Here is a 122,001-nt window from a genome sequence, read left to right as displayed (position 1 = left end):
TTAACTTAATTTTCTCTGAATCATATTTGCCACATTAAACTGGTTCCTGTTGGGACATTTGATTGAAAAAAAAAGTGAAAAGTGAGTACAAAACTATATAAATGTAATGATCAAAGCAAAAAAATCTACAATCTGCATTAAAAATAAAAAGAGTTGGCAGGAATTACGATGGGAAATGGATGACTTTTTTTAACCTTTCCACTTTTTGATATTTTTACAATTTTCTATAATGAATAAATGATTTTGAGATTTCAAACTAGAAGATATGTTGCAAAAATGGCTAGGTAAATGTAGATTGAACACGGTATCAATGTCTTCTGCATCTTTAAACTTTAGCATAAGTACTTCCATTCCATGGTAATCCTACAGTGAGAAAATGTAAATCTGTTTGGTCTGCAGGGAAAACAACTGAATGACATTTCAGGCGTACATTAGTCACCATCTCTGTTAAACTTAGGATAATCTTCTGAGTTAGTGGCACAATTAGAACTGTACATAATATTCTCCTTTGGTAAAATGGTCAATCTTAAAGAAGCATTAAATCTTAATTCTAAGTTATTACTCATAAGGGACCTTGTTTGTAGGTCACCATCAATGTATAATTAAGCTGGGTATTACTGGATTCGCTGCCTCTCCCTTTATCTCTGAATTTTGGAGAAGTTGTTGTTACATCAATCAACCAATATCTTTTTAACATCTACTAAGTGAAGGCTCGGAGAAGGCAATGGCACCCCACTCCAGTGCTCTTGCCTGGAAAATCCCATGGACGGAGGAGCCTGGTAGGCTGCAGTCCATGGGGTCGCTAAGAGTCGGACACGACTGAGCGACTTCACTTTCAATTTTCACTTTCACACATTGGAGAAGGAAATGGCAGCCCACTCCAGTGTTCTTGCCTGGAGGATCCCAGGGACGGGGGAGCCTGGTGCGCTGCCATCTATGGGGTCGCACAGAGTCGGACACGACTGAAGTGACTTGGCAGCAGCAGCAGCAGCAAGTGAAGGCTTGGGACTCCCCTGGTGGCTCAGACGGTAAAGAATCTGCCTGTGATGCAGGAAACCCAGTTTCAATCCCTGGGTTGGGAAGATCCCCTGGAGAAGGGAATGGCTACCCATTCCAGTATTCTTGCCTGGAGAATTCTATGGACAGAGGAGCCTGGTGGGCTACAGTCCATACGGTCATAAGGAATCGGACACGACTAGTGAAGGCAAAGATCCAGGTACTGTGGAGGAGAAAACGATGAGTTTGGGAGAGAAAAGATGCACAGAACAGTAATTCAAGGTGGCATTTAGTGAGTGCCCAAGGGGGCCCTCTGGGAGTGGAAAGTGTCTTTACTTTCCATGGGGGGAGAAACTTCTCAGGTGACGTATTTCCTTGTTTTCTCTTCTTTTTCTGTCTGTCTGCTATCTCCCTCATCCTTTCCTCTTCTTTCCTCTTTCTCTCCCTCCCTCCTCTCCCCAAAATATATGATATGTATCATATATATGTTTGATCATATATATATGATCATGTGATCAAAATATAAAGATGAGCGATGTCCCTGGTGGTCCAATGGTTGAGACACCACTCTTTCAACGCAAGAGGTGCGAGTTTGATCACTGGTTGGCTGCTGTGTGGTACAGCCAAAAAATGAAATAAATAAAAAATACACATAAAGGTGAAAATATTCCCCCAAAGATTCCTCAACTAGAGGAAAATGTGAGCAAATGGAGTCAGAAAGACCAGAGTGCCTAGATGCTGGGGACCTTGAGAAGTCCTATTAAACTGGTTTCCTCCCACCAGGGCCGTTTGCCACCTCCCTCTGTCCAGAAACCTCCCCCGTATGAGTTTGAGTTCTTTCTTTGGTTGTAAGCAACCAAGACCAGCTCAATTAAAAGACAGCAAGGATACCGTGTGCCTCACAAAATGAGTGGAGAAACTGGGCAGCCGTGCCTGGGGCTTCAACTCTGTAGGCCACAGTGAGACTCTGCAGGATTTTGAGGAATGAACAACATGTTTGTGCTCAAATGGGATTGACAACTTATTTCTGACTGAATAATAAAAATATTTCCAATTAAATTATTTCCCAGATTTTGGAATGAAGCGGCTGCAGTGATATTGGAAATATGTTGAAAAATCGAGATAGTGAACAAATTATTATTAAGGCTCACAGAGTGATCTTTTGCAAAGGCAATATTATTTTTTAAGTTTTTTTAATTCTAAAAGTAACAATCACAAATTCCAAACATTTAGAAGACAAAATATATCCACAATCCCCAGTCTTCACAAAACTGCTTGCTTATTTTTTATTCACATTTCCTACTTATCTTCTTAGATATATTCCAGGAAACAGAATTATTTGCTTAAAGGTTCACATTTGATTGAGACATATTGCCAAGTTTGATAGCAGCAATGTCTAAAGTCCTATTAATACTTTCTCATATCCTAACTAGTGTTTTGATTTAAAAACTTCACTAATAAATGAAATTTTTTACTATTACGAATTTATGTTTTTGATTATTTGTGAGGACAGACATCTTTTAAAATTTGCTTACTTGTTGAATTTATTTTGTGCATCCTAGTCAAGGCAGCGGGTAGGTTTTTGTCAGTGTTCTGATTAGATCAACACATCAAGGTCTCAAACCTGCCATCAGTTGAAAGAGCAACATACTAAGGAAAGTAACAGCAAAGATGGAGGAAAAGAAATACCCTGTCATTTCCTTTCAAATCTATGAATACTTGTGAGGTCCTTACTCCAGGAATGTAGCTTATTAAAACATGAATACCAATTTTATAGGTTAGAACATATATTAAGAACCCTCTCCTGGAATTCTCATCTACTCATCTAGTACCCTAAGTGCCTAACTTTATTGATTGGTTTGTGATGTGTTTATCTCCCTAGTCCAAATTTTCCCGTGGCCAGGATCCACAATAACAGGTTGTAACAGAATGTCTTGCATGCCCCAAGTATCTAATAAGCGTTTGGGAATTGGTTCTTACCGTAATTATCAGAATGAAAGGCACTCATAGGAAATGCATTGAATAAAGTAGTGTGCCATAAACAATAGAAGTTTACTGAACAAATTCTATGTGCATGCAGAATGCACTCCAGAAGGAGTGCTTTATCTTCACATCAGAGACAAGGGCCTTTGTAGAGGTTTCATGAGCCAGCGCAACTGAGAAGATCCCCTCGAGTAGTATTATTAAACACATCCATACAGATGAGTTTTCTGTTATTTTGCTATGTGTTAATTTTTTCAAAAGCCAGGAGTATTTATTCTGTTACTCATCCTAGACTTTATTTCAAAGGAAAAAATGCCCTCTGTCTCTAAGTAATTTACTAATATTTTGATTATTCATGCTTTTTGTAAAGGTAAAAACTGATCCATCCTATACGCAGCAAACAGAATTACCTCTTCAGCTGAGACCTGAAAATCTCAAAATACATAAGATAATGAAGTAAATGTAGTTGCAGGAAAATGTGTCACTTATGCAGATTCTTTACCATCTGAGCCACCAGGGAAGCCCATACATATTGTACAGTACTGTTAATTTTCTTATGCTGAATGGCAGTTTTATAGCTATTCAAATTGAGTTAAAAGTGAACATTCCTTTTTTAGAAAATCAGATGTAAATATCACTGTATTTATGATATATTCAGTTTGTATATTAAATATTAAATCACCAGGGCGTCTGTGTTCTATCTCTTCTACTCCAAATATGTCACTTTCTAATTAACAGAGAATTTTTCTTTCAATTTGCTTTTGAGTTTACAATATATAATATTTGATTTATTGAAAAAAATCTGTAATTCATTCCTTTGTTTAGTAAAGATCTATAGTTTCTCTATAGTTTTTTATGGTAAAATATGCATAACAAAATTTACTATTTGAATCATTTTTAAGTGCATAGTTCAGTGGCATTAAGGAAATTCATATTGTTGTGCAGCCATCACCATCATCCATTTCCTGGACTTTTTTCATCTTCCCAAACTGAAACTCTGTCCCCATTAAACACTAACTGCCATTCCCCAGACCCTGACAACCACCATTCTGTCTCTATGAATCTTACTACTCTAGGTATGATTCCATGAAGTAGAATCATACAGTATTTGTCCTTTTGCAACTAGCTGATTTCACTTAGTGTTAATGTCTCCAAGGTTGAACCCATCTGGTAGCATGTGCTGGAATTTCTTTCCTCTTTAAGGCTGAATACTACTCTGTTATACACCGTGTATCACATTTTGTTTATCCATTCATCTGGAGATGGACTTTTGGGTGGCTTCCCTGTCTTGGCCCAATGTGAAGAGTGCTGCCATGCATGTGGGTATACTGTTTAGATTCTTATACAAATTAACAGATCAGTGCTGTCTTTTAACAAGGCCATACATACTGTATGTAAAACACAGTTTTTGGCTGACACTTACTTAACCTCAGAATCTGGACCTTGGTGCAATATGAGAAGAGGTTCATTTGTCAGTTTGTGTCACCAGGGATTATCCCAGGGATATATAAAGTCAGTCACTCTATACATAGACTATATATAGTCAGTCCTTCAAATTATAGAGAGCAATATATTTAAAGAGAGGACTCAAAACCTTTAGAACATTTTTTTTTCACCCAGTCTTGAGGTATTTGGTAGGAAGTCTCATCAGGTAGACTTAAAGTTCAAAGGCAGCCCATTGAACATAGTCAATTTCAAATGAAGGTAAAGCTCTTCTTATATCTGAAGGCTATAGAAGAAAGTATACTATTGATAGAACTCTGGATAGCTTAATGTAAATCTCAAGTAAATAGAGTCTATTCAGTCATATATTTGATATATTTGTCAAAAAAAGGTGCCAAAAAAACAAGTTACAAAGGGAATCTGACTATTTATAGCCAATGTTTATAAAAAATTTGTAGAGTGAAGAAAGGAAAGGGGAATACTGGACTCACTGCAGCTGTCAGAGAAAGCCTTTGCGGGCAGGCTGACCTGGATTTTAATCCTGGCTGCCAGATTTTCTAGGTGTTTGACTAGGCAAGACCCTTAGTCTCTCTAAACCTCAGTGGTTTTATCTATGAAATGATAACCATAAAGTTTTTTCTTTATTGAGTAGACCAGAGAACTACAATGAGTCATAATAATAAGCATCAGTTGGTGGCGGTGGTGGTGACTAAGTCACTAAGTTTTATTTGACTCTTTGCAGCCCCACAGACTGTAGCCCGCCAGGCTCCTCTGTCCATGGAATTCTCCAGGCAAGAATACTGGAGTGAGTTGCCGTGCCCTTCTCCAGGAGGTCTTCCTGACCTAGGGATTGAACCTGGGTCTTCCACATTGCAGGCAGATTCTTTACCATCTGAGCCACCAGGAATACTATTATTACTTAATACCTGATCCATAGTTGGCTCTTAAAAATTTAAGTTTTCTACTTTCCTTTGTCTAGTTGTGCCAACATTTTTGAGAGTTTACCCTACAAAGAAGAACCAGTATCCAGGTCAATAATATTCAAATGTTCTTGCTCTCATATACCCTAAAATGAACCTGAAAAATATATATATGCTGTGTCACATAATTTTTCAGTAAAAGTTGAAAGAATAGGAAATTTTACTTTTCCCATGTATTATAAATATTAGCATCTTAAAAATAAAACTCATCCTTCTTTTAAATGTGCCCAATGGAATCTATAAATCATGGCAATTTGATACCCAGAATCATGCATTTAAACAAATATACAATTTTTTCTTTAACAGTAAGAAATTTTATCTCATTTCATTTTCTCCTTAAACTCTCATTTTCTATTTTATTCAGAGAATTTTATTCTAATGTAATATATGTTTATGCTTAAACAACTTTATTGATCAATACAAGGTAAATATTTTTAAAATTTGAAAATATTTTAAAATGTCCTGGGACACAAAAATCTAGGTATCAAATATTCATTCTGGATTGAGTTATATATACATATAATTTATAATGTACATAATTGATCAAAATAAACATTACACATTTCTATGTCTATTAAACACAGTGAAATTTTTAAGAGAAATAGATCCCTTGATGAGAAGAGCTTTTTTTCTCCCAGTAAGTTAATGGATCTATTAATAATGATTATTTCTTCCAAGAATGAGATAGGATTCAGCATCGCTATCATCCTTGTTTTGTGTTTTTATAGATGCAAGCGCTGAGTAAAGCTGAGGGTATAATGCATTTAAAGTTGAGCTGTTCTCTCCCCAGATCTTCCCCTGCTGGTTTCGTTTCAGTTTTCAGGTCTCAGCTCAAACGTGACCCTCCTCAAGGAGACCTCTCCTGATGGTGCCATCAAAAGTAGTCCTTCTGAACCCGGTTATACAATCGCACCCGTCACTCTCTGCAGGTGTCTTGTTCAGGGGCTTCCCACTGCTCCTCTGGGCTAGGGTGTCAGTTCTTGTGCCAGGAAATCTGTCTGTCTTGGAGATGCCTGGGAGGCACTGTGCTATAAATGCTGTTGGATGAAAGAATGATCTGCTTGTATGAGAGGATCACTCATTTGGGGAGCATCCACCAGTAAAGAAATCAGGCTCTCAGTTATCATCAAACGAAGATCCTCCGAGCAACTCAATGGAAGAGGAACCTCCTTGCGGGCCGGGGAGTCTAAGCTTGTATACTGAGATTCACCCTGCGGTGTAAGTGACATTCCATTCGAGCAACTAAAGTTTAGTCCCTCAGTCGTGTTTAGCCCACCAGGCTCCTCTGTCCATGGGCTTCTCCAGGCAAGAATACTGGAGTGGGTTGCCATTCCCTTCTCCAGGGAGCAACTAAACAGCTCAAAATAACAGAAAGGAAGTAAACACATAAGAGTAACTGCAACCAGACAATCTGGGAGATTTCCTGTCTGAACATGGTTGGAATTGTATGGAGACATTTTGGGTCAGTGTGGGGTGGGGAGAATGCCTGCCTTTGGTTGGCCCCCCACCAGTATCAACAGTCCTGCATTAATTGACAAGGACCATCTCTTGCTGGAAGACTGTGCCTTTGCACCTCATGTTAGCTTCTAACACCAAGGGGCGCTTTCAAGCTAAGGCAGACAACATGAGTCCCTGTCCCTGTCTGAAGCCTGTTTTCTGAGATCAAGTTTTCAACAGAGCCTTCTCTTCCCAAATGACCATCAGAAAGCAAGCCCATGGTATCTGGAGATAGCACAACCACATCCATCCCATCCGAACAGCACAACCCAGAACCATCAGCCCCAAAGCAGTTACAGGTGACTTTAATACTATGGTTACACTGAGTGGGCGTGGCAGGGTGGGATGGGGAAGGTGCTGGGGCGAGGGAGGAAGAATGAATTTAGTTGACAGAGGAAACCAGCCTATCAGGTGATGGATTAAATAGATTTAATAGATTAAATTATTTAAAACAGCTGCTCCCTGTGCATTACAGTTTACCCTTTGTGAGCAATCATACAACCAAATAAGCAAGAATATTCCAAATCTGAGGCTCCCGAAATGTTCCCTGAAACTCCCTTAGTCTAGTCTTAGTGCTTGCTTTTCCCTCTGATTAACCCAAATGGCCAGCTATTTTGAAAATTGTCTTCAGGATTGTATTTATTTTATATAGGTTTTGTGCCCTGTAAAGACACAAATGCTGAGAGTCCCCTAGAGGCTTAGTGGTTAGGATTCCAGGCTTTTATTGCTGTGGCAGCTTCCTACCCTGGTTGAGGAACTGAGATCTCAAGCCAGAGGCACAGACCAAAGGAAAAAAACAAAAAAAAAGTGCAACACTGTTTTTGCTGAGCAGATTAGGCAGACCTGCAGGTGAAAAATATTAGTCTTCCCAGAATGTTTTCCTCTTACAAAACATTTAACCTTGAGTTTGAGAAGTGCCCTATAGCAGAAAGATTCAATAATCTTGCTTGTCTATTTCTACTGTCCATCAATAAAACTGAGATAGGAGGAGGAAGAAAAAAGAAAAACCACCGACTTTACTGAATGGAAAGAAACAGTGTTTAGCATGTTTCATACAGAGCCCACATCTCATTCTTCCTAACCCCAGATGCAGCAACAAGAAATTTATTGAGCATCTACTATACCCTCAGGACACAGCTGACTCAAGACTGCTGTTGCATGTATATGTATTAGTACCTTTTAAACGCATTATCAAATATTTTATACCCATCAGTGTTTATATTATAAACATTTCACTAATACTGAAAAATTTGGTATGCAAAACTGAAAAGGGCTGGCTGTCATTAAGTTAAAAAGCTGCCTTAATCCATTTGCTCCAGCTGCTGGCCTTGAGTGAGGATGCGGGAAAACAGAAATGCAAATCACTTGCAGGAGTCCCCCTCAGTTGTAGGAAACATCTCAAATAGGGTTTTGGTCTTCGATTTTACGAACACGTGGAAATTGTTCCAGGTTTCCTTTGACCACGTAAAGGCGCGGTCGACCCCGAGTCTTTCCAACGAGAGTGGCTTTTCTCAGGCATCACACCAAGATAACAGCTTTAGAATTTCTTTCTCGGCCAAACGGTTTCACTTTTAACATGGAATACAAGCTATTGAGGAAAGCGAGAGCGTTCTTATCCCGAGGCCCCTTGAGCTCTCGGGACACGACGGGCCGTTTCTCGCGGGATCGGGTGGGGCCTACGCCACTGAAGCGTCACCGGAAGGGGCGGAGTCTTCCGCTGTGGCGGGAAAATACACTCCAGGATAGCGCCGGGAGGCCGTGCCTGCTGCCGTCCGGCCCTCGCCGCAGCGCCAGCGGCCAGAACTATGCCAGCCGCCGGCTCCGAGCCGCCACGCCCGCCGTCGCCGCCCGCCGCGCAGGAGCAGGGCGCCGAGCCGCGGCCGCCGCCGCCGCACGGGGAGCTGCAGTACCTAGGGCAGATCGAGCACATCCTCCGCTGCGGTTTCCGGAAAGATGACCGCACCGGCACCGGCACCCTGTCGGTGTTCGGGATGCAGGCGCGGTACAACCTGAGAGGTGAGGCGGCCGCGTCACGGGGGCGGGCGGGCCCGGTGCGTGCGGAGCTGCGGTGGGCAGAGCGCTGCGGACAGGCCGGGCGCGGCGGCGGGCGTTTAGCCCTAACCTCTGCAGCGTGAGTAAGGGGAGTGGCTTTGGGCCCACTTTACAGACGCCGAAACTGGCTCGGACTCGAGACGTGAACTTGCTTAAGGTCACACGGACTGGACGGCAGAGCTGGGAGGTAAAAGCAGGCCCTCTGGCTCTTAATCACCCCGTTATGCTGTCTCCCCTAAGCGGGCTTGGCTCTGCAGCACTAGCCCTAGACTAGAGGGTGGGAGAGGATCATGCCCGGGCTTGACCGAGGCAATGACTGCAGGGCTCCTTTCCCGCCACTCCTCTTCCCTCCGCGCTGACTGTTCCGCTTTGTTTTTAAAAATTGGAGCCCAGATGACGTGGGCGGGGCCTCGGCGGGAAGAGACCGCTGGGAAGCAGGGGCAGGAACTTGGGGCTCGTGACAGTTCTCCCATCTGGGCCAGCGAGCCAGCTTTCCTCCCTAATCTTGAAGCAGAAACGCGAGAATCCAAGGAGTTCGTATTAATTTGGGGAGGGGGGCCGGGGGGGGGGTACCGTGCCACAAGGCTTGCGAGTTCTTAGAACCTGGGCCACAGCAGCGAGAGTCCTAACCACTGGGCCTCCAGGGAATTCCTCATTTGCTTCGCTGGTGGCTCAGCCGGTGAAGAATTCGCCTGCAGTGCAGGAGCCCTGGGTTCGATCCCTGGGTTGGAAAGATCCCCTGGAGAAAGGAACGGTTACCCAGTCCTGTATTCTGGCCTGGAGAATTCCATGGACCATAGTATATATAGTCTATGGGGTCTCAAAGAGTCGGACACTACTGAGCGACTTTCACTTTCCTGGGGAGAAATGTGTCTTGGAAGTTGTTAGTGCCAGGCTCTCAGGGGACAAAGAGGTGGGATCGGGGTTGGCCTCAGGCAAAGGTCCGTGAAACAGGTGTGGAGGGTGGTTGTGAGTGGGGAGCCAGCTGTTGAAGAGGTGCACCCAAGTCAGGGTAGAAACCCTCTGCCACACACCTGTTGCAGAGACTGAAAAATCCAGAGCTGCAGTGACCAGATGGGCTTGGACAGCTTGGGGAGTTTGATCTTGAGTAGAGGGATCCTCCTTCCTGCAGCTCCTGCGTGGTGGCCTCCCGTGAGCCACAGACATCATTTTCACTCCAGCCTCTCTGCTTAGACTTGGGCACTGTTGGTTATCTTCGCCCATCTTCAGCTTCCCCAGGTGCTCCAAATGGAGGAAATGATCCCCCAAATGGAGGCAATGTAGGTGCTTGAAGACTCTGCCCTTCTTACATGACTATCACCTGGACAGTCGGCGAATAGGTACTGAATTTAGAGATAAGCTTTTACATTTTTCTCAGCTGTTTGATGCAGACTTACCACCTCGTGGTGCCTGTAAAATGGAGATCATAATGGAGCCTCAAGCAGGATTGTATTGAGGATCAGATAGGATTGTGTATATCAGGTGTTTAAGCAGTTAACTATTTTTAGTTCAGTTAAAAAATAACCCTGGGGCTCAGTGTTTAAGACACCATACACTGCAGGGGGCATGGGTTCAGCCGTTATAGGGGGAACTAGGATGCCCCGCGTGCCTCTCGGTGTGGTCAAAAATAAATCTATAAAATGGATAACCAACAAGGATCTGTTATATGTTACGGAGCAGCCTGGATGTGAGGGAAGCTTGGGGAGAATGGACATGTGTATGTCTGAATCCCTTTGCTGTTCATCTGAAACAACTATCACAACATTGTTCGTTGGCTATACCCTGATACAAAATGAAAAGTTCAAAAAGGAAACAGGAAAGTTTTTAAAATATATAAATAAAGGTTAATTTTCTTTGCACATATTTAAGAACTATTCACTTTTAGGCAGGGCAGTATCTGTTACCTGGTGGTGAGCCCGTTCTCCCTGGCAGGATAATTGCGGAATAGCAGCCTTCGGGCTGTGTCCTAGGGCACATTCTGTGTGTTGTCTTCACACCTCTGGGAAGGGCTCGCACTGACTGGGTAGTGGCTGCTGGCTCTTTCCCTGTCCACATGGGCCTCCCGGCCTGGCCCCCGCCCCATCTCTCTGTGTGACAGTCCTGTGTCTGGTGGTCAAGGGGCGCAGGAGGGTGATCTCACCTGAAGTGTGTCACTGACTTGGGGCTGCAGCCTTGGGAACCCCGCTCTGATCCGGAGGTGCCCACGTGGCAGAAGTCACAGGTTTCCAGCTCCCCTGCAGTCACTTCCCAGGCCTTCTGTCCTGGGGCATGTCCTCTCTTTTTACAGAAAAAGTTGGATGGCATGTTCTGTCTTCTCATCTTGAAATTACATGACAAACTATTTTCCAGATGAATTTCCTCTGCTGACAACCAAACGTGTTTTCTGGAAAGGTGTTTTGGAGGAGTTGCTGTGGTTTATCAAGGTAAAGAAGTTGCTGCTATTGGAAGTCAATAATCTGTTGTCAGTAGGCACCAGCAAAATCCTTTTAAAAGCGCATCATGTCACGCCTTGGCCTAAAGTCCTTAGTGGCTCCTATTTTATTCAAGGTCCTTACAGTTCTATCTCCGCTCTGGCCTCAGCCAGAGTCAACGCTTGCTCTGCTCCTCTCACCCTGGCCTCCTTGCTGATTTTTAGGCACACCAGGACATCCCCATTTGGGCCTGGGTACTCACCGCTCCTGCTCCCTGGAATCCCCACCCCCATGTAGCACCCTCACCTTCAACTCTCTACTCAGTGAGTTTTCCCTGCCTCCGATCTAAAACTGTGATTACCCCCACCCCTCCTTTGTGTTTTCTCTAGAGAAGCCTTATTTTATGTATAAGGTCTTCCCCCTTTACCCCCTTCAAGGGAGAAGGCAGACAAATGAATAAAATACTATCATTTAGAAAATTTTTATTTAAAATAAAAATTTTTTGACATTAGAAAAGTACTATAAGCTCCATGAGGGCAGAGAATTTCTCTTGTCTGCTGTTGTGTCCCCTGGAACACGGCCTGCCACATAGTAGGCACTCACAGAGATTGCCCACTGAATATAGATCCCAGCCATGCTCTCCTGGGGGATAAGCCAGAAGAGATTCTTGAGTAATAAGCTGAGTGTGGTGATGGTGGGCAGCAGCCACACCTGGGTTTCCCCTTCATCTCATCTTTATCTCCCCTTTATCTCACTGGTCTGAGACTCTGGCCAACACTGTTCACAGGGTGCCTAAAGAGATGGGCTCTCTTCTGGGCTGGGCTCGAGGTTGGGCTTCCTTCTGTGGCTTGTATTGTCTTGGGCCAAAGCAGGCCCAAGACCTCAACGCATTTTTGGAAAGGTTTAGGTTTGGATACAGATCTCAGAAGAGGATGTTTGCAGACAAGCTAGAGCCCAGGCTGAATGGATGGGGAGGGAGACTTTTGAAGCAACATGAGTGATCAAGAAATGAGTCATTGGAAGTGAAAATAATTAATATAAAACGACAGAAAGGGAGGAACTGAGATGCTCAGAAATAGAGGTCATGCGCTTGTTTGATCATAAAGCTGGAGTGCGGGATTCCAGTGAGTCCTCACCAGGAAGACAGCAGACCCGCCTCTGATAGTCACTCCACAGATGACTCAAGGGAGAGGAGTCGGTGTACCTACACTTCAGCTGGGCTCTTTGGGCAAGATGGGGAGATGCAGTCTGTGCCTTGGTTCGTATCCGTTGAGTGCCAAGCGTTTGCTTGTATTATCTTCTCCTCCCAGTAATGTGGGTGGTGATTGCTACTATGCTCTTTCTTGGGTGCAGATACTGAGGCTGGAGGGGTCAGGGAGCTGGTCAGAGGAGAAGCGAGGAGACAGCAGGCCTAGTGCCCAGGTGTGTGGCCTCACTGCCTGCTTGTGACCATTACAGCACCTCCTGCCCAGAGGCCAAATGGGGTCTTGACCTGGATGCACCATCAGGATACGTGGGCCAACTCTAATGAGATGAAATACATAAGAGGAACATAAAGCTTATACTTGGCACCAAGAAAAAAACAAAAACCCGCCAAGAACCCACACCTTAACTTTGCAAGTACAGGTTGTTGATAAACATAACTTGATAGTGGTACTTTATATGACTGACATATTTGACAGGAAAGCTATAATACTAATCAGGCCTATCAGTGGAAACATCTATGTAACAGGTCTAAGATACACCAAACACATTGCAGTTGTGGAGTAGATTCATTCTGGGGTGTCACACTTAGTCACAGGACACAGTTAAGAAACAGAACGGTTAGATGGGAGCAATGAAAGGACTTGGAGGTGTTTAGAAGTCTTGGTTGAGGAGAATAGGAAAAAAGATTTGAGGGAGTGATTGCAAAGAAGGATCAGACTCTCCGGGGGTCTTTGGAAAGCCTGGGCTGGGACCAGCCTGCCCAGTGATGGGGCCCGTCAGGTGCTGCCCCCGTCTGTCAGCACAGGCCCGCTTGTGGTGGGCTTGGCATTCACCCGATGCCGCGTCTCTTACAGGGATCCACCAACGCTAAGGAACTGTCTTCCAAGGGAGTGAAAATTTGGGATGCCAACGGGTCCCGAGACTTCCTTGACAGCCTGGGCTTCTCCAACAGAGCTGAAGGGGATTTAGGCCCAGTTTATGGCTTCCAGTGGAGGCATTTTGGGGCTGAATACAAAGATATGGATTCAGGTGAGGAGCTGAGGGGGCAGTGGGGGCTTGGGTTTCCTGAGTGCCTCTCACAGCCTGGGTTTTTTCTGTGGCTGCAAGTGAATCCCGGGGGATAGGAAGCTGATGATGGGGAAGTGGATATATAACTTGGACCTTGTGAGGGGCTGTTTTGGATCCAGGGGGAGGGGAGGGTCACACACCATGTGGTCAGCACTTGTGGGTCTGGGCACCTTCCGTACCTTGTTCATCAGCAGTGACCTGGTGGGTGCTCGGTCGCTGTGTTGGAGGCAGGTTGGAAGTTCATCTGGGATGAGTCCCAGGGACTGACTGCCCTGTGGTCACCTTGATCTCCCTTTTCAAGACCGAACCACCCAGCACGCTGCCGGTGGTGCTAATGTGACAGCACCCGTCTTCGTCGCCCTCTCCTCCCCACCCTGCTGGGGTGGAGACAAAACATCTCACTCCTGGACACCCACCCTCCTCTGTCACTTGGTGGCACCGCCTCTCACATAAATTAATGTTGGTAAAACCCACAGCACTTAACAGATCTCTCCACCTTTGCAAATTTGTATGCAGTTTTAGCCCATGGAGATTTATGTAGCCATCAGCACAATCAAGATACAGAACTGTTCCATTAGAGGTCATCTTTTTAAAAATCTTTTCTGGAACTGTGATAGTGACAGGGCTTTCTTCCCCCAAATTCAGAACTCCTGGACTCAAACGTAGTCTGACTCCAGCAAGTAGATGTTTAATCATAGAGGTGGGAGGCTTTGCACATCTCAGCTTCCAGTTCACTCCAGAAGGAGGCAAGTTCAGAGACCAGACATGGGAGAAAAGTACAGGGTGGTATATAATAGGTTTCCTGATGTTTACAGGTCAGTAGCTGTTTAGCTGTTAAATTGTAGTTTTCATTGGGAATGTTGGAAAGCTAGTATCTAGATGACAAAAAGGAATCCTCATCGTCTGTTGTTGGACCATGTAGGGTAGGAAATATTCTACCGCAGACCCAGCCCTGCCTGGCAGTGAAGTGGGACAAGAATAGTTGATGGTACAGACACGATACCCCAGGGGGACCGCTGGAAGAAACTGATTGTTGAGGATGAAGGAGGTTTAGCAATAGGGGAAGGGGGAGGAGGGACACCATGGCCAAGTATTTAAAAGTCTCTTAAGTAGTGGGAAAATAGACTTCTTACGGCTCCAGAGGACAGACCTAGGAGCCCAGACTCAACATAACCCAGCAAAATATGAGACATCAGTACTCTTCACTGGCTATCGTGTGACTGGGCTGGGGGCCCTGGGGGGAGGACTATGCTCGGTGACCTGGGGCCCTCTCCCAGGATGCCATGGTTCACATGTGTGGTGGTCTCTTGTTTTTGCCAATTCTGCAGATTATTCAGGTCAAGGAGTAGATCAACTGCAAAAAGTGATCGACACAATCAAAACCAACCCTAACGACAGAAGAATCATCCTGTGTGCTTGGAATCCAAAAGGTAGACGGCGCCCCAGCCATCCTCCCGTGTCCTAACTGAGCCTTGAGCAGAGGCACCGGGTTGGAGGTGGTCCTGGGAACGGCCCCCGGCTGCACAGCTGCTCGCGTGACCCTGGCCATGTCCCAAGTGGCCCCATTTTTATCTACCTTCAGAGAGCAAGCTTGGGCCCAGATGAAATTAATTTGTGTTTACGGGCTTTAATTATAAAAATACACATGAAAATTTAACATTTTAAATTGGGACAGTTGGAATTTTAGATCACCTCCACCTATTATGAACCTTTTAAACAATTGTAAAACTAAGCTCTCCCGAGGTGTAGTAAATAGCCTGAGTGGAATTTTTGCATTAATGATAGCAATTTGAGTACAGGAGGGTGTGCCTGAGTCGCCAGTCTCTCATGGTCCCTGCAAATGAATTCATTCCCCCTGTACTTCTGGCTTGGTGCCATGGAGGTGGCCCAAGTGATTCATTTCAGCTCGGATGAGAACGGGTGGCCTTAACAGTCAGCGCGCACCCACAGAGGCCTCACGGTGATGGACAGGTCTCTGTCGGTCTTATGCCATCCCTGGGGTGGGAATGGTTCGTGGGGGTCGCTGGTCCAGTGGCTCTTCTCACCATCTCTGCTGTAACAGCTGGCTTCTTCTGCTTTTTGCTTTGCTTAGAGCTATGTTCCTTAAAAACCGCCTCCTCTCCTGACTTTCCCGTGTTGGCCCCTCAGATCTCCCTCTCATGGCCCTCCCCCCGTGCCACGCCCTCTGTCAGTTCTACGTGGTGAATGGGGAGCTGTCCTGCCAGTTGTACCAACGGTCGGGAGACATGGGCCTGGGTGTGCCCTTCAACATCGCCAGCTATGCCCTGCTCACCTACATGATCGCACACATCACGGACCTGAAGGTGGGCTGCTCTGGGTGGGGTGGAGGGGGGACCAGCCTAGAACGCTGGGCTGTGAGGTCCTGTCACGTGGGAGAACTGATGGCTGAGAATTCTGGCTCTTTGTAGTTTTTAGATGTGATCGGTGTAAGTGAATGAACTGCTCACTCTGACTTCCTTGGAGCAGTTCTGTCATTGCTCTGTATAAACGTGTGGGGTTGGATAGGTTGTTATGACTTTGGATCAACTTTCCTCAAAAGCGACACTGGTTAAATTTCCTTGTGAAGAGCTCTGGGCTGTCTGCCTGCTCATGTGTTTTTACATGATGGGTTGCAAAGGAACTCAAACTAAAATAAAGCCTTAACAGTTTCACTTTCTTCTGTGGGGTTTAGCCAGGTGACTTTGTACACACTCTGGGAGATGCACATGTTTACCTGAATCACATCGAGCCGCTGAAAACTCAGGTAAGAAATGTACCTGTCATACTTTGGGGTTTGATACCTTCTCTTGAGACCTTGTCCATGTGGGAGGCATCCCTCCTGTAAAAGATGTTCTCCTCCAGGCTCTGATGGAGCTAAGAGGACAGGCTTCCAGGTTTGTGGATGGTGGTGGACAGGCAGGGACCAGGCAGATGGGCCTCAGTGGCCACAGACACTGAACGTGACAGGTGCTGTGAGGTACTGCACGTGTATATATTCTTGCCCATTATGGTGTGTCCTAGGATACTGAATCTAGTTCCTATGTGAATCAGTAGGTCCTTGTTTACCCATTTAATCTAAACCAGTTTGTACCTGCTAATCCCAGCCCCCCACTCCCCTTCCCCTTGGCAGCCACCATTCTGTTCTCTGTCCATGATCCTGTTTCTGTTTCAGGGATAGGTTCATTTGTATCATATGTTAGATCCCTCACTTAAGTGGTATCATATGGTATTTGTCCTTCTGACTTTGCTTAGTATGATCTCTGGGTCAATCCATGTAGCTGCTAATGGCATTTCATTCTTTTTTATGGCTGAGTAGTATTCAGTTCTGTATGTACATGTGTGTGTGTATATATAAATCTGTATACATACGTGTGTGCAGATATGTACATATACACAAACCTGATCTTTATCCATTCGTTGGTGGATGTTTAGGTTGTTGCCTTGTCTTGGCTATTGTGAATAGTGCTGCTGTGAATACAGGGGTGCATGTATCCTTGAATTATAGTTTTATCTAGCCCAGGAGTAGAATTGCTGGGTCATATGGTAATTCTATTTTTTGTTTCCTGAGGAACTTTTCATACTGTTTTCATCAGTGGCTGCATCTGTTTACATTCCCACCAATAGTCTAGAAAGATTCCCTTTTCTCCACACCCTCTCCAGCATTTGTTATACTTTTAAATGATGGCCATTTTGACAGGTGTGAGGTGGTACCTAATTGTGGCTTTTATTTGCATTTCTCTAATTATTGATGTTGAATAGTTTCATGTGCCTGTGGGCCATCTCTGTATCTTCTTTAGAGAGCTGTCTCTCTAGGTCATCTGCCCATTTTGAAATTGGGTTTTTCTTGTTGTTGAGTGTATTACAGAGCTGTTTGTATATTTTGGAAATTAAGCCCTTGTCAGTTGCATTGTTTACAAATATTTTCTGTAGATTGTCTTTTAGTTTTGTTTATGGTTTCCTTTTGCACATTTTACAATCTGTGCAAAAGCTTGTAAGTTAGATTAGGTCCCCTTTATTTATTTTTATTTCTATTGCTTTGGGAGACTGACATAAGAAAACGTTGGTATGATTTATATCAGAATATTTTACCTGTGTTCTCTTCTAGGAGTTTTATGGTGTTGTGTCTTATTAAGTCTTTAAGCCAGTTTATTTTCAGGAAAGGGTGATTTAAGTGGCAATTTAAAAAAAGGAGTGTCTGTGCTTAATGAACTCCAAAGGAGAAAAACTTGAACAGGAAACCTTTTAGCCCCTTCTGGTTAGATCTGGGAGAACGTGACCCCAGGGTTCATCCGGACACTGCGGTTATGCTGACGGAGGAGGGGGCATGCCCTGTGTCCACGTCCATTGCTGCTGTGTGTCCAGCCCAGGGGTCCTGGCTTCATCCCTGTTAGCTGTCAACACATGTCCTCTTTCCTTGTCCTTTCTGCCAGGGACAGTTGGGCTAGGCATCATGGGACTCAAGGAAACATCCTGTAACTACTTCTTAAATTTGTTAAAAACAGGGCAGGGTTTTTTACTTTAAGAACTTAAAGCCAGTGAACCACCAAGGCTCCTGACCCCATGTGATCCACTGATCACCCTTCACTCTCCACAGGGGTGAGAGAATGGGTCAGCAGCGCTGAGTAACGAGGGACGAGGTATCTTCAGTATGTCACCCCTGCAAAATAATACTTTCCTGGCAAAATACTGTGATTTGTTTCATGAAGGGACATAGGGAGCAAAAATTAAATCAGGGCGTATGGATCTGGAAAAATAATGGTCTTATGTTGTTTTTAGCTTCAGCGAGAACCAAGGCCTTTCCCCAAGCTCAAAATCCTTCGAAAAGTTGAGAAAATCGATGACTTCAAGGCTGAAGACTTTCAGATTGAAGGCTACAATCCTCACCCAACTATTAAAATGGAAATGGCTGTCTAGAGTGCTTTTAAAGGCGTTGTTTGAAGGATATTTACACCTAGGTAAAAGTTCACTTGGCTCCAAATGCGAAGGATCTAGGTCAAAGCCTGTCAGTGATCTACTGGTTTTTATCCATTAACTTTTAAGAATGTTGCCACTGGCAACTAAGAGCTGTGCTGTTCTCATAGTAATAATATAGAACTACTTCCCCAAATCTGAACAAGCTGGGTAACACCCATCAGTCGTGTTAATGCTTAGTGTGGTTATGAATGTTTAAAGTTTTATTTTGCTACAATAAATGTTCTGCATTCATGTTTTTTAAAACTCTGTATTATCATTTATCTGTGTAGTTCCTGCCTAAAGTAGATTAACTGAACCCTCCTAAATAAACACACATGTGCTGTGTGTTATGGTTTGGATGTGGCTTAGATAGGGTATATTTTAGAAATGCTGACTAAGCTCTAGTTCACCCTATTTTTCTGTGTTTCATCTAATTCTGGCTTTATCATTAAAAAACAATGATTATCTAGAATAAAGGCTTTAAGGGTTATAAAAACAGCCTGATACCATTTTACGCTCATTAGCTTCAGCACAGTGTGAATTCTCTAATAGGCTCTAATGAGCAAGAGAAAGCTGCTAAACCACCTCAGGGCTATCAGTGATGTTTTAAACTTTTGTTGCAGAGCAGATATTGCACAGTGCTGCGGCACTGTTTGTATTACACTAATTTATGACAAGTGTGTTTTTAAAAAGATTAAGGAAGTATTCCAGCATGCTGCTTGTTTTCAAAGTACAACTCAATGTCTAGGTAACACGTGTGATGGAAAATTTAAGAACATCTTCCTGTACTTTGAATTAATTGGAGCTATTTTTGTTTAAATACTACACAGGAGAATTTTTTCTGCTAAAAGAATAAAGTAATAATGATGACTAAGCTGATCCCTGAGGTTAGTATGACTTTTAGCTGAACTTGTCTTGATTGGTAGGATGATTTTTTTTTTCTTCTATTTTTGTAAAACCAGACCCAAGAAATCTTAAGCCTTTTCACTTAAAGCAAAACATGTCAGAGCTGAGCGCTTAATTCCCTTGAGCAGTTAGGAGCTTCTTCCAGACTTCACCATCTGGATAGCGGTGTCTCTTTACTGAGTCCTCCTTCATTTCTGTTGAATAACCAGCATCCTATCAAAGACAAAAATGGAGTTGTTAGTAACCTCCCAGAACAAAAGTCATTTATTTTACTTATTTCTGCTGCTCTAAGAAATGCTTTTAAGTCTCAGTCAGAGGCAACTGGCTGAATTAAGATTTTTAAAAGTAAGTTTGCAGGTTGTTTGAAATGGGGGAGAGGTTCCCTGCTACTTCTCAGGGTTTGTTAACTAATCACACTTCCTTTGTTAGTTCCACCTCTGCTGGTGAAAATGAGCCCCGATCTCTTGAACAGGAGGGTCCATGGGGTAAATTTTAAAAAATAGGTGCAGTCAAAATCTTTTGCTAACTTGCTAGATGGTGCCTGGTTTTTAGTTTTGTTGCAGGGGGTGGGGGGCAAGGAGTGCCTGTTTTCAGGTCCAGCTAGTGGGGAAAGGCTGTCAGGAGAGAAGCCTTGTCAGGGGCCATTTCACCCCAAACCCTGACGTTGGGCCTGGAGACAAGACTAACTAAAAAACCGTTTGTTTCTAGATAATGAAAACAGACTCAGAGGAGACCAAGCTTTGTGCCTGGGGGTCTAGCTCTCTAGAACAGTAGGCAGGACTAGCAGACCTCCTGAGGAAGCTTGGGGGGGGGGGGGGGGGGCGCGCTGGTTGTTGGAGCACCGCAGGCTCACCTTTGGAGGCATGTAGGAAGCCTCCCTGATCAGCACAGGATGCTTGAAATGCTCATGCAGGTGGTCGACGTACTCACACATCCTGGGAGGACGGAGTCAAGTTGGAGTAAAACAATGCCTTCAGTTAGATGGGCTGCTGGGCAGAGGGCTGAGCTCCACTGAGAGAGATGGACTCAGCTGAGGGGTGGCTGATAACCTATGCTTCTAGGCAAACCCTTCAGCCTTCTTCTCATCCCTCAAAACCTGCAGGACCTTTCAACGTTGGTCGAAACCCACCCCTCTCCTCGGTCCTGCTTTGCAGAACTGAAATGGGGGAGGCAGAAAACCCTAAGAATGGTGGTTTTTAGAGTTTAAAATCTCTCAGGTGTATTAAAACCCAGCTGAAGAACCAACTATTATTTTATAGAAGAAGTCCCCGTAGACCCTCCCAGGTCCCATTTCTCAGCCCTGAACTTGATGTTCACCTTTCCCAGGCATGTCGTCATGCTCTCACTACCTCCTAGTGATCTCTGTGAAGTACAATATTTAATTCTGGGAAGAAAGAAAAGCATAGTAAAACCGTATGCAGGTGACTGGAAGGAGACTGTCCTAATTTAAAGCTCATCTGGGGCATGTTGAGAAATGAGATGGAACTAAAAGATGCAGCCAGATGATGCAGACTCCAGAGTTGGAAAGAGACTGGACAGAGGCAGAGAGTATGTGATAAAAGCGAGGCTTTAGAAAGTCAGAAACAAGAGCTGGGTTTCGTGTTTGCATTTGGTTGCAACGCCCCCGCTTCTCCCCCCAACTTATGTACCTAGAAAACAGCCAGCAGGAAACCACCCTTTAAAAGAAAGAAGACCATATTTAGTGGTGGGTCTCTGAACTGCCTTTGAGTCCTAGGATGTGCCAGTGGCCAGGGTCCTGTCGGACCGAGAGGCAGTACTGACGGTAGTGCCGCATCACTGACCTGTCTTGGCTTGCAGAGACAGAGATGAAGTCAAACATGATCAGATGCTGCACCAGTTCACAGAGGCCGACTCCCCCCAGGTGCGGGCACACAGGAACTAGAGGTGCAGACAGACTGCTGCTGAGTGCCGGGGAGTGCAGAGGGGGAGGTGTGAAGGGGGAATCTGTGGCTTTTCTTAGTGTCTGCAGGTGACTATATCATTAATATTTAGGACTGAAAATCATCAAAGATTCCCTGATGAAGCTTGAGTTAGGAAAAAGTCAGCATGGCAACTCCAGAGGGAAGCAGGGTATGTGATGTGTGGGGAGATGGTGCCTGGTCCACAGCCCCATGGCACCCTTATTTCAAACTTCTTGGCCATCAGCAACACCGAGAGGTTCTCGTTGACACTTCCCAGCCTGCAGCTGTCGATCTGCAGAAACTTCAGGGCTTTCGCCTCCAGGAGTTGCTTAAATATCACTCTGTTGTGGCACTGGAAAGAGAATCAAAACACACCAACAGGAGGGTCGGCCCTCGCCTTCAGGGTCTATGAACCTGGCACCGCGCCCACTCCAAGTCACTCAGCAGTGGCCTCCTGGGAGCCTGGACTGTTTCATTCTTCGTCCTCACTGGCCGTGAGGCGAGCCCTGACAGGCAGGAGGGGACCTCCTGCTCACTTCATTACAAGTCTGCTGGCAGAAGTATGTGTGTGTGTCTTGCGTAAAAGACCGTAAGACTGTGTGTCTGCCTCCTGTGTGTCGCATAAAAGACCATCTATCAGGGCGTGACCACCGCAGGCACTGGTAAGTCGGAGAAGCAGCATCGCGGTGAGCAGGTGACCCGGGCGACAGAACAGCCAGGGCAGAAGAGCGCTGCTCCTCGGCCAGGAGAGCCGAGAGCCTGCTCCCCGCACAGCGCCGCTGGCTCTGGCAGGTGCTTGTGCTCGTTTACCAGCACAGAATGGGAACACAGTGTGTTTAAGTGGTTTCGAGGTGGACTTTCTTAAAATCAATCGGTGCCTGCTACACCCCTGCAGCTTTAAGTTGCTGCCTTGTAAATTCCAATGAGATGCTTTGAAAAAGATCAGTGATCAGAGTCGCAGGAATTGTCAAAGAATCTACAAACTCTTGCCCATGTCTTGCTGTAAAGTAACCCCATTTCTAAGATGAAGAAAACCTCCCACTGCAGAACACAGGTGGCGTAGCCTCGTGTGCAGTGTCTACAGGCGGTGCCAGTGTGTGCCACCCCAAGGAGATGTCTCCTACCTGTTCTCCTATGGCCACGCCGATGCCCAAGGGGGCCAGTGCCTGTGAATGCAAGGCAACCCGTTGTCATTTTCCTGTTTTTGAACTGACACTCCTAATGTTTGAAAATATTTTTGGACTCTTCAGCTATTTAGAGCTGAAGAAGGAAAGAGCCTTGCTTTGGAGCCGTGTGAAGTTTTAGGTGCCGTAAAAGGGGGGCCCTGGACCACCTGGGTCTGATGGCATCACAGGTTCACAGCCCACAGCTGGTTCCTCTCCCCCAACTCCTTCCTTGTAAGTGACCCCCTGGCACTTGGCTTCATAGTCAGTACTGTGAACCCGGCTAACAGGAGACTCCCTGAGACATAGGTTGTTTCTCACATATTCTCGTGCACTGCGTTCTGACACCTGAAGGGGAGAGAAGCCAAGAGGGCCCCCAGTCCAGGTGGATCTGCCCTGGTTCAACCAGGAAGTGCCCTGGTCCAAGGGCTCCAGGGGAAACAGGGGCAGCCGTCTATGGGTCCGCCTGGCCTCGACCTTAGCAAACCTCCGCTTGTGAATCAGCCGGAGGAGTCTCCGCTTGTTTCAGTCTGCGTGAGTAAAAGATCTGAACTTCAGTCAGACTTCTGTGTTTACGAAGTACCGGAATCAGGTCTGGTGACCTCTGGGTTGCTGGCAGCCTTTCAACTTTTAGTGATTACTCTCTCTAGGATAAACAGCAGTGCGAGAGGAAGCAAGCCCAGGAATCCTAGGGTCTGAGACCACCGCTCTGGCGGCAGCAGTTGCTCTACCTTGGAAACGGCGGCGTGTCCCAGAATGTCGTCAGGGGAGGTGGGCTCCTCAGTCCACAGCGGCTTGAACTCGGCCAGCTTTGTCACCCACTCCACGGCCTCGGGCACGTCCCAGCGCTGGTTGGCGTCCATCATCTGAAAGGGGAAAGAGACCCTTCGAAGGGAGGCCTGCCCACTGCTGACCCAGCACTTCCAGGGAGGAAGAGCTGTCTGTTACTCGCGGTCACTCGGCATCACGACTGTGGGGCCCAGCATGCAACCGGACAAAGGGGGCCGCTAAGATGAGCCTGACATGCTGTCTCGGAGATGGCATCACTCAGGGAGCTGCTGTGAGGTCCAGAAGTGCCCTGGGCTGGGCCCAGAGTGCTGGCTGGCTCTGAAGCTCCAGCCTGATCTGCATTTGTGCATGTATGCTCAGTTGTGTCTGACCCTGTGACCCCACGTAGCCCACCAGGGATCCTCTGTCCATGGGATTTCCCAGGCAAGAATACAGGAGTGGTTGCCATTTCCTCCAGGGGATCTTCCTGAGCCAAGGATTGAACCCATGTCTCCTGCATTGGCAGGTAGATTCTTTACCACTTTGCCACCTGGGAAGCCCAACCTGCATTTAGAAACCACCAAAATAGATTTGTCTTGCAAGGTTCATAGTTTATAGGAACTGTTTCATCACATTCTGAATCACAGTTAACGCTGAGTTTGTTCTCAATGGTCTCTTACTGGCTATTGTCTACTCTGGTTAGCATGATAAATAACCCAAACTGTATCATTAATTAAGCACCTACTGCACCAGGCATTTTACGGATCCTGTCCCATTTAATGTCATAATAACTCTTATGAGGCAGTTCGTATTAACCCATCCTACAGGCAGGAAAGCTGACATGCAAAGGAGTAACTTGCAATAAGTCAAGTAAATGATGATTTCAAGTCTGGGCCTCTGGAAGCCAGATGCTGAGTGTGCAGAGGTAAGAAAGGGCCTCTCTGTCTCTGACATCATCACGCTTGGCCAAGTCAGACCCAGAGACGATTTCTCTGGTAGAACGTGCTGAGTGGTACACCAGAATCGATCTGTGTCATAAATTATTTAGATGAGGATGACCTCAGAAGGCAAAAGTGGTGTTAATTCATATACAAATAATGGGGCTTTTGATCCTAGGTCAAGGACTCAAACTTATATTTTAATATATGAAACATGCTTCCAAAACAATTTAAAACTATCTTATTGTGACTTTCTTTTAGGAAAATATTTTACACGTAATAAGAAACATAATAAAAATACACAGGAGTGGCTGGTCCTTACATTTATCTCAGCAAAAGTTTCAGATTCTTGAGCAGTGGCTCCCTGAAGCCCACCTACCCAAGGGCAGCGGGCGGATTTGTTAAGGGGGATTAAATGATTGACACGCTGCGGCACCAACGGGAGACCTGTTTGCTCAGGCACAGCCACACTAGCACAAAGCAACGATCTCTAAATTGATCTTATTGAACAGTTCTGCAGAATCAAACTGTTAAAAACTACCCACCCCCCTCATTTGTGTTTGTTGGTTTTCAGCTTTTTTTAAGATTTGCCTACTCCAAGACCTCAAAGCTGTACCTCTGACATACAGTGTTAAAATCCCCAATGTTCCTTAATCCCTGCCTGAAGCAGCTTGTGTTTTGGCCCCAGCCAGAGGCTTCCAGGTGGCACTAATGGTACAGAAGCTGCCTGCCAATGCAGGAGATGAAGGGAATGGCAACCCACTCCAGTATTCTTGCCTAGAGAATCCCATGGACAGAGGAGCCTGGTGGGCTATAGTCCACGGGGTTGCAAAGAGCTGGACATGACAGAAGCGACTTAGCAGAGGCCTCATAAGAGGCTGCTTGCTTCTCAGCGGCCGGGGAGGGTATTTACCAGTGTCTTCTCAGGTCCAATCATGTTTTTGATGAGTTGGCATCTACGGATGTCATCCTGGAGATTAGCGCCAACTTTTACCTTAAACCTGTAACATAAATTTCGTTTCATAATTTAGAACTGTTCACTGACTCAGTGAAGACATTTGGATTTTCTGCAGAAGTGACTGTTTCAGTAATTTACAGGTCCTGTCTTCCAGTAAACTCTTGCCCTTTCCCATCAGTGTTCAGACAAGCCACTCAAAAATAACCCTGTAAGCATCTGTCTTTACTCAGTATCAGGGCAATAATAAATGGCCTGCTGACCTCAAGTCCAGGAGTGGACAGAGCACTAGAACTTTAATAACATGACGGGTTTTTGTTGTGCCATGGAAGGGAATTAAGAACAAAAGAGGTGTGGTCAGATGTGGTGGGTGAGCCGGCCTCCTCTCCGCTCGCTCACCGGGCTCTGTCCTGCACACGGGCATCACCTGCTGCTCTGGAGCCTAGATGGCCCGAGGTCCCCTACATTCCACGACACCCACCCTGTGTGCCAACAAAAAGCCCCTCTTACATCCTCTGCCCTCAGCACCAAACACTGAAGACGACCTTTCCATCCTGGGCGGAAGCCCCAAGCAGACTTTCTGAGCTCAAGGGCCAAAGAGATCTCTCCTGGGCTTTCTCTGACCCCCAGCGGTCACTGAGTCAGCCTCTCCCAGCTACTGAGCGGGAGGAAAGGTGCTGGCACTTATAAGCACCTGCTGCCAACCCCAGCTGTGCTAGTCCTTTTCAGAAACAGCAACTTTGAGGAGAACCATGAAATCTATTATTCCCAGTTTAGAGAGAAAGCAAGGTTCAGAGAGATTGAGCAATTTCCCCATGATCACACAGCAGAGGGAATGGGGAAAAGGCTCAATGTTGATTCCAAATCCACTGTATCCCAAGCATCTTTCCAGTGCCCCATGCTGCCTCCATCAAGTTCTCACTTCCCCAGCCCTTTATTTAGCTGAGGAATCAACAGGAATTCAGTGCCTCTTAATGTTCTGTGGGCATGCAAATCACCCAGGGATCTTGTTAAAGTGCAGATTTTTGGTACATGTATGCTGTGAAGTTGCTCAGCCGTGTCTGACTCTGCGACCCCATGGACTATAGCCCACCAGGCTCCTCCATCCATGGGATTTTCCAGGCAAGAATAGTGGAGTGGGTTGCCATTTCCTTTTCCAGGAGATCTTCCCAACCCAGGGATTGAAGCCGGGTCTCCCGCATTGTAGTCAGACGCTTTACCGTCTGAGCCGCCAGGTAAGTCCTCATGTATACAGTACATGTATACAGTGGAGTATTACCCAGCCACTGAAAAGAATGAAAAATTACCATTTGAAGCCACATGGATGCACCTAGAGATTGTTATACTGAGTGAAGTCAGATAAAAAATATATCACTTATAAGTGGAATCTAAAAGAAGTTACAAATGAACTTATTTATACAACAGAAGTAGAGTCATGGATGTAGAAAACAAACATGGTTGCCAGGGGTGGGGGAGGGATAAACTGGGAGACAGGCATTGACAGATACACACTACTATTTATAAAACATAACTAATAAGGGCCTCCTGTATGGCACAGGGAACTCGACTCAATATTCTGTAATGGTCTATATAGGAAAAGAACCAAAACAAAGTGGATATATGTGTATGTGTAACTGATTCACTTTGTTGTACACCTGAAACTAACAACTTTGTAAACCAACTATACTCCACTGAAATTTTTTTAAGTCACACAAAAAATACAGTTTCTGATGCAGCAGGTCTGGGTTAAGGCTCAAGATTCTGCATTTTAGGTTAATTGGAGACGTTTTTTAGTCCTTAATCTACCAGTGGGTAGATTAAGCTGCAGTGGGCTGGGGAGCGCTCCTGCTCCACAGACCACTCTTGGAGCAGCAGGAGGCAGGTGGCCAGACTCATGCAGAAATCCAAGTGACGTGTCACAGGCACACCGTCCACCATGAGCCGCAGTGGCCACGGACAACCACAGCTAACCCAGAGGAAACCCCAGGATGCCCAGGGGTCCGTAACCACACAGCAGGACAGACGAGAAGTGCAGAGGGATAGCCTGGAGAGGTGGCAGCCCGGGGAAGAGGAGGAGCTTGGCTCTTGGGAGAATTCCGAGGAAAATCATTCGGACCAGTGGCTGGAAGGTATGAGGGAGTCCAGGGTTCATTACATCAAAGCTCTTCTAACACTCAGAGCCCTTCAACTACACACAAATGCCCTACCAAGCTCAGTGCATCTGGAGGTTTTCACACAGAAGCTGAATCAATGCTTGGTACTGCAGTAAAGAGTGGCTTTCTATTCTGGATCAATGCTTGAAATCAATAATCTCATTTCACTCTGATGTGCCAGGATTCTAACTAGACTCATTTTTGGATAAAGCTGGAAATCAGTGATCTCTTTTGACTCTGATGTTCCAGGATTTTAACTAGGCTCATATCTTATCTTTGGACCAAGGGCCTCAGATGAAATTTCTGAGTCCCAACATGCCAGGCTACTCCTGGCGAATCCTGACCTCCTTGGTGCCCTTGGCTCCTGGCTCCTCTCCACAACTGGCCTCACTTGCCAACTGCAGAGTCAAGTTCACGATCACCCAAATGAGTTACCTGGTCCAGCTGTCCTTCAGTGCCTCGCTGCAGAGCTGTGGGGAAAGGAGCAGAGCCATCAATATATACCCTCCCTGGATCCAGCGGCGTCTCAGTCATCTCTGACTCGGCTTCACAAATGCTACGGCCGCACCATGAACCAGAAGAACAACCATGTGTTGTTGAAATTCAGAGCACAGACAGCTTAGCCAACAGAGCAAGGCTGTTTGGTGACTTTCCTTCCTCATCTCTATGGGAACCACTTCATTCATTGTCACAGCATCCCTGGTGGGGGAATGGAGCATCTCTGTCCCTCTTTTTAAAGCTGGGATAGTCTGCAGCGTCCACAGACCGAGCCGGTCAAAGAGTAACAGTCAGAAGCTAGTCCCCCTTCTCTGTCAGCTGCAGGTGAGGGCAGGGCGATGAGAAAGGGGAGCGATGTAGCCATGGGCCACCTCTGGTCCTTGAGCATCACACAGGGCAGTGTTCACTGGAATCGTCAAAACCACCCCTGAGACAGCTATCATTTCCCACCCTGCAGTGAGCAAACCAAGGCAGAGCGCGCTCAGGGGTCACGTTACACAAGGTTACACCGCTGCCTCTGCCCGGGGCCAGCTTCCCCGTCCAGAGTCGAGGTGGGCTCGCCAGGCTACAGAGTCCCGCGTCCACCGGGGAAACACCTCTCCTTGTATGTGGAATGTGTCCACGTATCCAGGATGAGGCCTGGAACCCACAACGATTCAGGAATGCCAAGAGGAAAATGTCACATCTCCTGCTGTCTACAGAAGCCGGTTCCGAGGCCTACCTGCTTCAGCGTGGCATCAGGGTGGCCCAGCCAGGCGCATGACATGGTGTAGGCAGGGTAGCCATGTGCCAGCATTTGCTCCTCTGCGGAAACAAAACCATCTTCAACAGTTTGCACCCGCTGGACCTCCAGCTTTAGAATCATCTGGGGCTGAAGTGCTGCCTGCGGAGAATCCAGCTATTCTGCCTGCCCTGTTCATCCTCATCCCCCAGCCCGGAGGATGTCACACCGGGGCTGGTTACCCTCCAGGAGGCCCTGCTGGCCAAGCCTTCCTGTCATGCGGTGTGACCCTAAAGCCAGCCCTGCTCCTGGCAGTGGCTGAGGTGAACTCTGACCTAAGAGGTCACCCCTGGAGGCTGCTGCGTCTGTACTCAACCATCTGTCTGCGGGGGATGGAGCGGGGCACGTGAAGGACAGGGACCTGCAGAGATGCACAATGAGAGCAAAAATAACGAGGGAATTTCCTCACAACCCACTCGCTCTTTTTTCCCGACTTGACTTTGCCGCAGAATTTCTGGAAAAAATAAAAAGCATCATACTCTTTTAGACGATGAGGCTCTAGGCCTGGTGGCTGCCAGTCAGAATGGACCAGGAAGCTCCCAGCGCGTGGGGATGACTCACCGCAGGCCTCCTCCTCCGTCAGGACGTCAGTGATGTACCTGAAATCGATGCAGGACACCAGCGTCTGGGGGTCCTGGCGGCGAGATGGCAGGATGCAAAGGCCCACGTCAGTCCACAAGTGGATCTCGGTTCTAAGAATCTGCTTACGCTGGGCCTGGGCTCATTCTGTCCAGGAAAGGATCTTTGAGCTCCCTCCTCCTCCTCCCCTGCCCTCAGCGCTCTGGCCTCCCTGGAGAGGCCCACACTCTCAGCCAGGCCTCTGGCTGAGACCTCCCCCCACCAATCTGAGTCAGTCTGTTGGGAAGCAGGTTGTACCATGACCAACAGTACCTATGCCACTGTGACCCTTCACTGTCATCAAAGCCCTTTGAACGTGGAGATTCTGCTTCATTTAAGACCACTGGCTTTGAAACAGGGAACAGGATCCATAAGAATGAAAACTCCACAGCGGGGCAAACTTAGTTACCTCCTAGTGGTCGTCAGATCATTTAATTCTGGGGGCCACCTCTGGCACCTCCCTGGAGAGGCCAGCCTAGAGCCTGCAGGTGGCCCAAGAGGTCCATGCCCTTTCCTTCAGATGATGCCCCCATGCCAGCTGCAACCGTGTTAGAAATGATGCGACAGCCTTTCCACTTTTCTCCAACAATCTTCAAGGCCATGGTTCTTTGTTTCTCCTTAATTATGAGGCCTAATAATAAGGGCCCTTGTTAACCATCAGATTTTCAGTGACCATACAAGACATTGCCCCGAGGTGGCTGAAGCTCAGAGATGTTAAGCGGCATGCCGAAGGTCACACAGCCAGCAAGTGGTGGAGGCCAGACTCAAAGCCAGGTCTGCCTGGGTCTGATGTTCACTCCCTTTAACCTGCCCAGTTTCTTCCTCCTCAGCAGTGAGATGCTTGTCCCTGGTATTGACATGTCAGGGAGAAAGGAAACGGCAGAGGCCTATCCTTAGGATTCACCCTGGGCTCCTTCCTCAAGGGTCTGGTCTGCCATTTGCGTTTGATGTCAAAGTGACCAGATAATATCTTAGTAATAACACTAAGATGGTCTTCAGACCATGGTCTTCAGAGCTTGAAGCACTTTTCTCAACTAGTCTTTGAACCAATTCTGTGGAGTTTCTAGAGAAGTTAGGATTATTCCCTTTTCACAGTCAGGAAATGGAAGCTTGAGACTTTGATCACACATGTAATGAAGCACCAGAGTGGGGGAGGTGGAACCCATCAGACCCCCCTGCCTGCGTAGGCACAGCTCTCTGCCACCTCAGACACCAGAGGAGGAATACCGGACCTGACTGCGTGCTGCCTGATCAGCAGGACAGTGACTGATCCAGAGATGATGCTGAATGGATCCGCTGATAATCAAAAGGCAAGGAATCCATGAAATCCATTTCATTTATGGAAAACAGATAGAGTATCAAAGAATTTACTTACCATGTCAACAAGTAACTTCCACAGAGGCTTGGAGAAAAGAAAAGATTTGTAAAACATGTGTGAGGCACCCATGTGTTTTCCGACAATAAATGTGCTAGTGGCAAATTCCTGCTATCAGACTAATGCCTGCCTGCGCCCCAGCCCGCTGGCTCCAGCTGGCCCTCACCTCTGTTGCCTGCTTTTCTCAGCCCTCTCTAACTTACTCCAATGATGTCCCAACTGCTGCCAATATCCCTCTGGGCAGACAAACAATGGAACAACTCTCGCGTCCCCTGGGAGCCTGCTGTACGTGCCTTTGCCCGCAGAGGGAGTCGTGTTCCCCCGTGCGCTGTGTGCTCCACGGCGTCAGGGGTGCTGCTGGACGATGACCTTCCCCTCCTGCTTGGCCCACGGGGCCCACGCGGCGCTGAGCACGGCCGCCGCGGCCAGATGCACCACACCCTTCTCAGCACCGATCTGGTTAGGAAGCAAAACACATCAGCACTTCTTAGAAAAGAAAAGAAAAGGATATTTAGGTCTCCTAGCCAGGGACACGCTTCAAGAATTAAAAGGCAGCAATGGAAGCTCTGCCCTGATGATGGGAAAGATTGAAGGCGGGAGGAGAAGGGGGCGACAGAGGATGAGATGGATGGCATCACCGACTCAATGGACCTGAGTTTGGGTAAACTCTGGCAGTTGGTGATGGGCAGGGAGGCCTGGCATGCTGCAGTCCATGGGGTCACAAAGAGTCAGACACGACTGAGCAACGGAACTGAACTGAACAGAAACTCACTTGGAGGTTAAGCTCTTCTCCAGTAGTTTCTAACCTATAGAAGATCTGCAAGAATAGTACAGAGAACTCCTCTGTATTTCCTCTCTCTTTGTTTTTACATAGATATACATGCACAAACACCCACATATATATACACAGATAAATAAAATATAATACCTAAGAAAAATTTATTTTACTGAGTCACTTGAGAGTAAGTTGTAGATCCCATGCCCCCTTAATTCTAAATACTTCAGAGTATAGTTCCTAAAAACAAGGACATTCTCTCACACAGCCATAGTGCAATGATCAAATTCAGGAAATATAATATTGATAGAACACTATTATCTAGGAAGACAGTTCATAATCAAATTACACCAATTGTCTCAATAATGTACTTTCTGTTATTCACAAATGGCATTTAGCTGACATGTCACTTTAGTCTCTTTTTATCTGGAGCAAATTTTCTTTTCTAAAAAAATAATTATCAGTATTTTCAAGGACAGTGTTCCTCCAGCTGGGTTGTCTGCAGCCCCATTGTGATTAGACTGCAATGCTGCCACTGCATTCTTGTTGCTGTTATCAGGGCTGTTATTGTTTAGGGCTTCTCTGATGATTCAGATGATAAAGAATCCGCCCATCAATGCAGGAGATGGGGGTTCCATCCCTGGGTCAGGAAGATCCCCTGGAGGAGGAAATGGCAACCCACTCCAGTAACCTTGACTGGAAGAATCCCATGGACAGGGGAGCCTGGCGGGCTACAGTCCACGGGGTTTCAGAGTCAGATAGGACTGAGCACGCACATACTATCTTTTAGTGCTAGGGTAAGTTAGTATCCTTTAGTCTTCTCCACTGTGTGGTTACCATTTCCTTTTCGAAGGAGATTAGCATTGCCCCCAAGTTTTAGCATCCACTGATCGTTCCCGCCTCGATCAGTTACAGCCATGATGCTTGTAATATGGTGGTTTTCTAACGTTACCATTCCTGTTATATTAGTTTGTACTCTGTGGTAATGACAAGCTTTCCTTTGTTGGTTGTTTGCTATCTGAATGGAATCAGAGACTCTTAGGTTATTCAATGATTTATCAGCCATGACTACCACATTATTTTTTTCTTAAAGCAAAGGATATAGCAAGAGTCTTTATTCCAAGTACCAAAATTCAGAAATAAGGAAAACAGTAAAATGCCAACAGTTAAATATTTATGATATAGTTAAATACCACTTTTACTGAATCGCTCCAGATTCGACCAATGGGAACTCCTTCCAGGGGATGCTTTTAAAGGAAGTTTCACTCGGTTTGCAGAAGTTAAGAATGAAATCCGAGGCAATATGGACAACATGCCTTTCTCTGAGCTCAGGAGACTGAACAGTTAGAAAAAGACAGACCTGATGTCAGGAGACACGGGCAAGGTGTGAGCTGCTGGACTGACCTTGAAAAAGTGAAAGTATTAGTCACTCAGTCGTGTCTCATTCTTTGCAACAGCATGGACTGTAGCCCGTGAGGCTCTTCTGTCCATGGGATTCTCCAGGCAAGAATACAGGAGTGGGTTGTCATTCCTTTCTCCAAGGGATCTTCCTGACCTGGGATTGAACCCAGGTCTCTTGCATTGCAGTCAGATTCTTTATCACTGAGCCAGCAGGAAAGCCCTGATCTAACGATGATAAAATCCTATCTCTAGAATCTCACTTTTTTCATGCTTTGAACTTAAGGTTCAAATACAGTCCTACACACATAAAGGTGCTCTAGTCTCTCTCTTAACTTTTGCTCTTCTCTTACGTTTCTGTCCTTAATAACCTCCTCCCACAATTCTTCTCATATTATTTCTCCCTTTAAAAGTTTCCCATTTGGCACTTTATATTCCAGGGAGTCTAGACCAACTTCGTTCTATTCAGGGAGCAGAGATGAGGTCTGGAAGGGCAGCAATAGCTTTTGGGATCCAAGTATGTCCAGAGGCAAATCTCACAGAAAGAACTAGATTACCTTAAAATACTGATTGTCCACCTGGTTCAAGCCCTAATTCATCTGAATAAGATGTTTACCTTAATATCTTAAACCTGTCTCTATTTTCACAGTTGTTGCAATCAAAGGACATGAGACTTCAGGAATGTTATTTACAAACTAGTTTTACAAAACAAGACACCTTACCCATCTCAGCTGCCCATCACTCGTGAGCTGCCTGTAGAAGCCTCTGAAATCCCCAACAATGTCACCGAGGTCCTTGTTCAGCACGTGGGGGGCCAAGGCATTCACGGCACAGACAACTGTGAAAGGGGATACAATTCTTGTTTAGTGCTAGTGTGAACAAATTTAAGACACCCAAGTACCGCAAACTAAAGTGGGCATTTTATGAAGATAATTTTAAATATAAAAGGTACATGCCTTTAAAAATTGCCTCAAATACGTCATCTGTGGTTGTTATAACTAATAAACAGAATAGTTGTTCACCTATATTCAGAGCTTAATTTCTGAATACAGCAAATCCATTTTGATTGGTTGCCACATGAAAAGAACCATAGGCCTGAAAGTTTAAAGCATGTTCCCAAATCACTCTCCTATTCACTTTGTAAAGAGCCCATACATCAGCTGCAAAACAAAATCTTGCTATTTCATTGTTCCCAAGGAATAAGAAGACTGACTTATAGAATTTTTAGAAATCTTTTCATCATTGTCAAGTATAGAAGATATCTTGAATTCACAATATAACTATATTAAAGATGAAAAGAATTTTCAATTAGCTTAATATTTACATGTAAAATGTTAAAGTACATGAAAAAACTTCATAAACATTAAATTAATTTGAAGGTTAACCTTCATTTGGGTCAGTATTACCATCAATTACTTATTTTTGGTATTCTACTTAAATAAGAACTTGTAGTGTTATTTCAGATGAAGAATCAGTTAAAAAACAAAAAACAAAAAACTGCAAAGACCCTTCTACAGTTTGCTAAGTTTATAACACACTCTCAGTCTATGTTTAAATGGCCAGAATAATCAACTTAGCCTCAAAGCAATGAATTTATTATAAAAAAATGTTGATTGACTTCTTGTTGGGCATAGCCGTTGCTTCAATATTAAAATTCTCACACCACTTCATAGGGTAGTCACAGAGACACAGTTTTACTTTAGACAGACCTTAGGAGAAAGACGTTTGAAAGTATTTGACATGTTCACGGGATACGCTTGGCTTCTGGGTGACACAGCCTCAGATGATGCTCATACTGAGTACTTAGGGCTGATCCCCACACCTTCGTGCTCTCTAGGGCTCTTGTTACTAGGATGCGGAATGATTCCAGTTCAGACGTTTACCCCCTTGAGCTCTGAGAAGACAGAGAACCCCCTCACCCCTTGGTGGTTGCTGCTCTTGGATTAGAGACGTGACGAGTAAGCCGGCAGCTCACAGAGACCTGTATCAATACCTACGTCAAACCTCCGTCTCACTAAGGAGAGGGTTACACAACAGACTGGTTTGTGTCACAGAGCAAATGCATTTAAGGAACCTTGAGGATGAGCCCATCTTTTTTGGCTCCAACAGAAGCACAAATAACACTGATACACTCATCGAGAGGATGTGGATTCTCCTCCCTCAGACCGAGTCCACTGAAAGAAGTTTATTAAAATTCGGTGACTTCCATAGAAATCTGGGTTGTGGTGATCGGACTCCAGGCTTCCCTGGTGGCTCAGATGGGAAAGAAACTACCTGCAATGCAGAAGACGCAGGTTCAATCCCTGGGTCCAGAAGATCCTCTGGAGGAGGAAATGGCAACCCAATCCAGTATTCTTGCCTGGAAAACCCCACGGACAGAGGGGCCTGGCTAGCTACAGTCCATGGGGTCGCAGTCAGTCTGATTCCGGTGTCTGAAAAGATGAGTGGGAAATCTGCCTGGAGAAACTTGGGCCTTGAAGGCAGCTTACTGTTGACTGAAGCCAGGGCTCTCTTCTGTGACTACATCTGCCTAAAACTTCCTGGGATCCTCCTGCCCACGAGGGACAAGTCAGAAAGGCTACAGAGAACACGGGTCTGAGCAGCCAGGCACCCTTATGGCTATTTAGTAATTTCTCTTTTTCCATCTCTTTTTCTTTTCCTATACAAAAACTATATTGGTCTCATCTATACTTAAAAAAATCAAGCATAACCTCCCCCTCTCTCACACATACAGGCCTTCTCTTCACTGGAATGAAAGCACTGTTTTCTTAGATTATAAAAGAATGATTAATTAAGTAAGCCGATAAAGGCTGCAGAAGAACCATGATGAGCTAATGGAATTTTTTTCAACTTTAATTCGAACACCATGTAATGGTTCAGCGAGATGGCAGTGAGTCACCTGAAAAATGCAGCGAGGTTACAGTTAAAAGTGGTTCTGTCATGCTGTGGTCTGAAACAGGCGGAAGCCAACTCCATCACCACAAAAGAGCCATTTGTTCCAGGCACAGAGAGATGAGAATTGATTTCTCCTGCCAGAGGTGGCCGTAGGGACAGTGGGGGTGGGGAGGACGGGAGGCCCCCACCCCTGAGCTCAGCAGCACACCTGTAACCAGGAAACACAGGCCCTTCACGGCGGGCCCGAGTGAGCACAGCTCCAAGTCCTGGCTGTTAAAGGTGGTTCCAAAGGCTTGTTCCAGAACGCACCTTGTAAGCTTGCTGAGTTTGGCACAAACCTTGGGGACCGCCCTCTATGGTTAGAGCTTCATAAAGTGCTCAACCTACACCAGAGAATTAAAACTGCAGGAGAAGCTGAAACACAGCTCTCCAGCCTGCGGGGGTCAGTGGTCACTGCCTGGTGAAACAACAGTAAATGGTTGACTTAGGGGGTGGGAGTCTGGGAGTCAGTGCCCAGGTGCTTCCCTCTGCCTGGCCAATTCCTGGTTACCCTTCAAGGCTCATCACAAAGCTTCACCGTTGCTCTGAAGCTGTCCTGACCCTCCTGGACAGTTTCCGTGTAGCTCATACTCACTTTAAAACAAATGGTCCTTCTCATACTGCACTATCATTTCTTGTACGCCTGTCTCCCTGAGAAGTTCATGCATTCATGTTCCTTGTACATGGGACTCTGTCCCCTTTCTCTCCTTGGAAAGTCATTTCTGCGATGCCTGGCAGAGCATGTAACACACCGGGGCACACAGGAGGCATCCATGGAAGGCCTGGTTGATGGATGGCTGGACGGCAACCCTGGGAGGGGTGGGGACAGCCTAATGGCATCCACAGAACGTTCAAGAAAGGTTCCCTTGTCCTATACACACACACACACACACACACACACACCTCTTTGATCTGCTTGATGATACTAAAATCATTCAATGGGTCAAGACTGTTCTACAACTAGGAGAGGGCTGACAGTGCAAATATCCATGAGAGGGGGGTCAAGTCACCACCAAAGTCAGAGAATCTATTTCCTTGTTTCAGCCCCTAATGACCCAGTGAAATTGATCTGGCAGAGGGGCTTTCTTTTGGTAGGTATTGAATTTTGTTCTTTGTGCATGCATAAACCAAATTATGTTTTTTTTTTTTTTTTAAAGCAGATAATCTGTACTTAAATGTTCTGCAGGACTAGCTGAGCAGCTGTCTGGGCCTGTTTTCTTGTCTCCAAAAATGCGGAGGTTCAAGACCTTGGCTGAACCCTCTTCCAGCTCTGAGAAAAGAAAGACCAACGCGTGGCTCAACGAGCAGCCTTCACTGTCTGCTCTTCCCGAATAAGAGCTCTGAAACTGGGTGGGACCTACGGCCTTTGCTGCCAAGAAGGGCAGTGAACTTGAAACGGACTCCGCGTGGAGGATTCACAAAAGCAAGTAGACTCTCTCTGTGCACAACAATAAGGCTTCTTCCATATACACGTCTCCCCTCTCATGCCCCTTGGCTGCTCACCCAGTTCAGGTTCTCCTAGCTCGGCAGAGAGAGAAATGGGCTGAACTTCCAAGGATGTGCCTGCCGTTCTATGGATAACCACAAGGAAAGAAGCCAAATTCTACTATTTAAAAAATTTCTCCCAGTGAAATAAGCAAACCATCAGACATTGTTTTTATTCACAACAAGCAAAACATGGAGGAAAATGAGAACTGGAATGTTCAGTTCCAGTTCAGAGCTGGAATGGTAGTGGAATGTAAGCATCCTAGGGCCTCAAGAGATGCGCAACTCACCAACTTCAGTGCCTCTTCCCAGAGTGAAGGTGATTCCATAGCCCTTGAGTCCATCTTCCGCATCCGTCTCCAAGACAACATAGGCTGCTGAGTAGTCAGGGTCTGTGTGCTGCAGGGGAAATGCCCCTCAAAACCCGCAAACATGAGAAATCCCCAAATAAACCCTGGAATGATGTCACATAAGAGCAGAAGATGCAGTAAGAGCTCCCATTGGTGGAAACTGTTCATGTTCCCCAAAGCAAATGCAGGAGCTCTGAATGGACAAAAGGAATGTCTTCCTGGAGGATGGCAGAGGGACTTGGGGTAAGAGGGAAGACCCAGGAATGAAATCTCTGTATAGCAGAGGGAATTATATTTAGTATTGTGTAATAAACTACAATGGAAAAGAAAAAAAGGTATCGCTGGGAGGTGGTAGGCTCGGCTGGAGCTGGGTTCTCTGAAACCTTGGTGAGCACCTGGAACATCGAAGGCCTGAGTGGTCCACATTTCTTAAAAGACTGGTAAGAAACAATTCCAAGGACAGAGGAGCCTAGTGGGCTAAGTCCATGGGGTCGCAAAGAGTTGGACACAAGTGAGTGACTAACACATAAACACACACACAAAATCATTGGAACCCTTTGTTAGAACAAGTATGGGGAACAGTTTCAGGGCTCCTTCGTGAAAATATCCTACTTGTGACCAGGAAGGCTTGCTGTGCTGGCAAGTGCTGAGGGAGCTGAACTGCTGAATCCAGCTTGTGGTGAGGGCTGGGTGGCGGCAATCCTGAAAGTCATGGCAATCCTGCTGAGAACTGCCACGCAGACTTTCTAGTAAGAAGGCTCTTGGAGGGGACTTCCCTGGTGGTCCAGTGGTTAGGACTCTGCGCTTCTGCTGCAGGGCACACGAGTTTGATCCCTGGTCAGGGAACCAAGATCCCTATGCCATGGGGCGGCCCCAAAAATAAATAAAATAAGAATGGAGGCACTTGGGAATGAGCACACAACACACACCACATCTCTAGGAGCTAACATACAGAAGTATTTATGAGTGTGCAATGCAGGTGTCAGATATAATCTCTCCTGACCCAGAAGTCCTAAACCACTCAGGCCAGAGACAAATTCCATTTCTTATTCTACAGTAAGCCAGCAACCTTAACACTTTACAAATTCAAAGAGAAAAGTCAAGGTTTCAGTTCATCAGCAAGCAGTAATTACAGCCACACCTACTGACAGCCTTCTCTGTGTCAGATTGTCTACACACATCTCATTTACATGGATAAAGCAGATCCTGCTATACTCATTTTACAGGTGAGAAAAACTACGCCTGGAGAGATTGTGTAGTTTCCCCACAGCTGCTATCCCACGGAGGGGGCAGAGGCGGTTGCCCTAAATCAGGTATTTTAATTTTACAAGTCAGCATAACTTCAAACGGATGTTTGGAGATTCACAAAGGACGGCCCAGTGGGTGGTTTTTGTCATTTACCATAACGTCTTATGGGCTTCCCTGGTAGCTCAACTGGTAGAGAATCGCCTGCAATGCAGGAGACCCTGGTTCAATTCCTGGGTTGGGAAGATCTGCTGGAGAAGGGATAGGCTACCCACTCCAGTATTCTTGGGCTTCTCTGGTGGCTCGGCTGGTAAAGAATCTGCCCGCAACGAGGGAGACCTGGGTTTGATCCCTGGGTTGGGAAGATGCCCTGGAGAAGGGATAGGCTGCCCACTCCAGTATTCTGGCCTGGAGAACTCCATGGATAGTAGCATAGCCCATGGGGTTGCAGAATCAGACACGACTGAGCGACTTTCACTTCATAACATCATATGAGAAAGGACACAAGGGTTTTGAAAATCAGGAATAACCTAATCTCAGAATAAAGGACATTCTTTTAAATCACTTGATCACTTTTTAACAGGAGGCCCTTTCAGGTGAACACAGAGAACATGGAATGTAATGCACACACACAGTGTGCCCTCCACATTCAAGAGGCAAACACTGCAGTGTGAACTGAAGTCCCCGGGTACCAATCCGCCTCAACTCCCCACCAGTAACAGGTAACCACTACCCTAACATGGATGCTTCCCACATTCATTACACACAGGGAAACTTTGTTTTTCCAGTGTGGCCAATGGTGCGTGGGCACGGGGAGGGGGGCAGGACTGGAGGACTGGGCAGGACTCATATTTGGGAGCCACTGCAGGAGATGTGGGTGTGGAGCACCCCGCTAACACTCTCAGGGAACAAAAACACCTTTCAGGGCTCACTTGACTGCATCTCCAAAGGCTGACATCTACCTAACTCTTCATGGTGACATTCTCTATACTAATGTTTTCCGGGAACTTCATGGCATCACAGACTCAATGGACATGACTTTGAGCAAACTAGGAGACCTTGAAGGACAGGGAAGTCTGGTATGCTGCAGTCCATAGGGTCACAAAGAGTCGGACACGACTGAGCAACTGAACAACAAAGAACATGAGAGCCGTTTCACAAGACCCAACTGCTTTGAGTTTGTTCATCTGGTTTTCCAGCCAGACTGGGACTCCTTCCTTTCACAGATGGGCCCAAGAGGTCCAGAGAGTAAGGGCCTTCTCCTGGCCACAAAGCAAGTTGTGGGGGGAGGCAGGGATCACCACCTGAAACACCATGCGCGGGGCTTCCTGGGTTCCATCACGGTGGAGGAGCTCGCGCTGTGTTTTAGGGCGTCACTGGGGACGCCCCAACATCGTTTTGCAAATACGATTCGCATTTCCAACAGAATGTGAATCATAAATACAAAAACAGGAAATACTAAATGCCAGCAAAGAAAGGAACAATAAGAAAAAGAAAAAAACCTAGGAGGATGGGGAGTTCCTAGATACCTTCACTCCACTTTTTGGCCTCTCCACTTACAAAAGCAATGGTTCCAAAGGTAGGAACCTTCCAAGGGGCTCCCTCCGGGAGTCCCGTGCCTAAGGGGCCCTAGCGTCGGCGGGGCGGGAGGGCACCGGGACGGACAGCGCTTACCATGGCGTCCGAGCCGTGGCCCCCGAGTGACGTGGGGAAGCGCACGTCGTGGACCGAGAGCCGGGAAACCCTGCCGTGCACCATGCCCACGCGCCGGGGCGCCACCACCTTTGCTGGACTGGACGCGGGCCGCGCGGAGAGGGAAGGGCGCGGAGCCGGCGCGGATTGACCGCGCGGCCAGGGGGTGTGGCCGTGCTCGAGAACTCAGGGAAATTGTCAAACTTGGTGGGGCTGGAGGGGCCGGCCCGGCTAAGGGTCCCCTGACACAGGTTTTCCGCGCCAAGTTTCGCCCGCAACGGGGGCGCTGTTCCCCAAGCAGGACTGGCTCGGGGTCTCCACCTACCCCGAGCCCCCTCCCCTCTCCTGTCCCTCCTCCCCCCAGGACCCTGCTCCGCCCAGACTAGAAACTGTCATGTGACCTTACCCGGAGCAGCGCCCAAAGAAGAAACTCGGTCGGTTCAGAGTACGATCTGCTCGAAGCAGATCCGGACCAGCTCTGAATTTGATGGACTTCCGTCAAGGCTGGGGCAGCCAGGATAGCCTTGGGCCAGAAAACCTTGAAATGACCTCAGCCTGTTTGCTATCTGATAAACTAAGAGGCGGGTCACCATTTATTACATCCATGCTGATTCAGAAAGCTTTAAATACAGGACCGCTTATCTACCCAGTCCTGCAGATAGATAGGCAGGTATTGTCCATTTTACTGAAGAAATAGGATTCAGAGAGATTAAGTAATTTAAGAGACTTGCCCGAGGCCACACAGCTAGATGAGTGGCTGCAAACCAAAAGGGCAGCTGCAAACCCAAGGCTCTGTCCTCTGGGTGGCAGGAATTGTGGAGTTCAGTGCTATAGGATCCCCTGACAACGTGGTGACGGCTACGGACGGCCCCCACCCGCCACCCAACATACACACCGCAGTGTGCACACAACTCAAGTTTCTATACCATTTTACAGATGGTCCACGTAAACCCTCGTCTTGCCTACAGCACACCGCCTTTCGGTTCCTACTTCTAGGGACTGTTTTGATGACTATTTGAGAAGCAGTGCTATACAGATATATTTTTCCATTAATAAATGTTCCTGTGGGTATGGCAGGGATGTTTTCAGGGATCTCCAGGTCATGTCTGCTGCTCAAGGATGCATACACAGAGAACCCTGCCAGATGAATTTCTCAGGCTAAAGACTGAGATAGTTAACTCAAATGCTACAGAGGCTGGGTGGGCACCAGGAAGCAAAGAGGGATGAGTAAGAACCAGTGACTGCAGCAGCTAACGGGACAGCCAGGCAGCGCCAGTTGATTGTGGCCCTGTAGGAATTAAGAGCACAGACTGCTGCACCTTCCTAGTTTCCAAGAGAAGTCTGAAATTTGAATGTTAATGGGAAATAGCCCTTCTTTCTCCCTGGCCTGTCCTACCCACTCTGCAGTTTAGACAGTTAACTTTACATATGGATCAATGTTTATTAACATTTAATTGTACTACCTATTTGTTCATCCCTGTTTTTTGCTGTCTTGATTTTTAGGGTGGGACTGTCTGGCTGGAATATACGCTTATTTTTTTTCAGAATGGTTCTTTGGGCTGAGTGATATATTCCGAGTACTTTGTGTTCTGAACATGTCTTTTTCTTTCAAGATTTGAAGGATTTTACTGTATAGAATTATTAGTTCAAATTAATACTTTTTAACGTAATGTTAAGTCTCATTCTTTAAGAATTTTTTCTTCCCCATTCTCTGGAGAATGGATTTTCTCTTTATGGTTTTAAAATAATTACTAACATATATTTAAGACTCACTTAGCTTACTAATTTTACTCCACAGCTGATGGATTCTTTCAAACCAGAAGCAGCATACTGCTCTGGAAATTTTCTCTACTTGGTTCTTCTTCTTCATTATTATTTTTTCATCTGGAACTTATGTTGGTTTGATATTAAACTTACTCTGAATCTATCACCCATGCTTTAATTAAAAAAAAAATTCCTTTTTGATTCTTTGAGTTCTGGGCATATCCTTTGGTTAACTATTCCAGCTCACTGACTGGGCCAGTTTATTATACAGGTTCAGTTCTGCCTACACAGCTATTCCAAATGCTGACACCCCCTCCCCACACACCTGTAATTAATAGTCCCATTATGTTTTAGGAAAAATAAAGTAAAATGGACAGGATTTATATTCTTATTGCAGCAATGAAGACCCAGCACAGCCATAAAGAAATAAAATTATATATAAAAATATACTGTGTGGGATAAAAAGCAGAAAACACTGCAAAATAAGAGATTAGTGAATATGAAGACAGAGCAAAAGCATCCAAAATGAAGCAAAAAGAAGGATTAAACAGAAAAAGAACAGAACATTACTGACCTGTGAGGCAATATTAAATGGCCCAATATATATACAATTAAGAGTCCCAGAGTGAACAGGGAAAAACAAACTGAAAAATAATCTCCCAGATTTTCCGACTTTGATGAGAACTATAATCCACTGAATCAAGCCTCTCAAACTCGAAATAGAATAACCCTTAAGAAAGTCACGTGAAGGCACATGGCAAATAAATTGCTGAAAACCAGGAATAAAAGACTTCTTTTCAGAGTGTTTTAACAATACTTTTATGGACTTCCCTGGTGGCCCAGTAGTTGAGAGTCCGCCTGTCAATGAAGGGGACATGGGCTCGAGGCCAGGTGCAGGAAGCCCCCGCAGACCGAGGCGGAACCAAGCTGAGCCTGAGCTCTGGAGCGCGCTCTGCACCGAGCCACCACCGCGAGCTCTGGAGCGGCGCTCTGCAGCGAGCTGCCACCGCGGCGGGAAGCCCGAGGCCTGCAACCAAGAGGAGCCCCGTCACCTGTGCTAGAGAAAGCCCTAGGGCAGCAGCGAAGACCCGGCACACCCATACGTAAATTCACACATTTTTCTGTGTTAATATCAGTTTCTAACTTTCTAGCAGTGATATGGATTACAAAAACACAAGTTAGAAACCCAGATTTCTGATCCTTTCGGAGGGTTTGGGATCAGGAGATGTAAACCAGGCAGTTTGCAGATTCCATGGTGTATTCTCTGCGTTTTAGGAGGCCAAGGCATTCCCAGAAAAATAGCAATTATGTGAGTAAAAGGACCCTGATAGCCTTTAAGGAACACACCACTTTACAGAATTCAGTTTTTCTATTAGGATCACTGTCACTCCTTTCCGCCAGTTGGTAAAGTTTTTATTTTTCTCATCTCTATTACCACTTAGACTGCAGGCAGTTTTTCACTTCAGATTCTGTCTTCCAGCTTACTCATGCTAATTTGACCTTTAAGATATGAGTGAAGCTGGCCTGAACCGCTTCCCTGTATGTGGGAACCTAACGTCTGTGCCTCCCAGTGTCTCTGAAGCACTTAGAGGACTTTTTCCTCACTACACTTAAACTCCTTTGTGTGAAACCCACCCCTCCCCTTGCTGTCAACCTTTTTGGACCTTCTCCTATTCCCTTCACTACCTTCAATGCCACCCACCCAGGTCATAAAGCAGAGCTGAAGGAAAGTTTGTGGTAACAGGAGAACTTATCAAGCACCTTAGATATCCTGTTTCTTAAAGGTCTGTGGGCCTTTCCTGGGGTTCTCACACTATTTAACTTGGCTTTCATTGTTTTACTAATTTTCTGGGTGCTTCCTCTTTCTTCCATTTCTTCTTTTTCTTAGCTCAGCCCTCCTACTCCCTCATTCCTATTCATCATTCATTCTACTCATGAATGATTCATTCATTCTTGGAGTGTTATACCTAGCTGGTTGGTTCAGTGGCGTTTTACCACATTTGGTTTGCCAGTTTTTTGAAAAATAGTTAATTGAAAAATCCTTAAGATTCAGTTTAGAAATCAGAGTTCTGAATATGCTCAACATTTCGTATGTTCTTTCCATTTGTGGTAACTAGGGCTTCCCCAGTGATTCAGATGGTAAAGAATCAGCCTGCAATGCAGGAGACCGGGTTTGATCCCTGGGTCGGGAAGAAGGGAAAGAAGGGAAATAGGGAAATGGCAACCCACTCCAGTCTTCTTGCCTGGAGAATTCCATGGACAGAGGAGCCTGGTGGGCTATAGTCCATGTGGTCACAGTAAGACACAACTAAGCAACTAACACTTTCACTTATGCTTACATTTAACAGAATGACATATATTGCTACTGTATCAAAAATGTTACTTTTGTATGAACTGTCACTTTGATGTAATAAAGTAAGATACAGCTAGTGGTAGCATGCTGAGTATCAGTCAGGGTCCCACATGGAAACGGATGCCATACTCCAGATAATTCTAGGATATTTACAAAGAGCGGGGCAGGAAAAGGGGACCACAAGAATCAATGCAGCAATCAGTCAGTAGAAACACCCCTAAGGCAGAAAAGACAGGGGACAGCAGCTGCTAACAGTCCCTCAAAGGAGAGAGGATGTCATACTGAAAGGAACCTGCAAGTGGAGAGGACATAGCTAGCCCAACTCCCAAGGAAGGAAGTAGGGGAATAAATACCTTGACCTCTCAGGTTTCTTCCTGTCTTCTGCCTGAGCTCCTTGGTGGCTTAGCTCAAGAGGAATCCAGAGCGAGGGAACCCACTGGTGAGGACAGGCAAGCCTTCTGGCAGAGTGTGGCTGTGAAAGCACAAATGGATGATACCGGGAACACACGGCTTTTTTACTCAGAACTAGTCCTTTTCGTGTCTCAGCAGCTTGAATGTGAATTAACCAGGACTCTGACTGTTATGAAGGAAACTCAACTCCATGTCAAAAAAAGAAAAGGGAGGGAGGAAGGAAGGAAATGGAAGGCAGGGGAGGAGCTAATTTTATGGAAATAAATGCTGCTGGGGCCCATGCTATCTCGCTCCCCTCTGCATGCTGGTTTGTTCTGGGTCTAAGTGGGGACCTGGACCCCAGCAGCATCCAGGAAGCATCTTCAGAGCAGTATAACCAGACAAGAGACGAGACTCATCTTCCAGTTCCATGGAGAAAAGTCTTAGGTATTTTACTAAGAGATGTAAATCGAGATTTTGCATAAATGGGATCAGAAGACTGACTGGAAAAGATGGTAAGATATTATTTCTTACCAAACTTATATAAATATAATATAATCCTCACCAAAATCTCCCCTGAATTTTTCTGGAGTATGAAAAATAAAGTCTAAAAAGTTTATCAAGAATTTGCCAGAACATCAACATTGGGGGGAAAAAAAAGGCATCATGAAGGCTACTTAATTATTAAACTGCATTATCAAGTGATTAGTCATTGAAAGTATTATACTCATGTCAGAATGTCAAGTAAATTAGACAAAACCAATGGGGTGGGAGATGCATTAACCAGTAATTGCTGCTGGGAAAATTAATGGTATGGGGGGAAAAAAAAATCAAACTAGACCCTTAAGTCACATTTTATGCTCTCAAAACTTCCACGTGAATTAAAGAGTGATGTAAAACACAAAAGAATCAAATAGAACAGATGAGATGAATATTTAATCTTGGGATGCAAAGGACGTTTTAGGAATAAAAAAGATTTGACAACATACAAATGTACAACTTAAATGTCAAAAAAATACATGCAAAATTAAAAGGCAAACAGTAAACTAGGAAAACATTCTTAAGTTGAGAACATTTCTCTACTGTATAAAAATATTTAATAAATGTTTATTAAATGATGTGTTTGTTCATTAAATGTTACTTTTCTGGAATCATTAGGGAAAAACAAAGCTAATAATTTTAGATAAAATAACAGCTAAAATGCAATTAATACCTTATTGGAAATAAATGCTTTTGACTGGCCATTCATAATTTAGCATAATCTTATTTTCATTATACCTATAATAGAAGTGTTAAACACACATAGAAATAAGGCTTGCATATTTTTCATTTTTAGAAAATTAAATCCCTTATGATCAAAAGTGGTTATTCTATTTTATATCCTTCACATGGAATCTTTTTTTTAGAATCTTCTTCTATGAATAACTTCATTTAAATCTCTTAGATCTGTCAGTACATTAAAACCGTACTTGCTGATATGAAAAAAAAAAAAAAAAACCCTGTAAAAACAATGTCACTCACCTGACTTGGAAAATTAATCACAAAGAATAAGTTTAATAATGTTCTGAATTTAAAAAGAATTGATTTAAGTCTGCTCAAGAGTCATAACTCAATACTTTTTTTCCCCCCCAATGGAAGAAGAAACTCAAAATATACTTTGCTTTAAATGCCATTTTAAAGAAACTGAGAACATATGAATAGTGGCTAAAAAGATAAATGGGTACATTCAATGAGAATTTTTATTTCAATTATCCACAAAACAATAATACTTTATAAAAATATTAAGTTTTAGGCTACCATTATTTATTAAAAAAAGTGTTTGTGCTAGAAGGCTGTTTTTACCAACTCCCTTTTTTGGTAAGGAAAACACAGTAAGAGGCTGAAGAAAAGCTGTTGGAAAAAAAATCTTCAAATGTACAAACTTGTTTATTTCTCTCAGCAATTTAAAAATACATAAACCATTTAAACTGAATACACGTTAAGTTAGTGTTTTATTTCCTAACTATACAATTGATATATTATAAGGAACTGTTCCATTCAATTAAAACCTAATGAATGCCATCAACTTTTTCTGGCTTATTTTTCAGAAGGAAATTATTAGTACATAAACATAATTTTCTCCTTTTTAAAATGCTTAGAAAAATTGAAATATCATAGTTCACACAAAGCCCTTTAAAAATCTGAAGTCACAGGTTGAGGATGTAAAAGGTAAATGATGACAGCAGTCTTCTTGGGAAAATCTTCGTGGAAGGATTCAATACTATGCAAGTTACGTAAACATAAGAAACCACTGCAAGTTTTAGTACCAGAACTACTGCCAACCTGCATGAAGTTCATCTGTCACATTTTAAAATGGTTTGAATCTCAACACAGATGCCACAGCACAGAACTGTTTATTTGATGACCAAACCAGGTAAGCGATGATGGTTAGTAATGATATTCCTAAAATGCTGGGACTGGATGTGTTGCTATATTTAAAATGTGACTACAAAAGAGAGTGTTTTAAAACGTAAATACCAGACTTTTGTCAGACTCAGTTCCTTTGCTAGACACTTACACCCGTGACGCTGCCATTCAAATTCATATTTTGGGATTTTAATTTTCTTTTTGAGTTAGTCATAAGAGTCAGTATTATTCTGTATGTTTCACTGGTGTACTTTAAATATGCAACAACTGTCACCCTCTTTTCACCAATTATACTGAGTACGTTCTCCTCAAATCAACTAAATTCTAAAAAGGGAAAAATGATCATCATTAAGTATACTTAAAAACGGAATGCAGATTTCAACATGGACTTGAAAACTGGAGTTCTAAAAACGTCCTGCATAGAAGCTGTATCACTGGAATTAGTGGGAAGCCTTAACTTAGCTATTTGAGGCTACAGCACTCATTTAGTGTTTGTGTTAAGAAAGATTAGTTTTATAGTCCTACCTATAACTCTTAAAATCTCAGAAAATAGATTAAGTGAGGAGCTTTGAGTGCCAGCAAAGCCATTTTGTCACTCCTTAACATCAACGTTAAACACAACATCCCATCTCTCTATCTGTAAAACTTTCACATTTTCTTTTCTCATAATTTCTTTTAAATACATTTTCCTCTCTGTTAGTCTATATTCTGTATGAGCAAAAGTGCATTCAAGTCCCTGATCTAGTGATATTTTCCATTTGTGGCACCCACCGTTAAGTACATATTAGCAATCTCACAGTACCAGTCTACTTTTCAAAAATGACTGTTAAAAAAACGCTGGGTTTATTTTTTTCATGCTATCTAAAGATTAAAAGATTTCCCCTTGGATCGTATGATTTCAATTATATATTGCCTTTAAAAAAAAAAATCAATGCAACCTTACAAAAGATTAGCTCACTTTCTAATTACCTTCATTATTTTAAACTGAGCTATTAAGTAATGATTAAAATGAAAAATGTCTTCTACTTTCCAGTTTCATGAGTATATTGAGTATTAACACAGTGCATTATACTTTCAAATTCCACTGATGTCATCTAACATTTAATCAAGTTTTAGATGCCGTTTCCTTTTTGCTTCTAAAAACCTGGCCCACTTCCATGCAAACAGAGGCATATATAAAGGTTGCATATTAACTGTTCAACTTAGAAAAAACTTCTAAGAAGAATAAATGCAAGATATTTTTAAAAACTGGAATGGAACTGTTTGGTCCCGTGAAAATTCCATAATTCTAGATTTTATTATGGTATAACTGATTTTAATCTCCCAAGTTTTGCCTATACTGATTGATAAATTTCTCTTATGAGTTTGGGGAATAAAAGAAAGGGAGTGATTCATAAGCAGTAGCCTTGCTGCTCTTCATTGTCATGCCATCATTCACATGGTCATCCAAATCTTAACTATATTTTCTTTGGACCCTGAAATCAGCTGGAAAAATTCATCATTGGTACTTTATAGAGTTTAACACTTGGAAAAAAAAAAAAAGTGGTTTTGTGCAACCATGTCTGGAATTCCAGTTTACCATCAAAAACATGCAGGGTGAAGAAGATTTTCTTCTTTTGATTCCTGTACGTCAGTGAGGAAGTCTACACAAGTTCTTTACAATTTTGGCAGATCGGTGCATATAAAATAGGCTTCTTGGATTATAAATTTTCTCCTGGCTGGTACTGTGGCTCTGTAGCAGTGAAATAGTCTTCCAGGAAGGACTGGATATACTCAAACGTTGGTCTCTCGTCAGGGTCCTTCTTCCAGCACAGATTCATCAATTCATGGAGGGACTCCGGGCAGCCCTGGGGGCACGGCATCCTGTACCCTCGCTCCACCTGCTCCAGCACCTCGCGGTTCACCATACCTGACACACGGCAGGAGACGGTGAGAAACAGCGCCCCGCGGCACTGAGGGCCACACAACAACCCCCAACCACCGATTCCAGACAGCCAAGGGAGCTTCTTTCCCGAAACGGTCCTCTCCGACAGGGAAATAAAGCTTAAATGTCAAAGGACATCAGCAAAAGCTTAGAAAAACGCTAATCTGTTTCAACATATCTAACTTTCTTCATTCCACCTGAAATCTGGTTTTTAGTACTCATGCCTTTCAAAGCCAACCCCGAACTCGGGCTAATGAACAGAGGCAAGACAGTGTCTGAAAGCAATTCAGAAGAATGAGTTCTAGTTCTGGTTTTGCCAAACATACTGATTAAGTTACTTTATATCAAGTCACTTCCTTGAAACAGTCTCCTTATCTAATGTCACCTTTTTGACTTTGCTCAGATTTATTACACAGGTCCTTTCTTGTATTCCTATGTAATCCCCAACTATTTCATCAGCAGCTCACCCTGTGTTATCACAGGCTAAGCATACCCTCAGTTACTTGTGGGAGGAAGGGAAGGAGATGACTGAGATATATTTATGCTCATCATCTGAGAAAACAGGAGAGCAAAAAGACCCTTTTAGAAAAGGGAGAAAGCTATGCACACAGAGCCGCATCTCAAGGACTGGCTCTCACAGACTGCTCACCATCCAATGCCAAAAAGAGAGAGCAAGGGAGGGAGGGAAGAAAGAAGAGAGGCAGATAAAGAGAAAAATAAAGGCCTTTCCCCCATAAACTCCAGTTACATGAAATGCAAGCTCACCCGGATATGGCACTCTGCCTTTTGTTACCAGTTCTGTCTGTAGAATTCCAAATGACCATACATCAGACTTGATTGTAAATCGACCATACAATGCAGCCTCAGGAGCTGTCCACTTGATTGGAAATTTTGCACCTAAAACAGTATTGACAAGCTTGCTTCAGTAACTGGTTTCTTTCTGTGCACATATGGCAAAAGCAGGGCTCATTTTTTGTCAGTATCTCTACTGTACCTGTCATCAGTGTCAAATTCTTCAAAAGTACAAGATCTTCTTTAATACTATTTAAAATTTCCATTAGTAGAAAACACATTCCTTCCTGATAAGATATTCAATCACATAAAAAAGAGCATGGCTGGTGGGGACAGAAAACCATTCAAGAAGGAACAGAGGTAAAAACGCTAATAAGAAGCAACCAAAAACATGGATTATAGGATCTATAACTTTTTAAGTCAGTCCAGCTGCCTGTGTGCTATAGTCCATGGGGTCGCAGAGTTGGACACGACTGAGCGACTGAACTGAACTGAGCTCCTAGTAGTTACAACTGCTGGCTGCCAAGAGCATATTCTGTTGGTTCTAATGTCTACTGGTTTTCAACCATAATCTCCTTTTTATATTATGATATCTCTCTAGAAAATTTTACTGTAAAAATTTTTAAAAATTTGAAAAGCCTGTATTAATTTACTCAAATATTTAGTGTCTTAGCACTTTTTATGCACATTATGCTAATTGTTATCAGAGACACAAAAACACAGCCTTTGTGACGTTTATATACTTATAGTGAAAATAAGATTATAGGTGTCTTAAATACTTAAAGTTATTTACTTACATAGATATATAATGTTGTAAAATATAGTTCTTTAGATGTTCTGACAAACGGAAGATCAATTTTCATTAGCACAATCATAAAAGGTTTCATTTAAAAAGTGGTAGCGAAGTTTAGCCTTAAAGAGTGGTTAGAATTTTCATAGGTAAAGACTGAAGAACAGGAAGATATTCTAGCTGGAGGGGACAGCACACAGGTATGGAGATGGAAAAGAAAGCACTGAGCTTCTAGTGCTTAATGTAGTAAAACCTGGATGGTTCTGAGGTTACAAACATTATTTTAAAATGTTTCTTATTTGTTGGCATGCCAAGGGAAGTGTGAAGAGGATTATGAATACTGCTTGCTATATTCATAATGCAAACACCACCCACAGTCAGGTTCTTCTCTGGGGGAAAGAGCTATCAGAAAGCCACAGTATTATGCACTATATATAATTTTATAAACAAAAATCAATGCTTCTATGACTCTTTTGAGCAGGTCTAGAGCTGTTTGCTTAATTCTGTACAACCCTGTATGTTCAAAAGAACGGTAGGAAAATCCATTCATTGAAAATGAGATTACCAGCATTTATTAAACAATCATTTTACCTTGTCTTGCCGTATATTCATTGTCTTCAATTAACCTTGCTAAGCCAAAATCTGCTATTTTGCACACAAGGTTTTCTCCTACAAGAATATTAGCAGCCCGAAGATCTCGATGAATATAGTTCATTCTTTCAATATAGGCCATACCGTCAGCAATCTTGGGAAGAAAAACAAACATATATGGTATGAAGGGAATGATGGAGAGGGCAATTCTGGTTAATGTTAAACCAGATCACTGAAGAAATATCTCTCGAAAAGAGATGACGGTAATGGGGCACAGTCTAGTAGATGATAGGAAAAACAGAAAACCTTTTAATGGAGCAGGGAGAGAAGGATGAAGAGGAAGAGAGGGGTCAGGAAAAGGAGAGGGGAGAAGGGGGGAAGGGGGAGAAAAAGAGATGGCACGTGGCCCACAAAGCCTGAAGCATTCAGCTGGCCCTTCACAGATGAACAGTCTGTCCGCCTCTACCATAAATGGGCTCAGAGCCTGGAGCTCAGGTGCATGGACGAGGCTTGACATATGCTAAGGTGGCACAGGTGCGGTTTTCTTAGTATAAAGTTTGTCTGAATTGCCAGATCCTGTGGACATCTGGACACTCATTGTGAAGGAGTCTTAGATTCAATGTGTCAACCAAAGCCAATAAAAGACCCCTTGAATACCTACCATATATCTGAATAAAACTTAACAGTTCTCAATTATATTTAAAAACAAAAACTCAGAAGAGTAAAACTACCCCATCTTAAACTGTATACCCGCCATCTAAATTCTTGTTTGGGACTATATTAAAAAAGAAATTCAGCATATACTTTATTTTTCTTTATTTAAAGACCAATATGATTAATCACTTTAGGTATACCCGGCCTTCCCTGGTGGCTCAGAAGGTAATGAATCTGCCTGCAATGCAGAAGACCTGAGTTTGATCCTTGGGTTGGGAAGATCCCTTGGAGAAGGAAATGGCTACCCACTCCAGCATTCTTGCCTGCAAAACTCCATGGACAGAGGAGCCTAGAGGGCTACAGTCCATGGGGTCCCAAAGAGTTGGACATGACTGAGCAAATAATACTTTCACTTAGGTGTATGACCTCCCCACCTTCTATCCGAGTAGGATCAGTGTGACTCTGTGTTGCTTAATATCTGCTGCTCCACTGCACCCCACTCCCAGCTTTGTTCAGGTCTTCTGCAGCATATACTCAGATTTCTATTATTTTCTTTGGAAGAGCAATCATTCATTGTCTTAACATGTATCTGCTTCAGTAGAAATACATACAGATTTGGTATTTGTGAATGCATATGTTTCTGAAAGGCCACATGATACAGAGCAGCATGGTACTGGGATCACTGACTCTAATGCTCGTAAGCTGTATGAACCTTAGATGCCTGGGTCCTCAGATACTACAGTACCTGTAATATACAGAGATTAGACTGGATTATCTGTAATGTTCCTCTGAGCTCTAAAACTCCATGATTTCACTATATAAACAACAGTATTCTGAGAAGCCTGGCGGGCTGCAGTCCATAGGGTCACAGAGAGTCGGAAAAGACTGAAGAGACTTACGGCGCGCAAGCACACACACACAAGATTAGTTTACATTTTTAATGTGCACTTGCAGTTCAAATGGACACACGGGTGAACACACACGTACCTGAGCAGCCATGTCAACCAGCTGTGGGAGCTTCAGATACTTTCCATCTCCCTCCTTCAGGAAATCTAATAAGCTCCCTGTAACAGACAGCAAGACATTCACGAACAATAAGCAAATCTAACAAGAGCAAAATGGGCTAATTAGGACATAAAGATGTAATACTGTCTGTTCTTTAAAAAAAAAAAAAAAAAAAAGTCTTGACTGTGAAGGGAAGCAAGAGCCAGAGAGAAGTTGGTGAAAAGTGGATGCTGGGACCACGGGAGGGTTTTCTGTTTAAATGAAAGGATGAATTACACACTGTAAGAACTGTCCTTAAATAGAGGAAGTGACACCACTTCTTTAGATAACTGCTCACACAGTACAAAAGCTGCAGAGCCCAGAAACAGCAGCAATCGGGGATTGGGATGTGTCATTTAGACAACTGTTTTTCTTTGCTCTTTAACCAATTACAACAAATCCCCCCTCCCTTAAGTGTTCCTCTTATCCATTCATCGGAGCATTCTAAATGTACCAGTGGGCCTTTTAACTTTGTTTTGGTCATGGGTTATTTTGAGAATCTGACAAAAACTACTGACTCTTTGTCTAGAAAAATACACATAAGTATGAAAAAACTGATGGAGAACTTCAGAGGAAGTTTTCTGAACCCTCTGAAGCTCATTCATAGCAGAGAGCAGGTACTTGATAAGTAATTGGAGACCAGTTCAGAGCACTCCTTCAGTTTGCCCCATACACGTCTCTAGCTTTATTTGCAACCAGTTGCTTTCTACACTTTCCACTACCCATGGCTTCACTCCCCATTTCCTAACAGCTCTGCAGAAATACCAGTAGCCCTTCTGTTTACCCATCCACATTCCTCATCATCTCAAAGGACGATACAAACTTGTCTTTTCTGATTTTTCTAATTTTTATTCCAACCTAGATAATCTCTTCCTCAATTTCTATGTTACTCACTGAACGTGTCAAACACCTAGAAATTCATTATGCTTTGGCTTGAACTTATTTGTTCAGAGCAAGCTGTTATTTAGCTTTATAATAAAAATTAACTCATTGGATTAGGTCTTCTTTCCAAATTCAATGTAAGTTAGTTAGACAGCTTTATTTCTTTGATGCCTTATAATACTAGCAGACCGTTTATATATTAGGAGCATTTAATACATTTCAATTATTAATAATTTCTAGAGTATCCACTTCCCTGGTGGCTCAGATGGTAAAGCGTCTGTCTGCAATGCAGGAGATCCGGGTTCAATCCCTGGATCTGGAAGATCTCCTGGAGAAGGAAATGGCAACCCACTCCAGTACTTTTGTCTGGGAAATCCCATGGACAGAGGAGCCTGGTAGGCTACAGTCCATGGGGTCGCAAAGAGTTGGATACGACTGAGCAACTTCAGTTCCAGTTTCAGTGTATCCTGACAATCAAGAAAACACAAGAGGCAACGAGTTCGGGTGGGTTACAGAGGGCCAAATTCTAAGTGCGTGAAGAGCAAAATGGGGAACTACCGAGTTTAAAAGTGGGAGGGTCGTCTGTGATCCTGCATTCTCAACATCTTATCTAGATATAATCCTAATCCGGCAATCTGACAACACAGACCTCTATCACATTCCCCAACTGAATACTTCTTGAAATCAATACACAAGCTAAATGGCCTGTTAGCTTTATCTCCACAACACTCTTATGAGCTCGGATATCCTGATTTAAACTTCCTCCTGGTCCCTTTCCTCCCTTCTCGTTCACCCTAATATACTCTGACATAGGATACCTGGTAGTTTTTTTATGCAGAGATTCCTTGTTAAAAATGCCATGTGCTCTGATTCATGTTGAAGTTTGACAAAAAACAAAATTCTGTAAAGCAATTATCCTTCAATTAAAAAATAAATATTTTAAAACGCAAAAAAAAAAAAAAGGCATGTGCTTTGGGAGCTTCAGATAATGTTTTAGCCATCAATTAGTTCAGTTCAGTTGCTCAGTCATGTCCGACTCCTTGCAACACCATGTGGACTGCAGCAGGCCAGGCTTCCCTGTCCATCACCAACTCCCAGAGCTTACTCAAACTTATGTTTATCAAGTCGGTGATGCCATCCAACCATCTCATCCTCTGTCGTCCCCTTCTCTTCTTGCCTTCAATCTTTCCCAGCATCAGGATCTTTTCAAATGAGCCAGTTCTTCACATCAGGGGGCCAAAATATTGGAGTTTCAGCTTCAACATTAGTCCTGCCAATGAATATTCAGGACTGATATCCTTTAGGATGGATTGATTGGATCTCCTTGCTGTCCAAGGGACTCTCAAGAGTCTTCTCCAACACCACAGTTCAAAAACAGTTCTCGGGCGCTCAGCTTTCTTCATAGTCCAACTCTCACATCCATACATGATTACTGGAAAAACCAAAGCTTTGACTAGATGGACCTTTGTTGGTGAAGTAATGTCTCTGCTTTTTAATATACTATCTAGGTTGGTCATAGTTTTTCTTCCAAGGAGCAAGCATCTTTTAATTTCAAGGTTGCAGTCATCATCTGCAGTGATTTTGGAACCCAAGAAAATAAAGTCTGCCACTGTTTCCCCATCTATTTGCCATGAAGTGATGGGACCAGATGCCATGATCTTAGTTTTCTGAATGCTGAGTTTTAAGCCAGTTTTTTCACTCTCCTCTGTCACTTTCATCAAGAGGCTCTTTAGTTCTTCTTCACTTTCTACCATACGGGTGGTGTCATCTGCATATCTGAGGTTATTGATATTTCTCCCGGCAATCTTGATTCCAGCTTGTGCTTCATCCAGTCCAGTGTTTCTCATGATGTACTCTGCATATAAGTTAAATAAGCAGGGTGACAACATACAGCCTTGATGCACTCCTTTCCTGATTTGGAACCAGTTTGTTATTCCATGTCCAGTTCTAACTGTTGCTTCTAGACTTGCATACAGATTTCTCAGGAGGCAGGTCAGGTGGTCTGGTATTCCCATCTCTTGAAGAATTTTCCAGTTTGTTGTGATCCACACAGTCAAAGGCTTTGGGGTAGTCAATAAAGCAGATGTTTTTCTGGAACTCTCACTTTTTTCGATGATCCAACAGATGTTGGCAATTTGATCTCTGGTTCCTGTGCCTTTTCTAAAACCAGCTTGAACATCTGGAAGTTCACAGTTCACATACTGTTGAAACCTCGCTTGGAGAATTTTGAGCATTACTTTGCTAGCATGTGAGATGAGTGCAATTGTGAGGCAGTTTGAACATTCTTTGGCATTGCCTTTCTTTGGGACTCACCCACTGCTGAGTTTTCCAAATTTGTTGACATACTGAGTGCAGCACTTTCACAGCATCATCTTTTAGGATTTGAAATAGCTCAACTGGAATTCCATCACCTCTAATAGCTTTGTTTGTAGTGATGCTTCCTAAGGCCCACTTGACTTTGCATTCCAGGATGTCTGGCTCTAGGTGAGTGATCACACCACTGTGATTATCTGGGTCATGAAGATCTTTTTTGTATAGTTCTTCTGTGTATTCTTGCCACCTCTTCTTAATATCTTCTGCTTCTGTTAGGTCCATACCATTTCTGTCCTTTATTGTGCCCCATCTTTGCATGAAATGTTCCCTTGGTATCTCTAATATTCTTGAGAGATCTCTACAGTCTTTCCCATTCTATTATTTTCCTCTATTTCTCTGCACTGATCGCTGAGGAAGGCTTTCTTATCTCTCTGTGCTATTCTTTGGAACTCTCAAGAATGTCAGTTCTGGTTTTTCTGCTTCTCTTGGGGGAAGTCTCTTCCCATCCAAGTGCAGCCTGTAGTTGGTGCTGTCACCACTAGGTGGCGGTACCTCACTGACCAAGATGGGCATCTAGAAAGCGATGAGCCATCAGAGGCTTTCACTATGGATTAATGACTCATTAATACTAAAGGGAGGAGATAAAAATTCAAGAGGGTAAAAAGCAGGCCTATCAGCAAGCATACTTGGTGACTTACCGGTCCTTCTTCCTATGCATCATCAGCAAAGGGGAAAGAGGGAAGAGCGACAACCTTTCTTTCTCCTTTCCCTGCCCTAATCCACCCTGTTACTGAAGATCCCACACCTTGGGGTCTGGGGTTTGGAGAAAAAGACACCCTTCAGTTGACAGCAGTGGAAAAGAGAAGTTTCTAGGAGTCCTCAGAGTATATTAAAACTAGATAAAATTAATTTCCTTAACCTTACCTGATTTCTTCATTTAGTGCTGAAGACACAAGTATCTTTCTGATTGCATTGTTTTAAATCAACTAGAGCAAATACTTTTTTTCCTATTCTACTGCCTCTGGTCAAACGGAATGAAGGACTTTACTTTCAAAATAAATTCAGTGCCTTATTTTCCTTTTCAACTCTGTACTATCCTTCAGAATAACTGGGACTAATTACTAAATATTCTGTTAAACAACATGTCAGACTTTCTCTTTTCACATGTCTACATAAAAATCTCCAATTAGAAAACACAATAAAAATCTGTATGCATAAAGACAGAAATGACAAAATTTATTAACACAAATATCCCAGGAGATACTGATGTACACACACCTTTTGACATAAACTCAGTGACGATGTAAATTGGCTCTTCAGAAACAACAGCATATAGTGGGACAAGTTTATCATGTCTTAGTTTTTTCATTATCTGAGCCTCTTGGAGAAAAGCTTCTGGCATCATTGTACCTGGCTTCAGTGTTTTGATCGCTACTTTTGTGGTTCCATTCCACGTTCCTAGAGAAACAACCCACATTTCACTATTTTAACCTATATTTTAAGAGATTTACAACAAACTTCAACGAGCAGCAGTAAGCTTACATATTTCAACATATCATAAATTATGGCCTTTTAATCTATGGCCAAACAATGAAAGAAAACAAAAGTTCAGGCTCCTTACCCATCCATACTTCACCAAAACATCCTTGTCCTAGTTTAACCTCTAGTCGCAAAGATTCTCGTGGGATTTCCCAAGCATCTTTTGCTAGACCTTGAGTCTGGGGTTTCACAGTTGGACACACAGTTGTTAACTTATGGCATAAACCATCAGCATGTTCTAGATAAATGAATAAACTACACTGTAAATGAATAATTTACAAAAACTGAGGTATATATAGTTGTACCAGTGTTTTTGAAAGTTTAAATCATAGGATATAAAAACATGACATTTTATTACAAAAGCACAAACATAAAAATGGAATTGCATAAAAGAAACAAAACATACAAATGAAATATTTCATTAAATACATCTTAAAGTTATTATTTATTGAATACTTATGTCCCAGCCATTGTCCCAATTTAGTACTTCGCAAATTCGTATAAATAAAGGAACCTTAGAAAACTTACACTTTCTCAAGGCCACCTAGTAAATACGTGATGGAGATGGGTTTTAAACCCTAGATCTGACTGCTTCCAAAGTTCTGCTTTTGATCACTGTGTTTTATTTCTTCCCCAAAGAGAATGCTACCATTAACAGCTATTTCTAGAATCCACAAGCATAAGAAGCACAATACAATCAAGGAAAAACTTCTTTAAAAGACTGATTTTCAAATAAAGGGTGACACAAAAACAGGAAACCCCAAATTTACAATGGTTTGACTTGTGAATCCTGTTTATACATATTCCGTTTCACTCTCAACAAGTATCCACACACATCCACATTCTAACAAGTGCAATTACAACTGATGCTACTGCTTGGTAATGTGATGAGTCAATGTCAAGACTGATGACTGAGTTGATAAGACTCAATTTGCAGCTAGCTGTCACTGAAGAAATTGTCATGGAAACTTCCCCTCTCCTAGTATTAATCATTTAAAGACTTGTGGATGCATTTATATATCAAATTGGAGATTAAAACATTTTGAGACAGAAGACTCTAATACTGACTACTGTTCAAAGATCAGTGAAGGACTGAGAAATGTCTACACTTGCTACAGGCTAATTTTCCATGAAAATAAAATGCACCTTCAGATCACATTTCATTAGAATCACACTTCACCAAGTCTTATGTGGTCCAGCCTATGATGAGGAAGGCAACCTAACAGGACACATGATAACAGCTTTTCACTAATGTGTTTAGTTTTACCTACTTAGGAAGTATCCCAAAATAAAATTTTGCTTTTTCGTTTATTGTCACATCTATTTGGCACATCATACAGGAGCCCAACTCAGGCAGTAAGTATTTCTGTTCTTCATTTTAAAACTAAAATACAACTGGGCACATTCTGTGTCAGAAGTAGCACGCTAAACCTTAAGAGGCATGAAGACATGGATCTGTCCTCATAAAATGAAACACAAGGGGGTTGGGGGTGGGGCGGTAAAAAAAAAAGAAACACAAGGAAGTAACTTTAACCTGTGAAGTATGCACGTACCTGTGTAATGTTTTACCAGTTTCTGCAGAGTATCAAACTGTGCTCTGGTTGTGATGTAGTATCCACCATTGTCAAGTTTCCTAATTTTGTAGTGCTTCACATTGTCACCCCTCACCTCATCCCAGTCCCGAATAGAGAGGGAGTAAGCACCTAGAGGGGAAATGGACACTCTTACTGTATCTTCCTTAAAATACTGCCTGAGGAAAATTTTATACTTGTATTAACAATATTCATACCTTTAGTAGTTTCACTCTCTCTTACTAAGAAAATACCTCGCTGATTCCCAGGATTCAGAAGTAATCTTTCAGCATCTTTTCTCCCCATTTTGCCAAAATACCATCTGGGGGAAAGAAAGAGTAGTGTTCCGAGTTAGAAGAGTGTAGGCATCAGAAAAATTAAGCACAGATATTAGTAAGAATGGAGTGGGGTAGGGAGGATGACAAAGAATAAAACACAGCTTTAAAATAGAACAAAATGGAAGGTCTTTTTTTAGCAAGAATATTACAAGTATTACTGTCAGAATATATTCTGTCATAGTTTTTTCATGTACTAACTACTCAAAAGGTCTTTTAAACTCCATGTGGCAGTCAGAGGAACAGTAAATACAGAAGGAAAGGCAAGAGTGACAGACTGCCTTTTAGACAGTGACAGATGGAAATATTAACATTGTAGTAGGAAGAGTGAAAGGGCTTCCCTGGTGTCTCAGATGGTAGAGAATCTGACTGCCAATGCAGGAGACCCAGTTTGATTCCTGAAGATTTGATCCGATCCCCTGGATTTGATCCCTGGCTTGGGAAAATTCTGTGGAGAAGGGACTGGCAACCCACTCCAGTATTCTTTCCTGGAGAATCCCACGGACAAAGACTGGTGGGCTAGGTGCTGAAAAAAGTTGGACATGACTGAGCAACTAACACACATACAGAAAGAGTAAAAGTGGTTCTCTGGCAGCAGTGATCATTTGTATTCAATTTTGTTATTCACTCACTCAGTCGTGTCCAGACCTTTGCAACCCCATGGACTGCAGCATGCCAGGCTTCCCTGTCCTTCACTATCTTCCAGAGCTTGCTCAAATTCATGTCCATTGAGTCTGTGATGCCATCCAACCACCTCATCCTCTTTCGTTTCCTTCTCCTCCTGACTTCAACCTTTCCCAGTATCAGGGCCTTTTCTAATGAGTCGGCTCTTCACATCAGGTGGCCAAAGTATTGGAGCTTCAGCATCAGTCCTTCCAATGAATATTCAGGGTTGATATCCTCTAGGATTGACTGGTTTGATCTCCTTGCTGTCCAAGGGACTCTCGAGGGTCTTCTCCAGCACTGCAGCTCAAAAGCATCAATCCTTCAGCACTCAGCCTTCTTTACGGTCCTACTCTCACATCCATACTTGACTACTGGAAAAACCATAGCTTTGACTAAATGAACCTTTGTCAGCAAAGTAATGTCTCTGCTTTTTAATATGCTGTTTAGGTTGATCATAGCTTTTCTTAAAAGGAGAAAGTGTCTTTCAATTTCATGGCTGCAATCACCATCTGCAGTGATTTTGCCACCCAAGAAATTCAAGGTTTCCATTGTTTCCCCATCTATTCGCCATGAAGTGATGGGACTGGATGCCATGATCTTAGTTTTTTGAATGTTGAATTTTAAGGCAGCTTTTTCACTCTCCTCTTTCACTTTCACCAAGAGGCTCTTTAGTTGTTCACTTTCTGCCATAAGGGTAGTGTCATCTGCATACCTGAGGTTACTGATATTTCTCCTGGCAATCTTGATTCCAGCTTGTACTCAGTAAGATGCAAGTGAATCATACCCAAATTACTAGGGATCCTAGTGTGGGTTTGATTTTGTGAATAAAAATGCAATTTTTGCTGTGGAGGAGCCATAGAATAGTGGAGAAGACAAAAGGACAAAATCGAAAGTAACAAGTGTCAAAGTATAACAGAGAGCTATGGAGACACATCACAAATATAAGCAAACAAACAGCCACAGAGCACCTACTATGTGCGGGTGCTGTGTTGGCGGCTGTGATACGCTGTGATACGCAGTATCATCTACGACCCCCAGCAAACCTGCTTTGACATAAAGGTACAGGCATGTCTCATCTTACTGTGTTTTGCTCTACTGCGCTCTGCAGATGCTGTCTTTTTAAAAGCTGAAAGTTTGTGGCAACCCTGCTTTGAGCAACTCTATCAAAGTCATTTCTCCAAAAGCATCTGCTAACTTTGTATCACTGTCACATTTTGCTGTCTTGCAATCTTCCAAACATTTTTTTCCACATAAGACAGCGAATTTAATTGACAAATGTTGCGTGTGATCCGACTGCTCTATCAACTCTCCATCTCCTCTCTGCATGCCCCCAACTCTCTGAGACACGCAATCCTGAAATCAGGCTTACAATGGTCTCGAAGTATTCCTTTCTCTGATTGAAAGAACAGTCAATCAATGCAGCAAATTTCACTGTTCTTTTAAGAAACTGCCACAGCCACCCCAACCTTCAGCAACTATCACCCAGACCCGTCAGCAGCCATGAACACAGAGGCAGGACCCTCCACGAGCAAAGCGATTACGGTTTGCTGAAAGCTTAGACGATGGTGAGCATATTTCAGCAATAAAGTATTTTTATAGAAGGTATGTACTATTTTCTTTAGACAGAAGCTATTGAACGCTTAACCGACTACAGTATAGTGTAATATAACTTTTACATGCACTGGGAAACCAACTCACTTCACTGTAATGTTTACTTTATTGTGGTTGTCTAGAACCAAATCCACAATATTTCCAAATGTGCCTGTAATGTCACTGGTGAACTTTAAAAGTTACAAGTTTTAAAAGTTGCAAGAATGGTATGCTGAACTCCCATTTACCCCCGACCCAGGTTTCCTGTTAACGCTGCTTTGTCATGTTCTCTTTCCCTGTGTACGTGTGTTTGTGTGGCTGTGTGTCTTCTGAACCGAATGACGGCTGCACACATGCCGCATCACTGCCCGAGCACCCCAGTGGGCGTCTCCTGGGGGGACAGAGACTCTCCCGCACGGCCGCGGAGGGGGCGCCGAAGTCCAGGAGTGAGCTCTATGACACAGTGACGACTGCGGGTAACTTTCTGAAGTGAGAGTCTGCGGAACAGGAAAAGGGCTGATGCGATGTTTTTAAAGTGGGGGAAGAAAAAAGACTAGGGACTAGGCATAATGCAGTATTATAAATGCAGCTTCATTTATGATCCTACTGTAAGCAAACACTATGGCATTAATTATTAATTCTCAAGTAACATCTCCTATTAATATGATACATTAGCTGTATTAAGACTGGCATGTAATTGTGTGTGTGTAAAGTTGTGGCTAAGCAGAATGTACATTAAGACATTTTAAAAATCAAAATAATTAATAAAATATGAAGTGGAGCCATACTCTTCAGCCTGAATGGAATCTGCCGGGGCTACGTAATTGCTTGGGATATAGCCGTTCTTTCCTGTAGCGATTGATCTCGCCTCCCACCAATCTCCTTCCCTGCAACACACAGAACAACAGTCACCGCAAGGCAGACCGCAGCCCAGGACACAGTCTACTGCAGTGCCATCCTGTATCTGAAATGGACAAGAGAGGTTACTTCCAGTTTTAATTATGCATTTGTTTGATCAAGAATTAAACTCAAAGAATAGTATTAAAAAAATAGATTACATGAATTAAGGAAATAAGGCTAAGCAAAATCACAAATGCGTATTTTTGCTTTGAATCAAAAAAAACAAAAACCCTGAAAAACAAACCCCTTTGCCCTAAAAAAACCAAAACCCACTTTAATTTTACTTGTGAGATCTCTTTATTTACATAACTCTTTCAACCTAAGACAATAAACCATACTGAATAAAATCATTTGGGAAGTGAATCTTTCAGATTACTCAGTTTCATGTAAATGTTTTCTCCTTTAAAAGCTTTACTGAGATACAATTTGTATACCATGAGATCCCCCCTTTTAAGATTTTTTGAGTTTTGCAACCATCACCACTGTCAATTTCAGAACATTTTCATCGCCCACCAAAAGAAACTGTGTACCCATTAAGAGCCACACCCCATCCCAACCCTTCCCCATCATTTCCAACCACTAATGTGCTTTCTGTTTCTATGGACATGCCCAATGTGGGGCCATTCCATGTAAATGGAACCATACAATATGTGCTCTTTTTGACTGGCTTTGTTTACAAAGCATAATTTTTTCAGCATTTATGAGGTTTTTTTTTTAATTGCTAAATGATCTTCTTTTTAACAGTGCAAAAAAGTAATGTTCCTTTTTAGTCATATTAAGGGGGAAAAAAGTTCAGATGCCCTAGAACTCTTGTAGCCAAAATATTTAGCAATGAGCAATAATAAAAAACTTAATTCCTGGAACAGTACATATTTACAAGAATGTTATCCATGAACATCCAAATAAGACTAAAATTAATTCAGGACATGAGAAGTACATGTAATTTTTAACATGTAAGCCCTGAACTTTCCCCGAATTAATGGAAAGGAGTGTATAATATCAATCGACAATGAGGAAGACACATAGATTCTGCTGCTGCTGCTGCTAAGTCACTTCAGTCGTATCCGACTCTGTTGCCATAGACGGCAACCCACCAGGCTCCCCCATCGCTGGGATTCTCCAGGCAAGAACACTGGAGTGAGTTGCCATCTCCTTCTCCAATGCATGAAAGTGAAAAGTGAAAGTGAAGTCGCTCAGTCCTGTCCGACTCTTAGCGACCCCATGGACTGCAGCCTACCAGGCTCCTCCATCCATGGGATTCTCCAGGCAAAAGTACTGGAGTGGGGTGCCATTGCCTTCTCCAATGGATTCTGCTACTAAAGATTAAATGCATGTTTGGCTTCACCACAGGATAAGCACTGAAAACACTGTCTACACTGAAATTTTATAAATGCCTGAGGTGAATTTGCTCTCTAAAAAATGAAATGGAAAATCCTCTGGATTTTCAAATGTTTACAAACTCAAGCATTTGCCTTGTAGCTTCCTGGTATTTATTAAGTACATTCAGACACACAAACTGAAAACTCTGACCCTGATAACTGTTCAGTGATTCATTCAGACTTTCACTGACTATCTTTTTAAGTGACAGACCTTATAACAGGCTGTGCCAGCAACAGGGGGAAAGTCCTTAACTTCAGGTAACTGGAGGGCAGGGCTTCTCAACCTCAGCATCACTGACGCTCCGGGCTGGCTAACTCTGTTGTGTGGGACTGTCCTGTGCACTGTCAGATGCTGAGTAACAGCCCTCGCCTCCATCTACCAGACGACACTATCTGCGAGATGCCAGCTGCAGCACCCTGGCTCTAACAACCAAACACGCCTCCAGACAGTACCGAACGGCCCCTGGGCGACTCGGCCTCTGGCTAAGAACCACGGGTCTAAAAGAATGATAGGCAAGTGACAGACTACAAATCAAAACTGTGGTGGCAGCTATAACTGAGGTTAGCACAGGCTACTACGTGAACATTTAACAGAGACACCCAATCCAGCAGGAAGTGGGGACTGGGCCAGGCAGGGAAGGCAGAAAGAAAATCAAGGAAGGTTTCCTTGAGAAAGGACACAGGAAAAAATACATTTTGAATGATAGGTAGGGTTGGCTAGACAAAGGAAGAAAAATGGAGAGACAAGAAGTCACCTTTCAGAAAGAAGAAATCACATGTGTACAGGCACCAAGAAGGGGAGAACCCAGGTGGATCCAGAGCCACAAGTAACGGAGTCTGGCAGGGCAGTGGAGAGGGGAAGGGGAAGAAGCTGGATGAACGATACCTGCTCTTATTGCTGTTTCATCTTCACAGCAGTGAGCAGTTACTGAAGGACTTTAAAGAAGAAAGACAGGATTGTATTTCATGGTTCTCAAACAATAACTGGTAGCAAGTGGGAATAAGGTTGGAAGGAAACATGCCTGGATGCAAAGAGACCATAAATATCTATTTTGAGATGTTACAAAGTGGCCTGCTGTGCCTGCTAATGAAATTATGGGATCTGTTTTTCATAACAAGCATTGAATTTTCTAAGGTGGATCACTAAATGACAGAAAGTCTGAGAGTCACAAAAGGCAAGAGACAGTGTGGGAATGCAGGGGCTCCTCAGCCCTTTTCTTGTTTCTGAGAAAGAGATAAGATCTTTAAACCACCTGGTACTTAGATAAATGGGACCATAGAAATCTCTTTATAAAGGTTTTTTTTTTTTTTAAGTAATGTACTTACTTTCATATATTCCCTCAATCCTCATCCTTAAAACTCTGTTTATGGCAGAACCACAGCAACACAATTTGTAGAAGTTTTAACTTTTGGCTTGGGCAGTAGTCTTCTGCAATGTGTCTAAAAGAACCAATGTATCATCCAACCCAGTGGGCAGAGACCCATGCCCCACCACTCTTGTCTCTGAATCATCAACTAGCTCAGTGGTTTCAGCGTAAAGCAGGCTGGCACCGTATCTCTCCCTTGTAAAAAACTCATAACACTTACGTATTGTTAATTATTTGAAATCTTTCACCCTTCTTAAATGAAAGGTCTTCTGTAGTTCTAGCTTCATAATCATATAAGGCCACAAATATAGTAACACCACCTATTGGGAAAAGAAGACCAAGGTAAATTATACAGACAAATTAACAACAGAGAAATTCATTAGTAAAAACATTGCCAATGACGACAAAGAAAGCTTAAGCATAGTTCTCTGCCTAGTCTCCAGAATCAATTTTTAAAAGTTGGAGATTTGGGCCACTGAAGTTTTCAAGTTAATAAGACAATGTCTTAAGGTCTTCTGTGAGACTACTATACTGTGCAAATTCTAAAATTCTATAGAGCCAGAGAAACCTTTTTAATCTTCACTCATACTTGCAACACCTCTAGCTTGAGAAGTGATGTGATGATTGGCGATTGATAGTCACTAAGTTGACTCTTGCAACCCCATGAACTGTAGCCCGCCTGCCAGGCTCCTCTGTCCAGGGGTTTCCCAGGCACGAACACTGGAGGGGGTTGCCATTTCCTTCTCAAGGGGATCTTCCCCACCCAGGGACTGAACTCAAGGTTCCTGCATCGAAGGCTGATATTGACTGCTGAGCCACCAGCGAAGCCCAAGCTCAAATCAATTTTTTTTGGCAGAAAAAGTGTTAACAAGTATTATAAACTACTGGCACAGATCATCTCGATTTCTTAAAAACAACAGGTGAACATTCCCATCCTTAAGACTAGGATGCATACTTACTGTGTAGCACATCGTTTACTGTAAAGCACAAGGAACCCAGTATACCGACGATGTGGGAAGGGAATGTAAGACAGTGTGTGTGACCGATTCACTTTAGTGTAGAGCAGAGACTAACAACCTTGTAAATCAACGATACTCCAATAAAAATTAAAAGACTAATGATTAACAGTAATAACTAGGTTTTAAATTAAGATTATTTATTATATTTTATGCAGAGATAAAAAACAGCATGTTTTCCTTAGAAAATAAATGGTATGCCTGATAAGGATTATAAATTCCAAAAATAATCATGTCATATGAATCACTGTATGTCATGCTTAAGAGATTAGCAATTTAAATAATAAAATTCGTATCTGCAAGGGGAAGAACAGAATCTCATTTATCTGGCTTTGTTCCTGAGGCCCAGCCATGTATTAACTACCTGTTTGACATCTCAATGTCTATCAAGCATTTACAACTTATTAGGTACAAAATAAAGGTGTTGATTTTTCTCCTCTAACCTGTATTGCTGAAGTCTTCACTATCTCAGCAAACAGTACCAGCCAATCAGGTACTCAAAGCCAAGTCCATTAACAGCACTGCCAGTTCTAGCCCTTAAGTACCTTATCCACGTCCTTGTCCATTCAGTGCGTCCATCCTAATCCAAGGATGTTATTTATGTTATCTCTCACTGGAAGTGTAATAGCCCAACTCACTCTCTATCTGCTTCCCTATATCCATTCTCCACACAGCTGGCCAGAGGGAGTGTGGGGAATTCAAAGTTAAGGGGAATTCAACAGTGCAAATCCTTTACTGAAATCTCTTCAATAGCTTCCTTCTGACTTTGAATAGAACCCAGACTCCAGACTATGGTCTGTGTGTGTGTGAGTCTCTTAGTCGAGTCCAGCTCCTTGGGACCCCATGGACTGTAGCCCATCCAGCTCCTCTGTCCATGGAATCTCCAGGCAAGAACACTGGAGTGGGCAGCCATTCCCTTCTCCAGGGGATCTTCCTGACTCAGGGATCAAACCCGAGTCTCCTGCATTGCAGGCAGATCTATGAGGTCCTGAGAAATCCTGACTCTTCAAACCCTTATCATGTAATTCTACCCTCTGCCCGTACTAGTCCTCATGCCTTCCAAGGCCACCTGCATTTGTTGTTCTTTCTCCCCCGATAGCTCTTTTCCTAGCTCTGCATACATTTAGGTCATTTTCATCAACCAGACCTCAGCTCAAATAATTTCATCTCAAGATGGTTTTTCCTTGATCATTTAAAAAGCCTTCACCAATCATTCTGGTTAGCTCCTTCACAGTATTTATGAACGGTTAATCATCCTGTTTAGTTGTTTTTATAATTATTACCCAACCCTCCTTATAATGTAAACTCCATTAGGGCAGAAACCTTGCTTCTCTTGCTTACAACTCTCTATACTATACTCAACACACAAATACTCATTAGTAAATGAATATCCATGAATGGACTATTTCACATAAACACACTGCTTTAGGTGACACTTAATCATTTTGGATTACTATCTTTCCAGAACATGTAATACTGAAAATAAACTTATTCTGGTGATGGAGAAATACCATCATGACCATCTATTACTGTGTTATTTTCTGTTAAGTGTTTAGAGTTAAGGGGCTGAAGCTGGGACTCTAACTGGCTCTCTGATGTCCACAACTCCTCAACTGAACAGTCTATAGATGAGTGTCTGATATTCTCCAGTCACTATTTTTGTCCTGGAGGTGAGCAGAGGTGAGGGACACATTTATAGTCCAAGCTTGTAGAAGAGATCCTTCTTTTCTCCCCACAAGTTGCTCGGTTTGATGCTGGCAGCTGTTTCCCCAAGTCTAAGGATAAAGAACATACTCAAGGGCTGCAAGAGGGAGAGACCAAAGAAAGTCTAGTCCTTGATGACATGAAAAACTACTGGTTCAAGGAGTCCTAGAACCTCCCCTACCTTTAAAAGTCAGTTGCACTTTTGTTTGTTACTCAAGGGAAAAGCAACCTGGGAAGAGCTACTTCTCTTTTTAAAGTTTCTGACTACCTTTTTTTCAGAGCATTTCTGGCTCCATGAAAGGCTGTCGGCCATCACTTCTGATTGTTCTCTGAAAAGACATTGTAGTGTAATAAACGAAGTTTTAGAATAGGGCATTCAATCTGTGCCCTCCTGCTTATCATCTGTGACTGGAAAAAAAAAAATCACAACCTGTGAGCCTCAGGATTTTTCTTTTTTCAATCAGCAGTACCTAACAGAACTGTACTATCATCACTAAATTGCCTTTACCTAACACATCAAATAACTACTATAATACTTTAATAATGGCCAGCAGTTTATTATCCTCAGAAGTTGGTAGCATTCTAAAGGGAGGGGGATACATTTTAATTCTTTATAAATTCCCAATGCCTGCCACACAATCAGCACCCAGTAATTATTTGAAAAATCAATTAGTGAAGTAATTAATGGTAACAGTGTGTGTGCCACTCAGTCATGTCCGACTCTGAGATCTCATGGACTGTAGCCTGCCAGGCTCCTCTGTCCATAGAATTCTCCAGGCAAGAATACTGGAGTGGGCTGCCATTCCCTTCTCCAAGGGATCTTCCTGGGTCTCCCGCATTGCAGGTAGATTCATTACCCGCTGAGCCACCAGGGAAGCCCAATAAATGGTATAAACCAGTACATAATCACCATCAGATTACTGCCAAATTCCTGAGAATAATATCCATGTGGAGTTTACTTTGTATGTTGGGGATTTTTAGTTTTCACATAAACTTAAACACCCTACCCCTACCCCCTCGTAACTTATTTCTCTTATAGCAGACCAACTTGATGTATGTATTGCCCAAGGTCACATTCTCAAACAGACTGTCCTCTAAAGCTCACCTGTTAAACCAGCAGGATATGAACTTGGCACCACTGAAAACGAGGAAGATGCTCCTCCAAAAGGTGTCACCGCCGAGGACCCTCCGAATGGTGTCATGGAGATGTTGCTGAAATTGACAGATGTGCTCTTTGTGGAGGATGTTGGTGCCACCGCGGTGTGTTCTGCTCCATAATGGCTGACTCCTGTACTGACCGGCTCTGGCGTGTTTTCTGGTCTGTATTTAATGGATGGACTTTTGTTCTCTTTACTTTTAATGCAGCCCATTATCAAGCCTACAAAGGTGATAAGGCAAAGTGTGAGAAGCAGTTAACATAAAGGATACTTCAAAAGAGGCATACTTTTAACAGTTCCTTTAAAACAGGCGTTTCTCTCCTGCAAGAAAGTAACAACAACAAATAAACCAAAAAATCCTAGGCAGCTAAAAACAGTCTTTCCTCCTCATTTATTTTTATTATAGTTCTGTTAACATATCATTCTAATCATGCCATTCTCCAGCTCAATCACCTTTAATGGCTCAACGACAACATGCCACAGTGTACTGGGAAAACCGTGGGCTCTGAAATCAGAAGCCAAAGTCTGAATCCTGGCTTCCTACTTTCTAGTGGAGTGATTTCAGGTTATGTTGCTTAACTTCCCTGCAACCTCAGTTCCTTAAAAAATGAGAACTATACCACCTACTTCATAAGATTTTCCATGAGAAGTAAGTGTATTTATCACAACTTCTAGACAATCTCGGGTACACAGCAGGTACTAGCAAATTCTGGCAGTTTTCCTTCTACCTATACCAGCGCTATGTAACAGAAACAGAATCTGAGCCGTATCTATAATTTTAGATTTTCCACTAAACACATTTAAAAAATAAAAATGGTCAAATTAATTTTAGTAATATATATTTCAACATGTCATCAGTATGAAAAATGTTAATGAGATTTTTATACTCTTCTTTTGTACTAAATTGTAGAAATCTGGCATGTATTTTAAACTCACAGTACACCTCAATTTGGACCAAGCACATTGCAAGTGCTCAACGGCGGTATGTGGCTAGTGGCTACTCCACTGGACAATGCAGTGCTATGTCTTTTCCCTATTGATGGACACACCCCCAATGCTTGCCAAATCTGACTGCAGTCTCTCTTTCCCACTTTACCTCCTATCATTTCCTCACTTATCTTACGCATAAAAGAGAAGCAGTCTCAGACCTCAGAGTTGGAATGTCTTTAGATCACTATCTTAAAACCGGTATATTCAGAAGACGTGACAGTACAGCACGGTGTAGCTTAAGTATCTACTGAAAACACTCTGAGAGAATGACAAGCTAAATATACAAAAGGCAGCGGCTTCTGAAAGTGTTAGAAGGAATTTAAGGTAAGTTGGTTCGTAATGCGGTAGCTGGAAAAGAAAAGCCTTTAAAGCATAAAGTGAAAGTTTCTAGAAACCCTGAAGGAAAAGACAAAGAGATACATGATTAACCTGGGGACGGGGGTGGGGATGGGGGCAGGTATGGGCACAGAAACTTTAAGTGAAACTAAAGACATAAGAAGTAGGGCAACGTCCCTGTACTTGCTCCTGCTCTTACCTGCTCTCTCAACACAGGAATGTACCACATAAACATTGGTTGAAGTTCTTGATATAGACAAGGGTAAAGAATCCGCCTGCAATGCGGGAGACCTGGGTTCCATCCCTGGGTTGGGAAAATCTCCTGCAGAAGGGAACGGCTACCCACTCCAGTATTCTGGACTGGAGAATTCCATGGACTATACATACAGTCAGTCCAGGGGTTGCAAAGAATCGGACACGACTGAGCGACTTTCACACATTCACACAATACAGACAACTCTTACACATGAGAAAATATACATATCCCCTTAGAAAAATCTGAATGCCTATCAAGAGGCAATTCAAAAATGAAACATGAAAGGCCAATTAGCATATGAAGACTTGTCCAATCACCCCAGTCTTCAAATAAATGCAAATCTCTAAAGGTATCCTTTTTGCTTATCAGATTGGCAAATTTTGACTCAATACTCAAGACTGAGGCATGAATTTTAATCAACAATCAATATATACCCACAAAATACATTAAGCTGCAAAAAATATTTTAAAATCTGTACAGAGGATTTTCAATATTACCAATATCTGAAGTCTAAATATTAAGAAAATATTTTAATAATGACATAGACTTTGAGAAAACAGCAGTTGTATGATGGAGAAAAAATTATGAAAGCCAGAATGGCTGCTAACTTACTTTAAATTGGATAACAAACCAATTGAAATATATCATTTCATAACCGAAGTTACTGCACCCCTCACCCACCCTCATTTCCATTTCCAGCTTTCTTAGTTCCTCATTTTCACCTTTTTCTTCACTCAGGATTCCTGTTAAGGTCTTTTCCTCCCCGTAAGACATCACCCCTAACTTAACTCTTCCTCCAAAACCCCATCACTCCTAACTTAACTCTTTCTCCGTAAGTTCTATCCTTTTCCCCCTCACCCTTCCAGTTTTCCATTACTTCTCTTAACCTGTCCTATAGTTTCTTTTTCTTAATCCAGAATCTTTGGTCCAACTAGTCACAAATACACAGGAGCCATCACTGCTGCCTACCTCTTTTAGTAACATAATTAAAAATGTGGAATGTGACTTAAAAATGTAAGTAATCTTCAGGTGTAAAATGTATTTAAAAGATTTTAATGGATTCTCTTAGAAACATGATTTAAAATACTTATAAGTGAAAGCCTCTTTCAGGTTCCAAGCTACTAGCTTACAGATATATTATTTATTAACAACATATTTATTAGACACTATAAAGGGAGCCAAAGATGGCAAGAAATGGTTCTTTTTCTTTAAAAAGGTTGCAAGTAAGTGTAAGAAAAATCACAGTACTGTACAGTGTGAAAATCCTGGAGGAGGGCATGGCAATCCACTCCAGTATTCTTGCCTGGAGAAGCCCATGGACAGAGGAGCCTGGCAAGCTATAGTCCATAGGGTTGCAAAGAGTTGGACACGACTGAAGTGAATTAGCACGCATGCATGCATACACAATGTGAAAACTGCCAGAGTGAAAACAAAAAATGCCAGAGCAGAGGTATATATGAACATGTCTGGAATACCACTGAACTTATCAGCTCTGCTTTGAGAGCTTGGGAAAGATAATTCTGCAGATGGTGGCATGAGCTAGGTTTTGAAGGGCTGGAGATTTAGGAAAGAATATTCTAGAAGGAATGAAGTGTGAAGAATGGCTCCAACTTATGGAAAAGCAAGGTGTATCAGGGAACAGAAAACTCTATGGCAGAAATATAAGGGTGTGTTTTTGAGAATGGTGGGACAGGCAGCTAGTTAGAGGCGGGTTATTTGCTAAGCAGTAACTTTTAGATTTATCCAAGAACACTGGAAAGTTGAGATCCTTAAAAAGGTGAAGAGCAGAAAATATGTGTTTGAAAATAACTATGGTGGAAGTTCAAGTTATAGACTGGGAAGAAATAATGAAGGCAGTTAGTCAAATCATAAAACTATTGCAATGATCCATGTGAGGAGGTACAAAAGAAGGAATACTGTGGGGCCAAAGGTGAGGAGGAGATGAGAGGTAAACACTAAATACAATAATCAAGTTTAGATGAGTGGCTGGTTATGGGTGGATGTGAAGAAAATGGAGTCATTTATGCACTCCCTACAATTTATCGGACACTTTAAAAGTAGTGACTATTTGTAAAGTTTCTAGTTTGAACTGAACGGAAAACACCACCATAACGGAGGTAGAGAAAAGAGAAGCAGGTTTTTCTGGACCAACATGTTCAGTTTCAGAAGTTAGTTTTAGGGGCCTGCTGGGAATGATGTTGCAAAATCGAGTGGGGGATTGATAATAAAATCTAAAACTCACAATGAGGCAGAAACCAGAGAAAAAGTAAATGAAAATATTTTCACAGTGTTATCACACCTTTTGGAGAGAATAAAACTCACCCAAGGTACCGATATGGGGGGGGGGTGTGTGAAAAATTAATACAGCGTTGCAGGACAGCTACAGATAAGGGACAGGCAGGCAAGGAGATCAGGAAGCAGCAATTAAGAGCCAGGAGCGCTTTCATAAATATCAAAACAGAACCAGAAAGGATTATCGTTGATTTCAAGATGGGGCAGAGCTTCAACTGTCTCTGTAACACTCTTCTTTTTTCCTTAAAAGAAATATGGTAATGAGCTAAGTGTGGGTAACATATAATTCTTTTTGCTAGTTTGAAGTATTTAACACATTTTTTAACACGTAGAATAGTAAAGTGGGAACAGTGAGATAAGATTTTCAAGAAGAAAATGGCTAATAATGGTAAAGACCAACATGAAATCAAGTGGCATTTAAATTGATTTTAAAAGGCCAGCTGATTAATAATCAGGAGCTCACTGATGACTTTCACAAGAGCATTTCTTAGCACCATGAAAAGAATAGATTGCAGTAAAGTGAATAACAAATTTAATAACTAGCCCACAAAAATATGGTAAATTCTGGAATGCAACATCTTCATAAGTTGGGAATGTACACTTTTAAAAAATTTTAATTGACTGATGACTGCTTTACAATATTGATTTCCATCATACATGGACATAAATTAACTATAGGTTAATTATATGTATGTATGTTAATTATATGTATTGTATGTATATGTATGTATATTTAACTATAGGTTAAACATATGTATGTATGTCCCCTCCCTCTTGAATTTCCCTCCTAACTCCCACCCCCTCTAGATTATTAGAGAGCCCCAGTATGAGTTGCCTGAGTCACACGGCAAATTTCCACAGGCTATCTATTTACACATGTTCGTGTATAGCTTCCCTGCTACTCTCTCCATCCATCTCACCCCCTCCCGCCTCTCCCCCACCCTCGTCCCTAAGTCTGTTCTCTGTGTCTGCATCTCCACTGCTGCTCTGTGAAGAAGTTCATCAGTACCATCTTTCTAGATTCCACATATATGCGTTAATATATGATATTTGTTTTTCTCTTTCTGACTTCACTCTGTGTAAGAGGCCCTTGGTTCATTCACTTCTTTAGAACTGACTCAGATAAGAGAACATACACTTTTTATTAAAATGTTTTCTATGCTTCCTTTGTCTAGTTCACAGATCCTGTCCTTCACAGTCTCAGTGTAACCTACTTCAACAGACACTCAGTTACTCAACAGCCACTCTCCTCCTGCTTGGATAAAAGAACCCTGATTTTGTTCACTTTCCTCCCATTTGACAAGTCCTTCATTTGTCCAGCCTCAGGTAGTAAATAATGACTGATTTAAGCCACTCATACAGTCTTATTCCTTTGCCAATTAACCGTGTAAGCCACGAACATGGGCTTCCAGGAAGCTTTTCTCACTTGTAAAAAGGAATACAAGACAGAAATATTCCATTTCCATTCCCTAGGTGTTATTACTGTTCTTGCCTAAATCTGAGACTACAACCCCCCGTGGCAGAGGAGGACACACACATACTGAGAAAGGGAGGGCAGGAAGAGAAAAGGAACTTGGGTCCTTGACGCTGCTGCTCAGGTACTGAACTGTGTAACCCTATAACTCAATGAAATAACCCAAAGACATGCTCCAAAAATCTTATTATGTGAGATCAAGTATCTATTGTAAAAGTCAGTTTTCCTGTTTGGTTTTCAGCTGCAGCTGAAAGGATCTTAAATAATAAACAAATCACATGACAATGGTTAATACATTAAATCCCTTTTCAACCTATCCAGGTACAACAGCTTCGAAAAAACTGATCTTCTCTCAAAGTATTTACATAAAGTCTGAGCTATCCTCAAAGTATTTATATAAACCTGTAAAATTTAGAGTCAATAAAGGTAAACATATTTTGGGGGGGACTTCTCTGGTGGTCCAGTGGCTAAGATCTCATGTTCCCAAAGCAAGGGGCTTGGGTTCAATGCCTGGTCAGAGAACTGGATCCCACATATTGCAACTAGAGTCTGAATGCCACAACTAAAGATTCAGCAAGCTGCAACCAAGATCTGGTGCATCAGTCAAATAAATAAAATATAATTAAAAAAACTTTTTTAAGCAACAATTTCATGCTGATATTTGCTTGAGCATAAGGTGCACAAATATTTGCTGAAAAAGAAGGCTTTACCTCAATTTGAATGTTGTTACTTTGAGATTTTCTGATAAATATGAATTTAAAATTTAATTATGGAAATTTCTTCCCTTAGACCCTATCAGATAGTCTTTCTTAAAAAAATTTTTTAAAAATCAACTTTGAGGTATAATTTACATACAATAAAATACATCCATTGAAAGTGTATAGTTCATTTGAGTTTTGGCAAATGTCTATTATAACTGTGTGGTCAATACTATAATTACAATATAGAATATTCCAATCACCCCCAAGAGATTCTGTTGTACCCTTTTCCCAATTAACCTAACACCCCAACCCCAGGCAACCACTGATTTGTTTTCTCTAACTACAGATTATCTTTTCTAGAGTTCCATATAAATAGAATTCTATATATAGTCGTCTCTGTGTCTGGCATGTTAACTAGCCATTGTGGAGGCAGATATGCTCACCACTGTACCACCAACGCTTTACCTGGCACTGTGTAGCTGAGATACTTCCATATTGTTGCCTATATAGGTAGTTCATTAATTTTTACTGCTACGTAGAAGCCCACCATATACCATAACTGTTTATCCATTCACTTGCTGATGGCCATTTGGGTTGTTCCAGTTTGGGGCTGTTATAAATAAAGTGGCTGTAAACAGTCCCGCACGAGTCTTTGAGAGGGCAGACATGTGTCCTTCTCCCCCACCTGCCCCCTCCTCGTCCCCATCAATTCCTAGGAATGGAACTGCCTGATCATATATAGTTACGCATGACGATCAGAAGCTACTCAACCGGTTTCCATAGTGACTGTACCATTTTGCATCCCCACCAGCAATGAAGGTGAATTATCTCCAACAACATGGAATTCCTGCAACTGCCGAGATGGTTGCCCTGTCCCTGCCATTGCACCCCCTCACAGGCTTTTCTCAAAGTATCAGACCTAGCCTTTTCTTTCTCTCTTTTTAAAGTATTTTACTAACTTATTTTTGGCTGCACCAGGTCTCTGTCGCTGCGCATGGGTTTTCTCGAGTTGCGACTAATGGGCTCGGTAGTTGTGGTGCATGGGCTTAGCTGCCCTGAGGCATGTGGAATCTTCCTGGACCACGGTCAAACCTGAGTTCCCTGAATTGGCAGGCAGACTCTCACTCACTGGACTACCAAGGAAGCCCAAGCTAGCCTTTTCGATTACAAATCATTTCATATCACTCTATGCCACAATCCGTCTAAGACTTTGCATCGCACTCAGAATAACAGCCAAAGTTCTCACGATGGCTTTCGAGCTCCCACTATGGAACTCCCAACACTTCTCCTACGTCATCTCCCACAACTCTGCCCTTACCTGCCCCATGGCCTTGCTGTCCTTCAGACGGGCCAAGCAACCCCCATCTTGAGCCACTGCACCTTCTTCTCTCTGCCTGGAAAGCTCTTCAGCTGCATATCTGCCTGGCTCGCCCCTCAGCCTCCTCAGGTCTTTGCGCTGCGATCACCTTCTCAAGAACGTCTCTGACCACCCTACATAAAGCAGCAATGCAATGCTCCCCAGAGTGCTGCCTACTTCCCTTTTAACCTGCTTTATTTTTTGATAGCACTGACACTATACAAAACATAGGGCTGAGAGCACAGACTGTTCTGTTGTTTGTCTACTGGATGTACAGCACAGCGCTTGGGAACACAGACTTTAGAAACAGAATGTTTGAGTTCAAAGTCTGAGTCCACTGCTCAGCAGCCGTGGGAGTTTTGGCAAGATACTCAACATTTCTGTGCCTCAGTTTCCTCATCTGTAAAATGTGAATAATAAAAGCAAGACTCAAGGGTTACTGCGAGGATTAAATGAGTTAATATATGTAATGTGCCTACAACAGTGCTGGCATATAATAACCACTAATGTTTGCTATGATGGTAATGACTCTAAGGATAATGCCGGCTTTCCCCTCCAGAATATAAGATTTTTTTTTTTTAAATTTTACTGAGTTATAACACATATGCAGAAAAGTAAATATAACAAACATACAGCTCAATGAATGAGCACAAACCAAACACCAATGTACTTATCACCCAGAGCAAAAAACGTGACTTAACTACCAGCAACCATCCTACTGGAAATATACCTGAGAGTAGATTGCTGGGTCACAGTGTTTCCAGAGTGCTGCAGTAATTTATAATCCCATCAGCAGATTAGGAGAGCTGTCAGCGCTTTCCGTTTTCACCAATACTTGGCATTTTCAATCTTTTAAGATGTATCTGTTCTGATGAGTGTGTAGCGCGTGGTCTCTCACTGTGTTTTAAATTTCATGTTCATAATTATTAATGAAGTGAGCTCCTTTTAATATGTTTATTGGCCACTTCTATTTTGTGAAATGTCTATTCAAAACACTTATTCACTTCTGTACAGGACTGTCTCTTTTTCTTATTGATCTATAAGGTATTCTCTGTTGTATTTCCAGAACCTAGAAAAGAGTGAAAGTGTTAGTCACTCAGTCCTGCCTGACTCTTTGTGGCCCCATGGACTGTAGCCCACCAGGCTCCTCTGTCCATGGGATTTCTAAGGCAAGAATACTGGAATGCATTGCCATTCCCTTCTCCAGGGGATCTTCTTCACCCAGGGATTGAACCTGGGTCTCCTGCATTGCAGGCAGACTACCATCTGAGCCATCAAGGAAGCCCATTAATGGCTGCAATGCAGGAGACTGGGGTTCAACCCCTGGGTTGGGAAGATCCCCTGGAGAAGGGAATGGCTACCTACTCCAGTATTCTTGCCTGGGAAACCCCATGGACAGAGGAGCCTCTTGGACTACAGTCCATGGGGCCACAAAGGGCCCCATATCCAACCCAAGGAGGTTCTAACGTGAATAACTTTTATAAAGGAAACCCCTCTGTCTAGAACCTTGTCCAGGACAAGTCTTTCAATGGCTTCCTACTACCTAGAGAATAAGAACCAACTCCTTAATTTCCCCAATTTACTTTCCCAACCACCTGCTAATCTTCCAAAATATAGATCTGGGGTTGGGGGATACAAAAAAGCCAATCAGATTTTACTATTTGAATCAGAGAGCAGAGACTGTCCTTTAGGCAGAGGATGTGCAACAGGATGTGCAAAAGCTCACAGATAGGGGAGAACAAAGTGGGCTATTGAAATCCTAGTTTGGTGCTGAAGTACAACCTGGAAAAGTAAGAAGGGGAAAGATGAGGCCAGAAGAGACAGCAACAGGGAAGACAGCGTACACTACAAGGATCTTCTACTTCCTTCTGCTTAACAAACTGCTTTAGATGCATGAGCATTCATTTAACTTTTGTTGAAAGAATAAATCACTGAATCGTAACTTGATTCTGACATATTCTTTTCAACAACTTGCCTAACATTTGTGTCTCTCCAAAGGGCCAAGCATAGCAAGCATTCTAGAAATACTTGTAGGTTTTCCATTTCCTTATCAATTCCATAAGTCAGAAGTTTTTCAAATTTTTATCAGGCACTTATATGTCAGGGTTACCATCAGAACCTGCTTTGTAACAGAATGTTTCATAAAGTCGGAGGAAATCTGAGATGGTCTGTTAAACACAGCCAGCTCAGTCATTAGCAAGCAGCACTTCACACCGTTAGGGTATTTTGTTTTGATGATATTTTACACTTTGACAGTGTTTCGTGTTTCAAGAGTATTTTTTTTATTATTCAATTTGATCCCATAATAATCCTAATGTTACAGAGGGGGAAAAGTAGGTATAATCACCACATCCTTTATTTGAAGAACCTGAAGTCTGGGTGGATGAAGTCACCTGCCCAAGGAGATGAAGCCACAAGTGAGCACAGCTAAGGAACTGAGTCTAAATGTTAGGTTGCCCTCTTTCCCCCACCCATACAGCCTCTGGGGGTGCTTGAGCCTAACATTTTCTCTTCTTTGACAAGTTATTAAATATCTGCCCGTCAGAAAATGCTACAAACATGATAACATTATTGGCAGTCAGCCTCACTGCTCCACCCACAACACAAATCGACTAACTCTGAAAACTGCAACCCACCCCTCTCCACCATAACAATGTTGTTTTATTACTAGTGATAGTGACTAAACATTCTCGATGACTTACATTTTTGAACTAAAAAAAAAAATTGTTAATGTATATTATTTCTATAAACTAACTCTTGCAAGTTAACCAACTGTGATATTATATGCTGTATCCAGCAAGGCGGTAAAAAGCTCTCATTTGTCCCTGTGCTCTACAGATTATAAACACATTCAGTGATCTTTTCTCTGAGTTTCATTTTTAAATCCCCTCCCTTTAGCATAAAGTACAGAAGATAAGCAGGACACAAAAGAATAGCAAACAGACGGAGAGGAGGAAACATCACACTGCTGAAGGGCGTGCACTCTGTCTAGTAAAAGCAAACAAAGAACTTAATTTTCCAAGAGTCAAAGGAGAATAGAAAGTGTGAGCAATGGAAAACTGAGCTTGCAGTCGCACTGACAGCAATCTGCTACCATTTTTCCCCCCTTTTTTGTACTTTAGATACGCAAACAAGTGACCTTAAAGACAAAGCCAAGTCATTCTAAATTCTGGGTTACTCCCAATGGTTTCTTTAACGAAGTCTGGCATAGGATCAACCATAAGGACCTGATGTAAAGAACACTTAAAATGTATTGTGTTAGGAAATATAGTAACAAATTACAAATTAATGGGAAACACCAAGATATTTATTACTTGTATTTAGAAGCATCATTCTCTCCACAAATTCAGTCAACTCTTAAAAAAATTTTTTTTTAATCTTCTCAGGTTTTCATGCCTTACCTACTGTTCTTTGTCAAGATTTCTGACCTAGGAACTACAGTAAACAATTAGATACTACTTTCAAGTTCTTATGGAATTTAAATGCTCCTCAGACACTGTATGGATTCTTTTTGCATTGTGGTTTTAAACCTTGAAAATATATCATACAACTATTTCTACAATAATGTATATACCCCTTCTGTTTATCTTTTTAAGACTCAAGAAATTAGATACACACACATTCTTAGAAACATCAGTTTATAAAACTGACCTAGAACTCTTTTGCTTTCTCCAAATTCCTGTAATAACTTTTTCCCCACTATGCTTCTGCTGTGACAATATTTTGAGCTTCAGTGCCTGTTTTAGTCAATAGATTTAAAACTGCAAAGTTTAATTGGTAAATAAAACACACAACTGTAAAGATGAAATGAACACAGACCTGAAGAGAGGGAGCTTTTGGCAACAGAAGTAACAGGAATAGTCAGGTGTGTTTCAAACATTCAAATAAGTCACAGGAGGAGGAACGTGGGAAGAGTTCAGGGAAGCAAGGCAAGAAGTGAGTCAGTTTAACCTGTTTCCACACTTAGAGACCTGGAACCTTTCTGATCTTTGACACCCTTTGGTGCATGTCTTGAACTCTGTGAAATCAGAGTCTTATTAGCAATCAGCAGAAGCTGTGTCCTTGCCTCTCAAACTCAGGCTAGCATTTCTAGCAGTAAGAGAGAAGTTTTGAAAAATACATTCTATTGCTATCTAAGAATTTAACTGTAGCATGTACATATTATGCAGGTTTAAAACCACTATTTAAAACAACTGCTTATTCTGAAATAATATTAGACGTATGGAAGAATTATAACCTTCTTTTAAAACCCTGTCCTTTTTAGCTTATTTTGCTACCTAACATCCCTTCTCAAACAAGATGCTATATTACTCCATGAAGCAAACAGTTTACTTTGCTTTAAAATGCTTGTTTCAAAATGTGAATCGTCAAATATGTTAAAAAGATATTTAAAAAAATTTTAACTTCCACGAAGAAAATTGTGCCTTGTCAGCAATAATTTTTTTAACTATGGTTTTTGTTATATAATATGTACTTAACAAATGGTTTTTTTTCCTCTTTCTTGGCATTGATTTTGACGCAAACAAAAATTAATACAAATCTCTAGATATCTACTAGGTAAAAGGATATGTGAAGTACCAATTGTGCCTTTAAATAGGCCTGTTATTTCTTCTAAAAATAGAAGTCTACAGAATAGTGGTAATTACACAGTAGAATAGCAAAGACAAGCAATGACTTTCTAGTGATTTGCTGGAGGTGAACATGACATTTTTTTTTATATTAGTGGAAAAGTCTTTCAGATTCTCTAAAGTATCAAAATTCACTAGATACCTTACAGACATTCCCCTCCAGAAACATGAAGGGTGAAGATGAAAGACTAGTTCTATAGTCTTTATATCCACTAGTCAAAATATCCACTCCGCAGGAGGCTTTGTTAACTGGGACAGCTGTCTTCCAGGGATCTCAAATTCATCACGCTCAAAATGGAACCTGCCATCTTTCCCACCAAAGTCCACTCTTCCTTCTCTCTGTGAATGGTGAGTACACTGTTCTAGTCCACTCCACTGCCTCAGTCAGACATCCAAGAGTCATTCTTAACTCACACCCCTCCCAGGCCCCACATATCCACTCAGTCACTACTAACTGACCATATACCCTGTAATCTCCAACATTCTTCCACCCTCCCCTCAACTAATTACTACTTCCCTTGGCTATTAATCATTTACTGTCCGGATTATTGCAAAAGTTTTCTTCACTGCCTCCAGTGTTAAGAGTTTCCCCGGTCTTTTCTGGGTGTAGTGTGAAGGATGTTTTGTGTTTTCTGAAGAGAAAATCTATCAGGAGCCCTCAAAGTCCCTGTCCAGTACTCTTCCCAATATAAAGTCTAAATTCCTTAATGTGAAATAGAAGCCCTTGCAGAATTTGCTTTATTTACCTCTCTGGGCTCATCTCTTTCCAACCATGTCCTTGCTCTCCACATATGAATTTTTTTGTAAGATTCTCAAGTGCACCATTTTCTTTTCATAAATGCTTGCTACAATCTACCTCTCCCCTTATGGTCGGCTCAATGACTGCTCAGCCTTGGCTCTTAAAGGTTTGAGGCATCTTCCCTGACCTCTCATATGCTCTTATATTTCTTTCCTTCCCCAAAGCATGTACTAAATTGCCACTGCCTGCGGGTCTCTGCTGTAGTTTGGCCTAGTGTCTAGCCCACAAATGATGGCCAATAAATATCTTTAGCGAGTGAGTAAGAATTGACTTTGGGATTAGACATACACTTCAATTCTGGTTCTATTTCTTTGTAGCTTCTGGGATCCTTGATCAAATTATTTCATCTCTCTTAAAGCCAGGTTCCCTCGTTTTTCTAGAGGAATGATACCTATCTTGCAAGGTTGACAATTAGCTGATACTGTATGTAGAGCAGCTACCAGTACCCTAACAAAAGCAAATGTTCGCTTTAGTTAAGACTACCCTGGCTATAAGGACAGAGCTAACTAGAGACAGATTAAGCAAAATGGGGGTTTTAAATAAAGGTTACAGCAGTATCTCAGGAAATCCAAGCCAAGGTCATAAGAAAAAAGGCTAGAATCAGGAGACCAAGTCATAAACAGTTACTTTGTTCCTTTTCTCTCTTCCTCCTGGTTCTCCTCTCTGCTCACTTTCTCCCAACACCCGTCTTCTTTCCTCACCTCCTCTTCTCCTCCCTGCCTATTTATCCCCTCTCTGTTCCATCCCCTTCCTGTATTTGTCCTAGTTTCTCTCTTTCACCTGATCTGTCTCATCCTTTCTCCTGTGGCACAATGGCTTTTGGGCTCTTCACAAGCTAGAACATGGATGTCATCCGTTCCACTGTTACAATCTTCATTCCAGAGCCAGAGGGTTCTCAATATTAATTTCAAATTTTTAAAGGACTCTGGCCCCTATTGGGTCATCTACCTGCCTCTGGGTTGGTCTCTATAGCCAAGAGGTGGGATCACCACCAGAAATAGCAATTCCCTCATTAACCAATGAAATGGTAGAGAAGGTCCTAGAAAATCAGAGTCTTAGCAATCAAAATGCTTGGGGCTTATTCCATCATGTGAAACTATTAAAATTTAGAGAGCATTATTTTACTCAAATGAATTAGCTCCAATAACAGTATATTAGTATTTAGTCAAATTTTAAGTTACACTTCTATGATTTTAAATTTTATATGAATAAAAAGTGTGATATCAGCATATATAAAAAGAATGACTCTATTTCTAACTTCCTCAACTTCTGATCTCAATAACTAATGATGCAAAACAGACTACAAAGGTTTATTTATTATTTCTTATTGCCACACTGGCAATAAAACATTTACTATAAAAATGTCATCATTAATAAATCCTCATTATCATGGATTCCACATCTGCAAAATAACCTGCTTGTTCAGATTTATTGCCAACTGCCAAGCCAACGATAACTTTTGGTGCTTTGGTAGATTTTTGCAGATACGAGCAAAGCTGTGAAAAATGAGTTGCCAGACCATACCTCCCCAACTCAGGGCAAACAAAGCTCTCATACTGTAAGCCGGTATCCTTTCCACGGCTTATCTAGTGCCACTCTTCTTTTTGCATTTTTGTGTTTTTCGCTGGTGATGTCACTTTCTATTTTTAACACCATACTGTACAGCATGGGGTATCGTAGTTCCCTAGCCAGGGACTGAACCTGCCCCCTGCACTGGGAGCCTGGAGTCTCAACCACTGGGACACCAGGGAAGTCCCATCACTGTTTAAAACAGGATCCCAGGCACTACTGCTGAAGTGATTGTACTGTTTCTAAGCACAAGAAGGCTGTGGTGTGCCTTTTGGAGAAAATGTGCTGGATAAGCTTCATTTAGAACCAAGTTATAGAGCTATTTGTACGTTCAAGGTTACTGAATCAATAATATACATTAAATAAGGTGTGTCTTTAAACAGAAGCACACATGAAACAGATCATACATTGATCAGTTGACAAAATGTAACCAGAGGCTTACAGGAACCTAACCTTGTATTTATTTCCTCTAGGAGCAATGGTTCAGTATTCACTAAATAAGTGTTCAAAGTGACTTTCTAGAATGTAACCACTGCAAATAATGAGAAATGACTGTACATAACTATTTTGATAGAAACAGTTTTCATAAGTGAGTCAAAAGTTAAACTTTTTAAAAACTGATTACATACTGCTAAATTTCCCTCTAAGAATATACTTTTAAATAGTATAATCTAAAATGCTTTAAATACTAAATACTTAAAAAAATGTATAGCTTATTTTTCTGTTTTAAAACTCATATGAGATGTTACATTGTATTGTTTTGCCCTAAATAGAAAAGTACTGAATTTACTTGCTATGTATTTATTTTTCTTTTTTTTATTTTTATTAGTTGGAGGCTAATTACTTTACATCATTACAGTAGTTTTTGTTATACATTGAAATGAATTAGCCATGGATTTACATGTATTCCCCATCCCAGTCCCCCCTCCCACCTCCCTCTCCACCTGATCCCTCTGGGTCTTCCCAGTGCACCCTTGCTATGTATTTAATTATCAATTACTAAAACAAATATCAATAATGTAGCAAATCAAGAATAGGTAAAGACATTCAAATTTTTTGTATATCTAATACTATACACAATTTACTACATTTCATATTTAATAAATGATTAAAATATGTAATATACATAAGGTAATATACCGAAACAGCTGCCTGATTAAGCATATAGGTAAAATAATGAATGAATTTAATCATAAACAAGTAAAAATATGTTTCTGATTAGATGACAATGATAATTTCAAAGAGAGCTAAGATTCACTGAACAGTATGTTATAGCTACTGTGCTTACACTTAAAATGGATTATCTCACCTAATTTTCAAAACACTTAAAAAAAAAACAGTTACTGTTACTTTCCTGTACAGATGCAAAACCTGATACACAGAGGGTTAACTGACTTGTCCAAGATCACACAGCAAGTAAGGCAGTAAGACTCCAGAGCTCCACGGTTTACCACTGTCAAACTGAACATCTTTAAAGTTTCAAGTTGTATAAGTGTGTCTCTATTTTCTATTTTCCATACTACCTGCAAGACAATGGTCTGAGGTATTTATTACAAATGAAATTCCTTGCTCTGAATCCAGGTTTACTGAATTGAAATTTCTAGAAGCAGAACTTAGGAGTCTACATTTTAACAGACAGCCCCAGGTGATGAGCAGGCACTCATTTTTAAGTAACGATGAGAGCCACCATTGTTAAGTATATGACTAACCCCTTATTCCTATGCATGGATATTTAACATTCCATGAAACAAGTTAACTACACATTGCATTAATGATTTCTGACTGGACACAATTTTCTCCTGTTGTCATTTTTAAGTATTGACAACAGAATACTATATGCTATAAAACATAAAGAAATGGTACACAGCATTTTTTCAAGTTTTCCTATTTCAAGTTTTCCTAAATAAGATGAATACATAAAGCTTTTCATGATCCAATACTTGCTTTAAGGAAGAAACAAAAACTGAAATTATAAAATAAAAGGAATAACAACTTCCTACCAAATCAGTGAGCTACAACCAAGGCTGTATTCACAGCAAAATTCATAGCCTTACACACCTACTACTAAAAAGGAATTACTACAAATAAACTACTTAAAACTTAGGGAAAAACAAAACCAAGTGAAAGTGAAAGCCACTCATTTGTGTCCCACTCTCTGTGACCCCATGGACGCTAGCCTTCCAGGCTCCTCTGTCCATGGAATTCTCCAGGCAAGAATATTGGAGTGGGTTGTCATTCCCTTCTCCAGGGGAACTTCCTGAGCCAGGGATCAAAGCTAGGTCTCCCACACTGCAGGCAGATTCTTTACCATCTGAGCCACCAGGAAAGCCCAAGTAGCCACTAGAAACCCACAAAGAGGATTTTTATTTGTAAATTATACTGAGATTTCTTTTCCTGCTATTCCTAATTAATTTTTCTTTTAACTTTATTTATTATAATGGAAAAACTTAAAATGTGATTTATAAATAAAAATCAATGAAATAGATAAATCACTAGATTTCATCTTAATCCAAACATGAAAAGGGAGAGTACAGTTTTAGGTGTGAGAATACTAGAGCAACAAAGGATTTGAAAAAACTATAAACAGGAACTTTGTACAACTCTTTTCTAATAAAGTTTTAACAATTAGATGAAAGAGGTGACTATCTAGGCAAATGAAAATCAATAAAATTAATTCAGCTAAAAAAACAAGGAAAAAAAAAGGAAAAAAAAAACTCAGCTAAAAGACAGAAGACCTAAATAAATCAATAAGCATGAAAACCTTGTCAAAAATTCTATGAAAAAAATTGTTAAATATGTTATGGGTAAATTATCTGACACTTGTCAAGAAGAAATTAGTTGCATGCTCTTTTGGGCTTCCCTGGTGGCTTAGATGGTAAAGAATCCGCCTGCAATGTGGAAGACCTGGGTTCAACCCCTGGGTTGGGAAGAACCCCTGAAGGAGGAAATGGCAACACACTCCAGCATTCTTGTCTGGAGAATCCCATGGACAGAGGAGCCTGGCAGGCTACACTCCATGGGTTCACAAAGAGTCAGGCACAACTGACTGACTGACTATACTCCTTAATCTCTGGATGCTTCGAGAAGTTTCCTTCTTACTTTTTACAGACATCCAGTACCTGACACTGGTGTGGAGTCGCTATGGAACAAGCTGGGGAAACAGGGAAAGATCTAGTGAAGCGTTTCTGAGTCAGGCCAATCTTCCCACTCTCAAGAATCTTCTCTTGGGAGGGCTGCTAACAAATATCAGTCCCCAGCAAATTAAGAGTTTTTCTGAGGAAGCACCTGCACTGAAAAGCCCTTAAAATACCAGCCATCAACAACCAGTACCAGCACTCCATCCTTGCCCATCACCAGATGAGACCACTGACGGCAGTTTGTTTTTTTTCAGACTTAGAATTTTTATTGAGAGTCTAGACCAGCCCAGAAAATGCAGTGCAAATAATAAAATGTATACTTTCTACTTTTTAATCTCAAAATAAATCTAATTTGTCTTTTGATTTTTCTAATACTTTTGGTATAGAGATTTTCTAAGAGAGTGAGGCCATTTGTCTTTTTAGGGATGCAATTTTCTTAATTCTAAATGTCTTTTCAACAAACACTGGGTAATCAAGAATCCTCCTTCCAGATCATCACCTAGGTTACTCAAAAATTCTCCATATTCATTCATTAATTCAAAAACCACTTATTGAGAGCCTTAAAAGTGGAGTTACAGCAGTGAACAAAACAAAGCCGCAGTACTCGGGCGCTTGCACTCTTACTGGGAACAGTGACAGACAGCATGGGGCATTCATTACCTGTATGCCAGGTACTAAGTACTGGCACTTAGTACTAAGTACTTTGTCACCAAGTACTAAGTACTGAGTACTTAGGCACATGATAACCCACTTCATCTTTAAAACAACCCTGTGAGTTAAACGCTACTTTTTATTTTCCTTTAAGGATGAGAAAAACTGAGGCATAGAGATTATGTAACTTGCCCAAAATCAAAGATAGCCCCAGGCAGCCTGGCTACAGAGCAACGATGTGAGTCACAAACATAACTTTAAATCTTCTAGCAGCCACATTTAAAAAGGCAAAAAAATGGGGGAATTCCCTGGCAGTCTAGCAGTTGGGACTCTTAGCTTTCATGGCTGAAGGCCTGGGGTTCGATCCCTGATGAGGGAAAGGGCAGAGAAAAATAAGCAGGTGAGATTAATTGTAATAACATCTTACTTAACCTGACATACCCAAAATATTACCACTTCCAACTTGTATCAACAAAAACAGCTGAATTATTTACATTCTTTCTATCATATCAAGTCTTCACAATCTGGGTGTATTTCACGTTTCAATGTGGACCAGCCACATTTCAGCCGCTCAACTTCCCATGTGGCCAAGAGCTGCCTGACACATGGTGACTAACACTAGGAAACGTGTATTTTCTTCCCTATTCCTGGGGGCTTCCCTTGTAGCTCAGCTGGTAAAGGATCTGCCCACAATTCAGGAGACCTGGGTTTGATTCCTGGGTTGGGAAGATTCCCTGGAGAAGGGAAAGGTTACCCACTCCAGTATTCTGGCCTGGAGAATTCCATGGATAGTAGCATAGCCCATGGGGTCACAAAGAGTCGGACGCGACAGAGTGACTTTCACTTCACTTCCCTATTCCTAGCCCGGAGCTCCTAAAACCCCTGGAATTTCCTGATAAGAGCAATGAAACGTGAAGGAACACCTTCTCTGACTCACAAGTCCCTGAATTTCTCTCAGTGGTGACCCCTAGAAGGCCCTCAAGGGTGGGGGGAGGCTGGATGCCAGAGGAACCAACCAGGTGGATGAAGTGTTGGAACTCTCGGGACCCACCTCGGGGGAGGGAACAGAAGCTGGAGGTTGAACTAGCCACCAAAGGTCAATGATTTCATCAGTTGAGTGAGTGACAGTCGTTCAGTCCGGTCCGACTCTTTGCAACCCCATGGACTGTAGTCTGCCAGGCTCTTCTGTCCATGGGATTCTCCAGGCAAGAATACTGGAGTGGGTTGCCATTCCCTTCTCCAGGGGATCTTTCCAACCAGGGGATCAAACACGAGTCTCCTGCATTGCAAGAAGTGAGGCCTCTGTAAAGAAGCCTCCAGAAAAGTCCTAACTGAAGGGGTTCAGAGACCTTCCAGGCGCTGAAGCGACCTAAGGGTTCTGGGAGGGTGGTTCACCTGGAAGCCCCAAGCCCCTTCCCATGCCTCTTGCCCCTCTTCCATCACCCGTTTCCAAGTTGTATCCTTTTATAATAAACCAGGAGCCAAGTAAATGAACTTTTCCTGGGTGGTTAGCAAATAATCAAACCCAGAGAGGTGGACTTGATAGTATGAAAGGAAAGTAATGAAATGAGATGAATGAGGTGTGCATTTTCAGGTGAACTCTTCAGGTGTAATTATGCTTTGCTACCTGGCAGTTCCCAGGTAGACAGTAAAGAATCTGCCTGCAATGCAGGAGACCCCGGTTCAATCCCTGGTCGGGAAGTTCCCGTGGAGAAGGGCTTGGCAACCCACTCCAATGTTCTTGCCTGGAGAATCCCCATGAACACAGGAGCTTGGTGGGCTACAGTACATGGGGTCTCAGAGTTGGACACGACTGAGTGACTAAGCACAGTGAATGTCTATTTAAAAATAGTTCTCCAGATTTTTGGTACTTGGAAGTTTATAGAGTTCTGCTAAATTAGGTTAGGGGCTTTCCAGGTGGCTCAGTGGTAAAGAATCCACCTCCCAATGCAGGAATGTGGGTTTGAGCCCTGGTTCAGGAAGATCCCCTGGAGAAGGAAATGGCAACCCACTCCAGTATTCTTGCCTGGAGAAACCCATGGACAGAGGAACCTGGCAGGCTACAGTCCAAGGGGTCGCAAAGGGTTGGACACCACTGAGTGAGCGTGTGCATAAGCGCTCACACGCACACACAAATTAGGTTAAATGATGGGAATTCACTGAATATCCAGATCATTTCAAGTAAGATAAAATATTGAAACATTAACTGCTAAACAAGTCTAAGTTTCCAAAAAACTAAAGATACTTGGGTTTATTAGAAACGTCCAACTAATACTGTAAATCAACACTTCAACTAAAAAAAAAAAAAGTACTTCCCTAAGGGTCCAGCAGTTAGGACTGTGCTCTCCATGTGTCAGGGCCAGGTTCAATCCCTGTCTGGGGAATTAAGATTCCGCATGCCAAGCATCATGTGGCCAAAAAGAAAAACAAATAATGCTATAAGGAAATGAATGTTTCTGGTGGTTATAGAATACATTCATCAGTTTGCCAATGAGAAAACGGTGGTATGATAGAGTTTACAACTGCTTACTTCTTAGTTTTCATCAGAAATTCAGGTTTTTAAGAGTTGAGAATTTTAATTAATATATGTAATTAAAACAAAATTAATAAGGAAGACATCTCTGTATGCAAGCAAAGTAAGTATAAGGGATGGAAATGCATTTTGTTAAGAGAAAGAAAGTAGGGGACAAATTAATACGGATACAGAAAGTTGTAGAAGATTTGCAAGAGAGAACTAAAGAATCTTTAGAAAGGAATTCTCTGTGTAGTCAGGACTAAGATTAGAATGAATTTCACTCAGTTAATGAATTTTAATATTAAAGGCAATATGGTACAAAACTTGGAATGTTTTCTTTGTTAAGAGAACAACATTTTTTTGGAGGAAATATTGAGCTGCTAAGTTTCCTTACCTTTAAAGTAATTTGTCAGAACCTTCTGTATTTGCTGTTGAAATCTTTTATTGTCATTTTATTAAATGAAAAGTACAAGTATTATTTCTCAGCGACCTGTGATCCTATTTGAAGCTTGGCATGCAACATTTCCATCCCCCAAATTGAGGCAGAACTACATCCTGTTTCAGCAAGAAGTAGCCAGAGCAGCTGTCACTCCAACCCCTCAAAGATGTGGGGAAAGTTAAAACAGTAGCAGGGATTGAAACTAAGTTCTCCCAAAACCAAGTTCCATTACCAAGTTTATGATTAATCTCTCTATCCAAAACTTTACCCATTTTTTGGGTCCCCTCTGACCTCAATCCTGTGCTAACTGAATGCTAATCAACCGGAATCAGATACCTACAATTGCTACTGTATATCATCAGTAACATACAAGATCGGGTCATTTCTTTCTTTTTTTTTTTTTTCCCCGGGTCATTTCTTTAGGGCAAGACAGCTAACTGACCCCTGAGCCATGGACCACCTGGGCATAGAATCATAAACCAGAAACATCCTGACTCCCAAAACTATGATCCAGAAATGTCACAAGACTATGGTTAATCCCAGCTTCTTTGTTCTTCCCCTTTAAGAGTATCCCCAACTCTGAGACCCACTCTGGTATTCTTGCCTGGGAATCCCATGGACAGAGAAGCCTGACAGGCTACAGACCACTGGTGTTGCAAAGAGTGGGACACGACTCAGCAACCGAACAAAAAACTCAAGACCAAGCTGCAGTGGACCTGAGGCTTATCTCCCACTGCCTTGCTCAGTGCTCTTCATCAAATCCTATTTTTGCTAACAACTCCCACTGTCAGAGTTTGGCTTTCTGAACTGCAGACACACCAGCCCTCTTCTTGGTTTCAGAGCCTGGGACATCTTACACCAAAAAAATAAATAAGTAAGTAGTAATCAAAACAAGACATGGATATATCGTAGTATAAAGGAAGCATCCTGAAGAGGCTCTTGCTCGCCAAATGTAGGATGAAATTGAGCAACAAAAGGAATAGTAACACTAATGGATTGTAACCTGTTGGCTAAAAAGAAAATCCAAAAATCACTCTGATAACACAGGAGAGTGAAAGGAAGATTTTCTTAGAGAACCCCAACTAATAAATGTAGAAGGAATTACAGGGTTAAGAAAAGCATTATTCTGCAGTCGTCATTTCAATAACCAATTCAGGAAAGACATTCATGGAATCTAAAACTATTTTTCCATGTATCAACTATTAATGAAAAACAAAATGCTAACTTTACAGTGGAGAAGCCCGACAGATATCATGTTACCGAAGCAGAGTTCACACCGCCAATAACGGGACAGACTAACAAGGGGTGCCTTGTTCCTGACGGGCTCTACACGGCAGGGCACAACTCCCCGATGCAGTATTCCTGCCCGTAATCTGCATCTAATCAAGAGGAAGCACAGAGAAATCTCAGCGAGGTACACCGTGCAAAACAAGCATTCTGACTTTTCAAAAATATCAACATCACGAAACATAAAGACTGAAGAACTATCCAGACTGAAGGATACTAAAGAGACATAACTAAGTGCAGTGCGCTGGATTCTGGATTTTTGCTATAAAGGACATTATTGGGACAATCAGGAAAATGTGGATTATGGACTGCTGCATTAGTGTATTAGGGATGCTAGAAAGGAAGGAAGGAACAAAAAGAAAAGAAAAAAAAAAAGAAAAGAAAAAGGCTTAAAACAACAGAAAGTATTCTCTCACAGTAGGGAAACTAGCAGCTCACAATCAAGGTGTTGGCAGGACCACGCTCCCTCCAAAACTCTGCACAGAACTCTCCTGCCCCTCCTAACTTCTGGTTGTGGTGGCAGCCCATTGGGTCCTTGGCTTGCAGCTGCATCACTCCACCTGTCCCTCTGGTCACATGACACTTTCCTCCTAACAGCACACCGGGCATAATGCACTGAGGCCACCCTAATTCAGTATGACTACATCTCAACTAGATCACATCTGCAGACACCCTGCTTCCAAATCAGGCTGCATTCACAGGTGCTGGGGCCTAGAACTGCTGCTGCTAAGTCGATTCAGTCATGTCTGACTCTGTGCGACCCCTTAGACGGCAGCCCACCAGGCTCTGCCGTCCCTGGGATTCTCCAGGCAAGAATACTGGCATGGGCTGCCATTTCCTTCTCCAATGCATGAAAGTGAAAAGGGAAAGTGAAGTCGCTCAGTCGTGTCCAACTCCTCATTACCCCATGGACTGCAGCCCACCAGGCTCCTCTGCCCTGGGATTTTCCAGGCAAGAGTACTGGAGTGGGGTGCCATTGCCTTCTCTGCTAGAACTTCTAGTGGAACACAATTCAAACTACGACAATGGTCTATTAGATGACTGCATTATGGGGATGTTAAACCCCCGAATTCGATTTGACGGTACTGTGGGTGTAGAGGAAAATGTCCTTGCTTTAAGGAATACACACTGTAGTACTGAAGGGTGATGAGAATGACGTTTGCAAGTAACTTTCACGGTGGAGGTGGGTGTGGGGAGGATACCCACACACATACACAAGGAGGGGATGACAAAACCAAATGTGGCAAAAGCTGTGTGTTGTGCTTAGTCGCTCAGTTGTGTCCGACTCCCTGCGACCCTATGGACTACAGCCCGCCAGGCTCCTCTGCCCATGGGATTCTCCAGGCAAGAATACCGGAGTGGGTTGCCATGCCCTTCTCCAGAGGAATCTTCCTGCCCCAGGGATTGAACCTGTCTCCTGCATTGCAGGCGGATTCTTTACTGACTGAGGCAAAATGTTAGCAAAATGTTAGCAACTGATCTATCTGGGTGAGGGGGCTGGAAGAATTCTTTACACTATTTTTGCAACTCTTCCGTAACTTTGAAATTATTTCCAAATAACAAGTTTTTCTAAAACCACACATGAAATAATACCTATGAATAAGCTTAATAAAAAAATGTTCGGAGTCTATATTAAGAAAATAAAACTGTGGGATATAAAGAACCTTAATAAATGGAACCATGCCATCTTATTTTTAGATAGTAAGATCCATTATTATGATGTCCATTCTTCCCTAAATAAATCTAAATAATTAACAGTAAAGCAGATGCATAAGAACAGCTGAGAAATCTTTGAAAAGAGAAAAAATGAGGAAATGTGTCCCACTAGTAACCACAACCTCATGGTTCAGAGAATAGACTCTGGAGTGGGAAAGCTGGTGGCTGTCCTAGATTGTAACTTGAATAAACATAACTTCTCAAAGCCTGTTTCTTCACCTGCAAAAATAAAGATATTGAGAATACGTAACTCAGTTGCTTGCTCTGGCAGCACATGCGCTAAGATGTGAACCAGCCAGAGAAGACCGACATAGCCCCCATGGTAGGACAGGCACGTTTGTGAGGGGCTTAGGGCTTCAGAGATTTAAAGGGAAGAAAAAAGAAAGAAAGAAAATCCTTTCATTAAACAAAACAGCTACACGTCAGAACATTTAAGGCAGATTTTCAAAAGAAAAATAGAATACCTAATTCAGGGTTTTGTAAGAAACAATCAGGTAAAATACATTAAAGTATTTGCTGCCGTGACAGACACACGTGTAAATACTCAATAATTTGCTGCTGCTCCTGCTGCTGTTATCAAGGTCACAATCACCCTCATCATCCAGCTGTGTTACTGGTCAAGGACCAAACACGTAAATATCCAGAAAACAAACAGTGCCCTCAAACAAGCCTGAGAATAAGAACTTGTAAAAGCTAAAGGTGGCATCCTGAATCAGTGGGAAAAGGAAGAGTTAACAAACAGCTGGGGTGCTCCATCATCTGATGAAGAGAAGAACTGGAGTCTTATCTCACAACACAGACAAATTTCAAGTAAAAAGCTAGATTATTTGCGATATAAACCAAAACAAAAACCTATAAATAGAATTTTTAAAACGATTGTCAGTTGCAGAAAGTATTCTTAGAATTCAAAATCCAGAAGTTACAAAAGGAAAATTATTTGTAAAAATTTTTTAAGATTAAAGAAAAATATCAGACAAAATAAAGACAAGCAGAGATTTGAGGGAAATGTTTGCAACATGAAAGATTAATATCCATAGTATATGAACAGCCTGTAAAAATCTATCAGAAAAAGACATCCAAGAGCAAAACTGGCAAAGGTTAGGAGCAAGCAGTTTACCACCTGGAAAAATGCACAGTAGCCTTCAACTGAAAAAGCAAATAAAAATTGTTCACATACATAGCTAACAGAAACAAAACAATGTTCACAGACATTATGGGACAAACACCCATGCTCATATACTCCAATTTATTTTTTCTTTAAAAAACAAAACCCAGAATACATAAAAACAGCTTTAAGCGCGTTAATATCCCTGACTCTGAATATCATCAAAAAGATAAAGCAAAGTTTATAAGGACATTAGAAGATTTAATTGCAGAATGGGGAAAATAAAACAGACAGGAAAAAAAAAAAGTGAAAAGGAATCACTGGCCCTTGCCTTTAGAAGGAAACGAAGCTTTATCAGGTCGGACCACTCACCAACACAGGAAAAGTACTACTGACAGATGACCCTGAGTGAGTATTCCTGCAAACTCCAAAGAGGTGGGTAAAGGATTTCATAAAGCGCTGCTGGACAACTGTTAAAGGTTACTTGTACTAATACTTTGTATTAATAACATTCCAGTTGTTTATAAATGGTAACTGTTTAATAAACTGACAGAATTCTGTCCAGATTCAAAGGCAGCTTTCAGTGTCTGCATTTATTAATATTCACCTTTTAAGACGTCATTTAATTATCTTTCTTTTTTTGAGATGTCTGTCTCCATGATTTCTATTACTGGTGGGGTCCTGGGAGTATCAGAAATGTCTTTCAGAACCTTCCAATGGATTCTCTGAGACCTAAAAGCCTGACATCAGTTAAAGCTAGATGCCCTCTTACTATCTCCTAACTAGTTTCTTACACTTTTTTTTACTAGCTTTTCCACTAAATAATATCCTCTTGTTACAGAAGTTAGGAGATTAAAAAGAAGACATGTCAGCTCTTTTTTACTACCTATTATTTCAACTTTCTTAAACTGTAGATCTGTGGTTTCTTTCTTACTTCTGGCTGTGGATTTATCTCTGAGAGTTGTCTATGCTTTCAGATTTTCCATCTTGTAAGCATCAATCATCCTAAAAGTCCTACTTACTCATCCTCTGATAATATCCAAAGAGGTTCTTGACCCTCTCTTCCACTTGACCTTTATTACAAGCTCCTCCTTCTGACTTAAGTTCTATTCATTTAAAGAAAATTCAAAATCACAACTATTAACCCCCAGGAGAAGCAGCGTAAGGCAGAGCAGGCGTGGGAGCGGTGGGAGGGAACGTGCCTTGAGATTGGGGGAGGGGAGGTTTTAGCTCCATTGTAACTTCCACCTACCACCCCCCACACCAAATTCTCTGATACAGCTAATCACTATCTTTTCTCAATCACTAAAAGTGTTATATAAACGGAGATAAAAAGTCCCATTCTGTTCTGATCCCCTCCCCTCCCAGAGTGTTTCCCAAACTTTTCATATAAAAAAGTCTAGGGCATTTTAAGAGTTTTCATTACTTTAGGTGGTAAACTGCCCATTAGAGACGTACACTATCATTATTAGTTCGCTTCTGTACTCAAATATTGTTGCCTGAATTAAGATCCCATCTATGTCCACATCTTTCAAATAAATATTCTAACCATGTTTACACAACTAAATCGTACAGTTTCAGGCAACTGCTAGGTTACTTCCCGTCCCCTACCAAGGCAGGGCCTGGAACTCCACTAAAAATCTCATCTCCCTTTCTGTGGTGCGACTTTGGCACTGGAAGGTTAAGTGCCCTGCCAAGGAGTATTTGTCTCAGCTCTACTTTCAACCAAACACACACATATGATGCCATCAGTGTAAGGGAAACTGACAAATGCCAGAGTTCTTAAAAGCACGACTGCCAGAGACATAGCTAGGGACTCCCCTGGGGGCTCAGACGGTAAAGAATCTGCCTGCAATGCAGGAGACCCAGGTTCCATCCCTGGGTCGGGAAGATCCCCTGGAGAAGGGAATGGCTACCCAATCCAGTATGCTTGCCTGGAGAATTCCATGGACAGAGGAGCCTGGTGGGCTACAGACCATGGACTCTCAAAGAGTCAGACACAACTGAAAAAAAAAAAAAAGCTAGGGACTACGATATAAAGAAAAACCCACTTATCAGAAGCACTTTTCTCACTTCTCCTTAACATTTACATGTCACTGCTAAATCAAATCTGAGTTTCTCCATCAGACTCAAGTAGAATGTTTATTTGAATTCATCCTGAGCATCAATGCCATTGTTTAGTACTGGGCCTGCCACTGCAAGGAGTCCTGAGGTTACCACATGAGTTTTCTGCTTGGAGCTGGCTGCTGACATTGCTTTCTCTCATGCCCATGCTAGACAAGCACTGTCGGCAAACTGTTGCACTCTCCCACATTAAAAAACATATATTTAACATGTGTCTACTATGTGTTATTGTTCTAGATACATGGGATAACTTTAGTAAACAAAATCAAGATCCCTGCCCTCGTGGAGCTTACATTCTAGTGGCAGCCATTCCAAGCATTTAGAGTTGACACAGTTTTTTGCTGTTTGGCTGTGCTGCCTGGCATGCAGGAAGGCTAGTTCCCAACCAGGGACAGAACCTGTGCCCCTGCAGTGGGAGCACAGATGGGTAACCACAGCGTCATCAAGGATGCCCCTGGCACAACATGGTAAAACCTACCTGCTAGCCCTCATGGAGCCTCGATATGCACGGGCAGTGATGGAAACCTGCTGGTGGTGCTGTACTGCAGATATTCCATGTGGGGTAATAATGCTACAGCATCAAGCTGTATTTCCACAGAAAACAGTGCTCCAGCTTATTAGTGAAGATAGAGGGCACATTCGCAGATGAGATACTAAAGAAAGAAAAGGAAGCCAAGGTGGTGAAGGAAATCATTGCCAATGGGACTGGACACAGTGGTCAAAGAGCAGCAAACAAAATTTCCATTCAGAGCTTGAGATGAGACCCTTCATCCAGAGAGTGAGAATTCATGGAACAATAAGATTGAAAGGAACAAGCCAGTATGGAAGAATCCTACTGGATTTCCTCCAGAAGGAAGTGCAGCTGTGAAGGCTAGTGAGTCTGCAGCAAGGTTCAGGAAATCACCGTCCTCCCCACGAAGCAAACCAGAAACTTGATTCTCTTTCTGAAGCATGGGCCTGAAACGTGATGAGGACCATGTAGATAAGACAGAGCTTTCAGTTATTTCCACCAACTTATCAAGGAATAAATCATGTACTCAGTAGAAAAGAAGGCACTACTGTACAGCTTGATCCAGCTTTGGAGCTGGAAAACTGATATGAGCACAAACTATAGACATATATATGGGGGAGGGGTGCTGACTTTATACATACAGACTATATATACATTTTACAAACCCAAACTTACAAAAGAACAGCATTTACTACAGTTGAGTTAGAGTAGTAACTTATTTCTGCATACTTCTTTGTTCTTTTGATTAATAAATTTGAAAAAAATTATTTAATTGAAAAAAATTTTAAATGTAATTCTTTTCTTTAGCCACAGTGTATGGCTTGTGAGAAGCTTATGAGAGCTTAGTTCCCTAACCAGGGATTGATTCCGGGCCCTCGTTTCTAACCACTGGACAGCCAGGGAATTCCTTGATGAATTAAATTTAGATAGAAAAAAAAAAACTTGATTGGAAAAACATGTGAACACTGTCTCTCTGCTAATCTGGGCTGTACATCTTGTTTCATAAAAAAGATAAAGAATGCTTGGGAATTAGTATATCAATTTTCCATTACAAACCCAAACTTGTAAAAGGAAAGCATTTGCTACAGTCCAGTGTAATAAGCCATCTTTTTCAGCTCATATAATATCTGACCTTGACATCTATTATGAAATATGCACCACAAAGCTACTTTCATTAAAATGAAAAGTCTAGGTGTTGCAAATTCTCAGCCCCAATACAAATGCACAGTTTAAAGAAGGAAAAAGATAAGAAATCACCCTTTCCATCGCTGCTCCTTAACCCTAAGGCAGGCGGCTCAGAAGAAACACTCTTGCTGTCAGTCATTCAGGCACATCAACTAGTCATGTGACCTCAGCAAATTACATATCCTTGTTGATCCTCAGTTTTCCTTTGTGTGGAATGCAAGTCTATCCTACACATGATTCTTCTGTGTTTTTGGAAAGGCATTTCAAAGATTTAAGTTAAACATAATAATGTATGGCAAAGCATACGTCATAAAACAGGTTTCATTCCTTCCTTACCCAATGCCTAAGAGGAGGAGTGAACGGGCGTGAGACAGATAAAAGGACGTGAAAAAGAAATCACAGACTCCGCATTATGTCCACTGCCCAATTCTCCCTTCTGCTTTCCTCATTTTTGTTTCTCACTCTCAGTCTTTTGACCTGCTTCCATTTCTCACACTAGAGTCGGAGCAGGAGGCAAGCTTCAGTACAAGCAGGCAGGAGGAACTAGGGAAGCTCCTGTCCTTATATCAAGCTTAGAGTCCTTGCGTCCTAATATGGAGCTCACAGCAGTGATTTTTAAATAGTGAAAAGCAGGGAAGGTGGGGAGGGAGGGTGGCTGGCAGAAATACAGGTTCATCCACTGTATAATCAGAGCATTTGGTAGGCCAGGTATTTCCTGTGTTCATGGATCCTAGTGAATTAAAAAAACCAAACCAAACTTGAAATCAATCAGAACGTATTTACCAATGAAACACTGTCATATCTAACGGGCTGCCCAGAATCTAAGCGAAAAGACAAACCTTACAGAAAAGAACTTTTTCCGGGAAAGATATTTTTACTTTCAACCTTGCAATTGTAGCTTCCTTTCTTTTCCTTCCTTCTCTTTCTTTCTATTCAATACTCTGCAATCCTTAAAAAGCTAACCATTTTCAAACACCCACGGCTTGTTCTAAATATTAATTACACATACTAAAGAAAAATATCCAAAACAATTAGCCTGCCCTTTTGTCAATTAAAAAAGTAAATTTGTTTTAATGCTAATGGTTCTTTTCCTGACACAATGGGGCAAAGCTGTCATCCAGTCTTGACTGTTAACTGAAATCACAACTATGAGCTTCAATGAATCAGTAAGTCCTCATTTTTCTATCTTTACTGCAAAATAAATCTGAAAAAAAATTTAAAAGCCTTGCTTTCAAATGTGTTTTTTTTTCTAGTAAAACTTATACATAGGTGTTGGGGAGCCTGTGTTTGTGAGTCACTAATACCTGTAAAGAGCTAACATCTAGAAAAACATCAACTCAAGCCTTCCTGCCTAAAGAATTCAATCAGTTTACTGGAATCTAAATCTATGCAAAGAAAAGTTTCAGATGTATTACACCCTAATACCATCAAAAATCAGAGAAATATTCTAACGGATTATCACACTAAGACCAATCTGAAAAATTCATTAACAGCCTCCTAATTATAGCCAGCTCCACCCAACTGTGAATTCCTAGAAGGCAGTAGTCATGCTGCCATCATTTTCATAACATCAAAACTGGCACTATATTTGCTGCATCATAGGTTTAATAAATGCCCACTTATTGAATGGAATACACTGCATTTGCTTGAGGAAGTCCAGTGTTAAGTCCATGGGTCAATTTTTTACCCTAACTTTTATTTATCTGATATCTAATCGGATCTCAAATTTTAGACTCTAAAGCACTTTCTTAACATTTTAATCAATATAAAAAACTTTAACTGTAGTAGAGTCACATAAGGCTGTTAGAAAACATGTGGGCGAACTATACCCCCATTTCAAATGATGAGACTGAGGCCTAGAGAGGTCACTGAATTGACCAAGACCACATAACTTAGTGACTAAGAATCCACTTGCCAATACAGGAGATGCGGGTTCGATCCCTAGGTTGGAAAGATCCCCTGGACAAGGAAATGACAACCCACTCCAGTTTACTTGCCTGGAGAATCCCATGAGCAGAGGAGCCTAGCAGGCTGCAGTCCATGGGGTTGCAAAAGAGTCAGGCATGACTGAGTGACCAACAAACACAGCTCTCCCCTGTCAGAAGTGGAGTTAAAACCCAGGTGGTCCTCCACCTTTTAGTCCTGTCCTTATTACACTATGTTACCTTCTCTGCTCTTTTTCAAATGCTTGACTGCTTTTATTTTAAAAGTATCCGTAAGGTGGACAATAGCAATACTAATTGCATTGGAGTAAATGTAAGAAATCCACTGGAGAAGGGAATGGCAACCCACTCCAGTATTCTTGCCTGGAGAATCCCATGGACAGAGAAGCCTGGCGGGCTACCGTCCGTGGGGTCACAAACAGAAGGACACGACTGAGCGACTAACACACACAAAAAGTCAATAAACTTGCCATGGAACAGTTTTAAGTATTAACTTATGCAGCAAAAGCCACTGATACCCAAATTTCTACTTAATTCTAAGAAACTGAAAGTTGCATTAAAAAAATTCGAGAAGCGACGATCTGTAATCAGTTTAGATCAACACATTGTTAGGAACAGAGGCTGAAACTGGACAATCTTTAAATTTCAGGGGTCAGTCTTCTCTTCCCAGTACTTCCTGTCTCCACCCCCACCAATAATTCCGCAGACATACCCTATGACCTATGCATTCTTTCACATGCTACATCAAGAAGATGAAGACTTCTTCATCATTTTGTCCTTGGAATATATGAATATTAACTCATAATTATAATACTGTCACTGAGAGGATACCAAATGTATTTTCTTACAATCTAAGATCTTGGGTTTTCAACATTTATTAAAATAGTAAAAAAAAAAAAAAAAAAATTAACATAAACTAGAAACTAGTATAACTTCAAACAACAAAGTTTCCAGTTTGTTAGAAATATCAAAATGATCTTTAGGTTCACATTTAAAGTTGAAACTTTTTAAACAGTTTTATAAAAATGATTTTCTAGGCCAAAACTTTGAGGGTTAAAAATCTAAAGAACTTGTTTTAACATTAGCTTCTAAAAAAAGCATTAAGCTACTTTTGCAAAATTTTAGTACCAGTATACCTTAAAAACATGTGTGGATAAAGCCTGTGCATATAAACTCATATAAATATACACTGAACCACATCCCTGTATACAATTCAAAATTTATTAAGGATTTATTCTTCTAGAGACTGATCTCAAAGATTTCACGTCAAACAGTTGCTTGCCACAGGTCAAGTACATCACGGTCATGAGAAGAAATAATTAGAAAGGAAGGAGAACTATGCTTTGATACCAGGGTTCTGTGGGAGCACAGAGAGTGGGGGTCAACACACCAGTGTCTTGTAGAGTATGTGCCACAATAACAATGTCAAACGTACAGTCTTCGGCATGTCTTCCCTCCTTTTGGCTACCTAAGTTTGAGAGCTACTTCTCCTAACACTCTTTATCCCCTACCCCAAATTGACCAAATCTTGAACCACTAAATTCAAAAACCTAAACTAGCAAGGGGAACTATCTAGATCTTTCAATGGTATGGTAAAGAGGGACTTCCTTGGTGGCCTGAGACAAGGGTTTGATCCCTGGGTGGAGCAGACCCTCTGGAAAAGGAAATGGCAACCCACTCCAGTATTTCTGCGTGGGAAACCCCACGGACAGAGGAACCTGGAGGGCTACAGTCCATGGGGTCGCAAAGAGTAGGACACGACTGAACAACAACAACAGTAAAAGAGAGGACAAGATGTCGCTGCTCTCTGCTTGGCGTAATCATAAACCGAGAAACATTTCAGAACCTGCAACAATTTGCCTGCAGCATCTTCCAGGCTGGGGCTTGCCATGTACAGCTGATGCTGCGTTTGCGTTTGTTGATGTCCCATCTTCTCATACCCCAAGAACAAAGGAGGAACAACAGGAAAAATAATCTGGGGTTCCTACCTGCCAAACTCAAGCAGTCACAGGGGAGATGCCCTGTGCAGCCAGCTCTAGAAATAATCCCTCTTGAAGGTCTTCCACTTCCTGGAAGAAAAGCTGACAGTCCAAAGAACCTGTGTATCAGCTCTGCCACCCACCAAACAACAGTAACAGCAGCAGCACTTCCAAGAAACACAGCTAAAGCAGCAGAGTATGTGGTTCATATACGCTTCAGCGAATCTGAAATCACATCTATACTCAAATAAGGGGCACTGCAGGGCACTGCTATGGTGGGGGGTGGGGTGGGGTGGGAAAGCACAGCTGAGTCCATCAGTAACCTCACTGTACGTTATCCTTTACTCTCAACTTACAGGATTCCCTCTCTGTCCTGGAGAGAAGTTCAAGATCTTAAAGAATTACACCAGGTAAACCCAAGCCAGAGCAGGAGGTGTTGCTATCAAGTCTGCTAGTTCCAAGACAACAGTGGTGCGGCTGCAGCCAACGATTCCTTGGCACAGAGACGTGTTAAAATGATACTGGCAGCGGCACCGGCTCTTCTCTTTCACCCTCTGCTGTTACTATAGCTTCTTTTGCTAAATCTGCCTCTGAGTTTAGACAGGAGCTGGATGGCTCATAATCACCCAGCAGCTGCAGCTGAGCAATAGGCAGCCTAATTGTGGCGCTGGAGCAGCTGAGAGGAAGAAAAGAGAGACATACCCCACCGCAGCCACACACAAGACGGCCGCACACACTACCAACCAGATACCAAGATACTTTAAGAGGAACAGATGACTTCATTTAAAGAAAAGCAGTTGTACCTCGCTAGAGGAACTTGTATTTGTGTTATAGACCTGTTTAAATGTGAACTGAAGGTGACCTAAGCCATGTAGCATTCTGAACAATGGAAGATCTTAACTAAAACTTCCTGTAAATATTTCTCACAACAAAGCCAGCGCCACAAACATCACCATTATAACATAACTGAAAGTTCATGTGATGTAAGAATGTGGCACAGACATGATCTCTTCACCTCTGCTTTACAGCAAGGCCAAGAAACAACACGGCAACTACGGCAACCCATTCCATACAGCAAGGAAAGCACAAGGCAACGATTCACAGCATTTCAGAAACTCCAGTGTCATGCTGTCACCTGAAACAAAACACTATCTCTTCAGGTGCTGTTCGGCACATCTTCATGAAGTCTGAGTAAACGAAAACTTATTTTAAGCTGATAATTATACGATATCCTTAAGAATATCAGAATGCAGGCTGAAATGACTGATCTGAAGGATTACTGTTCTAGAAAACTGAAAATGGATGAAAAGACCTATTGCCTTGATGCCACAGTTAAATTTTGAGTCTTAATTATGTTACCATAACTTACTGAAAACTAGGGTATACTTTATATCTGATGACAGAACAGTGTCCACTAGTGTAAAAACATACTCTGATTACCTATTATTTGTCATGTACAACATGCAAAACTGAAAAGGATTTAAAGTTAAATCTGGTGTCTTGTCTCAAAATATTAACGGAATTAACACGTTATTTACATGTGGAAGTAGTTACATACACCTGCTGTTTATCAGCCAGTTACCATTTAATAGGTCTAACCTGTTTGCAAACGGGCAACCCAAACAGTGTTCTAAAGTCATCAAATATTGAGTTCTTCCATGAAGTCCTTTATAAAGCACACTACACATAGGCTTCTTTAAAAATGAAAAAGAAAAAAGTTTCACAAAGACTAAAACACAGATTCAGAAAAGCGATCATGGCTTAATGAACTAAACACTTGCGCACCCTTGTAACCACCACCAGGTGAAAGAACAACACTCCAGAAGCCAGGTACCAATCACAGTCTCCTCCCTCTCATCCAATCTTGGTACTTCTCTAGAAATCACTTCCTTGCAGGTTTTTAAAAAAATACATAGTTTCATCACCTAAGTTTGCATTCCAAGTCACCAGACCTTGTACTGCTCTTCAAACATTTTTGATATTAGGCTGCTTTTTTTTTTTAAACTATAATGCTAATAGGAACTAACAATAAGCCCTATGTTAAAGAGATTCACTAGATTAAGAGCTAAATGCAGAGAAAAATTACATTAATTATTTACTGCCTAAAGAGATGCAAAACTGAACTCTATTATATAAACAAGTCATGTGTCAGTAATATTTCATTTACACCAGTTCACTGCTATTCTTTTAAAATATTTATTATCTTAACAGAACATATCATGAAGAAGATTTGCACACTGATTTTTCAGCGTGAGCATCTGATTTATAAAAACTTGAGCCATGTATTAATATTACACTTCAGCCATAAGACAAATTCCACCTATCCCATAAGATAAGTCAAAGCTGTAATTTCACTTTCGATTAAACAGAAAGGAGTCAATTTTGTGGTTTACGAAGTCAGCAAAAACATACTGCAAAATTAAAGCTATTATAACATTATGGTGGTTACAGCAGAGTATGTATTTTAAGAGCCCTTTTATGTTTTATCCTGGAAACGTGGATATGAACTGTCCTGTATTTAGATTCAGGGCAGTCATTTTTTTTTTTTTTTCAAATTTAGGACCCAATGAATTGTCATCTAACATTCAAAATCTCCACTCAAGTTTAGCCAATATCAAAAAATACAATTAAATGTCCTTTTCTTAAAGGGTCAACTATGGCAGGGGTCTAACATATTAGTAAAACAGAAAAAAATATAAATATTTAAATACAACTTTCTCACAGAATAGATGAAAAACCATACTTAATGCATACAAGACCCTTGGCTTGTAATACAGGACACTTCATTAACTGTCCATTCAAAGTGTTTCCTGTCCACTGTGTGCTAACCATTGTACTAGTTGAGAATTAAATTTACCATTTTGCCTTAAATGCCTATAGTCACATGTATGTATTAGTAATATTTTCCTTAGCGTGTAGTTCTAGCTACAGATAACATACAGGATGGCTTAAACACACTTAGAACTGTCAGGATAACTTTGCCACTGCATTCCTGCAGCTGCAATGCACGAATATACCACAATCACATATATGTGTACGTGACATCACCTATGTGCACGCACGTACCAGTGGGAACACACACACATAATAAATGGCATGTACATAAAGTTTGATCCCAGTGGAGACTCAACTTTTCATTTCTCTAACAACTTACAAAGCGTTAGGCTGTATGTCAGGCCGTGCCTGTTTTAATTAATTAAGCAGAAAGTAACTCTACCCAATCCGAACCGCCTAGGGTCCCACCCACTACAAAACAAAATCAGTCCCTACGTCGGACTTGATTTTCGAAGAGCTTCTCAAAACAACGCTGCCCCATGCCCAATAGAGCGAAAGCTGGAAGCAATTACCAAGAAGAAAAACACACATTAAAACAAGATTTTCTATAACACATGCGGACAGAGAACCGAACCAAGTGGGGAGGCGGAGCGGCAGAACGGCTGTAAAAGTGCACGCTGAAAACGGCCTATTTCCCAACCCCCAACGCAAAACAAAGGAAAACTTTAACATGTTGCGGTTTTCAATCAAACCAAGGGCAGCCGGAGGCTCCCCGCGCCCCACCCCCGCCCGCAATCCCGGCACAGATCCGTGGGCGCAGCCGACCCGCGGACCCGCGACCCCCGGCCGGGAAGGGCCGCTGCCCCCGCCTCCCACTTCAGCCCGAAGGAGTCCCGCCGCCCCCTTGCCGGGCGGCCCGCCAACCGTGCGCTCCGGCCGCGCTCGCATGAGTCGCCGCAGCAGCGGGGAAGGGTGGCGGGGAGGGGGCAGCGGGCGGAGACCAGGCCCGCGGCGCCCGCTCCCGTCCTCCACCTCCTCGTCCCGGGCGCCGGACGGCAGCGACGACGGCACAGCCGGCCTCTGGCTCTCCGCTTGAGGAGGAGGGAATTCCCGGGCTCCGCACCCCGCGGCCTCACGCTCCACCTTCTCCCCGCGCGGGGCCCGCCCTCACTCCCGGCCCCGCCCCCCGTGCCGGCCCGGGGGGCGGGGGCTACCTGCGCGCGCGGTCACCGGCTCACCGGAACTCGCGCCGCGCCCGACCCGGCTCCGGCGAACCCGCCTTCCGGCGCCGCTGTCGCCGCCGCCGCCGCGCGCGCCCCCTCGGGGGGCGGGCCGCCCCTCCCGCGGTCGCCGTCTGCGGGGAGACCGAGTCGCTAATCCCGACCCAACATGGCGGCGGGGCCCGGGGCGGCTTCCCGAGGCGGCGCAGGCTGAGGGGGCGTGAGGAGGCGGCTTTTCTCCACGCGGAGAGCAGGCCCACAGCGCCCCCTCCCAGCTCGCGGACCCCGCGAGATGGAGTGGGCTGCCCGCACCCTCGCGAAGGGGCGGCCCCTTCGCCCCGCTCTGTAGTGCCGAGGGCTTTGTTTTCGTGGGGGAGGACCGGGGAGTTTGGGGGGCTGGCTCTTGGCTCCTCAGTACTAGGTTTCCGCACCCTTTGTCGCGGGTAGTAAAATCTCAGTCGCGCCGCCTGAGCCAAGGGGGCGTTCCTAACACCCTCATCACCCGCCTGATCGCCGTCCAAAAACGCTCGCGTCTGGCCGCCTTCCGACCCGGGGATCCTGTCCCAGCCCCGGGAGCTTCCTGTTGACAGTAGGTCGAACCAGCCTTGCCGGGAGAGGGGACCGAAGCCGAGTTTTGTTGGCGACTCCCCTGGTAATGGTGGTTTGGGCTTATCTTGGGACCGCGTATTCTTAGGCGATACTGGCGATGTCCCAACGGAGGAACTGCGGGGCAGGGGGACGCTGGAGCCGGCGGCAGGTATTACTGCCCCATTTGACAGCTGTGGAAACTGAGGCTGCCACTCCAACGAAGGCAGAGCACCCACCAACTGGACTCCTATATTTTGCAGCCGGTTGCTAGACGGAAAGGGGAGAGTGTCCAGAAGGACCTGGAATTCTAAAACGTGGGCCAGTGTCAGAAAGGGCTGAATATTGAGTTTCTTCTGCTGAAATCACTGCCCTGTCAGACTCGTAGGTTAACTTCCTCTTCATATTTCCTCTTTGGTGGGGTTATCAGAATTACTAATGTTGGGAGTGTTGGTTTCCTTTGTGGTTTTTAGCGAAATTCAGAATCATCCTTGACAAATACAAAACGATACAATCATGTGTCAGTATTCTGGTATTCTAGGAATTTAGGAAATTCTATATAAGGGTATGAAAAAAATGTTTTTTCAGCTCACTAGATGAACCAATGATAGGCTTAGAAAAAAAAAGATAGGCTTAGGCATTTACATTAACTAAAAGGTATACATAATATGGTGCTTTAATAGATTTAGCTACTAAAACCTCATTTGCTCTTGAGTGTCATGGGCATTAAAAATTTCATGTTGGTTCACCAACCATGGTGGTCCACAGGTTAAGATTCTGCACTTTCACTGCAGAAGGCAGGAGGTTCCATCCCTAATCCAGGATCTAAGAGCCTCCCTGCCTCCCTGTCTCTTGGTTTGTCCAAAATAAATAAATGAATAAATAAACATGTCTTGAAACTTAACATTTAACTTTTTTTAACTAGAAAATAAATTCCTTCAACTGTTACTTTTCTAAACTTCTATATAAAATAGAAATTATATCTTTGTCCTAAACTCACCTTCAAAACAAACAAAAAACCCACCTCTAAGCTTCATAAAATCAACTCTAAAATACACTAAAATAAATTCTAAAATACTAAAGTCAACTCTATAAGGGGTGAGGTAGCTTTGAAAATATTCTGTATGGAGTTTTAAAGGTGGGTGAAGGTGTCAAAATCCTACATGTTCCATTACATTCACTTATCCATGTTTTCTTCTCTTAACCATCATTTTTATTTTATTTTTTTTAAACCTCATTCCCTGTTTTTTCTTTTGGAATATTCATCTTAACATCAAGCTTCAGTCTGTAAATATTCTTGCAGACTTTTCAACCTTAAACTCAGTGGCTCATTTATTTCTAGGCATATTTAAAACAAATGGGACAGGACTTTTTTGGTGGTCCAGGGGTTAAGAATCCAACTGCCAATGCAGGGGACCCGGGTTCAGTCCCTGCTCCAGGAAAACCCCCATATGCTGTGGAGCAGCTAAGCCTGAGCGCCACAACTACTGAGCCCTAGGGCCCGTGAGCTGCGCTAAGAGAAGCCACTGCAGGGAAGACTGCCTGTAAGGAAGAGTGGCTCCTGCTATCTGAAAGTGAAAGTTGCTCAGTCCTGTAGACTCTTTGCGGCCCCCATGGACTATACAGCCCATGGAATTCTCCAGGCCAGAATACTGGAGTGGGTAGCCTTTCCCTTCTCCAGGGGATCTTCCTGGCCAAGGAAGATTAGACCTAGGGATTGAACCTAGGTCTCCTGCATTGCGGGCAGATTCTTTAACAGCTGAGCCACAAGGGAAGCCCCTACAACTAGAGAAATCTAGTTTCTGCTCCCTACAACTAGAGAAATCCTGCACATAGCAACAAAGACCTAGCGCAGCTAAAAATAAATACACACACACACACAAACAAAAAACAAACAGGATAAAGAACCTCAAGTCTCACTGAGTTTTGTTTAATAAGTTGCTTTCAAGTGATTTCTGTTCATTTGTGAAAAGCACAAATGAAGAAGCACAGCCTCCCACAGGGCAGGGAGATCTGCCATGCATTAACCTTATGGGTTAAGGGTTCAGGAGTCATAAGGAGCCCAAATCATGGGGTCCCTGGGTGAGTCTGTCGGACAAAGGGGAAGGCTTGAAATGAAAGAGTGAAATATGTTAAGTCCTTGCAAAAGTGAAACGCAAAACTTAAGTTTATTAATACTTACAATTACTTGACTGATGTACAGTTTATAGTACATTTGGAGTTTAGCTAGGGCCACACCCTCTCACCCTGGAACATCTGATTCTGCCCGGAAATGGTTGTGTTTGGAATAGACCTTTCCTGCCTGCCGTCAATCATCTGCTGCTGCTGCCTCCATCACTCAGGCTGTGATGATAATCTTCTCTTCCTGGTAACTAGAGAGCCTTGTATTCCTACAGGGGGTGCACGCACTGGTCTTTGCTCTTTATCCTCACTACCACCCCCTCCCCAAAAATGCCTTCCACCAGACTTGAAGTACCTGCCTAAAGCTTGGCGCTCCTTAGGTCCACTCAGTGCCTTGGGTTATCTTCACCACCTCAGCCTTGCCTCCTCCACCTGGCCAATTAGGGCAAACATGAGGAGCCCTCTAAGCAAAGATTTGGAAAATCAGGCAAAAGGAAATCATTCATCCTTGAATATTAGGCTCATTGTGCCAAGCTCCGTGGAGAGGTGCCAAAACCCATCCATTTCTGATACCTTTGTTGTTTCACAGACTGGTGCTCACCTAGGCAATTAATTGGATATGTAAGGCCATCTCCTACAATGAATAGACATAAGAAATGGCAGTCTTACATGAGCTTCAGCAAATCTAACCCATCTTTTTGCCCTGTTTCATTGCTCTCTCCAGTGTCTAATTTCTTGACCACCTGGTCTGTGGTCTTAGATTTCCATCCTGTGCCTGGTATGCTTCCCCAGCTCCAGGACCATTTTTTGGAAATCTAGTCTGCTGTCGGAATCTATTCTAGGGTCATCCTGGTTTATTTCTGTGACTTCAGTTCTTTCTAGTTCTCCTGCATTTTGGTTCCAGGCCTGTTTCATATAGACAAATCCCTACCAGCATCGGCAATCTTATCCGCCCCCCCCCCCCCCCCCCCCCCCGCATCATTTTGCCTATTCCTATATGTTTTATTTGGCTGCATGAGATGGCATGTGAGATTTTCCTTCCCCAACCAGGGATTGAACTACTGCCCCCTGCAGGGGAAGTGCAGAGTCTTAATCACTGGACCACCAGGGAAGCCCCTGCCTGTTCCTAGATACTGTTGTTTTTCTGTCACTGAGTTGTGTCTGACTCTTTGCAACCCCATGAACTACAGATTGTTGGGCCCCTCTGTCCTCCACTATCTCCCAGAGTTTGTTCAAATTCATGTCTGTTGAGTCAGTGATGCTATCTAACCATCTCATTCTCAGTCACCTCCTTTTTTTTGCCTTCCATCCTTCCCAGCATCAGGGTCTTTTCCAAGGAGGCGAAGAGTCGGCTCTTCGCATCAGGTGGCCAAAGTATTGGAGCTTCAGCTTCAGCATCAGTCCTTCCAATGAATATTCAGGGTGTATTTTCTTTAGTATTGCCTGTTCTGATCTCCTTGCAGTTCAAGGAACTCTCAAGAGTCTTCTCCACCACCACAATTCGAAAGCATCAATTCTTTGGGGCTCAGCCTTTTTTATGGTTCAACTCTCACATCCATACATGACTACTGGAAAAACCATAGCTTTGACTATACAGACCTTTGTTGGCAAAGTGAGGTCTCTGCTTTTTAATATGATGTCTAGGATTGTCATAGCTTTTCTTCCAAGGAGCAAGCGTCTTTTGGTTTCATGGTTGCAGTCACTGTCTGCAGTGATTTTGGAGCCCAGGAAAATAAAATCTGCCACTGTTTGCACTTCTTCCCTTCTATTTCCCATGAAGTGATGGTATCAGATGCCATGATCTTACTTTTTTTAATGTTAAGTTTGAGTTTCAAGCCAACCAGCTTCAAAACTGCTGTCATAGGACAGAGTGAAGAACCAGGTTAAGAGCTGGGAAGTCTGAGCTTATGGCTGAGGTTCCTAGGTAATCTAGCCTTAGCCATACCTTCAGACTTTCCTGTCCTCAACTTGGCTCCTCGCTGTCCTGTGACAGCAGTTTCGAAGCTGGATGACACTTGGCATCTTCTCACATGCCTTCCACCTCACAGAGTACAGCAGACACACAGATCCCAGTGGATACCTTTTGAAGGTGTCTGTGGAATCCAAGGTCCTCTCCTCCCGAGAACTCCGCCTCTCCCAATAGCCGGTGTGTAGCCCTTTGGTCTGAGTACCCCAACTGTCAGGCTTTAGCTTGAAATTTGGAATTTGGAGGAAGTGACACAAAGGTGACTCAGGTTATTCCTGGTGGGGTGGTGGGGTGGAGGGTCCAGTAGCAGTAGGTGAGTCTCCAGGGGTGGGGGCAGGGGAGCCAGGAGCAGTAGACAATGGTTTTCAGAGAGAGAACAAAGCAGATGCACAGTGAGAGGCCTGTATGCAGATGAGAGCTTGGAGGACCCCAATGGTAACTCTACTTGCCTTGAGCCACATGTAAGACCCCAAGAGGGGAACACAGCTGGCCGATCGGCACCCCCCCCCCCACCGGCTGCCCAAAGGAGTCACTGCTTTTAGATCGCAGCACAGAAGCGCATACATACCTTTTCTCCTAGAGCAGCGGTCCCCAGTCCTTTGGGCAGCAGACCAGTTTTGTGGAAGACAAATTTTTCCATGGACCTGGGTGGAAAGGGATAGTCTTGGGATGATTCAAGCGCATTACATTTATTGTGCACTTTATTTCTATTATTATTACTCTAGCTTCATCTCAGATCATCAGGCATCAGATCCTGGGGGTTGGTGACCCCTATTCTAGAACACCACCTCCATCCTCAAAAGACTTCTCAACACAGCAATTCAGGTAGCAGACACCTGAAATTGACATTAGATGTTGAAGCCCATTTGCTAGCTCTGCCCTATAGGCTTGTAATTTCCTCCCAGGATCTATATTTGCAATTCCTGTAGCCATTACCCAGTGGTTGGCCTGATACATTAAGCCTGATGTGTGGTCAGAATAAGTCAGTGTCTCTGACAGTGAGTTTAAACCCCCCTGACTAAAATTGATACCAGATTGCTACTTCCTGGAAATCTTTTACAAATGGGTTATAGAAAGTAGAACATAACTTTGCTTGGAGGCAAGAAGTTAGAATGTTTACCTACATCAAAGATTTAGAAAAGAAACTGCAAATCAGTCAGGCTCTTATCTCTTGAATTAACTGACATCAGATCATAAAACATAAAGGACTGGAATCAGGGAACTTTTTATTTTTAAATATTTTGCAAGCTAACTTTGTGCTCTGGTTAAAAATACGTTTAGAATAAATCTGTGTTTTTGAAAACCTGTGTTAATATTTCTTTAAGCTAGGCCTTCTTTTTGTATTTTCAGTGGTATAGATCATTATTTTTTACATCTGTGAGCAATTAAAATCGGACAAGATCTTATTATGGGATGTAAACCATAAAGCATTTTTAATCCTTTAGCAAAGTGTATTTATGCTTCTTTTACTTGTATACGAAAAGGGCTTTTCAGTACTTGAAATAGCTCTTCCTTCTAAGGGAACAAGTGTTAGTTGCTCAGTTGTGTCTGACACCTTGCGACCCCATGGACTGTAGCCCGCCAGGCTCCTCTGCCCATGGAATTCTCCAGGCAAGAATACTGGAGTGCGTTTCCATTCCCTTCTCAAGGGGATCTTCCCCACCCAGGGATCGAACCAGGGTCTCCTGCATTGCAGGCAGATTCTTTACCATCTGAGCCACCAGAAAAACCCCTTAAGGGAATAAGATACACAACAAATACTTAATGTAACATCTATGTTTTGATGGACTGTCCTGCGAATGAGTTAATGTGACTGACAGTACAAATGCTAGGATTACCTGCATCTTTCACTGAATCTTCATAAACACCCTGGAGGTTGGCAGTATTATTCCCATTTGCAGATTGGATCCCTACAGCTTGGAGAGGTTAAACAACACATAGCTAATAAGAGGAAATGCTCCAAAGCCTGTTCTACAGAAAGTCACTGTGATTGCAGAAAAGAATTTTTTTTTTTAGTGTTATTTCAATGACTATGTAAAACTGCATTTATTTCTCCAAATTCTAAAATAATTAAAATTGGTAAACTGCCTTTATAATTAGGAAACGCAAATAAGAAATGTGGGATTCTGGGACTTCCCTGGCAGTGCAGTGGTTAGACCCAGCACTTCCACTGACGTGGGCCTGGGTTCAATACCTGGTCGGGGAACTACGATCCCACAAGCTGCTCAGTGTGACCAAAAAAAAAAAAAAATAAAATAAATAAATAATTTAAAAAAAAAAAAGGGATTCTGTGTTTCCCTGGTGACTCAGACAGTAAAGAATCTGCCTGCAATGCAGGAGACCCAGGTTCAATCCCTGGGTCGGGAAGATACCCTGGAGAAGGGAATGGCAACTCACTCCAGTATTCTTGCCTGGAGAATCCATGGACAGAGGAGCCTGGTGGGCTACAGCCCATGGGGTCTCAAAGAGTTGGACACTACTGAGCAGCTAACCCTTTCACTTCAGTTTATATCTTCATATTCTATTTCTAATCCTGCCTTTGCTTTCATGTGAAAGCCACTTATAAAAAAAATGTGGGATTCTACAAATTCATAGCAAATTCTTTATTGGGTAATCTTACATCCCTAAGAAAGAGGGGGCAAGTTTGGGGGCAAACTTAAAAAGATGTTGAGATTAGCCTTAAAAGAATGAATTCAATTCAGAAAGAACCTATGAATTAAGTATAACTTTTTGGATATTAGTATTTGGCATCTATCAGGGCAGTCTTCCAATGACATCTCCCTCAAACCATGGTCTTCAACTGAAGAACCAAATATCTGAAAAATGACTGTATGTACAGCATATATAATTTACGTTGCCAAATACAAAGGATGTATGTTAAATCAACATTAAGGTTTACATTTTAATCTACTAAGGTTAAGTAACTGTAGTTAAACCTTCCAAGTCAACTTAACTCAGTGCTCACAGTCAGTAAATAGGTCATACCCCACCCCTCCCACACAAAAAAGATGCAAGCAAAACAGAACAAAAACAAAAACAAAAAAACAGGTTCAAGAAGGAAGGGACATATGTATATCGGTGGCTGATTCATGTTGATATATGGCAGAAACCAACACAATATTGTAAAGCAATTATCCTCCAATTAAAAATAAATAAATTTTTAAAAAATCATGGTTAAGAACCCAAACTAGGTAAGGTTGTTGAATCTTTTAAAAATCAGCTTATTAATTCATTCATAAAACATTTATAGAATATCTCCTGACAAATTCTGTATATTTCAGTTTGTGCTGTATTAAAAGAGATCTTATGATTTTATTAACTTGAAGAACTGGAAAAATCAATGGCAGGATACTGTCTTTGTATTGGAATTCAACAAACATAAATATTAAGATTTTCAAAGATGTAGATTTTTTTTCCAGAGAAAAAGGAATTACTATACTACCAAATCTAATGTTAAAATACATAGTTTGGACATTTTCATTAGAGAGTAATAAAATTAGTGTTTATAGCTAATTTAATTTTTTAAAGAGATTTTGTTTTGTTCAAAAGAGCTAGCCACTATTTTTAAAAATTTTCTTTTAGCATTATTGTCATCATCATCATTTTTCTTCTTTATAGTGGACTAAGTCTTCTCAGGTGGCATGAGTGGTAAAGAATCTACCTGCCAACACAGGAGATGCAAGAGATATGGGTTCGATCCCTAGATCAGGAAGATTCCCTGCTGTAGGAAATGTCACCCCACTCCAGTATTCTTGCCTGGAAAATTCCACGGACAGAGGAGCCTGGCGGGCTATGGTCCATTGGGCCTCAGAGAGTCAGACACAACTGAACACACACACATAGTGGACTAATCTACAACTATTTCAAATTTTTGAGCACTAAGTTCTGGTCATTGACTTCTGTGGGCCCCTGTGCTTCTGAATCCTTGAAACCGTGTTTACCAAAGAATCAACAACCATGTACTGAAGAATCAGTGTACAGTGATTCATACTTCAGAGGATGCTATTTAAAACTTCCAAATGTGACTAACTTCAAAGTAGAGATTTTTTTTTTTTTTCGGACACCTGGTAATTTTGGCATAAAATAGAAAATTGGCATTCATGTTCATTTTATGTAAAATGAATTCCAACAAGTTTAAGTAGAAGCAGAGTTGGAGACTAAGTAATGGATGTTTTGAAAACCAGACTGGAAATTGTGTTTATATTAGAGTGAAGCCCTTTTAAAATTTATTTGAACTTCTGTTCAGGAAAATATTTAGATTCTCCTTCGCCCTCTTAAGGACCTATTGTCTAGTTGTGGATTTTATTTGAAAACCTTGAAACAGAAAAAAAAAAATCATTCCTCCTTTTGTAAAAGTCTCCAAGTCTCACATATTCTCTAAAAATCACCAGTCTCATTTCCTTTGAGATGATGAGCTATACATCCAAAGAACAAAGCATTTCCTGAGTCTGTTTAGTGTACATGTACACAGGGTTAGTTCCTGAGCATTTGTTATGTACCCTCAAGAATCTGGTAGAAATTAAAAAACAAAACAAAAAAGTCAGAGAATACAGAAACTTATATAAAACCCCGAGATGATAAACAGCACAGAATAATGTAAAGTCCTAGCAAGGATTTGATAAATTTGGTCATTTAGAAGTTCATGTAAACACTTAATAAGCTTTACTTACCTTAAGGTAATCAGTTTGAAAATCCATAGGAAGCTATGACAGTGGAAAGATGTTTGGACTGGAAATAAATATCAATTCTTGTCCAATTACTAGTGGGTATGGAATTTCTTTAGGGGTGAAGAAAATATTCTGGAATGTGATAGTGGTAATGTTTGCGCAACCCTGTGAATATACTAAAAACCATTGAATTGTACACTTTAAAGAGTAAATTTTATGGTATTATGTCTTGATTAAAAGAAAATCCTGGTTCCAGAATTTTATGCCCTTTTGGAACTCTAATCCTTTCCCTGCAGCTTTACTGAGGTATAACAGATAACATTGTGCAATGGGGGAGACCTGTGTTCAATCCCTGGGTCAGAAAGATCCCCTAGAGAAGGGAATGGCTACCCACTCCAGTATTCTTGCCTGGAGAATCCCGTGGACAGAGGAACCTGGTGGGCTACAATCCGTGGGGTGGCAAAGAATCAGACACAACTGAGCAGCTAATATCCAATAGTAAAAATTGTGTAAGTTCAAGATGTACAATGTGATGATTTTGATCCCTGTATACATTGTAAAATATTATCACAATAAAGTTAGTCAGCAAATCCAGCACCATTTATGCTATGTAGACTAGATCAAAGCAATAAGTATAAAATGCATACTAGTAAGGAAATAAAAGCAATTATGTAATTTCCAGTGGAAAGAGTAGGATACTGGGACAACTTACTATCCATTTAGAGAAAGAAAAATTTCTTCAAGATTTTCTGCAAATTTATTGGCCATTCATATTTCTAATTTTGTGATCCATCCTTTAGCAACTTCGCGTTTATGTGTGACTGTCTTTATGAATTTGTAAGTGTTCTATTTTGAGATTTTGAATTCTTTACTTTTCATAAATGATGGCAACATTTCCCCCAAGTTTTCATGTGCCGCTTAACTTTGTAGGTTTTCTTTACTTTTTTTTCTTTTTTTATTTTCTTTTACTACAGAGAAACTGAGGACTATTTTAGGCAATTTATCAATCTCTTCCTTATTGGTTTCTTCATTTTTGTTAAATTAAAAATTATGTATTTATTTGGGCCGCACCGGGTCTTCGTTGCTGCATGGGCTTTCCTTCCCCTAGTTGCGGCCAGGGGTTCCTCTTCCGGGTGGTGCTCGGGGTTCCTCTTCCGGGTGGTGCTCGGGGTTCCTCTTCCGGGTGGTGCTCGGGGTTCCTCTTCCGGGTGGTGCTCCGGGTTCCCAGGGCGCTGGCTCCGCTTGCGGCGCACGGGCTCCGGAGCGCAGGCGTCAGTCGTCGCAGCACACGTGCTCAGCAGGTGTGGCGCACAGGCTTCAGCTGCTCCGAGGCACGTGCATCTTCCCGCACCCGGGGTCCAATCCGTGTCCCCTGTATTGGCGGGCAGGTTCTTATCCACTGGGCCACCAGAGTAGTCCCATTTTGACTTCTTTTAAATCACCGGTCTTAAAAATCTTCTTTCCGATCCTAAAATTATTTATATACTTTTTCCCTAGTATTTTTGTGATTTTCTTTTGCATTAAAAGAAGTTCGTCCATTTGCCCGCTGTCCAGCACAGGGAACCCTGCTCATTGTTATGTGGCAGCCTGGATGGGAGGGGAGTTTGGGGGAGAGTGGATACATGTGTATGTAGGGCTGAGCGCCTTCGCTGTTCACTTGAAACTATCAGAACATTGTTAACGGGATAACTGCAATACAAAATAAAAAGTAAAATAAAAATTTTTAGACCATTTGAATATGTTTGATGTTGTAGGACAGGAAGTAGCAATTTTCTTTTTCTTTTTCCCCCCCAGTGGATAGTGAGTTGTGCCACTATTCTCTTCTTTCCACTGGGATTGCGTTTATCTCTTTTTCTTGCCTGATCGTTCTGACTAGAACTTTTGTACTATGTGGAATAGGAGTAGTGAGAGTGGGCACTTTTGTCTCATTCCTGATTTTATAGGAAAAGCTTTCCGACTTTCATCAGTGAGTGTGATGTTAGCTATGAGTTTCTCAGATACAGTCTATATTATGTGAGCTATGTCCCTTCTACATTCAGTTTCTTAAGAGCTTTGATCATGAAAGGGTGTTGACTTTTGTCAAATGCTTTTTCTGCATCTATAGAGAGGATCATATAATTTTTACGTTTCATTCTATTAATGTGATGTATCACGTTTCATAGCTACTTAAGTAAGTTTCCCAAGTTCTTAACACTTCAGATTTTCCATAGTAAATTGAAGGGAGTTTATTAGAGCAAAGCTTTTCATACTGTGGTTTGCAATTCCTTAGTGAGTGGGAAAATCAATTTAGTGGATGGCAACCAGCATCTTTTAAAAATGAAACTAATATATGAGCATATTTGTTGCTGTTGTTTAGTTACCAAATTGTGTCCAACTCTGCAATCCAAAGGACTATAGCCTGCCCGGCTCTTCTGTCCAGGGAATTTTCCATGCAAATGAAGACATAGCAAATAGATTTTTTTCTTTTAGGATTTTTTAAAAATGTGGATTTTTTAAAAGTCTTTATTGAATTTGTTACAATGTTGCTTCTGTTTTATGTTTGGGTTTTTTGGCCATAAGGCATGTGGGATCTTAGTTCTCTGATCAGGGTTTGAACCCATGCCCTCTGAATTGGAAGCAGGGAGTCTTAACCACAGGACAGGTGAGAAAATTTTTTTTAATTCTTTTTTTTTTTTTTTTTTTTAGTTAGGAGCATGATATGCAATCGAGATCATAGTTTTTGTAATTTGGTATAAGGATCATATCCTTAACACCAACTTAAGACTCAAGTCATTTTTTGTTGAAATGATAATTTTGACAAGATGATAATTAGAATGATCCCATGTCTGCAACTCTGATGGTGCAGTTATTTGGTATCACTGCGTACTTTCCTCCTGCTATTTCATCCCTCAAGTTGGTTTCCCAAAGCCCCAGCACAAATGGCTACCTGGTCGTTTCCAGTTTGAGGACCGTGTCTTTCACTTTTGTATGTTCTCTTACAGTATCCAGAGCCATGCCATGCATGCGGACGGTGCTAAATATGTGCTTGAGCAACTAATATATACATGAAGCTGGTTTGGAAGAGACCTAGGAATATTTCTTTGTTAGAAGTGAAAAAGGATGCTTCAGCACTGGGACATCAAGAACGACAGTCCCATGCAGCAGTGCTGAGAAGCAGCAGACAAGAGGGCAAAAATGCAGTAAAGTCCCCTATGTACAGACCCGTTCTGTTCTCAGATCCTGTTCATTTAAGTCCAATAGAATGAGCCTAGGTACTCAGCCAACACGACCAACTATGTACTACTACACTGTAATGGGTTTATAATACTTGTCACACATGTAATATAAAAAAAACAAACACAAAAAATAAAGAGAATACTTGAAATTTACAGTACAGTACCTTGTACTGTACTACCGCTGGCATACAGAGGTTGACATCGAGCGAATAGGCAAGAAGACGCATGACTGCAGGAGGTGGGAGACGACAGAGATGAAGGATCGTCAGCAATAGGAGACGGAGGGCGAGCGGCAATGTCACTCCTGCCTGAGGCTGATGGAACCCTGGCTCACATCGACCCAAGTTCCAAACTTGAAGGTCTGTATGTAGGGGACTCACTGTGTGTAGAGGCAGCCCAAGGGCCGCCCAAGGAAATGAAGGCAAACTGGGACCCGCGGACTAAGGGCAAGTTAGGGAAGGGGTGATGTCATCAGGACAACAGTAGAGGAAGACAGTTTTGGCAGCAGACTTTGAAGAAAAAAAAAAAAAGGAGAGAGAGGGGAAAAAGGAAACGGGAAAAGGAAGTCTGCTCAGCACGCAGGATGACATTGGGGTGGGAGGGGAGCTTCCTGTCACAGCTTGATGTTTGCAGCATCTGGTCACCTCTCATAACAAGGAGACTTTAGAAACCTGAGCTTTCTCAAGCTGCTGGTTTACAATACGTCCGGATTCCATGGCCTAACAGTGCTGGCAGACGGGCACATCCGAAGGCAGAAACAAAACACAGATGGAAGACAAATGTGTCTCTTACACTGGGGCCATTCCCATTAGTTTATCCTATTTGGAAAAGTATATAGGCTTCCCGTGTTTTTGGAATTTACTAGTTTTGTGTTGAAAGTTTTCTTTTAATAAAGTGATTTTCAGATTGTGACATGTGGCTAAGAGACTGGCAAAGAAAACAGTTGTTTCTAAAGCTAGTGATTTTTCCACGACCTATTTTTCTGTTGCACTAATTTTTGCCAGATCCCACACCTTACTTCATTTACAGTATGGGTCCAAGTTATCCGCAACGCCATTGTGCCCTCTAGCGTTTCTTAGTATATCATGACGGCTATGTTGGAGTTTTAAAAAGGGGTCAGAGGTGCACTGACTTGAAGAGTAGGAAAGATAATAAGGATTTCCACCTTATCATCTCTATCAGTCAGTAGAAGTGTGGCTATGTTATGGCACCAAATCTTAGTGGCTGAAAAAAACAAGTTTTTTCTTTTTCTTTTTTTCTAGCAGAAGGTACCACGTGGGCTGCTCACACCCATCTACATGCATCTTGGAATCCACAAGCATCGGGTCTTGTGAACTCTGTCACCCTGTCACGTGGGGACTCGGCAGGACAGGGAAACACACGGAGGAGGCCTGCTGGCTCTCACCTGCTCTACCCTGGAAAGAAAAACGTGTCACCTTGCTACTTTCCACTGGCAAGAAAGTTTCCCCAGCCCAATAACCAGGCAGCCTGGAGGGCGGGGAGAGACATGGTGGGGGGTGGGGGGGGGTGGGACCTGGGAGCACTAGCTGCTAAATCTTCTATGGGAGCACCTGGGAACGAACGCATGAGAAATTCTAGCTGTATTATTTTGGGAAATATTTTTGAAGTTTTCCAGCAGGAATTCAATCAAAAGGAGAATAACAATAGCAGTTTTAATGTTCATAATTCTTAATCTTTCAATATAACACTCAAAATTAAATATCCCCTCTATGCAAGAGCAGAAGTGTAGGGATGGACTTTTTTTTAAGATTTTTTTAAATGTGGACCACTTTTAAAGTCTTTATTGAATTTGTTACATTATTGCTTCTGTTTTTTGTTTATTTTTAATGTTTTGGTTTTTTGGCCAGGAGGCATGTGGGATCTTAGCTACCTGATCAGGGATTGAACCCACATGCCCTGCATTGGAAGGTGATGTCTTAACCACTGGACTATCAGGGAGGTCCAAGGGACAGACTTTTAAGTTACAATTTCTGTTCTGATTGACTTTGGTGTGAAAGAAAATGTCCCTTCCTTCCCTATTCTTTGTGAGAACTATGCTACTCCTCCTGCCTCTCTTCCTTAGATGTTTAAGTTGTGATTTTATTTTTAACGACTTCTTTCCAACTTTGATTTGGAAAGCTGTTACCCAAGCTGTTCTTTTTACTGATATCCCATCTTGGAGACATATATTGCATTTATTTAGGAAAGTTTGCAAATTTTACCTATTATTAGGGAAATATATTTAAGGAAACTTTATAGTTATTTATTAAGTATTGAGCTTGATGGCTCTTTGTTTTTTTTTAATTGTAAAATATATATAACATTTAAATTTACCATTTTAACCTTTTTGTCTTTTATTTATTTTTAAAAAGTTTTGGCCACACCCTGTGGCATGTGGGACTTTAGTTCACTGGAGCAGGGATCAAACAAACCCTGACCCCCTATACTGGAAAGCCATCTAAACCACTGGACCACCAGGGAAGCCCCTAAACACTCCTTTCTGCTCTGTGGGACTGGTGTGAAGGTTAGGATGAGTTAGTACATGCAATACTCTTAGGACAGCACCTGGAGGGCTCAGGTGTGCTCTGCGCTAGGTAGCCAAAGGTTGGTGGCTGGGTGGCCTCTGAGGGATTAGAAGAAACATCCAGAGATGAGAGGTTGTTTTCGTCTGAAAACTGCTGGGATGAATTTGGGGTTGACAGCGTGGAAACATGGACTCCGATCCTGCCTTCACCAGAGTAGCAGTGTGGTTGACGTCAGGTCCCTTACCTTCTCTGGAGAGCAGT

At 42.4% G+C, this 122,001-nt stretch overlaps 3 protein-coding genes across 5 annotated transcripts; 1 reads left to right on the top strand and 2 right to left on the bottom strand.

Moving 5' to 3' along the window:
- Positions 1 to 8,615: 8,615 nt before the first annotated feature.
- On the top strand, positions 8,616 to 18,853 carry TYMS (thymidylate synthetase). The gene is made up of 7 exons (XM_020881755.2): positions 8,616 to 8,915; positions 11,301 to 11,374; positions 13,423 to 13,597; positions 14,965 to 15,066; positions 15,785 to 15,960; positions 16,329 to 16,400; positions 18,413 to 18,853. The coding sequence occupies exons 1-7, from the start codon at positions 8,705 to 8,707 to the stop codon at positions 18,548 to 18,550; spliced, it is 948 nt and encodes a 315-aa protein (XP_020737414.2). The 5' UTR covers positions 8,616 to 8,704; the 3' UTR covers positions 18,551 to 18,853.
- On the bottom strand, positions 18,788 to 40,649 carry ENOSF1 (enolase superfamily member 1). 2 transcript variants are annotated; one of them, XM_070452717.1, is made up of 16 exons: positions 40,528 to 40,649; positions 37,549 to 37,657; positions 33,562 to 33,677; positions 31,036 to 31,122; positions 30,667 to 30,693; positions 29,235 to 29,307; positions 29,086 to 29,127; positions 28,614 to 28,696; positions 27,830 to 27,864; positions 25,200 to 25,287; positions 23,312 to 23,446; positions 22,542 to 22,583; positions 21,622 to 21,769; positions 21,298 to 21,394; positions 20,349 to 20,430; positions 18,788 to 19,708 (listed from the first exon to the last, which is right to left on the bottom strand). In XM_070452717.1, exons 1-16 carry the CDS (start codon positions 40,609 to 40,611, stop codon positions 19,607 to 19,609), a joined length of 1,350 nt encoding a protein of 449 aa, XP_070308818.1. In that variant the 5' UTR covers positions 40,612 to 40,649; the 3' UTR covers positions 18,788 to 19,606. The 2 variants fall into 2 exon arrangements, with proteins under 2 accessions (XP_070308818.1, XP_070308819.1); XM_070452718.1 differs by lacking the exons at positions 33,562 to 33,677; positions 40,528 to 40,649 and having other exon boundaries at positions 37,549 to 40,466.
- A 6,124-nt stretch (positions 40,650 to 46,773) lies between these two features.
- YES1 (YES proto-oncogene 1, Src family tyrosine kinase) lies at positions 46,774 to 106,774 on the bottom strand. Of its 2 annotated transcripts, none has more exons than XM_070452716.1 (12): positions 106,680 to 106,774; positions 69,621 to 69,893; positions 66,016 to 66,115; positions 62,938 to 63,036; positions 59,777 to 59,880; positions 59,541 to 59,690; positions 58,070 to 58,225; positions 57,727 to 57,906; positions 53,197 to 53,273; positions 51,556 to 51,709; positions 50,148 to 50,279; positions 46,774 to 49,367 (listed from the first exon to the last, which is right to left on the bottom strand). In XM_070452716.1, the coding sequence occupies exons 2-12, from the start codon at positions 69,883 to 69,885 to the stop codon at positions 49,159 to 49,161; spliced, it is 1,626 nt and encodes a 541-aa protein (XP_070308817.1). In that variant the 5' UTR covers positions 69,886 to 69,893; positions 106,680 to 106,774; the 3' UTR covers positions 46,774 to 49,158. The 2 variants fall into 2 exon arrangements, with proteins under 2 accessions (XP_070308817.1, XP_020751264.1); XM_020895605.2 differs by having other exon boundaries at positions 106,656 to 106,735.
- Positions 106,775 to 122,001: the final 15,227 nt, after the last annotated feature.

Source organism: Odocoileus virginianus, chromosome 22 (assembly GCF_023699985.2).
Source record: "Odocoileus virginianus isolate 20LAN1187 ecotype Illinois chromosome 22, Ovbor_1.2, whole genome shotgun sequence".
In the NCBI taxonomy this organism is placed as follows: Eukaryota; Metazoa; Chordata; class Mammalia; order Artiodactyla; family Cervidae; genus Odocoileus; species Odocoileus virginianus.
Note: the sequence above shows the minus strand (reverse complement) of the source record. Positions and strands in the feature narration are given on the sequence as shown.

Bases quoted from the DNA above. Each gene is read 5' to 3' on its own strand.
- TYMS (XM_020881755.2), top strand. From the start codon at position 8,705: ATGCCAGCCGCCGGCTCCGAGCCGCCACGCCCGCCGTCGCCGCCCGCC. The intron at 13,598-14,964 runs GTGAGGAGCTGA...CCAATTCTGCAG, and splicing joins ATACAAAGATATGGATTCAG to ATTATTCAGGTCAAGGAGTA. The intron at 15,961-16,328 runs GTGGGCTGCTCT...TGTGGGGTTTAG, and splicing joins CACACATCACGGACCTGAAG to CCAGGTGACTTTGTACACAC.
- ENOSF1 (XM_070452718.1), bottom strand. From the start codon at position 38,034: ATGTGGACCACTCAGGCCTTCGATGTTCCAGGTGCTCACCAAGGTTTC. The intron at 28,697-29,085 runs GTTGTGAGGAAA...TTGTTTCCGCAG, and splicing joins CGGGAAAAAAGAGCGAGTGG to AGGAGCAAATGCTGGCACAT. The intron at 22,584-23,311 runs GTAGAGCAACTG...TTGCATTCACAG, and splicing joins GACACGCCGCCGTTTCCAAG to GCACTGGCCCCCTTGGGCAT.
- YES1 (XM_070452716.1), bottom strand. From the start codon at position 69,885: ATGGGCTGCATTAAAAGTAAAGAGAACAAAAGTCCATCCATTAAATAC. The intron at 59,691-59,776 runs GTATGAATATTG...TTTCCCCTCTAG, and splicing joins AGAGAGTGAAACTACTAAAG to GTGCTTACTCCCTCTCTATT. The intron at 58,226-59,540 runs GTACGTGCATAC...TCATTTATCTAG, and splicing joins ACTGGTAAAACATTACACAG to AACATGCTGATGGTTTATGC.